The sequence below is a fragment of the Melanerpes formicivorus genome, unplaced genomic scaffold (assembly GCF_026170545.1).
Source record: "Melanerpes formicivorus ecotype bairdi unplaced genomic scaffold, bMelFor1.0.p_v2 SCAF_49, whole genome shotgun sequence".
Lineage (NCBI taxonomy): Eukaryota > Metazoa > Chordata > Aves > Piciformes > Picidae > Melanerpes > Melanerpes formicivorus.
Genome location: NW_027142401.1, coordinates 4260523 through 4403768, shown reverse-complemented (window position 1 = coordinate 4403768; position 143246 = coordinate 4260523). Strand labels below are relative to the sequence as shown.

The 143246-nt window shown below is 44.2% G+C and overlaps 3 protein-coding genes across 5 annotated transcripts in view; all 3 read left to right on the top strand.

Moving 5' to 3' along the window:
* The window catches only part of LOC137452148 (uncharacterized), a 27823-nt gene extending 21649 nt beyond the window's left edge, over nt 1-6174 (top strand). For both annotated transcript variants that reach the window (XM_068160358.1, XM_068160359.1), the window contains exons 6-8: nt 2519-2625; nt 4271-4361; nt 5950-6174. In XM_068160358.1, coding sequence (XP_068016459.1) covers nt 2519-2625; nt 4271-4361; nt 5950-6066 — 315 coding nt within the window. In that variant the 3' untranslated portion in view covers nt 6067-6174. The remainder of the gene's footprint in view (nt 1-2518; nt 2626-4270; nt 4362-5949) is intronic.
* A 39042-nt stretch (nt 6175-45216) lies between these two features.
* On the top strand, nt 45217-121870 carry BAZ1A (bromodomain adjacent to zinc finger domain 1A). 2 transcript variants are annotated; one of them, XM_068160356.1, is made up of 27 exons: nt 45217-45402; nt 46211-46360; nt 53453-53731; nt 64890-65033; nt 73151-73252; nt 75243-75330; nt 78081-78215; nt 79210-79312; nt 81293-81459; nt 82782-82877; nt 86159-86297; nt 86736-86882; nt 89199-89294; nt 89424-89648; nt 90926-91091; nt 91344-91457; nt 92896-93020; nt 94460-95068; nt 98793-98956; nt 99152-99306; nt 103579-103724; nt 111675-111922; nt 112042-112268; nt 114552-115024; nt 116469-116614; nt 119725-119812; nt 120699-121870. In XM_068160356.1, exons 2-27 carry the CDS (start codon nt 46248-46250, stop codon nt 120887-120889), a joined length of 4686 nt encoding a protein of 1561 aa, XP_068016457.1. In that variant the 5' UTR covers nt 45217-45402; nt 46211-46247; the 3' UTR covers nt 120890-121870. The 2 variants fall into 2 exon arrangements, with proteins under 2 accessions (XP_068016457.1, XP_068016458.1); XM_068160357.1 differs by lacking the exon at nt 89199-89294.
* Nucleotides 121871-140792: 18922 nt separating this feature from the next.
* Nucleotides 140793-143246, top strand: part of CFL2 (cofilin 2) — a 6008-nt gene continuing 3554 nt past the window's right edge. The window contains exons 1-4 of the mRNA XM_068160355.1: nt 140793-140909; nt 142352-142659; nt 142781-142857; nt 142952-143246. The exon at nt 142952-143246 is cut by the window's right edge and continues 3554 nt beyond it. Of these exons, the coding sequence (XP_068016456.1) occupies nt 140907-140909; nt 142352-142659; nt 142781-142857; nt 142952-143064 (501 nt within the window). The 5' untranslated portion in view covers nt 140793-140906 and the 3' untranslated portion in view covers nt 143065-143246. The remainder of the gene's footprint in view (nt 140910-142351; nt 142660-142780; nt 142858-142951) is intronic.

Genomic DNA, 143246 nt, shown 5'->3' with positions numbered 1-143246 from the left:
GTTCTAAAATCAGTTGCTGTGTGTTCTGTTGTGCCATCGTAGTCAGGCAGGTCAGGAAACTGGAACACATGCAAAGGAACCCATCAGAAAAGTAGGGCTTTGGCTGGAGCAATATGTGGGTCTGCCTTAGGATGCAGTCACACGTGCTAATGTGGTCTCACAGTCCCCAGTAGGAATGAGAAGGGAGTGCTTGGGTCACTTTAGTCAGCACAGTCTGTAAGTGCAAACTAATTTTATGTTAAGTTTTAAGTGTTACTCAAGTCAAGGAAGCATCAACACATGTTCAGTTTCCAGGTACTTGAAGTATATTTCTGAACTGAGGCTTAAAATATTAGGACATGAAGCAAATTCAGTGCTAATCATGATTTCTTGAGCTGCAAGAAGTCCACTGGTGGAACAGTCTACCAGTGTTTGAATTAAAGAACTGCTGCTTAGCTCTTCTGTAGAGAGTTCTGGCAGATGTAGCTGAGACGTGGTTTACCCCTAGTTGTCTGTCCTGCATCACTGCAGGAGGCTGTGGCCTGTGTAATGGGGTAGCAGTCAAGTCTGTATCTATAATAACTTTACCACCTAAACTTATGATCTTTCATTTTAATCTAGAGTTAGCAGTGGATTTATGCAATGGACATGTATTGACCACTATGACCTACTGGTTTTGTGGCTGCTGATTGTGGTCTGTCATCTTTCTCTTGAGCCAGAATGCTTGAACTCCTTAATCAGTTCCTGTACTGCTGCAGTTTACAGTGCACTGTTTTAAGATCAATTAGCACCAATTTTAGATGTCCTGAAAAGTTTAACATTCATGAACTAGTGGGAAAATTGTTCACCTGTCCACACACTAAAGGTGGAAGTGGAAATCTGAGCAGTCATTCTGACAACTGAACTGTCTCTCAATGAGGTGGAGCCTTCAAACACTAACCTGTCTGTTCTGGGTAAGGTATAAGATGCTTCCTTTCCGTTTGCCACAGGCAACGGTGAACAGCTTGGCATGGTAAGGTGTTGTAAGGAGATGCAGCTGTTTGCTTTACTGATTTGGAGCACTTGCAGAGAAACCAGGGAATATATCTCTCAAAGATGGAATGCTGTGATGCCCGATGTTTTATGAACAGTAGAGTTTTGTTTCTGTTATTTCTGATACTGACATATTTGGCTAGAATTGCAGTTGCTAAAATGCATTCTGATAGGATGAGCCAGAGTCATAACTGTGGCAACTTACCACATGTGAATGCTTAGAAGTTGCAGGGCTGATAGTATCTGCTTCCTCTGTCAATCAGAACAGCATGCATTGCGTGCTTGTTATGAGGAGGAATACATGATTTACCTTCTGAACAAGCATTGATATATTGTTAAGTGGATAAAATGTTTTTCAGCAGGTGTTTTTAATCCTATATGCCAACATTCAGCTTTCCTGTCAGAATTAAGAATTTCTTTTCTACATCTGCCCAGTAGTGGAAGAATTTGGCAAAATCAGGTTAGTGTATTCCCAGCTGACACAAGAAAGAAAAGTCCAGATTTTCTGTCCATTTTCAACATGCAGAGTTGGACATCACAAAGATGTGTGGGCTGCAAGTGATACTCAGATTGGCTTTCTCTTCATTATCCCTACAAAAGGTGTTCCAATCTGTATTTCTCCTCAGCTTTGGGATGTGATCTGTTTCTCCTTGATTAAGAGGAAATCAAGCACATCTTGTCAGAGTGTTAATGAGCATCTGCATTCTCCTGTCACTGTAGTCTCACCTGTTTGAAAATGATGTGATGTGCTCATATCCTTTTTGGTGGGTGAAGGTAGAGGAAATCAAACTGGCTCCTGTGCTGATTGGAGAGGCAGTTGTTTAGCAAAGTAAAGCACTTTCTGTCCTCTAGTGCCACTGAGTATCCAGCATCCTCAGTACCAATGTAGAATAGGATAGGATAGGATAGCATAGGATAGGATAGAATAGGGTAGAGTAGAGTAGAGCAGAGTAGACCAGGTTGGAAGAGACCTCAAGATCATCGCGTCCAACTGCCGTAGTAAGAGTTCAGCTGTTAAACCTGGGTCCATAGTGCCTTCCAGCTGCAATCTTTTAGGAGCCCACTGAGCCTGAGACCCATTTTAATATCCTGAAAAAACCTTTAGCTAGCTGAGCTCCTTTCCAGAAATCAGTGAGCATTTGTGGTAAAACATAGTTCATTGATAAACAACAGATCCTGTCCTCTTTATGGCACACAGTGTTCTAAACCAAAAGCATCACAGTATCACTAAGGTTGGAAGAGACCTCAAAGATCAAATGCACCTTATTTCACTTAATGTATTAAATAAAGTATTTTAATTAGAGCAGATAAATCTGACTTTGCCTTTTTTCCCCCAAAGCTTATCCTAGTTGTTTACTTCAGTTTTATCTACTGTGAAGCCAGTGAAAATAGCCATCTTTGTGACTGGTTGGAAATGGTGGTGGCAGGTGCTGTATTAGCTTGACAGGCTTCATGAGGGTTGTATTTGTCTCTTAATTCATGGCCTTGTGAAATTCTTCTCCTTCAGGTGGTTCATGCAGACATTCGTACTCAGGCTTCGCTTCTTCAGGAGGCTGACGTTGTTGTAATGAATAATGTTTTTGAATATTTTCTTGACAGACAGGAACAGGCCAGGTAAGCTATGTGTCCAAACAAGTTATCTTACTTCCTTGGCAAGGTGTCTGTAACTTTGTGAGTTCAGGAGAACCTTAAGGTTGTGCTTTTTGAAGTCGCACACATAAATTACATAAGGAAATGTGTTTAAAGTGCTTACACTTAATTGTTACCCTTAACTGCTGAGGTGTTAATGGCAGTCATTTGTTGTTCAACCCACTAAACATGATGCTTTGTTTACCCAAACCTTGGCCTGAATCCTTGCAGTGATCTGTTAAAACAGCAGCTTGCTGTTAAAGGATCTGAAATTTCGGTATCAGTTTCAAGCTTAATCTTCATAAAGAAGAGAGGTCACTGACTCGTGATGTCAGAGCTTTAATATCAATGCACTGCAAAATGTGGTTGTTGATGATGTTTCAAATACCAGGATATCAGGTAGTGATAGGACTAGGGGGAAGGGAATGAAGCTGGAGGTGGGGAGATTCAGGCTGGAGGTGAGGAGGAAGTTCTTCACCATGAGAGTGGTGAAGCCCTGGAATGGGTTGTCCAGGGAGGTGGTTGAGGCCCTGTCCCTGGAGGTGTTTAAGAGCAGGCTGGATGAGGCTCTGGCCAGCCTGCTCTAGTGTGGGGTGTCCCTGCCCATGGCAGGGGGGTTGGAACTAGATGATCCTTGTGGTCCCTTCCAACCCTGACTGATACTATGATACTATGAAATATGTCTTTGTAAGGATGCGGTAACAAGCAAAGATGCAAGTGGAGTTCTTCTCTTTCAGGTACAAGACACAGACAGAATAGCTTTTTCTAATCCATCTGTATCTGTTTAAAACATAAATAACTTCACTGTCCAAAGTTACTGTGCCTTTAGAATGGGCAGTCAAAAAGAAAGGGTGCCTGTGTGGCAGCCAGCAGTCTGGCATTCACTAGCAGTTTCAGCTAAGGCTTGCCCTACTGCCCTTGATACCCAGGCAGTGGTGTCAACTGGAGAGGTACAGAGGGGTGGCTGAAGGATAGTGGATGTTTCAAATTGCCAGAAGATTTGCTTCCAGGCACGAGTGAGAATTCATTTTATGTTAAGAATTCAGGGGTATTGGTTTAGTGCATTAGTACCATGAAGACAAATGACATTTGAGGAGTGCTGGAAATTAAATCCTTCTTGGTCTGAATTGCTGTGCTCTAAGAAATTATCTGACTTGCAACATAAAAAAAGAAAAAAGGAATGCTGGGGGGCTACACAACTCCAGTTGCTCATGTCTTAAGAGAAGTGATTTTACATGACTGTGAAGTATGTACATACAGAGCAGTTTGTTGAGCTTAATGTGTGCTCAGGGAATGGATTTTCTTCAGAACCGAAAGCTGAAAGGGACTCAATGTTTAATCCTAGTCCAAAGTGAAGGTGTTGATGGCACAAAATGACGTGCCTGTATGTATCAGAGTTGAGAACTTACAAAATCCAACATTGTGAGACCATGCATTCCCTCTGTTTTTAATACAAAGCTTGATTCTGTTCATACGAAGACAAATGCTTAGCTCTTATAACAAGCATCTATAGCAAGTCTCTTAAATCTACCTCTGGCCAATAAACTCTCTAAGTCTTAGATTAATTTAATACCAAATGTGGATTATTTTTTTTTAACCCTAAAACTGATGACTTTTGAATGTGTTTCAGAGCTTGGGACTTTATTGCTGGTAATGTAAGGAAAAGAGGGGCCTTATTAGTGACAGTTCCGAGCCTGAAAGAATCACTCTCAAAGCTTCAGGTAAGTTCCCTCCACCAGTTTTAGCCAGCACATTTGGTTAACTTTCTATGAAAGTGGCAGTTCTGTAGCTGATGTTAGCTGATTCTCAGTATTGCTGTGAGGAAGCATGTGTAATTTTATGCATAGATGAGAAGATGCTGGGTTGACCACCACCACATCTTTGTGCACTTTGGTTGTCCTCAACTGTAAAATGGGAATCTCAGCCTGTATATTGTCATAGGATCGCTAAAGCTGGAAAAGACCTTTAAGGTCATTGAGTCCAACCATAACCCATGACCACTACACCATGAATTTTAACAAATGTTAATAGGCTGCATGAATCATTTTAGTGTTGTGTGTATTATTAACAATACCTTAGCTGTGAGGTTAAAAAAACCCACGACCAACCAAGCAAAAAAACCCCACAAAATGCAAAGCCGTATTGTGATGTGGGTAAGTTTTGTGATAATCACAGTGACTTCCACCAGACATCTTCCAGGTATAGGGGTAGACCCTCAGGAGCACCAGATGGATTCACAAACTTCTAGATGCAAAACCTTGAAATATTACCACTATTTAGCTCCACATTTGCACATTGCCTTGAAATGTGATCAATGTTCTGTTAAGACAGTGGAAGAAAGAAAGGGGTGTATTAAGGAAGGACCATCCCTGTGGGTTCTCTGTCTTCTGACCTGCTGTCAGAATAGAAAATGACTCAGAATATTCCAGTATGAGCTGTTAGAAGTAGAGATTAGGGAGAGATGTGGTCTCTCAACCAGCCAAGTGCTTGCTATCAGACATCTTGGATCAGTGACAGCTTTAATTTGCAGTTGGAAACAAGTATGTCAGCAGTGCGACTTTCAGATGTATTGAGCAAGCGCCCTGTGCTGCTTCTGTTCCCTGAGTTAGTAAACCACTTCCAGTGGACCAACCTTCTGCTCTCTGTCCATTCTGCCACAGGTCGGTGATAGTTTCCAGTTGTGTGTATGGTGCCTAAACAAATGATGTGGGCTAGGTTTAGTTAGGAAACAAAACACTGATCATACATGACAAGGTTCTTTGTAAAGTGGCTTGCTCACCACAGGAGCCTGCTTTAGAGAAACTGAATCACTTGTTGCCTGTATGCTGATGGTGAAGCAGATCCTCAGCCATTAGAGCAGCATTGGTGTCATTTCACCTTTTCCTGGAGCAGGCAGTAGTTGCACAGCATCTGAGAAGCCCTTTGTAACCTTAATATAATACTCCCTGGGCATAAAACAAGAAATTACCTGTGGTTCTTCCATGGCACAGTTAGCTGATCCCTCAACGCTTGTGTCGGAATATTGCCCTCTGATCAGGATGCTTGAGGCTTATGCAAATACACACAGAGAAGCAGTTGTAACATGCTAGCAAAATATCTAGATTGTTGACTGAGATAAATTTTAAAAGTGATCATTTTCTCTCCTGTTTAAGTCAAACAGCATTCCCAGAGCTGAACTTACCCTTGCTACACAACTCAGAATGACTGAACTCTCTTACTGTGTCTTACCTTAGCGTTGTACTGATGTTGAAACTCCTGCTGTGTTTCTCAGTGCTGTGTTCACTTACAGACCTGTTTGCATTGTTTCAGACTGATATACAGCTCAGCCAGTGGGTTGAAGAGATGGAGCTAAACTATGATGTGTGTATGGAGAAGGATGTTGACAGGGAAGCACTGGAACAAATACATTTATACAAGATTCTCTAGTACCTGGACAAATTTTACTACTGTCTTTGTAATATGATATATTTTTGGAGCTAAAAATGAATTTGTATTGGTTTATGTGAATAAACGAGGACAACATTGTTATAGTGATTCATCTGAGTCGTGTCTGTGGTTTGTAATGGAAGCCTAAGCAGGCTTTCTTATAGAGGCTTTCTGTCTCAACAGAGTATATTGACTTTCAACCAGGAGATACCCCTATGGTTTAATTTTTGCAGCAATGTTAGAAAGAGTGGTTATTTAGAATTTAGAATTTATTGAGAATAAACCAGGTTGGAAGAGACCTTCAAGATCATCGTGTCTAACCCATCAACCAATCCAACCCACCTGAACAACTAACCCATGGCACCAAGCACCCCATCAAGTCTCCTCCTGAAAACCTCCTATGACAGCGATTCCACCACCTCCCCAGGCAGCCCATTCCAATGGGCAATCACTCTCTCTGTATGGAACTTCTTCCTAACATCCAACCTAAACCTCCCCTGATGCAGCCTGAGACTGTGTCCTCTTGTTCTGGTACTGGGTGCCTGGGAGAAGAGACCAACATCCGCCTGTCTACAACCTCCCTTCAGGTAGTTGTGGAGAGTGATAAGGTCACCCCTGAGTCTCCTCCTCTCCAGGCTAAGCAATCAAAGCTCCCTCAGTCTCTCCTCATAGGGCTTGTGTTCCAAACCCCTCACCAGCTTTGTTGCCCTTCTCTGGACACGCTCCAGCAAGTCAACATCCTTCCTAAACTGAGGGGCCCAGAACTGGACACAGGACTCAAGGTGTGCCCTAACCAGTGCAGTGTACAGGGGCAGAATGACCTCCCTGCTCCTGCTGGCCACACTGTTCCTGATGCAGGCCAGGATGCCATTGGCCCTCCTGCCTGCCTGGGCACACTGCAGGCTCATGTTCAGGCTCATGTTACATACTGGTGCTAAAGAATTTTTGCTCACTGGCATTGTGGACTCCTAATGTCTGCTAGAAAAAACTAAGAACAGTGAATCGTTATTAATGTGAACGGTGAGAATGCATTTAGCATAATGGTACTTAAAAGATCCAGCAGATTAGAGTTTGCTCTTTTGTCCATTTATTGCTGTCAGAAAGAATGTTTATTGTTAACAGTATTCTCTTTAGTGTGACTCTTGGGGAATTCATAGCTTTTCTTTCCAGGGTCTGCTCGATAACCAGGGCGTCTTAATCACAGAATGTTAGAGGTTAGAAGGGACCTCCAGAGATCATCAAGTCCAACCCCACCCTGCTAAAAACAGGATCACCCAGGGTAGTCTGCACAGAAATGCATCCAGGTGGGTTTTGAAAGTCTCCAGGGAAGGAGACTCCACAACCTCTGTGGGCAGCCTGCTCCAGTGCTTCCTCACCCTCACTGTAAAGAAGTTTCTCCTCATGTTGAGGTGAAATCTTCTATGTTCAAGCTTGACTCCATTCTGCATCGGTTATGAGAATCGAGTCCTTCCATTTGATTAGTTGCCCTGAACGTGGGCAAAGAAAAGAAACCAAGGAGCCACTGAGGATTAATACAGCACGTCCAGGATGACAGAACTGTGTTCCATATCCTGCACTTCTGCTGGGGATGGTAGGAAGTGTAATAAGGGGTTAAGAAGCTGAAAATTCTGAACAGGTGTCAGGGCTTAGCGGAGGCTTGGTGGTGGCGTAAAACATTGGAAATTCGTAACAGAGCCTCCTCGGAGAGGAGAGATCCACATACGCCCACCACATTTATATTTAGATTTTACGTTCTAAGGATGTGAAGCTTTTAGTCATCTGAAGAATGCATCAGGTTTTGGCAAACACAAATGATCCAAGTGCAAAAAAAATACTAACTGGGGGAATTTTAGATGAAGCGGCATTGTGAACCTAGAAGCAGCCTTAGTGCCTGAAAGTTTGCTGCCTGACTTTTGTCTGGGGGCAAAGCCCTTAAATTTTATTTCAGTCTTCAAGTTATTTCTAGATTGGTACTGCAGCCCATAGGCAAAATGGAGCAGTGGCCAATAGGCACTTACTGACATAGTAAGTAGTACTGTAGAAAGTATAGGGAGGTTTTAGAATCATAGAACTGTTAGGGCTGGAAGGGACCTCAAGGATCAGCTAGTTCCAACCCCCCTGCCATGGCAGGGACACCTCACACTAGAGCAGGTTGCCCAGAGCCACAACTAGCCTGGCCTTAAAAACCTCCAGGGATGAGGTTTCTACCACCTCCGTGGGCAACCTGTTCCAGTGTCTCACCACCCTCATGGTGAAAAACTTCCTAACATCCAATCTGAATCTACCCACCTCCAGCTTCATTCCATTCCCCCTAGTCCTATCACTACCTGACATCCTAAAAAGTCCCTCCCCAGCTTTTTTGTAGGCCCCCTTCAGATACTGGAAGGCCACAATTAGGTCTCCTCAGAGCCTTCTCTTCTCCAGCCCCAGCTACCTCAGTCTGTCCTCATAGGAGAGGTGCTCCAGCCCTCTGATCATCCTCCTAACTTTTCATGGTCTGGAGTGGAGGAGGATGTTTTAACTTCAGGGACACTGAACCACTGCATTGAATCTACTCTTCATGCATTTAAAAACTAACAAAGTTCACAGGGTGTCAGGGGTTGGAAGGGACCTCTGGGAAGCTTTTCTTAGCCTTTTATTAAAGTGCAGCGACAGAGCTGTTGGTTACTTACTTGTCAATGAGACACATGCCCCTAGAAAGGGAACCTAGGAGAGGCTAAGCAATGAGGTGGGTGTAATGTCAAGCTAATAGGTCTAACAAGGGAGAGAACAAAACCTGAGAAAATAAATGCCTGTGCAATTCAGAATGAGGAAATGAGCACTGTCGTAATCAGTACAGTACTGTGGAAGCTGAATTTGGAGCCTATAAATAGGCTGCTATAAAAGGAAAACTGACTGGGTCTTTAAAAGCTACTCCCTAACCCTACTATGATGTGAGAAGAAAACAGCATGTAGGAATGTTGCTTGCTTCTTCCAGAAGTCCTGCAAGATCTCCTGAATCAACTGTCCCAACTTTTGGCTCGCAATACTGGGTATCATCTGTGGCCTGCACCTTGTTTTGGTAATACAGGAACTCCAGCTTTCATTGCAGTTCTCTTCATGCTGAGTCTTCAAATACTTTTTTGGGGTGTTGATCTCAGATAAAAATTCAATAGACTGGAGCAGATCACCAGCATATTTAATGACATCTGTATCCTCTGACTGAAAATAGCATGCACACATCTGGAGCTCATATGCAACAGAGGGTTTAGCAGGGAAGCTCCCCCTGTCTTGTTTAGACACTGGGAGAAACTCAAGAGGTGAGTGAGTTCAAGCTGTCTTCCTCTCCTGCCCTTGATTAAACAGGCCCTTCATTTAAACCCACACCCTGACATGTTCAGAGAAGAGGTAGTGGTAATTCAGCTTGGTTTTTGTTACACTGATACTCAGAAACACTCCTCTGTCCCTTTAGACATCTCTTCCTAACATGGGCTTACAGAGCCAGAGCTCCTAAGGGCCATTCTTAAGGACATTACAAGCTGCTTAGCTTATCTACTGCAAAGCTGGAAACCACCAATGTGTGAAAGAAGGTATGGATGGAAATTTTCACTTTTCTAGCTTTAACTTTTGTTATCTGACCCCTTTGGGACCTGATACAGATTCCCATGTACAAAGGTAGCAAAAGAAGGCGTGAGGAGGTTTGCAAAACACTGAGCACAGGTGGATCGGTCCTTGCTCTTTGTGCCCAAAAGGCTTTGGATGTCAGCTGAGACCATCCTGAAAGTGCATTACTGCCTCAAGTTCTGCTTGTGTGGCTTGAGGAAGCTGTCAAGGCTGTATTCAGCATGCCAAGTCCTTGTTCTCAGTTCTGCTGCTGCTGTACTGCACAGTATTTGGCAGGTGATTGGACTTTTCTCTGCCTCAGTGTCTAGAGTGAAAATGGGAATTACAAATCCCCAAGATCAGAGCAAGGTTGTGAATTTAATACAAGTTGATTTGAGATTGTCCTATAAGAAGTGTTAAACACCCAAGCTGTTCTTCGTAAACTGACCTAATTTAAAAGACCTAAAAGGCAAATAAAATATCAGTATGTCTCTGAGAGAAAAGTTTCTGGCCCTCTTCTTCACCAGCAGCATGGAAAAAGGAAGCTTAGCTTAACCACACTGCAGTGTTGAAAATGCATAAATAATTATTTCCCACTGGCCTCAGTTTTTACACTGGTTTTGCTTGTTAGGTGGCTACTGGTTGGGAGGATTGGAGAAGGGAGGAACAAACCCAAAAGTGGTTTGCATGCAAGGCAGCTCCATGACAGCTACCACCCATGGCACGGTGGCTATTGCAAGCTGCCAGCCCCTGAACCGCTTGCTGCCTCCACCGGCTCTTGGGCTGCACAGCCAGCCTGCTTCATTGTCTCATGAAAAACAGCTCCTTGCCTGACCTGATGGAGGTCCTAACCCCAGGCTACTAGACTGAAGCCCTGTGTGTACAAGTCATAAATCAAGGTAATTTCACATTTGTGGGCCCGAATTGGAACAAAATCATCTGAGGGAGCTGCGCATCTGCAGTGCTTGTTGTAATCAGCGGGAGACTTTGGCACACATGGCAAGCAGCTCCACTCTTCCCTAGCAGCAGAACTTTCCCTGTAGTACTCTGTAGCTTCTGTAGAGCCAGCTACCTGAAATTTAAATCCATCAAGAAGTACTGCAAACCACAGAAGACTTTTTGGATCCACTGTAATAGGGCAAAAACTGTCAGGCAGTGAGAACGAGAGGTTAACTTTGCAGGGAGAAAACCTTGCAAATCTTTTTGCTCAAGATTGTGGTGTTTAAAAAAAAAAAGTCATCAAATGCCTTGTGTGGGCAGCCTGACTCTCAAAGGTGAGTCATTGCCACGTGTGCTTTTTCCCAGTGAGTGATACTGGAAGGGTCTAATGACCCATGCTTAGGAAAATCTGAGAGTGGGACAAGCTTGAAAAAAACCCCAAATCCATCTGCTTCATTCTTCACCATCTATGTTCCCCCCTACACTTGGGTTTTTTACCTATCAATTCAGTCATCTCTCTCCCCACTCCCAGCAGCAGGACCAGCCTGTGCTGCAGCAGGAGTACTGCAGAAGCTCCTGTAAACACGGCTGCAGCTTGCACATTCTCTCTGTTACTGGAAGACAAATGTAGCCAATAACTTCTGCTGAGAAACTTCTGAGAGTCAGTGCTGACTGGAGTCATGATGGAAGTGTTTGTAAAGGGCTGCTTTGCACTCTCCAGGAATTTCTGGTAGAGCCTCAAAGGAAATGTGCAGAACCAGCTCCATCTCATCTCTGAGATGTCATGACAGACCTAGGCTCTCGCTCCCCCACCTCAGGAAAGCAGGGGCTCAGCATGCACAGTGCCACTGCATTTCCAGCATTTTAATGAATGGCTTCTCAAGCTTTGCCCTTGCATTGTCACAAGCCCTTTGCAGTAGAGGGGCATATATTTGTACAAGTTAGTGGAGAAGGAGGCAACAGGAGGACACTTCAACGTGTCCAGAGAAGGGCAATGAGGCTGGGGAGAGGCCTCGAACACAAGCCCTATGAGGAAAGGCTGAGGGAGCTGGGATTGTTTAGCCTGGAGAAGAGGAGGCTCAGGGGTGACCTCATTGCCCTCTACAACTACCTGAAAGGTGGTTGTAGCCAGGAAGGGGTTGGTCTCTTCTCTCTAGCAACCAGCTAGAACAAGGGGACACAGTCTCAAGCTGTGCCAGGGGAAGTTTAGGCTGGAGGTGAGGAGGAAGTTCTTCACGGAGAGAGTCATTCATCCTTGGAACGGGCTGCCCAGGGAAGTGGTGGAGTCACTGTCCCTGGAGGTGTTCAAGAGGGGACTGGATGTGGCACTTGGTGCCATGGTCTAGTCATGAGGTCTGTGGTGACAGGTTGGACTCGATGATCTTTGAGGTCTCTTCCAACCTTGGTGATACGGTGATACTGTGATACTGTAACAGTGCTTGGCCAACAAGTGCACGTTAAATTCTCTTCCTGGAAGTGTCTGTACTTCTACTCGGTATTTGAGGGCAGATTAACATGGCACAGGGGCTGAGGCAGGAACAGGGATTTAATACCATGCTTCAAGATTCTGTTTTTTCTTTAATTTCTGGAACTCAGTGCAGCTTGCCTCATTTTAAAATTGAGGTGTTTGTGTGGCCCTAGGGATGAGTCTTTTCCAACATGAACAAGGTAGCTGTATGCTTGAAAGCTTGGAGGTGATCAGCTCCAGAGTCCCTTGTAGCTTGTAACGTAGGAGTCACACATGCTGGAGTGTTGCTTCACTGTTCTAGGAATTCCAACACCTAGCTCTTAGAAACCCAAACCCAGGAATTCCCTGTTAGTTGCAAATCTTTTCTACCAAGTATTTTGCATCACCTTTTTTCTGCTGCATGACCTGCATGACATCCCAGCCTCTCCTGCCACTGTGGTATCACCTGCCCCAAGTCCCACCCAAAGGCCCACAGGGCAAGTAGAGGAGAGGGGAGGCTCCGCCTCTCTCCTCCCACCTCCCTGCTAAACCATGGTTCCCCAGGTTTGCCAGAGCTTGGAAGGCAGCCAGCAAAAACTGCCAGCCTGTGCTGGACACAGCAGAGATGGGGAAATTCAGCAGGAGATTTCCTGCCAAAATTTGAGGCAGAATTTTTCACCAGAGTTCCAGCCAAGATCAGACCCCAACTGACTGTGGCATTTTGTCTGCATTTATATTTATCCACCTGCAAAAGGAGACTCTGTTTATCCTCAAGAGTCCACCAGGTACATGGACAAAGCTAGAAGAAAGGGAATATTATTTCCTATCTTCCAGATGGGGCACTGAATTTTTGTGTCGTCGTTGTTACGGTGTAAATGAGGTAACTGCATGCACACGGTCTGCTGCAGGATTGGGGAGTGCACCTTCTGTGCTCAATATACTGAGGGACTTAGGAGCACAAAAATAGCTGTCAAAATAAATAGTCTCTGTTTAAAAAAATTGCATGAAGTAGATAAGTAGTGCACAATTTACTGTGGAAGGAGGAGGGGAGCAGAACACCACTGACAGCTTCCTGGCAAAACAATTGAAAGACTAAAATACAGGCACCCAGTCGACACAGAGGTAAACACTACAAGGGCATTGGTTTAATTGGATGGAGCTGTCTGCTTCCAACCATTTGAACAAAGAAGCAAACAAAGAAAAAATTAATGATTTTGGTAGGAAGTTAAATGGAAAGCTAACAAAAACATGAGGCTTAGTATCTTAAGTGAAGCATGATGTTGCAAAAGCGTTTGCCAACTATCAGAATGCTGAGGAGCAGCATTCTGTACTAGAATCACAGAATCACAGAAACATTCAGGTTGGATAAGACCTCAGGATCACCAAGCCCAACCCAGAACCCTACTGATGATCCTCGAGGTCCTTTCCAACCTAAGTGATACTGTGATACTGTGATACTGTGATACTCTCCAAGGTTCACCCCTAAACCATATCCCCAAGCATCACATCCAAACCACCTTTAAACACATCCAGGGTTGGTGACTCAACCACCGCCCTGGGCAGCCTATTCCAATGCCTGACCACTCTTTCTGGGAAAGACTTCTTCCTAATGTCCAGTCTAAACCTTCATTGTGGCAGTTTGAGCCAGCAGTGTGGCCAAGAAGGCCAATGGCATCCTGGCCTGTATCAGGAATAGTGTGGTCAGCAGGACCAGGGAAGTCATTCTGCCCTGTACTCAGCACTGGTTAGGCAACACCTTGAGTATTGTGTCCAGTTCTGGGCCCCTCAATTTAAGAAGGACATTGAGATACTTGAACATGTCCAGAGAAGGGCAATGAGGCTGAGGGAGCTGGAGTTGTTTAACCTGGAGAACAGGAGGCTCAGGGGAGAACTTATTGCTGTCTACAACTACCTGAAGGAGTTTGTAGCCAGGAGGGAGTTGGTCTCTTCTCTCAAGCAACCAGCACCAGAACAAGAGAACACAGTCTCAAGCTGCACCAGGGGAAGTTTAGGCTTGAGGTGAGACGAAAGTTCTTCACAGAGAGAGTTGTTAGCTGTTGGACTGGGCTGCCCAGGGAGGTGGTGGAGTCACCATCCCTGGAGGTGGTCAAGAAGGGATTGGACGTGGCACTTAGTGCCACGGTTTAGTAATCATGAGGTCTGTGGTGACCAGAGCAGATCAAAGTGGCAGAATCAGCTCTCTCAATCTGCTGGCCATGCTTTCCCTCCTGGATAGGTTAGACTTGGATGATGACTGGTAGGTCATTGTCAGAGCTTTGTTCCTGCTAGGCCAATAACCTAGAGCATCATCAGCCAAAGAATCCAAAACAGAGCCAGGCAATGAGTGGATCACAGCAATCACTGGAGGATTCTATAATCAAAACGACCACATGTGTAAGTACAACGTGGTGTCGCAATGCTGCGAGCCTGTAATTTTAATGCACTCACTGGAATTAGTAAGGACAGGGCCTCCAATGCCTAGTTAAAAATCTGTGTTTCGCAGACTGACTGGATTTTAGTGTCATCAAGGTGTCAGCCAAAACTTCTGAAGCTGCCCTGACATTTGCTGAGGAAGAGAAGACTCTAAAATGTGTACAGCTTTTGGCCCTCTTTCAGGACTCTCTCAGGAAGGGGCTGGTGGTGGAGTGCAGTCCATGCTCTTGGGCTTATTTATTTATTTATTTATTTATTTATTTATTTCTATGACTCATATTTTGGACCTTATTCCTTTTTGTCTTTCAATGCCAAACAGAAATCGCTATTTAGGTCAGACTGCTGTTTGGTACTAATAGAAGCAGACATCAGTTTCGTCTGTGAATTTCGCAGCTATGTGTTTCTTCAGAGCGAAGTTCCCTCTTTAGGCTACTGCTGACATTTAGCAGTGGCAGCATTACACCAGCTTTTAGTGCTGCCTCTCTGTGAGGGGTGGCTGAGGGAGCTGGGGTTGTTTACCCTGGAGAAGAGAAGGCTCAGGGGAGACCTTATTGCTGTCTACGACTACCTGAAGGGAGGTTGCAGCCAGTTGGGGGTTGGTCTCCTCTCCCAGGCAACCAGCACCAGAACAAGAGGACACAGTCTCAAGCTGCACCAGGGGAGGTTTAGGCTGGATGTTAGGAAGAAAATCTTCACAGAAAGAGAGATTTTCCATTGGAATGGGCTGCCCAGTGAGTCACCATCACTGGAAGTATCACAGTATCACAGTATAACTTAGGTTGGAAAGGACTTCGAGGATCATCGAGTCCAACCTATCAACACAGACCTCATGACTAGACCATGGCACCAAGTGCCACATCCAATCTCCTCTTGAACACCTCCAGGGATGGGAGGCATGTTTAAGAAGAGACTGGGTGAGGCACTTAATGCCATGGTTTAGTTGATTGGATGGTGTTGCATGATAGGTTGGACTTGATGATCTTGAAGGTCTTTTCCAACCTGGTGAATTCTGTACTTCTGTCACTTGTGCACATACTATGTTGGGATGTAGCTGGAGAGCTACCTCTCAGATGCAGCTAGTTTTCTGGTTCAGGCAGGCTCAGAGTACAGCATCTTCTCTTCCCAGGTCCTGCTTTCAGGTCGTGTCCTGCTGCTGCCACACTGTCCTGGCTTTTGCTTTCTCAGCTCTTCTTACCCACCTCTGCCTCTTGGCCCAACCCTGGCTGCTGCCAGCTCAGCTGTATCCCACCTCTCTGCAGGGCTGTTTCATAACCACAACTCCCTGGGTTTCTCCTTGAGTGCCAGCTTTGAAGAGGAACCTCAGCTCACACCTAGGAGGAGTTTTTTAGCCTGTGTTTGGCTCTCTGTCTCATTTCAGATACTGGTGTGCTTTTGCAGTGAGGCATGCTGTGCTGCTGCCCTGCAACCAGTGCTGTGGGCAAATGCATGGGAATAGGAGACCTGCTAGCTCTGGTGCCAGAAGAGTCTCTTTGTTTAACTCAGGGCACCAAGACATCTGAAGATGGATCTGAAGATAGATCTGGGGTGCATGAAGAAAAGTGTGTCCAGCAGGTCTAGGGAGGTTCTTCTCCCCCTCTACTCTGCCCCAGTGAGACCACCCCTGGAATATTGAATCCAGTTTTGGGCTCCCCGGTTCAAGAGAGACAGGGACCTGCTGGGGAGAATCCAACAGAGAGCCATGAGGATGATTAGGGAACTTGAGCATCTCCCCTATGAAGAGAGACTGAAATCCCTGGGGCTGGTTGTCTTGAAAATAAAAGCCTGAGAGGGCATCTCATCAATGTGTGTAAATATTTGAGGGGTGAATGTAAAGTGGTGTGCACTAGTAACACGAGAAACAACAGGTCCAGGCTTGAACACAGACGGTTTCACCTCAACATGAGGAGAAACTTCTTCACAGTGAGGGTGACAGAGCCCTGGAGCAGGCTGCCCAGAGAGGTTGTGGAGTCTCCTTCTCTGGAGACTTTTAAAACCCACCTGGACCCATTGCAGTGTGGACTACCTTGGGTGATCCTGCTTTGGCAGGGGGGTTGGACTGGATGATCTCTGGAGGTCTCTTCCAACCTCTAATGTGCTGTGATACTGTGATCTTTAAACCTACTTATGCGCAGATACTCAGATCCTGTACTACAGCCAAAGGAGTGGGCTGAGGGAGAAAGTACAAATATGGCTTTAAGCTACCTTTGAAGTTCTTCCATAGCTGTGTTATTTTGCTTGCTCTGATTAAAAAGAAATAAATAAATAACCCCCAAATTAATAACTAATGCTATAACTTGCAGAATAGCCAGGTAAGAACTTGTTATTACTTATCCCAGGCTCTCTGCTACCAGCTAAGGTCTAGAAGGCTGAAAGCACCTCTTAAGGCTACTATTTTCCTCTTTCCCATCCTCCTCAGGATTCCCTGCAGGTAAGAGGAACCTCAAAATTACTTCTTTGGCTGTTTAGTTCTGAGAGGGCTTTGCTTACAGGAACAGCATGACTGAGCAGGGTATGAGAATTAGATTCAATTTTCCTTACACAGGTAACAAGAGGGTTTCTGTGAAATTTCCCAGACCCTTTCCAGTTGATCCTCTTTTGCAGCACAACATTCCTTTCTCTCTGAGCTGCTGTGCCTGCCCTTCTTGGGTTTGTGTTTAGTTTTGTTTGGTGGTGGGGTTTTTGTTTGTTTGTTTGTTTTTCTGGTCACCTGCTTTGCCCAGACTGTGTATTCAGAAGAGCTGATGCCACCTCGAAACTCTCTGGCAACTGAATGATATTCTTAGGTGCTTTATTGTTTTTCCCTGGTATCACTCATTGGTTTGAGTTGATATTCATGCCCTGAATTAACAGGAATTAGCTGCAGCAACCACATTTCATCATAACTCTACCTATGATTTAGCTCCCACAAATAACAGGGACAAGGTTTTGTTTAGTAGCCAGGAAAAGGTATTTTACTGAGACTTAGAAGCAGACTATTCAACCTGGACTACTCAGTATTTGCCTTTCTGTAATATGGAATTTACAGGTTTTTAATGTCTCTTTACAGTGTTGTGGTATTCAGACTTGAGATGATTCCTTTGTTCTTCCTGCAAGTGGCTGCAAGAGCATGAAGGGAGTGGAGCAGACACACACCTATTCAGAAACTGATTCCCACCTCCCCATACAGGCCTTAATGGTGGCAAAGAACCCTGGCAAAAAGAAGAACAGGCAAACATCCTGTATGTGTGGATGGCATCCATGCTCACAGCCTAGATTAACTGGTGGAGCCATCTATGCTCCAAACCAACTATTTCCAGCCCATGGAAATGGGCTCACTGTATGGCTATGATCACAGCATGGAAGAAACAAGGTGCAAACTTCTCAGTGTATCCAGAGAAGGCTGGAGGTAGTCTGGTGGGGAAAGTAGCAATATACTGCTTGTGCCCTAGAAAGAAGAGGAAAAATCTACAACCCTAGGATGCTCTGAGCCTAGGGATGAGCCCTATTCAGTGCTGCACTGTAGCTGAACCCTTTCCATCACTCACAGCCTTGAAAAGCTGCAGTCACTGCAGCTAAGTCAGAGCTACTTACAGCTTCCCACTCTGCTTCTTGCATGACCCAGCCAGTTTTCTCTCCCATCCCACCTCTCCCCCAGTCATGTTCCCTGCTTTACTCTACCTACAGTGTTTTCAGAAATGCACATTGGTTGTCTCATTACTCCACACTTCAGTAAGGGGAGTTGGAGTACAGAGGTCAACAGACTGAGATCACTTTCTGCTCAAACTGGTTCACCTGGGTGCTGGTTCCCAGCCAGCCTCCCTGTGAGATAGGAGAGGGACAAGGAGAGAAGGAAAAGCGGGAGAAATTGGGAGCAGCAAGACTCGTTCTGAAAGAATCAGGGAAAACTGCTTCAAGCAAGAAGGTTGATGTGGGCTGTGGTTTCTGCATCTGTCCTGGGGAGCTGGTGGACAGCCTTCCCTTCCTTCTCTGAGTGCTCTGTTTTCCCAGGGCAGTTTTAAAGCACTAGGTGTCCAACACAGAGGAAGAGGTGGATTAGGGGGAAGAAGGGCCAAGGAGTAGCCAGGAGGAGGTCTCTGCCAGGGAAGGACTGGCAGTATTCACCAGTAGTAGTGTGGGATAGCAGCTGGCACTTTTCCTTCTGTGGAGAACAGCCCTTTGTAAAATTCTGTCCTTCCACTGCTGTTCTCACTGGTCTTCACCTGCAACCTGTGTTTTCCACAAAAATTTACTCTTTCCAGGCTGGCTAGCAAGAAGGATTCTTCCTTACCTCCCCTGGCTCTTGAAAGAGCTCTCCCTGTGAAGCCTAGACTCAGCTTAACGCTTTTAACCACGCCTAAAGCCAGTGTTTTCTCAGAAGCCATATTTATGACCACATATAAATTGGATACAGATTGCTTAATTTGCATAGGTGCCAGACACAGAGATGCACAAAACTTGGCAGGTATGCCCAGACACCATGGGAGTGGGTGTTGCAAGAGTGAGGAAACAGGGCCCATGTTCGTGTTCCTGTGGGGATTGCTGCTGGCAGGGCAAAAGGGGTTTACTGCAGAACTTCCAGATCAAAGCTGTGAAAGAGCTTTTAAACACATTCTGCTCTCTGCCTGTGCTGCACCAACACTCTCTTGTGCTTTGCTTTAAGCAAAAACTTTCACTGTGGTTAAATTATTATGCATGTGAAAAAGGATCAGGCAGCTACAGAAGCTTTTGGCAAATCAGCTGTGAGACATTGTGGTTGGACTCTGTCAGGTTTAGCAGTGACAGCTACGTGTTGTCTACCTCTCAACTCCTCCACCTCACTGTCAGTAGTCATTGCCTTTGCAGGCAAAGCAAGGGCTTGCTGCCTCAGCCTACAGGTCCAGGCCAAAACTTGCTGGTGAAACTGCCCTCTAATCGACAAGCAACTGAGCATGAGCAAGCAGTGTGTCCAGGTGGCCGAGAAAGCCAATGGCATCCTGGCTTGTATCAGAAATGCTGTGTCCAGCAGGAGTAGGAGATTGTCTCCTTGTATTCAGCTCTACCTCGAGTATTGTGTCCAGTTTTGGGCACCTCAATACAGGAGAGATGTGGGGGTGCTGGAGCCAGAGGAGGGCAAGGAAGCTGTGAAGGGCTTGGAGAATAAATTTGATGAAGAGCAACTGAGGGAACTGGGGATGGTTAGTTTGGAAAAGAGGAGGCTGAGGGGAGACCTCATTGCTCTCTACAACTACCTGAAAGGATGCTGTGGAGAGGCTGGTGCTGGTCTCTCCTCACAGGTAATTAGTGATAGAACAAGAGGGAATGGCCTCAAGCTGCAACTGGGTAGGTTTAGACTGGACATGAGGAAAAAATTTTTCCCAGCAAGAGTGGTCAGGCATTGGAATGTGCTGCCCAGGGAGGTGGTTGAGTCACCACTCCTGGATGTGTTTAAAGGTGGTTTGGATGTGGTGCTTGGGGATATGGTTTAGGGGTGAATGTTGTAGAGTAGGGTTCTGGGTTGGACTTGGTGATCCTGAGGATCTTTTCCAACCTGAATGTTTCTGTGATTCTGTGATTTGTCAGCATCTGCTTGTTCTCCCTGCTGCTAGGGCAGACAGCACTAGAAGAGGGTTACAGCAGACATGGAGGAGGTAAAGCATTAAAGATTGCTGCTGTTTAATCCAACAGAGCCCATCTGTCAGAGCCCTTGAAATCCATTCAGTCCCAAGATGGAGGTTTCTGTTACACATCAGGCAGCCTTAGTTTGATGCCATTTAATAGGGTTTGCTTATAACAAGCTGAAAATTTGGCACCCTCTGCCAAATCTAGCTAGGCAGTTTGATCCACTAACACAACCAGCTTGCTACTCCTCCCCACCCAGAGCAAGCCAGGATGAGTACCATACCTTACCCCTTCCCATTCATAGCCTAGTGTTTTGGCTTAAGCCACTAACAGAAATGTGCTACAACACCAAGCTGTAAATGATAATGTTGCTCACAAATGCCCAAATCCTGCTACTTGGCAAAAAGAACAGTGACTTTTCAAGACTATGATGTCTTAAAGCCTTTTCAATAAAGGTGACATTCAGAAGGGGAGATCCATCAGAGCTCTGCAGACTCTTTGCTCTGAATGAGAGGATCCACATAGAACTGAGGAAGTCTTACAGTGTTCCTGTCGTCTTCATACCTTCAGCTGGCTCATCCTGAGATTTTTAACTGGAGACATGGAAGAAATTTGCTAAAAAGCTGATGGAAATTTTGCCTAGAGGCAAAAGACCAAGCACAAGTAATTACTGTGAAGGCACCTGTCAAGGAGTGAGGTTACTTAGATCCTCTCCATTTTCACCAGTTCTCTTTGTTAAGCAGGAGGCGCATCGGAAATTCTGCTCTCTCAGGATGACGGCAGGTTGGGGATGTGGTTATCTGCCTTCACTTACTACACCCTCAACACTCCCTCTCAGAGGCTGAGTGGGATGGCTAGAAAATAGGGAGGATGTGGTTTCTGAATTCTGAATCATGGCAGTTTTCCTCCAATATTCTTATCAGCAGTAATTAAAACATTCCACCCTGGTAATTAGACTGTATCTGGTCTGAGGCTCTGTGGGCCTTGACATTAGCATCTTAAATTTCAGGACTAACCAGAGTAATCAAATTAAGTTTTTCTTTAATTAACAGTTCTACTAAACTGATACTCAATTGGAGGCCAAGGTGAGCAACAGCGTTTTAGAAATCATTGTTACCTCCACTCCTATTTTGATTCCTTCCCCAGGGAGCCATAAGTCCCACAGCAATTCTTTGTGTAAAACCCTGTAGCAATCACACACAGGCTGCACGCTAGAAACAGATAACGTGAGAGAAGATTACTCCAGCAATTTGGTCCTTGCTGTTTCAACCTGCCTTAGAATGGAGGATGGATTAGATGACCTTCAGAGATCCTTCCCAGACCTATTTTTTCCAGCCTTCATAATATCTATCAGAACAGGATGGCCAAAAAGAGGTAGGTGCCTCTTGCTTCTAAGATCTGTTTCCAGCTGGTGAACAACTTCACTACACATGCATTAGAAACCCACAAACAAACAGAAATAACCACCCCCACCCCCCCCCCAACCATTTATAGGCTCCCAGAACCTTAAATATGTACCTCAGAATACATGAGCTCTATTTCAGACAGTAGAGATATGATCAATATTTCTTTTCAAATCAGGCTACAGCACTTGGAATGGAACTTGTGAAAGTGTTGTCAGTTTTTACCCTAGTCCTGGCTGGGGTTTTCAGCTGGTACTTGGGTCCTTTCCCTCATGTGCCTTGGGTAGCAGAGAGTGAATAAAGCAGCAAGTGAATAGCACCAGTTTCTGCAGGACTCTCAGAGGTGCCTTTTGGAGATCTCTCAGCAGACCGCAGTTCTGTCTGGTGACAGGGTTGTCTTGGTCCTTGATCAAGACCAAACAGGAATGCACTCCACCCCACAGATACTGCCTTTGACAAACTGTGCTTAGAGCCTGAAGTTATGCTGATCCAAGCATTAACTCCAGTTGTATGCACAGGATCAGGTACTGGTGTCATACCTGATCCTCTGTGTAGCTTGAGATTAAACCCAAATTCATTCATACAGTCAAGGTTTGCTTGGTTTAATAACGACCTCATCCAGTATTTCCTCAAGTTAAGGATTACCTGGCATATCTGAACTGATAGTTACTGTAGCATTAACCTTTTTCCTGGCTACTGCTTAGCTTGTCCCTCAAATTCATCTTCAGCCTTTGGACCACCCTTACCCTCCAAGCTGAGCAACAGTAAAGCACAACTATCTCAAACAGCGTCACAGCACATCTTAAGCTGCCTACACCTCCTGGAGAAATCTGACAGATGCCTTACTTAGAAATCCTTTGGTTTATGTAGTGTCATTCTTTGTTTGGATGATATGCTTTTCTAAAAACAACTTAGGACTTAATCTTCTGTGTCCTCCTGACTTCAGTCATAATCCCTGTCCATCCTAGCTAAGCAAAATGAGCTAGGGCATCACCTTCACAGCACATAACAAGTTTGAATATTATCTTTTAATTGTGGGTTGGTTTTTTTTCCCCCCCCTTCCTTCTGTAAAGATCTAAAGCCTAAGCAGATAAAATAATGAAAAGAACCCACTGTCACTTCACTGATCTGCCAGGCTCAAAGTTTTCCCAGCCTTTAAAAATTGTTCCTAGTGTGAATTGATTTAGCGGTATTGATTCTAGGAACACTGCCTGCAAGCAGTTATGTTTTGTGCCATGTATTAAATAGTTCAAAGTATCTGAGTGCATGGATTGATTAAAAAAAAAGAGAGGTTTTTTTTTTTTCCCCCCCAAATAAAATCCACATAACCATAGAAATTCAATCAGCCAAGAGATGGTGCTGGTTAAATGTTTTCACTTCTATGCCCTCACTAGAAAAGATTATAACGACCCTGCCATTGTCTTTTCCAGTGCAGAACAGCACGTAGGTTTAAAACTTGCTGGGGAATTTCCCCCTGAATTTCCATGTGGAGCTGAAAAGCTGAGTAACAAAGCCAGTGAAAGATGCATTACAACAACACACAGAATGGAAAAAAAACCCAGCACCTAGCAGCTTATCTCTAAAGTTACATATTCAATACAGGGAAGTGGGTTTAAATGCAGTGTCCTAATGCTGCCACCTGCCCTAGCTGAAACGGTGCCTTGTCTGATGTTGGTTGTAAGGATGTTGTGATTTGAGCTATTAAAAAAAATATAATCCCAAAATAAGCAAGCCCACTTTTTTTCCTCGGAAAGTTGCTCATTGCTCCTTGCTTCAAAAGGATCCAAGAAGTGGTGAACATATGTGTGATGCAAAACGAAGACAGGAGGATGATTAACCGGCTACCCGACCTTGCCCAGGGAGAGACAGCAGAGAGCTGGTGTGGGGAAGAAGGGCTGCACAGCTCCATGGAGCTCTCTGTAGTCAGGGCACAAACTACATTTATGCATCTCTCCAGAGCAATTTCTGAACCAAATATTCTCCAATCTTTTATGAGTTGCCTGCTAATGCTTCAGGGTTCAAGACATGCCATTGGGGGGATTAATGGAACTGTAGATCGGTTCAGAAAGACAAGCTACAGGTATAATCACAGAATCACCAAGGTTGGAAGAGACCTCAAAGATCATCAAGTCCAACCTGTCACCACAGACCTCATGACTAGACCATGGCACCAAGTGCCACGTCCAATCCCCCCTTGAACACCTCCAGGGACGGTGACTCCACCACCTCCCTGGGCAGCACATTCCAATGGCGAATGACTCTCTCAGTGAAGAACTTTCTCCTCACTAAGCTATGGTGATAGAAGCACTGTAAGCCTGGTATAACTGCATCTGCTCTAACAGGGTGTGAAGTAATTTCAATGATATTTGTAAGTTAAGAAACACTTTAAATCCCCCCTGGGAACAAAGGTAACAGATGAGTGAGCTATATTGCCAGAGCTGGTTGGAATACTTTAGTGTTATCGTTCTAGCATTGGTATTTTAGAGAACTTTATAACTTTGCAAGCTTTTTCATTTTAAAATAATTTGACAAATCTCTCAATTTATTTTAGTTTGTCTTCAGCTCCCTTGCCAAAGTGTGGCTGCTCAACATTAATTAAAGCTGAACCTTCTGAAATGCTTTTATGCAAAATGATTTCTTAGAAATCTTAGCTTTAGTCCACTTGATATTGCTGGTGAGGACTCATCTACCTCAGCAGGGTGAAGAGAACACTTTAAACCACTTAATTTGAGATCTCTGTTAGCAGTTTTCACCACCATGAAACAGTCTTGAGAATGAAGGGATGACAGAAAACTCCCTCAAATCACATTTTAAAAAGCATTTTCCAAAAGTGACTATGTTAGTAGACTTTATTGTCACCAGAAAGCCTCTGTGAATCTCGCAAAGCATCTGCAATGAATAATCTTCCCCTCCCACATTCTCATTTGCTGCCAGAAATAGCTTATAAATGCTCAGTTCAAAACTCTGCCAAATTTTGCTTTTAGGCCCAGGGTTGTGAATAGAGAATAATTCGAAAGGTTTTGGTAGAATCATTGCAGGTTTACATGGATGCAAGCAAAAGCCAGGTTCTGCCTGGGTCTTTCCTTGCCGGCTGCTCCTCGGCGTGCTGGTCAGCCCCGGAACTGCTGCCTCTGGCGTCAGTGGAAGGCAAGTGCTTGAGCCCAGCCTGCCCATCGATTGACAAATTATTATAAACAGATCTGAGCACATATTTCCTTCCAAAACAAACGGGTCAGCAGGCTCCAGGCTCCGTTCTCCTGGTGCATTTTACAGGAAATAATGTCGAGTGAGCTATTATGAAACTACCCCCTCCTCACACACACATAATTGCTTCCAGCTTGCTGATTATTACCCTTTCCTTAACTGATAGATTGAGAAGAGAAATAAAAATATCTCCATACAATGGGCCAAATCCTCATCTGGTATACATAGACACAGCCCCATCAAAGTCAATAAAACCATGCTGATTTACACCAGTCGAGGAGCTGATGCACTGTAATTTTTTTACTTGCTTTTAAAACCAAAACCTTATGTGATTGTGTAACCAACATTGCAACAGAAACCAGCGTTTTCTTTTCTGAAGTCAATCATGTGCCCTCCCTTTGACTTTCAAACATTTTCACTTCGGTAGTCCTGTAGCTATTTTTTCCTCACCTTCTGGTAGAGTGCTCCTACCCCTCCCTTTTTATTGGGCCAGCATCATGAGTGAGGTACAAACTGGGCTGAATGATGATGCTCAGCCACCAAATAACTCTGTGGAGTAATGAAGATAAGGAGTGAAATGCTACCATTACCCTTTTGTACAGAAGAGGGGAAAGAGCTAAGCAAAGCAAAAGATAAGAAAATTATTTCCCCCCTGCTACCTTTTCTGATCTCCACAAAGCTTTTCGACTTTCCAGGCAGTTAACATATATTAACACCACCAAGCACTTAGCAGTTCCTACCCAGGAATGACAGTACTGTAAACCACTATTATTAAGTTCAGTTTCTTAGAGCATCCTTAAAATAATAGAATCACAGAAACACAGGATGCCAGGTTGGAAGGGACCCCAAGGATCATCTAGTCCAACCTTTCTAGGTATACAGTGCAGTTGAAATGAGCTGGCCCAGCACCCTGTCAAGCTGAGTCTTGAAACTGACCACTGTAGGGTCAGTTTCTTCCACTGCTTGGAAGATGATTCCAAGGTCCAACTGTTCTCATGGTGACATATTCTTTTCAGGATTCCAATAATCTCCCCAGCAGTAACATGTACCCATTGCCCCTTGTTTTTTTTCCACTACTAAGCCTCACCTTCTTCTGGAAGGACCCCAAGACCTATTCAGTGAGCTTTCTAGCCTGGGGAATATGAAAGTGGAGAATATGAAAGTGGGGAATATCTGCCCATAGCTTGTTTGTTACTTGGAGTTCAGTGTATCACAGTATCACAGTATCACTAAGGTTGGAAGAGACCTCAAAGATCATCAAGTCCAACCTGTCACCACAGACCTCATGACCAGACCGTGGAACCAAGTGTATTTTGTGCACAGATGAAAACTAGATTAGTTTCAGCTTCATTTGCACATAAGATGGTCATGTTAAAGAAAAATCAGCTCTCTTTCCCCAGTGAGTGCTCAGAGATGCCAGTGTCCTCTCCTGGCCTTCTCTCAGGATGTTCTCCCACAGGAACAGTGTGGCCAGCAGGAGCAGGGAGGTCATTCTGCCCCTGTACACTGAACTGGTTAGGCCACACCTTGAGTCCTGTGTCCAGTTCTGGGCCCCTCAGTTTAGGAAGGAGGTTGACTTGCTGGAGCGTGTCCAGAGAAGGGCAACGAAGTTGGTGAGGGGTTTGGAACACAAGCCCTGTGAGGAGAGACTGAGGGAGCTGGGGTTGCTTAGCCTGGAGAAGAGGAGACTCAGGGGTGACCTTATCGCTCTCTACAACTACCTGAAGGGAGGTTGTAGACAGGCAGAGGTTGGTCTCTTCTCCCAGGCAACCAGTACCAGAACAAGAGGACACAGTCTCAGGCTGTGCCAGGGGAGGTTTAGGCTGGAGGTTAGGAGGAAGTTTTACACAGAGAGAGTGATTGCCCATTGGAATGGGCTGCCCAGGGAGGTGGTGGAGTCACCATCACTGGAGGTGTTCAGGAGGCGACTTGACAGGGTGCTTGGTTGCATGGTTTAGTTGATTAGGTGGTGGTTGGATAACAGGTTGGACACTATGATCTTGAAGGTCTCTTCCAACCTGGTCTATTCTATTGTATTCTATTCTATCCTATCCTATCCTATCCTATCCTATCCTATCCTATCCTATCCTATCCTATCCTATCCTGTCCTATCCTATTCTATTCTATTCTCCTCTCACTGGGAGCACCCTGGTGCCTCCTGAGACACCGCCCGGTGCCTCAGAGACTTGTTATTACAAAACTTCCTAAAGCTGATAGAAACTGCATGCTCTGCCTGGACAAACTTAGATTTCTGAAGTCTTTCTTCAGTCTTCACTTAAAGGGCTGTCAAACATATGGTGATTTTATTATTATTATTTTTTTTGAACACTCTTTGTCTCGTTCTGATCAAAAGCACAGAGCGATGTTCCACAGCAAATCTTTTACATCTTTTTTTTTTTACATTGGAGAGGTTCTATGCCTTTTGGCATGGGATATTGTCAAAGAAAGGATCTGCTCTTTCCCAAACCCTCCTCTTTTTTTATTAGTTCTGACTGATCTGTATATTCAGCAATTCCTGATAATTCCAACAACACACTGGAAAATCTGAACAATTTGATTGTTGCTGCTGGCATGGTTTTGTACTGGTTCCAGCAAAGCCTTTCAAGAAGATGTTTGTTTCTTTGTTCTTGCTATTCAGCATGCTTGTAGTCTCATTTAAGTTAATAGTGAGGCTTGCAGGATCGTAGCCTCTAATTTCCTATAGCTTTTCTTGAATGCTGCAACAGATTAAGGTGCAATAAATAACTGCAATAGCAATGCAGTGCCAAATGGGTTTGTGCAAAATCTGGGCAAGATTAAGCCCATTAAAAAATATATATATATTCCATTGCTTTGAAAATCATTCTATGATGTCTGGAATTCAGACTGGATCAGAATTCAATCACACACTGCTCTCTGCTTGAATGTATATAATTTAATTCATGGACCAGTCTGAAATGTATTCAGAATTGACAGGAAAGCCTTTGTAGTAAGACTTGCAAATTTCCTCATCATATTTGTTAGCTACTACTGCACTACTTATTTTGGGTTGGAAGAAAAATAATAGTTACCTCTGTTAAACTGTGAACCCTTTGGTTTTGAGCTCTTGCTTTTACTGTAACCTTCATTTTGGATTGAAGCCTTTATTTTTGTAATGAGGGTTTGTCACTTAGCTGAACGAATGACTGAGCTGTTGATGCAGAGAAATCCAAATCAGATCCTTGATTACCTGTCTGTTTCCATGGCAAGATATGACTTGAAAACAAGATGTAGTCCTTGGAGAAAACTAGTTCTCCACACACCCTGTAAGCAGGTGTTTATAGGCAGGCACTTTCCAGACCTGGGCAAAGGAAATGAAAATAAAACACTCACAAAGTGGCAAACACTTTCTGTTCAGTCAGGGTTGAAAGAGCAGCCCTGTCTGTGAAAAAAAAGTGATGGTAGACCTTGCCAAACACTTCTGTCACATGTGGAGTAGGACAGCTCTGAATAACAAGGGCAAGAAATGTCAAGTCCGAGTGGGTATGAATAAAAGTTACTCCAAAAGTCAGGTCCTGCCTTCTCTTCTACTGCTGGGGACAAACGAGACACTTCAAAATGAAACCACACTGAAAGACAAGGAATCAGAAAGGGAAACCCTTTAGTTAGCTAGAAGGTGCATGCACTCCTTCACAGGGCTGCAGTTCAGGCTTGCTAACTCTTCACCCGAGGTTTCAGGGGCTGTGAGAGACTGGCATTCGAGCTGCCAGCTGAATTACCCAGAGCAGTCAAGAGGCTGCTCTCTACAAAACTCACCCTGTTTCCTACATGATGGCAAAAGCGACAGTCACATGCCAACAGACACACTTGTGAGGCTTGAGCTTTTCCTGGAAACATCACAAACTGGTCTTGGAGGAAGTTGTGTCAGCAAGATGGATGATTTGAATGCTGTATCCACAGACCATTTGCCAGTGGGTCAGAGACTGAAGACCCTACCAGTGCAGTTCCTGCCCTGATAGATACAAACTTCTCCAAGCAGAGTGTATCCAGTGAAATACTTCAACCTCAGAGCTTGTTTCAGCAGAAAAAGCAAACCTAAGCAGCTCCAACCCAAGATTCCTTCCTCCAAGTGTAAATCAGGCATGGAATAGGTGTAGAAGATTCAGGTAACGTCTCAGACATGCCTTCCTTTTTATCTACAAGAAAACTTTTATTTTATTCCAAACTATGGCAACAAAGATTGTGAAGAAGCACAGCACTGCCTTGCCTTAAGCATGCTAAAGCTTTGTGGCATCTTTAGACTGGATTCTTGGCTTTGGAGACTAGAGAAACCTGAAATTGTACTGGGTATGAAGTCAGAAGAGCTTGTTACCCAACTTGCTTTCTTCCACAAAGCATTGAAATATTCAGAACACAGGCGAATAACGCTTGGAATACAGCTCCCTTTGTTTGTGTCAAGCTGCATTTGTTTGTCTGAAGCCAAACTGGGTGGATAACTTTGCATTCTTTATCTCAGTGGTGAATTGTGTGGTTCTCACATTTGACTAAGATAAAAATCACAAACAAGTGAAAACATGTGCAGGCTGGGGGAAAAAAAAAAATCAATAGGTTTCAAAGGAACAGTTGAGAAGTTATCCCTGTGCTGAAAACTGGGTTTAGGGATCCTTCTAGGTCTAACAGCATTACAGCTAAAGTAGCATAAGGAATTAGAGCTGCCTTCATAGTTGGAGGTTAATCACTGCCATCACCTAGAAATAAGGCATTCAAAAGGCCAGTAATGGGAAACTGCAACATTAGGGATTTGCTGAGCTTCTCAACCTTTGCATAATAATCAGATTTTAACAACTGTAGTTCTTTATAACCACCCCTGCTGAGGTATGCTCTTTCAATTTACCCTCACACATCCGAGTATTTTAGTCGAATTATTCAGAATACTCTTTTGTTAAGGTGTTCCTATTTTTCAGTCCAGGACTCAGCGTCATTATCACTGAATTCCTGCTAAATTAATCACATTCAGATTTATACTGTGCCTAACATCAGAAAGCCATTAATAACTAGCTTATACTAACCAAAGTCTGTTCTGTTGGTGATGACACATCTTAAAAACAGTTTCCTCTGAATGAAATCTGCATTTCTGTGCTGAATTATTACTTGCTAGGAGTGACTATTTCGGTAACCCTTACCCTTTGCTGAAACAAAACCCCTTATTGCCCTTGAGAAACACCTAAGTAAGCCAGGCCAGATATGATAGAATTCAATAATTAAAGGCAATAACTGAAAACTGTAGGCTAGCAGCACTATAAAGATTTCCTCTGCCAACAGAATCTGTCTTTTCCTCTTTCAGCCCCTGCTTCACGTAGGGCATTTAGGAATGGTGAAGGACTCAAACACCCAACTGTTCAAAACAATCCCCTGAATCCCCAGTCTCTGTGTCTGGCACACAATTCACTAGGACAGAACTAAGTATCTCCTGCTCATATTTCTTTCTATATGCTGAAGTCTCCTGAGTGCTAGCTTTGCCTCCAAGCCAGCCCTATGTATGTACTATAAACATCTGTGTATTTATTGCACAGAATTCCCCAAATTCTCATCACCTCAGCAGATGATTGACTATTTTAAAAAGCTACACATGCAATGGTCTCATCCTCTCTGCAGGTATTAGTTAGGTCAACAGCATTCTTTAGAGAAATGCTGTGTTGACAAGAAAAGGGACAGGTTGTTGAGTTATGAAGCTGTGGAATGATTGTGGTGGGCAGAATTCAGTAGCTATGAATAGAACTGTAAATAGAGATGGGTGTTAGCTCAGACCTTCAGCAAAGCCAGAGTGATTTGTCTACTTAATTCTACATTAAAGCACTGGGGAGGGGGGGGAAAAAAAGGGTATGGGTGGGGGGGAACCCCACTCAGAAACCAGCAGAACTGTATCTTCCCACAGAACCATACTAATAGTGCTTAAGATGGAGTTTGGACTACTTAGACTAGAAGCAACTGAGAACATTCAAGAAGCTCCCAGTGCAGCTTCTCTGCTTTTTACAAGACAGGGAAGAAGTCCAGGCTAAAGCAGCTATGTAGCTTACAGAAGAAAGATCCTCACACAGGATGTTAAATGGCAGAGGAAAGAGAAGAAATAAGAGAAAAATGATCTCCTTTGTAATCTATTCAACAATGACTGTAAATATTTCTATCCACATGCCCCTGAAGTTTCTTCCAGCTCTATGTTCTTGGAAATTTTTGAACAGCTGTAAAATCACTTGTCACTTGCCAATTACAGTATAACTCTGTATAATCAATAACCACAGCAATTCTGGAGAAAAAGCAAGCTGCCAGCTGAGCATACACATGCAAAGAGGTGTTTATGACTGGATGATTAGAAAGAGCAGTTAGAAAGGAACAAGACTGGAAGCAAAGGTAAGGCCAGAGAGAGTAAATGGAACTGAGGCACAGGTTGCCCAGGAACTGGAATGGGTTGCCCAGGGAGGCGGTCGAAGTCCCATCCCCTAGATGTTTTTAAGGCCAGGCTGGATGTGGCTCTGGGCAACCTGATCTAGTGGAGGGTGTCCCTGCCCATGGCAGGAAGTTTGGAACTAGATGATCCTTGGGGTCCCTTCCAACCCTGACAATTCTGTGAGGCATACAGAACAGGAATGTGTTGTTTGAAAGGGCATAAAAACTCTTGCAGTAATGCTAGGAGCCTCACACTTGCAGTGTGAGAAGCCCCCATCATTTCCAAGGGAGTGGCGCTTTCTAGCCTGAAGAAGCCTGAATGAAACACTAAATCTGGTCAAATTTGGCAGTTTTTGTTAGAATGTGACCTGGTCCTCTTCTAGGAAGATTTAGAGTGTTAGGAACTGATCCTTTCACTTACAGGTCAATAAATCCTAACTGTCCTTTTAGTGCACTGCCAACTCTTAACTCCACTGCTGGCATCCTTCTCAGGCTGTGGGAGCATCTGAGTTACCAGTGGTCCTCTAAGTCCCTCTTTCTCCTCTAACCCAAGTCATGATGTGCTGGAGCTATCTTGCTGTGTGCTAGGGCAGTAAGCCACAACTATATACCATGGGGGAAGAGAATACACTCCTGGGGAGAGGCTGTACAGTAGAGGTGGGAAGAGATAGCCTCCTCTGAAAGGAAGAAAGAGGCCAGCGCTTGGAAATGCAGGAACCTCACTCCATAGGCCTCTTCCCCAAGCCATTCAAAGGTTTGTCCTGTTGCAATAAGTCCATTTTCTACACCATAGTAACACCATTCAGCATGTACCATTGATACCTGTGCTGGAGCTTTAAACATAATCCCTTGAGGTCCCTCGTGTATTCTACTACCAAACTGATGGTAAGCACCCCCCACCTCCCCCCTTTTTAAGAGCTGTATTCAAAGCCAAAATCAAAATACAGCATGGCATTAACAAAATCCAAATGGAATTCATACAGTAAGATAGACATGGTCTTTATTTGTTCTACAGTGTAATGTGGTCCTAACTTGAAATGCATCATGATGTGCATTTCTTGTTATGAATAAGCAATATGGCAGAGTACCCAATGGCATCTGCCATTACATTTTAAAGCATTCTCAAATACTATAAATAGATCAAGGAACTGTGACTCCTTTCTCCCTGAAAAACTTGCTATAACAGCAGACCAAGCTAACTTCTGATGTACACCACTGCTGTAAAACTGGATATGACAGTCCAGGGCCGAGATGTGTTTCTGTTTGATAAGGATGCACTTAAAGTAACATCAGCAATTCATTTCTAAAGTATTCTGGAACTACAAATTCTAGGAAACTGTAACATGTTCAAAGATACAAAAAGAGCCCAATAAGCTAAAAAGGGCAATTATTGAAAGCAGTGTTGTAAATCTAATATATCTGAAAGTGGGTGGTGAAAAGCAAGGTGAAATTCAGGTTGTACAGATAACATTTATTACCGTTTCCCTTGCGGAGTGACAGAATAGGGAGGCAGCTGAAGCATTTGGTGCATAATCTTTTTCTTATCTTTTCATGAGACAAAGTTCACACAAAGTGATAAGGAGATGGAGCAAATTAGGAGAAGGTGAGTGCTGAAATGGTGAACAAAAATTACTTTCAAACGGGCATCTGCGTTGCCTTTTAATGTCGTGGCTGTCATGTGCTCATCGCTTGTTGCTGTTGCTGCCTGATCTGTTAAAATATGGTACTGATGAAAATACTTCTTTCAAACCGGGTTTGGGGCAGCTGCAGAAACAGAGGGCAGGATGTGATAATCACTTATGCCAGTGAAGTGGCTTGAAACAGGCTGAAATCAGCATCTTTCTCAGCTGTCCCTGTTCTGTTCGTGTCTCAGTCAAACCTGGAAAGAGACTAGCCTGTTGTTTGGAGAGCCTTACCCATCATCTCATTTTGCTAAGCAAACCCTGCCAGGTTATGGTGTCTCTAGATAAGGTTTTTTTATATGCTAACTACCTCACTTTAAATTACTATGAATCTATATCTGTGCTGTTTAGACTGCTTACTCTACTGGCAACCAAACTGGTTTAGTTTGAGGGTGTGAAGTCTTCTTTTCTTTACAACTGGCATCACCTATCTCTTAGATGCACATTGAGTGTTCCTCCCACTAAACATCTGATTGTCATAAAAGGGGAAAAGAACACTTTCTTTCTGGCTTTAGAAGTTATTATTGGAATCTCTGACTTAGTGCATCTTCAAGGAAGACAAAAGGGTAGTACCAGCTGTAGCCCCTCCTCTAAAGTCTGTAAATAAACAGACCGCAAGCAATTTCTCGTTCCCAAAACCTGTGCTTGGCCCTCAGGCCCATTCAATGCCCTGAAGGGCTCCTTCTCGCTCTTCCCTTTCTTGTTCCTTCTCACACAGAGTAACACCCAGTCAGCCCCAGGACTTGTAGCTAGCTGTAAAAGGGCAAAGGTTTTACATGACTCTAGGCAACAGGAAGACAAAACCAAAATTTCTGTCCCCTTCCTCCAGGCAACTGCTAGACAGAGGGTTGATTGTTTTTTGTCCTGTTTAGGTTTGGGGTTGGTTGGGTTGGGTTATTTTTTTGCTCCTGGAGGCAGTGCCTACATTCTTAATGCATTTACATCAACCTGGAATCACACACACTGCCTGGACTACTTCTCACTCAGGCCTTCAGACTGAACCCCTTGCTCTGGATTACTGCTCCTTCAGTGTTTCTAGAGTACAAAGACTCATGTCTGGGAGCACCCATCAGTTTGCCTGAAAGAAAAGAACAACAGAGCAGTCAGCTGTATGAATGAAGTATATGACTGTCAACAGATTAAAGACTTTTGATGTTGATTATTACGAGTTTTCAACATTGGGAAGTGTTGACACTTCTTTATTAGTCCTCAAATTCTGATCGCTTCCTCACCAGACAGAAGCTTGAGAGTGTGTTCATATGGAAAACCCAACAGGATCTCTCTGAAGATCAACAAATTTCTTTTGTTTTAAAAAAGAGGGGGCAATGGTGCAGAAAGTAAGGTACAGTGAACATTTTGTTTAACTGTCTTGGGGTTTGTTTTGTTGTTTAAAGGATTAATGAGCTGCTCCCAGCCCAGTGGGAGTGTTCCTGAGGCAGGGAAGCACTGCAGAATGGGTACATGCTGCCCATCCCATTTATTCCTTTGCATATATTATATTCTATCTGAAAGGGGGCCTACAAGAAGGCTGGGGAGGGACATCTCAGGTAGTGATAGGACTAGGGGGAATGGAATGAAGCTGGAGGCAGGGAGATTAAGGCTGGACATGAGGAGGAAGTTCTTCACCAGGAGAGTGGTGAAGCCCTGCAATGGGTTGTCCAGGGAGGTGGTTGAGGCCCCATCCCTGGAGGTGTTTAAGCCCAGGCTGGATGAGGCTCTGGCCAGCCTGATCTAGTGTGGGATGTCCCTGCCCATGGAAGGGGGGTTGGAACTAGATGATCCTTGTGGTCCCTTCCAACCCTGACTGATACTTTGATACTAAGATTCTAGGAGTCAGAGTTCAGAAGTAGGGAAGTATAATCCGTCTCAGTGGGTCTCTGCCCTGCAGAACTGTTCCTGGAGAAGTGAAAATAGCTATGGCTGGGGCAGTTAAGCTGGCTCTAGATCTGTTTTGAACTACTGGAATAAAGCCAAGGACCTGGTTCAACTGATAGATTTTTGTTTTCAAGTTGCACAAGCACAAGCAACTGGCAAGACTTGATTATTTTATTTTTTTTTAAGTACAATGGTTAAGTTCAGATAGGATTATTCAAGTAGCAGCTACAGTAGGCCCCATGTAAGCATTTTTCACTTTACCTTAATTGCCCTCCGAGATGCTGCCTCCTTGCTTCTAGGCCTTTGGGTTCTGATCTTAGGGCTGCTTCAAGGGTATTGTCATACTGCACAATACTGACACCTTAAAGATCCTGCCCACAATGCAGTTTTGTGTGTGTGTGCATTCACCTACTCCTTCAGAGAAGCTACAGACCATATTCATGCATGTAATTTTTATTAGGAAAAATTAATCAGGTTTCATAATGAACTAAAGAGTAATTCTAGCACGTTTGAACTTACAAGGGGAACATTCCCTCCTTCTGGATACTTTTTCATCTTACTTTTCATTCTACCTTTTAAATTCTTTAGAAGTTCAAGCACCCTGCTGAGCTTTTCTTCTCACAGATGTTTTGCAAAGGGTTTGGAACATATCTCTCTCTATGTATATATGTATATATATATAGAGAGAGAGAGAGAGAAATGGGAAAATACTTGCATACAGCTATCAACTGTCAAAGGAATTAATCAATTACATTCAAGTGCAAAGACAGCAGTGTGTAAATCAGCAGATAGGGTTGGATTTTGAGGTTTACTGCTACCACTGAAGGAAAGCACACTATGTTGCATATGTCATATACTTCAAGGCAAATCTCCCTTTGGTGGGACAAGCATATATTGACACCAGTCATCTCATGCAGAATCAAGCAGAGTTCCTACACAGGCAAACTGTAAACAAAAGGAACTTCATTTTTAAAATGAACTTGCTACATAGCTTATGTAGAAAGCTTGTGCTGGCTCATCTGGATCACTTTGTATGCCTAACACGCATACTTTAAAACTGTGTTAATGTGCAAATATAAGGTTTACACCTCATTTCTCAGTAGGTCCACCTGATAGTTCACAGCACAGAAGCTAAACATGCCAAAATCACTCTAGTTAAACTAGTTCATGGTCTGGTCTGTATGCAAATCTCACAATACATCTAAGAGTAAAATTAAGGATTAGACTATGTTAAAAAAAATAGACTCAGGAAAGTTCCCTTCTGCATCTGCTAACACTGTGAAACCCTGAGAATTTACAGGGACTTTTATCCTTCCCAAAACCCTTATGAATTGAATGTTCTCAGGATCACAGGATGTTAGGGGGTGGAAGGGAGCTCTGAAGATCATCAAGTCCAGAGCAGGACCGTAGAATCTAGCACAGGTCACACAGGAACACATCCAGATGGGTCTTGAAAGTCTCCAGAGAAGGAGACTCCACAACCTCTCTGGGGAGCCTGTTCCAGTGCACTGTGACCTTCACAGTGAAGAAGTTCCTCCTCATGTTGCGGTGGAACCTCCTGTGCTGTAGTTTACATCCATTACCCCTTGTCCTATCACAGGGTGCAACTGAGCAGAGCCTGTCCCCTCCCTCTTGACACCCAGCCCTCAGATATTTATAAACACTTATTAAACAGTTCACAAAATACAGGGGCAGACTTCACTTCACAAAAAGGATGGTCACATGCACATGGCCTATACACTGTGGAAATCTCTAAGGCTAGTTAGATAAATTCTGGTTTAACTGAAGAAATGAAGTCTATGTTCTTCCCCACAGTGTTTTGTTGTTTACCCCCCACTGGAACTGATTACATTTTACATCTCTCAGCAGAACAACCTCTTAATTTCTGAGGGGTTTTGTGTGCAACATACACCAGCGCTGAGCACTGGACATCACAGAACCACAGAATGTTAGTGGCTGGAAGGGACCTCAAAAGATCATTCAGTCCAACCTCCCTAGCAGGGAATGATCACCTAGAGCAGGTCACACCGGAACACATCCAGGTAGGTTTTGAATATCTCCAGAGATGGAGACTCTACTACCCCCCTGGGCAGCCTGTTCCAGTGTTCTGTCACCCTCACAGTGAAAAATGTTTTCCTCATGTTTCCATGGAATTCCCTATGCCTCAACTTCCACCCATTGCCCCTTGTTCTGTCATTGGGCAGCAGAAAGAAGAGCCTGGCTCCATCCTCTTGGCAATTGCCCTTTACATATATATTTATAAACATGAATGAGGTAATTCCTCAGTTTCCTCTTCTCCAAGCTAAAGAGATGCAGCTCTCTCAGTCTCTCCTCATAAGCCAGACATGATCTGGCTGGTGTATGAGGAACAGTGCAGCTTACAGTCAACTTCAGTCAACTAAAGGGGTGGCCAAACCCACACGCTTCAAAGATTTCATGTTGCTTGAAGCCAAAAGGGACTTCCTACCCAGTTTCAGCAAAGGCCTGAAAGGTGGAGAGACCCAGGATCATCCTCAGGTAGGGATGACCTACTTCATGATGGGCAGCCAGTGCACGACTGCGACGCCAAGGCTGGAGGCACCCCTGGCAGTTCCTAATCTGCCATTTGGAGAAGCATGCATGATGCACAGAGGAGGCCAAGGTGATGGACTGTGGAACCTTATGTCCTCCTCACTGAGCAGATTTTCAGCCTCTCACAAACACCATGGAAGAGGGGTTGGACTCAGTGTGAGGGTTTTGCCTGACCTGCCTCCTCTTGCTGATGCTTGCCTCCTTGTCTTGCTCAGGCTAAACTTTAACCGGCTGCCTTATCTACAGGCAAGCACATGGACACTATGTCTGCCACCAGGCTGCCCCTACAGAGTGGCTTGTGAGGGACTTCACCCTGTGGCTGCCAATGCCAATGCAGAGACCCCACAGCACCAACAACCACGACACCTTCTGCCCAGGACCCCTGCCTGCACCCACCAGTCTGCCTGCCTTTCATGTGCACCTGGGCCCTGGCTCTAACCCCAGCTGCTGGCAAAGCCACTGCCTGTGGTGCAAAAAGTATCAGGCAGTGGCAGCATGCCCCACCAGCCTGGCCTCCTCCCTGCTACCCAGGCGTGCAGTGTGCTGATGGCTTGCGGGACTCAAGACCCTGTGGAGATACATGTCCCTGTCCCACACCAGCACTGAATCACTTGTGGTTTAGGCAGGCATGAAACAGTGAGGAGGGGCATGAAACCAGCCAGATGGTCGCCTCTTCCTCAGGAAAGCTGGGAGCTGTGTGTGGAAGCTCCCACAATCACATAGGCACTGCGATGATGCCCAGGTTACTAAAAACCAGCTGGCGTAGGAGTGGCTCTAGCCTCTTCCACACTCATCAGAAATGCATAGTTCCTGAAGTGTTTTTCTTCCAGATCCCACAGTCAGAGCCAAACTCTGTCCAAATCCCACTGACAGGCCAGCCTGTGAAGCTAGTGCCTGCCAGAATGGCAGCATTGGCCTAGCACTGTAAGATACAAATTGACTTCTCTGGCAGCATTGACTCATTCATACAGTCAGACTGAGCTTTGCCAGCCGGAAGAGCACTGCTTCTAGGAAGTCAGTTGGAAAGTCACAACTCTTTGAAACCAGGTTTTATGTGAACCTTAAGAAGAACTCATGTGCTGGCTTCAGAGATGGGCTGTAGTCACAGACTGTTGTGAAACTCACCAAGAATCCAGGCATCGGCGCAGACCCAAGCTGCATTTCCTGCCATACCTTTCCCTTTCCTCTTCCCAATTTTTATGACAAATTGTCCTGCCAGAAGATTCCTTCAGACTGTGTGAGTGAAGCATTATTTGTGGGAAGGATGGGGGGAGTGTTTAATTTCAACTTATGTCAGCCACTAAACACTTTTATCCAAGCATGTGCGCACGCAATATGCACAAGTATTAGATAATGCTGAGGTTGTAACTCCTTTTGCTGCTAAACTCTCAGTTGCACAAACAGGCAAGAAATGAAGAATTGAGGTCATGCATATGCCTTGCATGGTTAAAAAACCTATCTGTGAAGCAGGAAATTCTCTCACTGAACAAGTTTTGTCACAGAGGCACAACACACCCACTCACAGACATAAGAAAACAAAAATCAAGGTAGTTCAGAGCAGTGGTAGCAAGGCATGGCCATTTTTACACCTGATCTGACCTTTTAAACATTTCTCCTTGGTACTGACTTTAGTGAATATATTTACTGAGGTAAGGCATGAAAGAATCATCTTGCACACTTTCTCCTTTTTGTTAGCTGCGTTTCTGTCATGGAACCTCAGATGAGTCAGTGATACCAAGTCTAACTGACAGCTTTTTTTAAAGGAGAGGTCTAACCTGTTGCATCTATTAGGGACTAGGCAGAGCTAGTAGGTGACCTTTTGTTTTGCCCTGAAGAAGGTTTGCAGTTAAAAGCAACTTTGATTTCTGGGAGACACTAGGATAGTCGTTGTGGTGGTTACTGCCTCTGTAAAGCTGGATTTACATACAACTCTTTGTGATACTCTATAATTATGATGAAGGTGCACACTTTAAAAAGTATTTTAGCCTGAGAGATTCCTACCAATTCAACATTACACAGGGGTACATGTAGAGATGCACAGAGATAAATTTCATCACTAGCAAGTTTTCCTATAGAACTATAAACTATGAGGTTGTACTGAATGAAGTCTCAGGTACTATAACCTCCATGTGTGAATGTGGTCCTAGGATTGTAATGTCTTCCTTTTTGTTTAGGAACTTTTTTGATGAGTGGAAATACAATGGAAACAATTTTCAGTCCTTGATTCACAAGTTACTGAATCGTTAACAATTTCATTCTATCAATTGTTGTGCTAAGTTGGTACCAGTAACAAAAAGGTTTCCATTTTCTTCCTTGCTATAAATGCTCAGCAACTGTATGGTGGCAATTCTACTAACTTTCCAACTGTCCTAAGTCTTCCAAAGCTAGCAAGGCCAAAGCACACATTGGATTTACTTTTAAGAAATATACAAATTCCAACAGTATCTCACTTCCTTTTGGCTGTGAGGCCCCAACATGACATTGTGGGACACTGGTGTTGACCTAATACATGTCTGTCCCTGGGTCTGCGGGAGGAGGGAGAATGACCGTGTAGGCTGTGCCTCAGAAGCTCTCCTTTGAGGGTCTCACTTGAATACAACATTCCCCCAAGGAATATATTCTGTGTTCATGAAATAGTTTGATCAGCTCTACTCCAGCTTTAGGACTCAGCACCCCAGGCTTGGATCATACTGCCTGTTAATACAAACAGTTATGGAAAAGCAGCATCTTGCTTGTTTATTTTGCAACCAGGGCAAGCTACCACTTTATTCCAGCACTCAGTGACCTGGGATAAAGTGATGGCCAGAGTTTAAGCACATGCAGGAGCATTGTGGTGGTTCTACCTGCACACCCCATGACTTGCCTGTGTATTGTTAGGTAGTGAGATATAAAGATGAGGATCCAGCAGCTACTAGCTTCTTCAAGGCTGCTTTTATTTGACATTGGGCATGATGATCTTGAAGGTCTCTTCCAACCTGGTCTGGTCTATTCTATTCTATTCAACTAATCTACCATTAGAATAGAGACTAGATAGTTAATCTCTTTGCCTCATCCTTCCTAAAGCCCCCTACAAGAGATCAATAGCAGGACAGAAGAAAATAAGGGGGGAGGCAAAGGAACTCTCATATTAAATGGATAAGTAAGTCAGAATACTAGTCATAGTCATGAGTCATCATCACACTTCTCTATGATAATCCAACATGGACTGTATTTGAGCAGAATTATCTGTTCCAGGTTGGCTCATGACTCTAATCCTTGACTAAGTAAGAGAGATCAGCTACTGCACCAACCTCTCTTCATGTGCTCCTCAACAGAAACTGCATTTCATGGGATCTCTTTCAATCTCTTCATCTTTGAAGTTATTGATTCTTGCTTTTACTCACCAACTGGACAGAGAGTTATTCCATATAAGCAATTCAAATACAATGAATGCAGACTTAGCAAATGGTAGCTTAGTAATAGGCAGTTTAATAGTTCTCAGCCTTCAATTTGACTGTGTAAAGAGTATCTTACCAATTCAGATCCAGGTTTCAAGCAGGCTGACGCAGGATATTCAAATCTCCTGAAAAAAACAATAGCAAATTCACCCATCATTCATCCAGAACCATTCATCAGTCATCACTCATTCTAAATATTGATTAGCAATGAGAAATTCAGCATATTTTAGTGTAATAAAATTACAGTAGTGTCAGTTCTCTGTATCCAGTGCAGTGCAACTGTAAGAAAGAAAGAAACTGCAGTGCCAATCCTCTCAGATTTTAAACGGGTTTCAGGGACACTATTAGGAAATGAGTAGTGGTTTCACAACATCATTTTATCATTTTGTAATCAGGTTAGAGGCCAATCATACACAGCCATTGCTGCAAAGGAGATGAAGTCAGAGATCCTCCCCACTAGTATAAGGTTATCAGCTTAAACATCTTTAATAGCCTCATCTGAAGGGAAAAAATGGGATTAGATTAAAATAAACTTTAAAGGAGCATATATCTCTTAATTTCTGGAGCTGCATGGGAATTACACATTCAATACTGTTAAAAGCAGTGAGAATTGCGTGCCTAAACCCTGCTAAACTGTAAAAAAATATGAAGAAGAGAACTCTGATGATATAAGAAACATCTCAGCGCTCCCCAAGGGCTTGGTTGAGGGATGGGTGCTGCTGTATTGAGTGACATTTAACCTTAACAATAGGCAAAGCATATTCTGGCCATGATTTCCTGCCCTCTATGACCCAAAGACTGTGCCTGCATTTGCCACAGTGGAATGCCTGGGTTAAGGCTATTAAGAAACTACCAAAAAGGTGACTATACCAAAAGTTAACTGATCACAGGGGTTGATTCTTTACCTTTATTTGTGGCTCACGAAGGCAACAAGTATTGACTGTGTCAGGCAGCTGCAGAATAAGGAACTCCTATCCTTGTGATTAGAGAACTGCTTTTAAAGCATGTTGAAATACAGCTGAGCTAGAATGAAAGAATAATGAAAGGTGTTATGAAAAATCTTCTTTTGTTTCTTTTTTTTGGGGGGGGGGGGGGACTGAAGTATGTTATTTATAAGTGAGTATGTTATTGAAAACTGAGCCTCGTGCTGTTTACAGCCAGCAAAAGACAATAGACCGAAAGTTACAGTTACCCACAGCTGGAGTGGATTGATAAAACCAGCACATTGTCTTTGCTCACGTAGTTTAAAGTATGAATAAAGATATTACGGTCAAAAGAGTAAACTGGCTGTGCAAGGTGGTGGTGAAAGGGCAAAAGGTGAAAAGAGAAAACAAGCTATGTTGGTAAGTCATAAAGTGCATAATTGGACAAATAAGGTGTTTTTGCTGGGTGCTGTAAGCTTTAAAGAAGCATTGAAATGAGGGATTTTCAACACAGTGTTTGGAAAGCAAAGGGCTGCTTCTATGCCCCCCAAACCTGCTCAAGTGCATTAAAATGAGTCCCTGCTCACGTAGATCTTACACTTCTTTTTCACATGCTCCAGTCATCTGAGGAGAAGGTAGAGACTATTGGTATCATGTCAGTTGGCTGAACAGCTCACGAGCAGTCTATCATCTACGCAAGTAAGTGCATTCTTCACATTTATCTTTTCAACCATATGTTTGTCAGAAAAATTAAGAGAATGCAGCATGCCATTTCAAAGTCCAAGGAAGTCATTTAGGCATAAATCTAACAGTTTTTCTTTTCTCTGACTTCAGCCAAACCCTGAAAGAACAGAGTGGACTTTGGGGGGGAAATAAATAAACAACAACAAATTATCAACCAAGCAAAGCAGCTAAATGCACTCTACACAAAAAATCCCAACTGTAAGGTAATACAGGTAAAACTGAGGCAAATTGCTGCTATTGCTTGCTTTTAAGTATATCATTTGGCTAAACATTTGTTATTCCAATATAAAGTTAGGTGTGAATTTAAAGTGGCAATGCATGCCCTAGTAAAAGCATTCCCTACTTGTTCCAGAATAATAGTAGTCACATGTGGAATTACTTGGTAATGGATATAGCTGAATAGATATTTTGGATTATGTTAAGAGATCTGTTGGGATATCTTTGTGGAAAGCATTTCTTGGTGGTTTACAGACAGGGAGCAATAGGATAGAACAAGGAAAGAAAGCTGTGTGGTAAAGCAGTGGGAAAGTGAAAAGAAATAAAAAGATTTGCAAATTGTGGGAAGCTTTGAAGGAGGAGCTGGGGGGGGGGGGGGGGGAGGGGGTTGCCCTGAGCCTGGGCTGACACTGTCTCTGGGAAATGGTTCTACCCTTGTAAAGCAGAAAGACCAAATGTTTTATGATTTTATGTTCCCAATGCAACTATTTTCAAAGTTCTGTGAGTGAGAACAGCAACCCCTCTGGCTAGGGAACTCTATTTAGTATGGGTGTTAGTGTGTGTCATCTCTTTTAAAAATAAAGCAGCCTCCTTTTTTTTGCTGCATCGTGGCAAAATCCACATCCACAACCCCACTGAAAGTAATCCCATTCTTATTTCGTGGATCAAGACTGTACTTTCAGTGGTATGTTAAAAAAATTATTATATATATATATATAGCAAAAATTAATGAGAATATTCCCATGGAAGGAAAGCAACATTTTTCTGATTTCTCAAAATTCATTTGCATTGAATTCTCCACTTGGTAGCTGGTGTCATAAAAAAATTGTCCTAGTTCCTGCTGAACTTACTGGGAGCAGAATCAGAGCCTGGATTTATGCATTTCAAAGAACAGAGCTGGATTCAGAGGTGAAAACTAAATGAACTGCTCCCCTCCCTCCTAAGAACATGAAAACGTAGTGCAGCCCTATTACTCACTGAGGATCTGTTCACTGGAAAATCACCGAGGGAATAATGAAGGGGGAAGAGCAAAAGGAGGAGGAAGAGGTGAGAAGAAAAGAGAAAGAGGGCAAGAGAGAGCAAAAAGGAAAAGGGAATTTGCTTTTGATGTCACAGTTCTATCAGCTCATGCATTTTTCATGGGTACCAAGTAGTGCTAAAATAACGCTGTGCTGACAATCTGAGCACGGAAAATATCAGCCAGGTTCCCAAACGTCACCATACTGGCTTAAAAATAATGAGATTTACAGAAATGCACAACTCAAGGCTTTTCTTTCTCTGCTAATTTGTAAGCCTTTTGGAGTCACATATTTAAGATTTTCTCTCAATTTCTTTTAAGGAGACCTGAGATTCTAATTTAATCCCACCTGCTGAAGATCTAGACCTTAAAACAAAATCTCACTGTAATCATAACTGGCAACACCAAACGTGATAACCATGACATACTGCACACTTTTGATGCAAAAGGAACTAAAAATTACCAGATGTCAGATACAAGTGCATTAACTCAAGTTGCATTTGTTCCCTTTGCTGGAAAGTAATTAAAAAATGAAAGTGAAGCCAGCTGGCAAATGAAAATAAACTGGTCAGACTCAGGAGGTAACCGGCTTCCTATTTTGTAAACGTAGCTAGAAGAAGCAAGCATTAACGTTTCTCGGTGTTTTTGATTAAAACCTGATCGCCTTTTAAACGCAGTACTTCGTGGACTGGATGCAAACATTCTTGTAGGTTTTAGTCACATAAGAAAACAACCTGTGTACAGGTGCAGGAAACAGCAGGGACCTTATTTGCAGGAACAGCATTTTAAACGGTAAACTATTTACATATCAGCCTTCAGATATTATTCACTTCAGTACTTCCGTGGAGTTCCTACAAATATTCTGATATTCTGTGTATTTTTCATGTAAGTGCTGGACTTTGTGACGAGAAATTATAATGGGAATTAACTTTCTGTGTTTTTTAGGTTTTCAAGCTGGCTAGCAAGTCTTAGGAACACGGTTAAATTAACACCCCAGTTTTAATTACCAATGGCACTTAAACTGCATTAGTGTCAAAAACAAATAGAAGCGGTGGAAATTTAATACACTAGTAAAAACATCTAATGACACTTTCGGTGTTCTGTGGAAAAAAAAAAAAAGAGAGGCAACGTTCAGGAACCTAAGAACAATTCTTATGTTATCTGCTAATCTAATTTTCAGCAAAATATATCCGTATGCGCGTTAATAGCAGGGTACTCCTTGGCTTTTGGGGCTGTAACTGAGAGAGAAACGTCTCCAGAATGGCACTGTCAGACGCCGCAATCGCTGTGGGTCAACCGAAGGGAACAGCCGTGCAGGAGGCGCGCCTGCTGGCAGGGCAGGTACCGAGGACAGTGGATCGCTCCGGGATTCAGCGCCTGGCCGCGTCCCAGCTGCTCGGCGGCTCCTCGGTGCCGGTCTCGAAAACACTGGTAATGCGCGGTGGCAGGAGGCGCGGGCGGACAGCGCCGCACGCCGCGGGTTCGGCCGCCCCGCCGTGCCGTTGCCACCCGCAGCCCGGCCGGCAGCCCCGCGCGGAAAGAGCCACCTTCCCCCCACGATCAGCCGGCCTGGGCCCACCCCTCGCACCAGAGATCTCCGGCTGATAATTCAAACATGGAGGATGCGCCCTCTCAGCCATTAATTAATAATGTAGCTCGCTGTCTTCCTGTGTGACACACGCTGGAAGGCACTGAACGGCCAATAAAGATGTAGGGGAGAGCAGGGGAAGGCTCCTCCCCGCAGCTCTTCCTGATTGAGGGCTTGAAGAAGTAGATCAAAAACTTCCCAGGAGCCGGGGGGGCAGAGGAAAAGGGAGAAACGCGGCGAGGGGGACCGCGCTTCGCACCGGCCGAGCAGCAAGGGCAGCCTGCGGTCGCGCCAGGTGGGCAGGAGCCCCTCGGAGCCTCCTGCTGCGGAGGGCCGGAGGGCGGGCAGCCCCCCATGCCACAGCCGCGCTGTCCCGCAGCGGAGGAGCCCGGCGGTGGCTGGGTCGGGGCAGGGCGAGACGCGGGGCGGGAAAGGCGAGGACCCCCGCTAGGCAGCGTCCCAGCAGGAAGGGGAGGAGGGCGATAAGTGGTCTGTGTTGCCCCTCGAGGGTGTTTGCTTTGCGGGGAGGAGGAGGAGGAGAGGGGGAGGCGGCGGCGGTGGAGGAGTGGAAGTTGGTGTCCGGCCCTGCGTGTGTGGGTCAGAGGCGGAGGAAGGGGGTGACCTGGGGGCAAGGGAGTCGGAGCAGACAAAGCGCGGCGGCAGCGGCGGGGGTATCCCCAAGCCGAGCACGTTGCGCGGCTGGGGCGGGGGGCGCCGCCTCCGCCCGCTGCTCGGCGTCATGGCCCCATTGTGAGGTAGAGGGAGGCGGAGGCGGGAGGAAGGATCCGCCGCTCGCTCCGCGCGCAGTCCCAGGCAGGCAGTGGCGTGTCGGCACACAAAAGGCCGCCGTGCCGCCGCCGGCGCTTTCTCCCGCTCCTTCTCCGGCTCCCCCGGGGGGAGGGACACGCCAGGCCTCTCCCTCCTCCCCGGGCCGGGGGGCGCCGCTGCCCGCACTCACTCTCTTCCTCCGTGTTTGGTGTGGGGTTTTTTTTTGTTTGTTTGTTTTGAGGGGGGTTGTGTATTGTTGCGTTGTTTGGTTGTTTTGTGGGTTTGGGGTTTTTTTCCCTTGGTTTTGTTTTGTTATTTTTCCTTCCTCCTCGAAGCGGGTCCCGGGGCAGGAAGAGTACGCGGAGCGGGGCGATGCCGCTGCTGCACCGAAAGCCCTTCGTGAGGCAGAAGCCCCCAGCTGACCTTCGGCCGGACGAGCGCGTTTTCTACTGCAAGGTCACTAACGAGATCTTCAGGGACTACGAGTAAGAGACAACCCCCGTGTCTATGTTCGTGTCCCTGTCCGTTCTGCCCACCCCCTAGCCCTCCGGCGCCGGTGGATAGGGAGCGGTTTAACCCCCCAACGGCTGACACCTGGACGGGCGGGGAGGGGATTCCCCGGCAGCGCCACGGGGAGCCCTGCCGAGGCGGGGGGGGTTGAGGGGGTAGCGTGGTTGGCGTCGAGCCTGTGCCCTTCCGAGAGGGGTGAGGGGAGAGGGCGGATCTCTTGCCTGGGGCAGGGATTCCCCCTGCCCCTTCTCGGCGGGGCTATCCCGCAGCCCCCTCCCCTCGCGGGGAAGGAGGAGAGCCAGGTCCTTCCTCGCCGCCCCTATCGCCCTGTGCTTCTGAGCTGTCGCCCTTGCCCCTGTCATGCTGTCCCCCTGCCCCCGCCGGGGAAGTGAAAGTTGTGCGTGTGGGAGGCGGCGGGCGGTAACGAGTGCCTGCCGGGCCCAGGCATTCCCCCTCCCCTCTGCGCTCGCCGACAGCCGCATGTCTACGGCGGCGCTAGGCCGCCCCGCGGAGAGGACCGCGCCGGGCCTGGGTTCAGCCGGCGCCGCGGGGCTGCCCGCCCGGCTACCCGCTGCCGGCCGCCCTGTTCTAGCGGCAGTGTTGGGGGCGCAGCCCGCGGAGCCCGCGAGGTTCGGCTCCCCGGCCGGTTCCCGCCGCCGTTAACCCCTTGTTGCCGGCCTTCCGCGGGTCGGGGTGTCGGGGCTGCTGCGCCGCCCAGGGCCGCGCTCGCCCCGCCTCCGCGGGGAGCCGCCGGTTGACCTGGTTGGAAATGGCTGGCGGGCCCGACGGCCCGGTCGGGGCTTGTGGGGAGAGCGCGGCCCTGGCGCGGGGGTCGCTGCACCTGTCCGGCGGGGCGCGGGTCCCGCAGGCGGACTGGTCGTTCCCCGGGCGGGCGGCACCGCCAGACTTTAAACGCAGCCTGAAACCGAGCGGGTACGCCAGTCCCCCGCTCTTTCTGAGGACGTTTTCCTGCCTCTGTGCGTCCTTTCTTCCCCCCACCCCCCCCTTCCCTTCTCCGTATATAAAAAGACCAATGGCAATTGTGAAATTGTCGTTAACCGTTGAGGGCGTATTGCACGGGTAGTCCCGAACTTGCTGCCGCTTACTTTATCGCTTGTAAGAACAATAGACACAAAGTATTTAGCGAGACGTTTTTCAAAAGCTGATAAGTGTGTGTCTGATCCAGCACCGTTCCCGCCTACAAAAAAAACCCCACAACCCACCAACCTTCACCCACCACCCCCTCTCCGGTTTTTTTTTCACCCTTTTCTCAAAGAAGTGCAGACTAATGAGATTAAATCTGAAATACTTTTCATCTGCAGCATATGAAATTAGCGCACGCCTAAATCTTTTTCGTGCTTAGACTTTGTTTTTCCTTACTCAAATACACTTCACCTAATAACATTTTGAAGAAGTTGGATTAGGTAATTTTGAAGGGTAGTGCCTTACTCTTTTCCCTGACTATGTACTCAGCTGGGGACGGTGAGAGTGACCGTCGGGGACGTTGATTATTTTGTTGCAAGGAGCATTTTTGTTGTAGGGCGTATGAGAGCCTAACAAGCAAGAGCTGACACCTTCCTTTTTCTCTTGGAATTAAGTTCCCCCTCCCCCAGCTACCAATATTTTAAAAGTTGCTTTTCAGGTTACAATTATTATTATCACGTAATTACATGACTCTCATGTATTTGTTGACACCGCACTGAAATACGTTTCAGGTATGTGTCTAGCTTTGCTAATATTTCACCGTGGAAAGTATCCTTCTAAAACATCTTTCAGAGGGTTTGGTGAATGTTTTGAGTACTCTGACAGGCTTATTTACACTGAAAGGATGTTGTCCCTAGCCAAAAGTATGAAAGACCAAATTCCATATTTAACCAAAGTTCACGATTTAAGGGCTAAATTTAGAGTTGTGTTCACACAGACGATCTCTAGAAATGTCAGTGGGTGGTTAGCTCAGAGGTCAGCACTTAGAATATGATGGTTGGGATAGCTCTGCAGGCAACTGCTATTGCTTGATTTTTGTGCATGTGGGGTGGGGATTTGGGTATGGTGTGTTGGTTTGTGGTTTTGTTGTTGGTGTTTGTTGTTTAAATTATTTTCTGGCTGTTTGGGTTTTTTTTTCCTCTTTTTTTGTGACTTTGGGTAAAACTGGTGCTTTGGATTGAAAACTTTCCCCTTATTTTATATATCAAACTGTTTCTGGCGGACAAGTAAGTTTATATTAATATTGGTTATTTGTGACATGATCTACCAGAGGGCATTTTTCAGCAAGTTTTAAAGGTGCTTATCCTTGCCTTTGCTGTTTGCAAAGTGATGCTTCATATAGCTAATACCTTCTGAAAACAACACTTCCCATTCCTTTGCCTAAGCAAGGGCAAATGGATTAATAGGGAGAAGGATGTTTTACTTTAAAACTGTATTAGTTTGGGTTCTTTTTGAAAGCAAACCTTTGCCTAAGTCAGGCTTCACTGAATCTTGCAGTAGCAACTTCAATTTTTTTGAGGGGAGAGAATTTAGAGAGTCTGACTAGATCAAGTTGGCTGTATAGCTACATATGGTAACCTGAATTCACCCTCTTGCTCAACTATATGAATGCTTTTAATACTACAAACTGTTAAGACATGTTTTCTTGTTTGGTGGTGTTTTTTTTATAGAGCACAAAGTTAGTGTTGAAAAGCTTCTTTCATGCCCATGGCAGCCTTAGTAGGGATGAGTACAAACCATACATTAGTGTTACTCGTCTCTATATAAGAAGAATCGTTATGCTAATGTGAGTAGAATTTGGCAAGATTAGTATTTTGTAAAGTGACTTTCCTGTTAAGAATGTATTTCCTTCTTAATCTGAAACACCATTGCATAATTTTGTAACCCTTTAGAAGGAGGTGCAGTGTTGTGGCAGTGTTCAGTTGCATTTATCAGGAGTAACAGGAGCTGGGGGAGCTGATGTTCTTCGGGCTTGGTTGTACTCCTGGTTAGAGGAGCAGGCCAACAAAAAGGTCTCTGGAGCCATAGTAGTAGCTGGAAAATCAAGTATGAGGGTGCATGGGATGCGTGAGAAGCACATTAAACAAGTGGGATGTTATCACCAGTCTTTGACACTGTGGAAGTTAATACCTGATATAGATGTGCTGCAGTGAAAGCTACTAGTAAAATATGAGAAGTCTTGCTTGTGGAGAGCCTGAAAAAGAAACTTGTGAGTGGCGTAGATACAGTGGTGGCAACGTTCCACATTCTCAAGCACAGGATGAGCAGCTTTGCATCTTCAAAACCTACTCACACTTCCTTATATATTTGACTGTGGAATTCTTTGTTGCAGTCACAAAGATCTGCTCAAAAGGCTTTTTGATTTAGGTGGGGTTTTTCCTGTTTTGTTGAAGAGAAACTCATAACTCAAAATACATTCCTCAGTGCATCATTAACTTGTAAATATTAAGGGATAAGTGTCTCTTGCTTGCTTTTGTTTGTTTCTTTCTTTTGTGCCTTGTTTTGTAATGTGTATCATTAACCACTTCTGGAGACAAGGCAGAATACAGGAATGCTTTTGTGATCTAGAATGGCAGCGTTGGTCTTCCACGATTCCCCCCCTAAAACCAGACTAAATAGATTATATATTAGAACTCATAGGGGCTTCAGAATTGAAACTAGCAATTATTACAAGTTAGCCATTCCATAGATTATTTTTTCCCCTCCTTTTTCATCAGTTTTCACTTAGTGAGACTGTCACTTTTTACATTCTCTGATAAATAATTATTCTGTTTAAAAAAAAGACATACACACCCTGCCTTTTCTTAAGCAAATGCTAAGAATATGAATGAGAGTAAATGGGTTGAAACAAGCATTGTTCTTGAAACACACTTAAAATACAGTGGACCTTGGACTTAATGGAAATGCTTTGTTAATTTAAGTAAAAGACATCTGTCATTTCTAGGTTGGATTTTTATATCCATTGCAAATAGTCAGCACAGAGATTGCAAGCTATTTCTGGCTTTGTTAATGAGATTCCTCCTATCAAATACCTACTAACTAGCACTGTTAAACTACTTCTCAATGGTTTGCTAATAGTTTTGTCATTTGCCTTACCTTGCATGGAAAACTAATGATATAATGTAAATGAAGAAACAAACAAAAACCAACATCCAGCTGAGAAGTCAACTTAAGGACAACATTTTCAGTCCCTGCTCCTTCAGTAGTTGAGCTGATGTGGACATCTTCACTGGGGCACTCTAGTCCTGTGTGACTTCTCACAGGCAGATGGTACTGTGCAAGTGAGCTTTGTGGATGTGTGTTGTGTGAACTTTCTTTTCCATGTGGTCAAGTTACAGAGATTTTGAACAAGTAGGCAAACCCCAAAGACCAGAATACCCTAGATAAAGATGTGACAAAGTAGCTGATGGACTTGCTGCTGTGAATTTAAGTTGAATGTAGAATATGCTCAAGTGTGTTATAACATTTTTAAGTAGAAAGGATGGATATCACTGCTGGTGCTGACATTTTCTTGCTTTGGTAGCTGTTGTCTGCTCTTTTAAAGTCTTTTTGTGATAACTGATGTGCACCAGAGAGAGAGAGAGCATTACAAATAAGATCTGCTGCTATAGTATTGGGATTTTGTTTTCTCCTGTCTCTTAAGCCAAATTAGTGAGATCGTTTAAACGTTGCAATAAAACTGTGAACAGACTAAGCCACAGATGGCTTTGGTATCTGTAGGTTAATCACTGGCAAAAGACAAATAATGCTTTCAAAATAATGTAATTTTTTTTTTCACACAAACTTTTCTGGGTAATTTCACTGGGGGAAAAGCCACACAAAGCAAGAGGAAATGAGGGAGAATGAAACTAGATACAAAAACTACTCCTTTATGCAAATGGAAACAAGTATGTTTCAGTTAAAGTAATCTTAGAATTTTGCACTTGTAATAATCATGGATTAAAAAATGTCTAGAGAGAGGTTTGTTGATTGGTTTTTTGTTTTTTTTTTAGTTGGTGGTGTTTTGTTTTTTCCCTATAAGTTCAATGCTGTTGCTTTAAATAGCACAACTGCCCGATGTCCCCTCACAAAGAATAACAGCAGCTCTTAAAGGGACGCTGTCACCTACAACCTCACAACCTCTGTGACTTCCTCCCTCTCTGCTCTGTCTCTCTCTCCTCCCTCCCCCTTTCTTCAGTAAATTCTACAAATGATATTCTAGTGCATTTTTCATAAGTTTTCCCAGCTACAGATAATTATCAAGAACCCCTCTGGTGAAACACAAGAATATGTGTAGAGACACACAACTGCATGAAGCATTGAGTACTGAAAATGGTGAATCTAAAGCAGAATTACTGAAGTGTGGGGCAGAAAGAGACCTGAAGAGATCGTTTGATATATTCCATAACAAACCCAAACCCTCAAATTTTTGTCTAACCTGTTCTTTAAAATGTTTAAGTAACTGTTGTGTACCTTAAAGATACTGATTGGCCATGGTTGACAGCAAAAAAAGACTATTCTGTCCTGTGCACAATGGATGACTGGCAGCCATCCGCTCTTCACATACTGAAGAATAATTTATCTCATTCTTTCTCCTTTGTTATTTTTTTTAGTCTGAGTAAGCAAACCCAAGTTTTTCCCTGTTACTTACAAGTGTTAGACTCCTGTGCTGTCAAATATATTCACTAGATGCAGATGATACAGAAATCTGAACTTTTGTAGCTATTAAATATTACCCATATAATGTATCTCTTCCTTTTCTGTTCCCCTTTTCATGGCTGATGTTCCTAAAGCATCTTTCTCTCACTCCTGTGCTTGTACAGAAAGGATTATCTGAGCCAGGACCCTCCATTGTCCTCAATCTGGAATTTCCATTTTCATTTACAAAATGTTATGGTTCATCTGTCCATCTGCAGTGAACATCATCTGCATTTGAACTGATGCACGTTCGACAACTTCAGTTTGCAGGGAGGCCGCAAGAAACAAATCAAAAGTGTAAACTCTGCAGTTCTCTAAGCCCCTTAGTAGAAATTATGTGAACAGTTCTCTCTTTTTAAAAAAGGGAACACTGCACAGTGTAATTTTCCTTTTTTTTGAAAGGAATGAAACTTCAGTGTAGGTGTCTTGTATAGCATGCAGCATTTGGGAAGTGCTGTGTGTCTGCCTTGAAATAGCTGTGGGGAACTAATACAAGGCAAACAAAAGTCAATTTGTCGTGTCCCGCATTGCACAGTTGCCAATACTAGTCTGTCAAGATTTTTAAAGGAAGGCAAATAAAAATCACTGAACTGGCCTATATTGACAGATTGCTCTGCTGTCTGATCACTGATCCACAGTTTATTTTAACATGGTTTTGTGAATAGCTGCATCATTTACTTCATTTAGGAAGTGTTTTAACAAACCACTGTTTCTGATACCTGTCAAAAAATGGTCAGGTATTGACTAATGAAAGCTTTCTTGATTGCAATGTAATAGCTGGTAAACAAGTAATACAACAATGTAACTTCAGCATTAATTGCAGTGCAGGGAGGGAAGAGAATTAGTATTTGCTAATGGAACAAGGAGGGAGAGGAATCTGTAGGAAAAAAATAATGTAATGCTTTGTCTAAGACCAATGCAAATAGTGAAGGAATAAAGTATTTAGAGAAGTACTTGACACTAATTTTTTTACCTCCTCCTTCTTTTAATTTGTGAGCTAGGGCACTCAAAATCTGAAACTTACTCAAGTTGCAACATGTTTCTGTGACTGTAAGGTTATTTTACATTTTTACAGTTTTAGACCCTCATCTTATGGAATTGTGGGGGATGCAATGAGAATATGACACCTATTAAACCCAGTGGTGATTATTCTTATGCCTAAGGCTTCTTAAATGTGACTATTTGCAGCGCTTCTAGGTCTTGATGCTGTTACTGTAGTCTGTAGTGAAAGGAGACTTTGGCTTTACAATAGCAATTTACCATGATTTGGTTGTAGCCTTGATTGTCTACAACCTGTACAGGAGTAGAGCTGCCTGTAAAAGAAATTTGTTGCTGTGTTGAGTGAGCAAATTAAAACTGTTCATCAGCTGTTTCCCTTCTCTCCCCCCGACCCTCTGTCTTTACAGTGATTTTTTTGAACGCACTATTCTGTGCAACAGCCTTGTATGGAGCTGTGCTGTCACGGGTAAACCAGGACTCACATATCAGGAAGCACTGGAATCAGAGAAGAAAGCCAGACACAATCTTCAAAGTTTTCCAGAGGCACTCATCATTCCAGTTCTCTACTTGGCCACCCTTACTCACCGCTCCCGACTTCATGAGATCTGTGATGAAATCTTTGCCTATGTCAAGGATCGGTATTTTGTTGGTGAAACAGTGGAAGTAGTTAGAAACAATGGTGCAAGGTAAGTGCATTTTAAAATAAACACATACTTCTAAGTGTGTTTGATATGGGTGGCATTTGTGTGTGTTTCTTTTAAACCAAAAATCAGGATAATAAACTCCATCGAATGCCTGAAGTGAGGTGTGATGCTTAACTTAGTGATACTGTTACTGTTCCTCCCTGCTTTAATTGAGAGTAGGATTGTATTGCTGGGCTTGGTATCTCTTTCCTTAGCTTAGAAGCAGCTGTGGAAGCAGGACAGCTCTCCCAGGTCTTGACACTGCAGTGTTTTGGTCCCCGTGGTGGTTTTGCAAAACAATGTCAGTCCCCTGCTGTGAGAAAGGTGTTTTGGTTTTGCTTGTGTAGTTGGTTTTTTGTTTATTTGTTTTGGTTTGTTTGTTTGCTTGGGTTTTTTGGTGTGTGGAGTTGGTTTTTGTCCCCCCCCCCCTTTTTTTTAATGAGAAACTAGAGGAAGCTGTGAATTAAAAATCATATGAAAATTGTGATGAAGTCATCCAGAGTCTTAATTCATCACGTGGTATTTTGTGCACTCAGAATGGTGAGCTGTTGAAAGCTTGAAGCATGGATTTTTGCTTTTTAGGTAGCGGTGAAAATTGTGACTACATTCTCTGAGAAGCTGAGAGTTAATAAAATGTTTGTGCATCTGGGATTTAGCATGCTGGGGGGTTTGCCCACTTGAGTTAGCATTATGTTTGCTCTTACACTGATGTATGTACTGCAGGCCTTTTTTATCGTTATCATAGACTGATTAAAAACACAGAAGAATTTTGAGCTTCAGATGCTTACTTTCTCATACCATTGGTAGACACACACTGTAGTATAAGTAAGTTGTTTTACAACACACAGCTAGCTTGAGTCTTTGTTTAAAGCAGCTTCTGGGACAGGACTAGGAAAGGTCCATGTTTTGTCTGAATGAGTGTGCACTTCCACCTTACTGAGGTTTAAAGAGACTTAAAACATGCTTAGCTTCAAAATGCTGTCAGAGTGTGAGCTAAAGCTTTTGTGGGTTCAACTGATGCTGGGTGGTTGTTGTTGTATGTTTCTGGGGTTGTTTTGTTTTGCTTTTTTTCCAGGAGAAAAGTGCCAGTTTACACTGCAGAGTACAGAGCACAACCTGTTAGCTTCTGTGGGTAGCCTGAGGTCTCACCGTGTAATCTGGTGTATTTTGGGTAGTAGGAGTGGGCTGATTCAAACTGGTCATTGGAGAACATACTTAGGAGGCTTTTTAGTGACTGATCCAGACCTTCTTTAAGGCAAATTTTGTACAAAACCAGGAAGAAAAATCTATTGATGTGCTGCAGGAGATAAGCTGGAAGAAAATTTGGTATGGGTATGTATAGAAGGTGCTTAATGGAAAAGCCTTCCAGCCCTTCCTTGCTCTGTCATTTTCAATCAGTGAAGTCTTTGCAAAGCCAAGACAAGAACTACTTTGGAACAGTTGGCTGCTTTCTGTATGGAAAACCTATATTCAAAGATTGTTCCTATCTATCTTATCTTTATGCTTTTTTACTGACTAGTTCCAGGTTGCCACTAGTAGTGCAGTCATTTTGCTTAGACAATAAGGTTTTGGTGTTTTTGTTTGTGTGGGTTTTCTTGTTTTGTCTTGGGGGTTTTTTTTGTGTATAACTGGAAACCTGAGTATTATGAACTGTCAGTGTAGTTCAGCTGTGGGTTTTAATTTGCTCAGTGAAATGCTTTTGTTTTCAGTCTTTGACAATGCCACCAGTTTACAAACAAGTGTCACAAAGAATGCTTTAGAAGCACAAACCTTTTTTCCTCAAGAACAGCCCTCCTCTCTTTCTCTTAACTCTGCACTAAAATATTTGTGTATTAAGCTTTTCAAAGGACAGATTTGTGGGTTTTGCTTAATTTGTCTTTTAAAATTCAAAATCCTTTTCACTTTTCTTGTTAGACTTTCACAGATAATTTAACTTTGCCTGAACCAAAAGATTTCTACTTTATGATGTAAGCTGACATGATCCTGTCTCATGAAGATAGCACTTCTTTTTTTTTTGGTCAGCCTGTAGTTCAGCCTTCTTGGTTATTCAAAATTGTCTTCTGCTTTCACAGATGAAAATATTAACAAGAGATAAGCTGCATTTCTTGAAGCTTTTGGGCTGGGTTAGATATCCTTCAAAATAGTGGAGATTCAGATAAAATAGATTTCTCTCAAATTAACCCACTAGAGACTGTGTGCTTTACATCTATGCAAGTATAAATTTGTCTGGTAAAATGCAGCATGAAAAATTCACCTTAGCTGATTGTATGCCACTGATGTTCTAGACAAATACATAGCAGAGAGCTAGTTTAGACCTTTAGCAGTAAATTTGGGTTACAGTGCAAATAACATGGTAATGCAGGGGGATTTTTATGCTTAGAGATGCATAATTAAAGAATACAAAGTGGGAGGAGGTGAGCCATAGTTATTCTTCTGCTCAATTAACAGCTGACTTTGACCTATATTTTGAAGAACTACACTGGGGATTAAGTATACCAACTGATGTTACTTGTAAATAAGACAGCTGTTCAGCTGAGTGGTTTGCATGTGTTTGTCCTGGACAGCTACCTTTTTGTGCTCCTTTCTAGCAAAAAATGGTCACTCTCTGTCTGTGATGTAATACCATCCTATGAGACCCACAGAATTTGTCACATCACAAAAGCCCAGGTGTGTTGTGGTGTTAGAACTCTTCCTCTGCGTCTTCCACTACCGGGGAGACCTAATAGCAGCCTCTTCAGTACCTGAAGGGGGCCTCCACAAAGGCTGGAGAGGCACTGTTTACAAAGGCCTGTAGCAATAGGACCAGGGCCTGTGGTTTGAAATTTTACTAAATTTAGATTGGATGTTAGGAACAAGTTCTTTACCGTGGGGGTGGTGGAACACTGGAACAGGTTGCTCAGGAAGGTAGTTGAGGCCCCATCCCTGGAGATAATTGAGGTCAGGCTCAAGAAGATTCTGAGCAACCTGATCTAATGGAGGAGGATATCCCTGCTCACTGCAGGGGAGGGTTGGACTGGATGACCTTTGAGGCCCCTTCCAAATCCTCCCATTGTATGATTTTATGATTGTCATTTTTGTATGAAGTTTGTTACACATGAAATGTCAGCAGGATTGTTTATCTGAGCTCTGTGTGTCATTTAATGTGAAGCCTTCAGTGTGTGTATAACCAGGGGTTGCTCTTGGAATTAAAATACTGATATTTTATAGCTCCTAACTTTGCACATGTAGTACTGTTGTGTGATAGATTTATTTGATGCAGTTTTCTAGATTTTCAAGGAAGCAGACAGGAGGGAACCCCAGCATTAGAAAGATTATCATTTTGGCTTAATGGAAGTGTTCATCTTGAGTATATGAAGCAAGCAATGGACAGGTGATCTAGAAAGTGTAAGTGGACAAGCACATTGTGGTTGGCCGAAGAAAGTTGTGGTTTGTTTTGGGTTTTATTGAGACTGGTGGTTCTTCTATCAAACCCATGTCTTCTGGTTATTCTGCATTAAGTCCCTGCCAGGCTTTTCTGGTTTCCAGCCTTTTGTTCTGCTTAGTTTCGAATTTGGCTGCTTCTGCCGTGTTGCTGAGGCCTCATAGGAGGAACCCAAAGTTTGGGACATACTCTGTCTTCCTGTTGTTTTGGTACATCTGGTGTCTTAGCAGCCCTTACCAAGCAGAAAGCAATTGCAGAGAGGCCCTCAGTCCTCTGATGTGACTCATTCAGGCAATCTCTGAAAATGATGCATGCAATTTGGTAATTTTGTAGAAGCAACAAGGAGATAATTCTGCTTGCTCCTGAACTCTTTCAGACAATGCACTGATTTAAAATGGCCAGTTTTTGTTGTTGTTGGGCTTCTTTTTGTGTATGTCCAGCTTTTCTAGCTGAAATGGGGCTGACTTTTCCTCTAAAGTGGCAGCTGTGCTGTGCTTTAGAACACAAAGTGCTTGGATTCCCAGATGAAGAACTGTAGGAGCTGTGTAACTGTGTTCCTGCTACAGCCTTCATGAAAGAATTATTTGAAACATCAGTCAGAAATATCATCTAATTTGGAGGGAGAACTTCAGTCTCAAATTCAGTTTGTCTGACTTGTCAATGAATTGACAGCAGCTGACACTGTACTGGTACTGAGAATGTCAAATTGCTGTTTATGGAAATTAATTTATTGGAAAAAGCATGGAAATTACTCAATATTTCATTGGGAAGGGTGACATGGGAGCAATATTTCATGTTAACCTAGGTCAGTTAAGATGTAAAATAAGCACCTAATGTTTTGGCTCCCACTGTATTGAAACAGAGGAAAAATTGACCACACCACTGGAATTGCTTCCTATATTTTCTCTTCATAACTGGGAGATTGATACCCACATGATACTAATTGGCCTTTTGTTTTCCCACAAGGCATCTCATGCATTAATCTCTCCATTTGTTACTTTGTACTGACTTGTGTTATTGGTACTTAAAACTAGTGAAATTGACACTCAATATCTTGGCATTTGAAGTCAGTTACCCGAATATTGCAACTGCATGGTATGGAAGGCTTACCTGGAATACAACCTCAGTGAATGCCTCTGACCAACCAAATAAAATGTGCAGTTGTCTGATCTCACTCAGCTGTGGAACCTGATCCTTTTTTCTCTTGAGGTCAGGAGTGTGTTTTCTGTGTTACTGCTTTTACTTGCATTTAACAGAGGAGAAACTATACTTAAAACATCTGTACAAAAACTGGTTGGGATTTATCAGTGTTCTGAGGCTGGCCACTATCACCAGAAGCAGTGTCTGTCTTGCAGTAAGCATTGTGTTAATCTGTAAGCTTGCAGTCTGACTTGAGCAATAGAGAGAGCTGAGCTTTGGGTTGGACAACTCTACTAGCTCTTCAGTTCCCCCTCCCCCACCCTTAAAAATAGCTTAAGTGACATTGCCTTCCCCTTCCCACAGAGGGTGGGGAGCAGCCAGTTGTTGTCCAACAGTTAGTATGGAACTTAATAGAAAACAAAGTCAGCCACCTGCAGACTAAAATAGATTGCTTAAAGTTAGTGTATAAGAAGGAAGAAACCATGCAGAATGTGTGAGATACAAAAAAACCAGGTCTTTGTCATATAATTTGACCACTAGATGACACCACTGCAAAACAATACTCCCCTAATGCCTGTGAGTAGGCAACACCAGAATGCCTTCAGGGAATGCAGTGTTTTTAACATGAAGTGGGAGATGAAGTTCTTTGTTAGGAAGGTTGCTGCCTCTGTACATTAGGTATAGGTTAATCATCCTTTCTTTGCTCTGAACATACGGATGTTGACTGTTGCCACGCTGTAGGAAGCAGAGATAATCATGGGGCAACCTTCTCTGTAAGTGAAACTTCTTTTTTTAACTGGTGTCCCACTGCTTTAGGACTGTTCATAGTGGATTAATCGCTGCACTAGGCCAATTAAAAGATTTACATACTTTTTTCATCTCAGTCTTAACTGGGGCACAGGAAGTGTATTGCTGGTCATGACTATGCCTAGCTCATAGGGAGTTAGGATGGTAGAAGGTGACTACTACTAATAATGTCATTATTGCTAATCATTTGGCAATTGATCTTCCAACTTCTTCATTCAATCTGGCAATAAGGTATTACTTGCTCATACACTTGTATCTATATATCCATGCTGTCTTCTGAGGACTATGTTAAGCTAATTTAAGATCCCTAGGTAGTAAAAGGCTAAGTGTCTTCCATGCTTAGACTTTGGAGTACAAGTTATAATGAATTTAAACTATTTTCTAGTCCACCAACAAATTTTCCTCCTCAAAGCTGACTGGTAGCAGAGGCACTGAAATTAGTCTACAGAATCAGAATGTTACAGTGAGTTTTTTGTAGTGGTAAGGCTCAAGTGTAAGTTTGTGCATATGAAGAAAGATTCCTACATTGTTTCAAAAGGTGAATTTGAATCCCAGTAGCAAATTTACTGTGATGCTTATGAAATATCATAGGTGATGGTAGTGGAGAGCAGCTTACCTATTCACAGAGCAAGTACAATGTGCATTCTTCCGGCATTGCTATTTAAGGATCAAATCCTGGCCTGATGAAATCACATTTAAGCAATTCACTTTCCACTGCCCTGAAATTGTGAGGGATATAAACATATTTATTGACTAATATATAGACAGTTGTATTTGATTACTGGAAGCTAGGAGATGATGATATTTAGGAGAGAACCTGCGACTTCTTTCTTACGGATTATTGAACAGCTGTCACAAATATTTGGGTGCTGCTGGTCTCATTTCTGTGCGCGCTCTCTGCTTTTATAAGTATAAACTTAAAGGTATGGGGTTTAAGTTGGTTGGTTTTATGGTTTATTTATTTGTTTATTATGATGAATAGAAAGCTGGGCAGTCATAACAATTTATATACTGCAGTCCTAATTCCACGGAGACAGCTAGTGCAGCTACTGTGCATATGGGATTTGCTTGTCCTAAGCAGAAACACACTTCTTGCTCGTTTCTTTGAGCTATGCAATCTTACCTGCAACTTGACAGACAATGAAGATGCTAAAGCTTGGGAACAGCAGCACTTAACTGTGCTTCAGGAAGCCATTATGTGCATAAAACTTGTCTCCTTGTTGTGTGCATTTGTTTAGTGCGTGCATAAACCTGTACCAGTTAAAGTAAAGGATGTCACTTACTCATTCAGATCTTGTCTTGCTTTTATCTCTAATTATTTTCAAGTGCATGAAAACTGTTAGGACAAGGATATGAATTACTACACTTATCTGACATTTATTTCTTAAACTTGCTCAAAGCTGACAAAGCAATGAGGTTATAGCTTTCTGCTGCTTGCTACTATAGCTTCCTGTATTACTGACTTTTTAGGGTTTTCTACAGTCAGCTAACTTGGCATACTAAACAGTCTGGGCATTTGAAAAACACAGCTCATGTTTCCATGTCTGTTTAAAAAAGTGATTTTTCCTTCTGCTCCTGGCTTGCTGATCATTTGGGGGGGTTTTAGATTAAAAGTTGGCCTCAAAGTATGGCATTATTCCACCACCACTCCATTTGAAGCAGCCTTATACACTCAAGGGATGTTTTTTTTTGTCTGGTTATTGTAAAGCATACAGAGGTGTGTTTATAACTCACCTGGGCCTTCAAGGGATCTTGTTTCTTGACCTGAAATGAGGACACAACTGAATGACAGGCTATTACTTATATCACAGTAGTTAGCATCAGCCAGACCAAAAGCTGTGTATGGAATGCTCAGCTGATGGACAGTGAGAAGTGGTCCCCACTCACAGCTTCCTGCTCCAGCAGGTGTAAAGGCCTGTGCATCAGTTGGGAAGAACTTCTCTGAGTTAAGTGCATTTGCTGATAATTGTGGAGTTAAGGTTTCTGCTGAACATCCTGTGATAGCTGGGGTTTGGCCTGTTACGTGGCGGAGTGCAGCTTATCCTTCCCTACTTTAAATGATGTTCTGCTTCAGCAGAGTTAGATGGAGCCACTTGCTTGTCCTCCAGCTTGTAACAGCTTGTATATGTGCCATTGAGTTGCTGAGCTGAATGAAGGAGAAATATGGCAAGCAAGTTACACATACCCTTTGCTCTGGGTTTTCTTGAATCACTCTTCTCTTTCACTCCTGGTGAGTTTGAAGCATGTACCATGTCTTGCCCTTCTTATGTGTTTTCCCTGGGACAGAATGTCCCTATTGACCCACAGTTCATTTTTCTAGATAGCATCTTTGAGTTAGGAAGGATAAATTACTGAAATGACTAAGCTACTCAAGAAATTATAGTGTCTTAGGGCCTTTAAATGAGGCAGGTCTTCCTGCTTTTCTCTTTGCTTTTGGCTGTGGCCTCTTGCACATGCTATGGTTCTCATCAGATCAGTGAGCTGCTTCAAATAGCTGATGGGACAAACCCCCAGGTCTTCATGTTGGTTAGTTTTAGGGGGTGTTCATTTTTCTGTTGTTGTATGTTTTGTGGTGCTTTTATTTTGTGGGTTTTTTGCTTGTTTGTTTGATTTTGTTAGGTAAGTGTATTACCTTTTACTTGTAATCAGTACTGAGTGCCAAAGGTACAATAAGCAAGCACGGCACCAAGAGTGTGGCTGGAAGGAGGAATGGCAAAGGAAGATTTCCCCTCTCCCCCTGCTTTTGTCAGTGCTGAACTGTTAAGTCATTTCTGAATCTCAGAGCAACAGCCTGAGGCTGCAGATAGAGTTTGCTTTTGTACATCTGTAACCTTCCACTTACTTACTGTTCTTCTGGGAATGACAAGGTTCAGTCCAACTTGAAAGTTTTCTGCTGTTGTGTTAAGCTGCTCCTCAAAGCACAGTCCAGAATCTTTCAACTAGAGAAAGATTGATGGAGTTGGGTTTCAAGAGGAAATAGTCCTGTGCCACAGTTTGCAGTCAGTGTCTCTTGCCCTTAGATTTCATAATAATAAAGTTAATTTAGGGAATGAAGAAGAGCACTAGAAGTGCCTCTCTTAACCCAGGGCATTGGTGGCTACTGGCCTTCACTTGACTATAGCAAGACCAAAAGGAAAAAAAGACTTCATTTGTAGTTTCTTTCTTTCATGCCAGAAGGAATAGTTGCATCACTTTCTTTAGTACCTTGCCTATCAGTAACCAATGTCATTGGATTATGCATTTGCTGAGCCAGGTAATGTGTGTTTCACTTAATTCCTTCCCCAAATATTTCTGGTAGTTATTTGACTGAAGGCATAGAGGATGGAGAATCACTTTCTGTAATACTTATTCCATTAGTCATTGTGTCCCTTTAGTAATTTAAACAAACAAAAAAGGAGGGGGGAGGGGGAACGGGGGTGAGGAGAGGAGAAGCAGCTCTATTGGGGATTTTGCTACTTACTGAATCAAGTGGTTAGGATTTCCATTTACCGGAGGAGATGTGATACCCTGTAAATTACAGGGCTGTCCGATGACAAAACAGGTAGATTAAGTGCTGGTGAGGTACTCGGTGACTAAATACTCAAGTCTTTTTGTCTGGATGGATTGATTGGTGTGTGGTGTGTTAGCCAATGCCATGAAAAGACAAAGAGACTGTATCGTTAAGTTCCTTTTTAGCTTTCGTGTGGCTGTTGTGCTGATTGCCAGTTTGGTGTGTGTGTGCTCCCTCTCGTGGACTTGGCGGAGTCAACAAACTAGAAAGTGTCAATAGTCTGAAACGTGGGTTTTGGTTAAGAGAAATTGATTTTGAAGTGGTTTGTTTTTTTTTATATTGAATTGAACTCTAGGAAATGGATTTTATATGCGAAATAAAAATAATTCTACTGAGTGGTCTCCTTTAGGAAGAGATCTATGGGTGTAAAAACACAGTACAACATGATCCATTGTGCCATGGAATCAGCTTTGTATTATTCAGTATGAAGGGGCTGCTGTGATGCTCTGAATATTGGAAAACCAGGATCCTGTAATGACAGACCTCCCTCTCTTGGATTCTGGAGTTGGGCCAAACCTTAATAAGCCTTGTTTGGACTCCATCTCACTTTGTGAACAGCCAACAGGCTCTGCCTGTATTACGTTCTTGGGGTGCTTTTGGTTCTTTACAGAGAGTCTATTTAGCTTTACACAGTTAATTAGCTTGGGCTCCACTCACCAGGAATACATGTCTTCCAGACCAGCCAGCATTGGAAATGGGACTGGCTGCATTGGAATGGCAGCGTGCCTGTGGTTAGTGAGGCCAGCAGACTCAGGCTGCCTCTGCATGCAGGCAGCTCTGGTGTCCCTGTGGGCAATTAAGCATCGGTCATGCTGTGTTCAGGAACATGTAAGGACAATAATAGTTTCTGTTTGTTTAGTCAGGATTTGTTTGTTTAAAATTATTTGTTCAATAACATAACTTTCAAAACCTGCCTGGATGTGTTCCCATGTGACCTGCTCCAGGTGATCCTGCTTTGGCCGGGGGGGGTTGGACTTGATCTCTGGAGGTCTCTTCCAACCCCTAACATTCTGTGATAACCATTGAAGCATCCCAGAGCTCTCTCCCAGTTGAGGGACAGCTACACATCCTGGCTAAATTCACAAATGAATGTGACCTAAGATATTATCACGTGTTCAACTTTCATCCCTTGACCCAACCTTTCTCCCTCCCCACCACCCAAGTGTGTGCTGATTATGGACAGTACTGTCTGATTGCAGAAAGAGGTGTCTAATAAACACTTTACCAGTATTTCCTCTTCCCCAGTATTGAGTTCTGATTTTTGTCTGTCACAGATTTGTTAGGGTTGGTTTGTTCTTTTAACTTAGATGTGATGCCACACCAATTCAAACCCTCTGCTGTACTTCTTCTCCCATTTTATTTATTTTGAGTCACAGTGTTTAGTGCCCAGAGAAAAGAACTACTATGTGTTCTTCCTCCCCACACCCTCTGAGCTTTTAGTGGTAGTATGTAACAGCATCCTTTGAGTGCTAGTTAGTTTTCCTGGAACAGGCAAGTTTTTAGGAGATTGAAGTAAAAAATATCAACCACAGGACTGCAGAAAGAGAAGTTAGTGGTTAGGCCCCAGCTCTAATAGCTACCCAGTGTGAAGTGTCAATTAATTCTCTTTTTTAATATGCAGTTAATTCTGCCTTTTATGACTAGCATTCAGGTTGGCAAAGGGATAGACTTGTTTTGTCAATTGTGTGTGTGTGCCAGATGGAACCTTAATATGTGTCAGCAGATAAATGGGCCATTATTAAGATTAGATGCATAATGATCATTTCAGCCTTGTTTATTTAGGTCATGGGCAGCAGTAGGAGATGATCTCTTATAAGTAAAAAACCTTTTGGGATGTGAAAATCTTTTGCTTTTCTTTAGGCTGCTATCAAAATAAGTGTAAAAGGTTTGGTGTGTAGTGTGTAACATGTAGTTAACTATTATTTAAATGAGAAGAGGGGCAGGGGGAAGGAAATTACAACCACAAGTAATTCTACCAGTGACTTCATGTATTGTCAGAGTAGTGCAGCTGATAGCTGTGTAAGCAGGTGAATTTGTTAATTGGATGGAACTCATGACATGAATATTTTACCCAGTATTTCAGTGCAAGGCTCTTAGGTATTTGTCTAGTGGACAATACAGTGTTCAGCCCTATGTTCTTGAAGTAAAATCTAATACAACTTCAGACACGCAGCATCCCAGAACATTAGGCTTCTTGCACTAGTGAAAGGCTGTCAGCAGTAAATGTCTGTGTTTTATTTCAGGTTGCAGTGCAAGATTTTGGAAGTCATAGCTCCAGCCCATCACAATGGAATGGCAAATGGGCACACCAGCAGCACTGACAGAGACACAATTGTCATCAGCGACAGTGACGACTCAGAAACGCACAGTAGCTCAGCACAAAATGGGTAAATGCTACTTGTACAGTGCAAAGCATTTGGACTGGGCTGGAAATGAGGCTAAAGCAGGGCCTGACTGAAACAAATTACTTTATACATTGTGAGCATTCAGCCAGCAGAAAGTGACAAGCTGAATGTTCACAGGTGCCAGTTGCGCTATGTGCAATCCACCAGAGAACTGTGCAGCAGAAGATATAAAGTGCCTGCAAAATAATCATTGCTAATCTGTTTGGAATGATGGTGTTTCTGTTGAGAGATGATGGAAGAGCCAGGTATGGCTATCACTAGTCCTCTCTGTGCTGCAGAACATGCACTACTATTGCTTGAAAAACAGTCACCATCTGTGGTTCTACAACCTGGCACTACTTAGTGTAATGTATTGCTTCACTTCCATCACAGGGCTCAGAGTTGAGATTGCCTTAGAGGACATCTCTTGCTGGAACTCCCTGAAAAGTCTTTTCAGGGACTTGGTGTGTTTGTGTCCAAAACATAAGAATGTAGAAAGCTTTCTTCATTGTGCATGTGTCCATATGTGATTTTAGGTGCAGGGTAACAGTGTGTGTCTTGTCTTAAGGCACTACTTCTAGGCTGGAGTAGCTTAATGACATGAGTAAGACAGCTTTTTGGCTATAATTGTGGTGTTTCATTTGGAGTATCCCATAACTGATCAGCAATTGAGCTTACATGTGCAGCTTGTCCTAGCAGTATAATGAGAAGAAAGATTTCTGTGCTTCACAATGACAATATTGATGGGAGAAGATGGTTTGCAGTGGGTTCTGATCTTATATCTAGCAATATACAGGCATTACAGGAACTGTCACTGACTTTGGGATGTCATGTGGATGCAGAGGTCATTCTCATTGATTGCTGCATGAAGACTTCCATGCCCTGAGATGCCTTGAGTAACTAGGGTGGAATTTCTCACTTGACTAAGAAAATAACATGGGATAAATAATTTTTTGTTTTTTAATTCTCCAGTGTCCCTTGAAGGCAGCTTCCAAGTTGCTCATGAAGAGGTCCTGGTTCTTTGAGAAGAATAAATGCATTTTCTGTGTTCCACAGGGCATATGGCATTTGAAAGGAGGTTATTCTTGGAATTAGGCAGGCGTGCACAGAGCTGACTGTGGAATTGATCCCTTTATATTGCTGTCACTTTCATGTATGCAGAGCTGGGAGTAAGATGGAGTCTTATACTCCCAGTCAGTCTGGTTACTTATTTTGACAGTGCAGACAAGGGAGGGAAGATTTCTTTCTCTTGGAGAAATCTTGTGCAAATACACAAATTTGTGAAGCAGGGTTCTATGCCAGATCTAACTAGCATCTATGCTACCAGCTTAAAGTGCAGCTTTAAAATGCTTACTAGAAGTTTTAAGGGGGTGTTTTTGTAACAAATGCAAGACTGTAATAACACTTCATTTAGGTTCTGGATGTATTCTGGGAATATGACAACTTAAAGTGTTATTTACTGTCCTTGTAAAGCCTATCTGAAAGGCATTGTTGTCAGCTTTTGTATGTTGGCATCCGAGGTTCTTTATACCCTTACTCATAACAATAAAACAATCCCACTAGAGTGAATGACATCATTTTGCAGCCTCAAGGGACTGCATTTTGCTGTTTATGGAGAAACTTGACTGTGGAAAGGGTAGATGTTACTCGCTTTGGGACCAGTGTCAAGTTGATATGTGCAGAACCCACAGTTCTGCCTCTGTCCGCATGCAGATCTCCAGATTTTGAGACCCAGCCATCGTACAAAGCTGCAGTGCTGTTAGACAATGGTATAGCAGATGCTCAGTGTGTTTGTGAGAGAGGGGGAGGGGAGCACAGCACAGATTGATGGGCCATCTGCAAATATTTTTCCTGAAGACTCTGTAGGGCTGAAGAATCTTAACTGAAAGTAGACGTCACTAGAGATCCCGACCGTTCTCTGCCCCTGCCCTCTCTGTGTGGGGCAGAAATAGCCACATGCACTGTAAAAATGTTCCTGCTGGCTTTTCTTCTTGTTTTCTGCTTTAAGAGCTGAGTCTGGGTGGGAAGACAGAGGCCAGGGTGCTCTCATTCCTTCACCCCTTCAGAAAACTAGGCTGCCTTGAAGAGCCTGGCTTATAAAGTAAAAAGTAGCAATCTTCTGAGATTTTAAACTGTTTTTACTATGCCCTGGCACCCTCTGGTACTGCAGCATAGTGGTCATCATAGAATAGTAGTGTTCATAGTTCAAATTAATATGTTTAAGGGTAAGGTTGAACTCATTGAACTGCATTTGCTTGAGCATTTGAGAGCGGAGTTGGACATTGAGGGATTTGGACTGCCAAATACATAGTACCATAGTATCATTCAGGGTTGGAAGGGACCACAAGGATCATCTAGTTCCAACCCCCCTGCCATGGGCAGGGACACCCCACACTAGATCAGGCTGGCCAGAGCCTCATCCAGCCTGGGCTTAAACACCTCCATATACAGTGCTAGCTGCAATTCATGACATTCCTTCTACCAGATCTGTGAGTAATGTGGACCACTGACCACATCAGAAATGCTAGAAGAAAAATTGCTTCTTGGCTTACTGGCTGGCTTGTGGCACTAAATTTGTGTGCTTATTCAATTTCAAACAAAGTATTGTCTTTATTTGGGGAGAGATTTAATTATTTCTGCAAACTTTGGGATGCAAGCAGAACTAACAAAGTTTTTGGAGATGAGGCCAGTAGAACTTTTCCATCCACATTTCATTTCCATCTTCAGCCTAGTTTTCTGCCTCTATTAGGAGAAGTTACAAACAGGGTATGTCAACAAGTGAGGTCATAGCTTCCTGTCATTAAGGCTATACAGTGTCTTCAGTAGAACAAATCCTTCCTCATCTTCCTTATCTGTCTTCTTTCCTTTCTTCCTCTCCCATTGCTTCATCCCCTGAATCTAACAATAATGATGGTGGGGCTTAGTCCACTTTATATAGTGAAAAGAAAGACAAAAGTACTGCCTCAAGGGCAGCTTAAAACCTTCCTCAGAACGTGCAAAGTCAGGGTTTTGTTGCCAAGTGCTGTTGTCCTCTCCCTAAAGCAGTGTAAGCAACTTGCTGCTAACAGTCTTCAGCTTGATGGGTTTCCCTGTTGAAGTTTATAGTCAGATCCCAGAACATTCCTGGTTCCAAATGGGCAGTTGTAATTGCTTGGTGTAAAGTAGCTTGGCAACAGCAGCCTTCACAGGTGATGGAGACCAGGTTTTCTATCCGGATCAATACACTGACAGATTACCTCTGTGTAAGGCTTGCACTGGAGCATGAGGAGACCATAAATGATTGTGGTATTTAGCTAACATTCTTCCAAGGGAGCTTTTTCCATTCCAAACTTAGTCAAAGAGAAGAAGAAAAGCCACTGTCTGGTTTTCTGGGGAAAGGAGGACAGCATTCATTTGTGATGCATTCCTGATCCTCTATCCTTCAGTGGTTTTCTTTGTAATTTTCTTAGTTGTGTTAATACTGCAAGATTTAGGGAGCTCCAGCATGATTCAGACCAGATAATATTGATAGCCATGTGCTGGACATGTCCATGGTAACTCAAGCACAAGGTCTGAGAACTTTTTGGGTAAAGCTACCTTAAGACCATACTGTCTGAATATAATACAGTAGGATTGTAAGCACAAATCTATAGCCAAGTCATGTGGTCACCATGCCAAAGTAATTGAAGGGCTGATGAGATGATTGTCTGTCAGTGGCTCAGAATAACCTCATTCAAAAAACTGCCAGACTGCCAGGTGTGGGGCACGTTTACTTGAGTGCAGCAGAGAAGAGGGGGTGACCCAGGCCCAGTTTTCACCTACTAAATTGCAAGGCATTCTGTCAGAGCTCTCCTGGGAATACTTAACTCATAGAGGATCTCTGCTGTGCAATGGATCTAACCTTTGCTAACTTGTTGGTTGTGTATAATGCTTCATAAAGTAAAATACATGTAAAATTATTTTCATGTCAAAGTGAGAGAATCTAGGTAATCTCTGTCATTGTTAAAGCTTCCTCTGTGTGCTGGATGACCTTTTTCATCCTCTTCTGCACAAAGCAACGTTTTTACTTCGTGGAGGAGATCTCAGAAATACATTAACTTCTTAGGTGGGAAACTAGAAGCATTGTCAAGTCAAACTTAACACAACTGTTATATATGACCCACTGAAAATGAGGATTTACTCACACTCAAAGGTTAATGATACAAGAGTTAACTATTTGATTATTCTTTGGCCTCTGCTTTTGATTACAGAGTGTATCAGAATCTAATCCAGAGGTACAAATAAGCTAATATACTTTTGGGATAACACTGGCACCCTGATGCCTTTTATTTTCTCTCTAATGATTGCTTGTTTAGGTCCTTCTCTAGCTTGTTAGACTGAAGGGCTGGAAACAAGGGTGTGCATGATGAAAGAAGTTTGATACTACTCAGAAATTCTTAGCAACAGCCTTTATGACTTTAACATTCCCATCTTGAAGCTGAAGATGATCATAGTATCACAGTATCAGTCAGGGTTGGAAGGGACCACAAGGATCATCTAGTTCCAACCTCCCTGCCATGGGCAGGGACACCCCACACTAGATCAGGCTGGCCAGAGCCTCATCCAGCCTGGGCTTAAACACCTCCAGGGACGGGGCCCCGACCGCCTTCCTGGACAACCCATTGCAGGGCTTCACCACTCTCCTGGTTACAGTCTGACCAAAATATGAAGCTTTTTTTTAACAGACTGTATTGTTTGGCAGAGATGTTCAAATCTTGCCAGTTGGTCTACTGTATTCCCTTGTTTATACAGTTTATCTCAGTTTATATATCAGTTTATACAGTTTACAGTTTTGCTAATAGACTACCTGGAGGGGGGAGGGGGTGGGTGTTAAAATTATATTTCTTTAGTAAGAGTTGGTCTGTGTGACTCATCTTAGACTCTTAAATTGAATAGCATCATGCAAGGCATCCAGAATGTGTCATAGTGCTTAATGGGTCCTCCTGGTTCACTCTCTTGCTGGAGCCCTTCCCCGTGGCGGGTGGTGGGAAGGGACCAGAGTGGGTGCATGGAGATGCCTTGGTGGCAGCAGGGGGCTTGCCAAACCATAGTGAGGCTCTAGCTGTGCTCGAGTGCCTGCTGTGGCCTCTCTCTGTCTCACCTGGAGGTTTCATCTTCATCAGTGGCCCCAGATTTCTTCAGAACACAGCTTCAGTGAGGATGGCTGAGGAGGCTTTGGGCCAGGAAGGAGCTCAGGAGGGTTTTGGTCAAGGAGGAGGTGAGAGGAGGGTTTGGGTCAAGCTGAAGTTCAGGACAGTTGTGGCTTCATTTTGGGCTGCTCCCCCCAAAGCTGCTGCCTGGGGTGGGCAGGGCAGGTGACTTGCTGCACCTTGCCTCTGCTGCCAGTTGGCAGATGACCCATCCTTGGTCTTCCAGGTGTTCAGAAAAGGCTTGGATGTGGTACTTGGAGCCATGGTTTAGTTGTCAGGAGGTGTTGAGTGACAGGTTGGACTTGATGATCTCTGAGGTCTTTTCCAACCTTATTGATTCTATTCTATTCTATGAACTGCAGGTCCAGTAGATGTGTTGCTGCTGTTTAAAGTTCAAGTCTAAATCTTTCACAGAAACATAGAATGGTCTGGGTTGGAAGGGACCTCCAAAGGTCATCTAGTCCAACCCCCTCTGCAGTCAGCAGGGGCATCCTCAACTAGATCAGGCTGCCCAGAGCAGCCTGTCCCTTCATTTGTTTTTAACTATGGTGATCATATAGTCATTGTAAATACTTTTTCTCCAGAGATTTGCAAATTGTTCTCATCTAAAATGCCACTAACTGTCAATAGGATAAGTACTGTTTCTTTTATACTTAATTTGTATGAATGAATCTATCCATTAGCCATCCAACTACTGCATTTCTTTGGACTTCTATTCCACAGAGTTATTGGAGAAGAAAGGAGAATACTAACAAATTTTCCCTTCAACAACCTTGCAAAGTACAATTCACTACATCTCAAGTGTGTTCTTTGTAAGGCTAAAGAACAGCAAGTGGCATATTGATTTCTTTTGCTTTGTCACAGACTGCACCTTCAAGCCCTACCAAAAGGACTGACAGTGTTGCTGAAATGCATAGCTATAGTTCAGCCTCATGACTTCTTTACCTTCCCATACTGTTGAAAGAAGATGACAAATAAATTCTTCCTGATAAAGCAACATTACTTTTGATTACAAATTATCACCCTAGGAGAATTTAGTTCTGTTATTTAGGACAGAATAGAATAGAACACAACCACATTGGAAGAGACCCTTGAGATCATTGAGTCCAACCTGTCATCCAACACTATCTAATCAACTAAACCATGGCACCAAGCACCCCATCAGTTCTCTTCCTAAACACCTCCAGTGATGGTGACTCCACCACCTCCCTGGGCAGCCCATTCCAATGGCCAATCACTCTTTCTATGATGAACTTCCTAACATCCAGTCTAAACCTCCCCTGATGCAGCTTGAGACTGTGTCCTCTTGTTCTGGTGCTGATTACCTGGGAGAAGAGACCAACCCCCATCTGGCTGCAACCTCCCTTCAGGTGGTTGCAGACAGCAACAAGGTCTCTCCTGAGCCTCTTCTTCTGCAGGCTAAGCAACCCCAGCTCCCTCAGCCTCTCCTCACAGGGCTGTGCTCCAAACCTCTCCCCAGCTTTGTTGCCCTTCTCTGGACACCTCCCAGCAACTCAACATCTTTCCTAAAGGGAGGGCCCCAGAAAGCAAAGTGCAATATTATTTAAAGAATATCTCACTACTTGAACTCTGTTCATGAAGTCTGTCAAAAAACAATATACTACAGTACCTGAATTATATTCTCTGTGGCAAAAGCTCTCCGTTTTTAAAGGAGTGAATTTTGTTTTGGTGGCACACCAGACCTGGGTGGTTAGAATCATAGAATGGTTTTGGTTGGAAGTGACCTCCAAATGTCAGCTAGTCCAACTTCCCTGCAGTGAGTGAGGATGTCTTCCATTAGATTAGGTTTCCTAGAGCCCTGTTGAGCCTGACCTTGAATATCTCCAAGGATGGGGCCACAACTGCCTCCCTGGGCAACCTATTTCAGTGTTCCACCACCCTCACAGTAAAGAACTTCCTCCTAATGTGCAACCTAAATCTGCCCTTCACTAGTTTAAAACTATTGCCCCTCATCCTATCACTACAGGGCTTTGGTAAGCCATCCCTCTTCAGCCTTCTTGTAGACCCCTTTCAGGTACTGGAAGGCCACTATTAGGTCTCACCCAGAGTATTGTTATCTCCAGGGTGAACAACCCCAGCTCCCTCTTAACATGTCTTTGCAAGAGCTTTAAGAAAACAGTCACTCTAAAGTTAAAAGTGAAGACCAGGCTGGATGAGGCTCTGGCCAGCCTGATCTAGTGTGGGATGTCCCTGCCCATGGCAGAGGGGTTGGAACAAGATGATCCATGTGGTCCCTTCCAACCCTGACTGATACTACTACTATACTAGATATTTTATGGGGTAGGGGGTGGTGAAATCTAGTTCTCTGTATCTGAAAGCTGTACAATGGAAGTATCCTTGGGAGGAATAAGAATCTATTAGAAAGTGTAGATGCATTGCCTTATTTCTGTTACTTTCAGAATGTTGGAGGTGAGAGTGCTTTTGCTAAACCAGTATTTCAGAACCAGATTCTGTCTGACTTTTACTCATTTTGAGAGCCATGGCTCTCTGGCTTCTCTTTATATGCACTTTATTTAACTCTGTGGTTTGGACTCTCTCACATTTTTCTGCTTTTTCCTGCCCTTCTGTTGCCACCATGAGGGTATTAAGGAGATGCATCCCTGTCCCTGAGAAGGCTAACATCAGTTATCTTTCTGTTCTTTCTTCCCCTCTTGTCTCCCTTCTCCCTGTTAAGAACACAAACATTCCTGTTTCCTTTTCCTGTTCCTTGCAGGAAGTGGCTTTGATGCAGATCTATATCTAGTGGCAGAAAAATTGGCAGAAATGAGCAGGTCCTCTTTGACACCTAGTGGAAATTACAGGCTGTATTAAATATGGCTGGGTATTTTCAAGAGGTCCACTGTGTATGTGCATAACTATATTACACATGTGCAATATAAGGCTGATATTTTGTGACTGGAGTTAACTTTTGCTTATGTTTCTTTTTTTAAGGGAGAAGAAAGCCATAATTGAGCCTTCTTTGTTCAAATACAAAGTCCAACCTATCAAAAAAGAACTGTATGAAACTGTTATTGTTAAAGCATCTCAATTAAGGTAAAAAATACTGCATGAAAGCTGTAGAACTGTGTGAGCTGTGCAAGTTGCTGTAAGATACTTTTGATAGGAAACAGTATTTCAGGACAACATGTTAGAAGAAACATAAGACTGGAACAAAATGTTGCTTCCCAGGCTTTCCAAGCTTTACTACACAAATACCAACTCCTTACAACGCTCTGCTTTCACTAGAATGGAGATGAGACCTGCTGTTGCTTCTGATGTGCCTACTGCTGGGACTAATGGGGCAGGTGGAAAAAAAGTTGGAGAAGCCTGTTGTATAATAGTGATGAAATGCTGGCAGTGCCAGCATTGCTGGTTTGAAATGTTGGAGAAGACATTGGCAGTCAGACAGCTTTACTGATTTAAAACATAAGCTGTGAAGAGTTTGCTCCTTAAGCAACATAATTTTATCTTTGTGTTGGGTTTGGATTTTTTTGGTTGGTTTTTTTTTTTGAGTAGATTGTGTATCAAAACTTTATAAGCTGGGTACTCTTAAGGGAGGGGGGAAAAAACCCAACCAACCAGAAAGCAAAGAAAGAAAAACCCCAAAGCCAGCAATGAGGGTGGGGGGAAGGGGAGAGCATAACAATAAAAAAATCAACTAAACAAAAACCTTCACAAAACCAACCAAACAAATTCTACCACCACCAAAAACACTGCAGTAATTTCAAGTCATTTAGTTCCAGCATGAATCGAGTGGAATTTTTCATGATCTAGTCCTGTGTAGTTGGGTTTCTTCTTCTTATGAAGTGGTGTGGGTTCCCTGGGATGCCAGGAGGTGTTTAGAGCACACACTGCCCTGTAGCAAGGTGTGCCACAGCCTGACTGAGCAGTGCAGGAGTTCATCCCTCTTGCTTGTGGGCTTGAGACTTCTGTGCCTTACCTCCCTGTCTGAGAGATGTGAATACTGCTTTCATGCTGTCCTTGTTTGCTTGTTTCTTTACACCCTCTTCTAAAACAACTTGACTTCAGTTTTATTTGGGCTTTTAAAATCTACTCTGATAGAATAGAATTCACCAGGTTGGAAGAGACCTTCAAGACCATCACATCCAACCTATCACCCAATACCATCTAATCAACTAAACCATGGCATCAGGTGCCTCATCCAGTCTCTTCCTAAACACTTCCAATGATGGTAACTCCACCACCTCACTGGGCAGCCCATTCTAATGGCCAATCACTCTTTCTGTGACAGACTTCTTCCTAACATCCAGCCTAAACCTCCCCTGGCACAGCTTGAGACTGTGTCCTCTTGTTCTGTTGGTGGTTGCCTGGGAGAAGAGACCAACCCCCACCTGTCTACAACCTCCCTTCAGGTAGTTGTAGAGAGCAATAAGGTCTCCTCTGAGCCTCCTCTTCTGCAGGCTAAGCAACCCCAGCTCCTTCAGCCTCTCCTCATAGGGCTTGTGCTCCAAACTCCTCACCAGCTTTGTTTTCCTTCTCTGGACATGTTCCAGCAACTCAACATCTTTCCTAAACTGGGCCCCTCAGTTTAAGAAAGATGTTGAGTTTCATAGTTTCATAGTTTCATTCAGGGTTGGAAGGGACCACAAGGATCATCTAGTTCCAACCCTGAATGAAACTATGAAACTATGAAACTCAACATCTTTCTTAAACTGAGGGGCCCAGTTGCTGGAACATGTCCAGAGGAGGGAATGTTTGAAAGATCTAATTGGGATGAAGAGGCTGTGGAGTTTGTCTGTGTATGTCTGTAAAAGAGGACATATCAGGATCATCAAAACAGAAATTGCAGGTGCTTAGACAACTGTTTCAAGTATTACTTGGGTTTTACTCATAAGGCAATTATTAGCGGGATCAAGGCTGCAGAGTATTGACTTAGTTACAAGGGTAAGGATGCAATTCATAATGAAGGAAATGAGAAGAAGGTTCATTGTGATCTGTTACGTGTGTTCTGGCACGTCCTGTCAACTGGACTTTATCCGTTTGCATCTCCAATTGTTTATGTTACCTTTCCTTTCTAATACAGCAGGAGGAAACATCTCTTTTCTCGTGACAGACTTAAACTCTTTCTGAAACAGCACTGTGAACCACATGATGGAGTCATTAAAACTAAGGTAAATAAGGAATAATTGGTGGGATAGATTATTGACCCTACTCAGTCTTGGTTCTTGATTTGGCTTTTCTCTACTAGCTACTCAGAGCTTCTTTCTTAAACTACAAGCTTATCTTTTTGCAAGCATAACATGTTGAGTTAGTCTATGGCTGTTCCAAAATAAAGGGGTAAATACTGCATATTTTTTTTTCCTGTGAAAACAGAGGTTTGTTAACTTTGTAAACAGAGAGGTATTTCTTCTCTGTGAAGCCAAAACTAATCCTGTGCTTCCTCCTTTGGCTACCAGTTTAGAAGAGTCCCCAGAATAAAAAATGTAAACTTGTACCTAGAAAAATGTTATTTATTAAGACATAATGGAGTTTTGCTTAGTCTAACTTGAGAGTTATTTTCATTCTTCAAGATTTTATTGCTATCTGCTGATATTTCAAAGTCAAATTAAAAGGAACTACTTCTGTTTCAGTACAGTAAGTTAATATTGTTGTGGTGTAATGCTTTCAGTTGCAAAATACTGCATTGTAGACTGAATTCAGTTTCCACTTACTCAGTGAGGCATAAATACCAAAGATTTCAGGTGTCTGGAATGGACTTTTAATGAGGCCTTAGATGCTGAAGATGTTAAGATGCATATTTTTATCATCTGAAGTGGAGAGATGCAATGGTACTTAGTACAAGTGCAGACTGAAATTCAGATCTCTGGTCTGTGCGGGATGACTGAGAATTTCATCATAGTATCAGTCAGGGTTGGAAGGGACCACAAGGATCAGCTAGTTCCAACCCCCCTGCCATGGGCAGGGACACCCCACACTAGATCAGGCTGGCCAGAGCCTCAGCCAGCCTGGGCTTAAACACCTCCAGGGACGGGGCCCCAACCACCTCCCTGGACAACCCATTCCAGGGCTTCACCACTGTCATGGTGAAGAACCTCCTCCTCACGTCCAGCCTGAATCTCCCCACCTCCAGCTTCATTCCATTCCCCCTAGTCTTATCACTACCTGAGATCCTGAGAAGTCCCTCCTCAGCCTTCTTGTAGGCCCCCTTCAGATACTGGAAGGCCACAATTAGGTCACCTCGGGGCCTTCTCTTCTCCAGACTGAACAGCCCCAACTCCTTCAGTCTGTCCTCATAGGAGAGGTGCTCCAGCCCTCTGATCATCCTTGTGGCCCTTCTCTGGACACGTTCCAGCACCTCCATATCCCTCTTGTAATAGGGGCTCCAGAACTGGATGCAGTACTCCAGGTGGGGTCTCCCCAGAGCTGAGTAGAGGGGGAGAATCACCTCCCTTGACCTGCTGGCCACACTTCTCCTGATGCAGCCCAGGATCTGATTGGCTTTGTGGGCTGCAAGTGCACACTGAGAGCTCATGTTGAGCTTTTTGTCCACCAGCACCCCCAAGTCTCTCTCCTCAGGGCTGCTTTCCAGCCAGTCACTGCCCAGCCTGGATTTATGCCTGGGATTGCCTCGACCCAGATGCAGAACCCTGCACTTGTGCTTAAGGAATTGAGCAGTGTTTCCCATACTTACCAAGTAGGTAGCAATTTCCCATGCTTTGCTTCCTCTGCCACAGGAGACCCTAAACTCTCTTTAGAATAGACTAGAATAGACCAGGTTGGAAGAGACCTTCAAGATCATCACATCCAACCTATTATCTGACACACCTAATCAACTAAACCATGCAACCAAGCACCCTCGCGTTGCTTTAACCCTGAAATCCTTCTTATCTCCATCCTGTTTTTAGGAAACAGAATATTTGTTCATTACATTGTGTATTTTGTGTGTTTTTAAGAGGGATCCTCGTACAGGTGTGTAACTCCTCATTCTGCACAGGAAGGTGCTGAGAGATGAGAGCATCAGTTACAGTCTTGCCTTTGAAAGCTGTAGTAAATCATGAAGGCAATTAATTTCTAAATCAGTTTACAACTTTGCAGTCAGTTTCTTTAAAAGAAAAGAAACAGAATTGAAAGAGATAACAAACCCAAGGAAGGGGATAGTTTAGCAATCCTGTTGTCCTTGATGTGGTACAGTGTGCTGGGTCTGGTGATCTTTGCTAATAGCAAAGCTTTCTGGAGCTTCAGAAAAATTGTTGCAATCTGTGTGATTTATCATCTTCTCTTTAGCCTTTTTGTGGGATATCTTCTTGCTCCTTGCTGATTGCTTTGCATTTCAGCAGTTGCACAAACTAGTCCTATTTGGAGTGCCTCCTTTGTATCTTCAGCCATACCACTTGAAAAGGGCAGGCTTCCTGAACTCACCAAGTTGAGAAAGCCAGCTTAGAAAGAAATTTTGACAGTTTAGAATGAGGGAAGTCAAATTTTCTCCCCCTACAGAAGTCTTTAGGTATGATAGAGAACTGTGTGGGTTTTGGTTGGGTTTTATGGGTTCCCTCCCCCCCCCCCCAGTAAACTAATTTTCCAGCTTTCTCTGTAAAACGAAGTCCTTCTCAACACGTCTCAGTAACTTGCTAGGAAGACTCTGTCCAGCTGTGTTTGCTGAAAGGCATCCAAAGAAATAAAATCTTGCGAAATGAGGATAACTCTTCTCAGATATGTGTGCTGCTTAGGTTATTATTCACTTGATGCTTTAACTCTACACTTATACTGCTTCATAGTTTTACTTCTCATCCTAAGCTAACAACTTGTGACTCTAGTTACTTCTGTTGTCTTTTTTGTGGGGGGGAATTAATGATTCCTTAATTGTATTTGTGAAAAGGTATGAATGTCACAATGACTGTCTGTTTGCATCTTTTTCACTAAGGCAACATCAATTGCAAAATACAATCTAGCAGAACAAAATTTCTCTTACTTCTTTCCTGATGACCCACCCACATTTGTCTTCAGTCCTGCGAGCAGGCGACGAGGGAGACCTCCAAAGATGGCATCTCCGAGTCTTGTAAGTAATGGTTTTATTTCCAGGGAACTGTGAGGATGAGTAAGGAACTAGATCATGTGTCTTATGAGCAAAGGCTAAGAGTCTTGGGGCTGTTTAGTCTGGAGAAGACTGAGAAGGGTTTATAAATACCTGAAGGGTGGGTGTCAAGAAGGGGACAGTCTCTTTTCAGTGGTGCTCTGTGATAGGACAAGGGGCAATGGACACAAAACGGGAACACAGGAAGATTCACTCATCATGAGGAAAATCTTTATTGTGAGGGTGACAGAGTACTGGAACAGGCTGCCCAGAGAGGTTATGAAGTCATCTTCTCTATAGAGACTTTCCAAACGCACCTGAATGCATTCCTGTGTGGCCTGCCCTAGGGGAATTGGAGTCAATCTCCAGAGGTCCCTTCCAACCCCTACCATTCTGTGATTTCATGATAACAATTAGCAGAGTCTTTAAGTTTTTCCTTTTTTTCTGAGCTTTCAGAACAGTTGACAGAACACCAGCCTTGAATTCCCTTTCTTTTCTCTTTTCTTTGAGGATGAATTGAGATGTAGTTGCCATTAGATTGTTTCATTGCTAAGTAATAATTGATAGTTTCTTGGTGGGAGCAGAGAAATGATCTATCCTCTCAGTGTATTGGAAAGAAACAAAGTACTTGTTCTTTCTGGGAAGGAGTAATAAATAAATTGCTAAAAAGAACCCTTAATTTGTAGTCTGAGATACAGCTATGTTACCTGCCTTCAGATATAGCTTGTGTCTGTGTCACTTGCCTGTATCTAAACACTGTTTAGTGCACTGAAATATAAAGATAGGTAGAAGAATAAGTTTTGAGTTTTCTCCTTTCCCCCCCCAACCATTAGGATTGCAATTGTGGGGAAACTCTTACAGACTGCTTTTATTCTTGGGTTAATCAACTGTTGAAAAATTGGGAATATCTGTTGCTGGTCATTTCCCTGTGACTGTTCTTTTTACTTTTCTCCACTCCCTCTGTGAATTCTCTTATCAGGAGGATGAGATTATTGCTAAACAGAGTACCCAAAGAAGCAAAAGTAAAGTAGCAAAGGAAAAGCCCAGGTTCCAGAAGCAAAAAGATGATGTGCAGGCTATGGGTAAGTTGAAGTTTACTTCTGTGACTAGTAGAACCTGTTTTTGCAGGTCTGAGAGCAGGCCATAACTAGAGTACTTTGGGGGTTGTACCTTTCAAAGGGAAAATGTGCTAAGAGTGCACCCTCACAGCACTATTTCAAAGTGCCCCTTTGAGTAGTTGGAGCAATTGTTTCCTTGTTTAATTTTTTTTAATGTACTAAACTGGAGAAATACAGAAAGCTTGGGGTCCAACTGTGTCAATTTCTGCCTCAAAGAGCAAAAGTTAACTTTTGCAGCAGTTTGGGTCGTGAAGTCACCATGTGTAAGTTTTACCAGCTGAAGGTATGTCGAAACGTGAATGTGTGACACAAATCAGTCTGTTGTATGAGGAAGATCTGCAAATGGAAAACAACTACCTCCAAATTTAAAGGCATTGCAGTGCTTTCTAAACCTGTAATAATTCCTAAGGAAATCTTGAGTCTTCCTGAAGATGTCTGTATGTAGATATGTAAGGTACTTCTAAATATTCTGCAAGATTGATTACAGTGTGTACGAACTTTTCTAATTCCAAGAGCACAAGTCAACATAGGAGACTTACTTCAGGTTGATTAGCTCTGATTTCAAATGAAGTAAGGAGAGGGCCCATGTGCCTTTCATATGGATTAAACTAGATAAAGTGATGCATCTTCTTGAGGAGACAAAGCTCAGACAAGGTGTTCTTCTGGATTGTAAGCACTGATGTCCTTCCTAAGGAAGGGCTTTCATCTGGTTCCTATCTGTTACCATAAACTGTCTTAGGATGGCAAGGACATCTAGAAATTATTTAGGCCAACATTTGCTTAAATAACTGCAAAGTTGTCTGAGGCCGCTCAGGACCTTATCCTCACAGGAGGCAGGGACTGTAGGGTTTAATGGGCTCCACTAAACTTTGTGTGTCCACTTGGTTGCACAACTAGCATCTCTTTGTTTATGTGCTAGAAATGACAGTACAGCTCTTAAACATCAAAGCTGCTTCCTTTCTTGTGTGGCATTAACTACAGCTTCTATAAGACTCATTCTGGCTTAATTTAATCATGTGAAAAAGTAGCAATATGCCAAATGCCATGGAAAAATAACCTTCTCAGTATGTAGGAGACTTGGGGGGGGGAAATCAGCTTTGCTGCTCGTTTGTTGGGTTAGAGACATTGCTGGTATGTGTGAGACACTGCTGCTATGAGCAGTAGCTATCTGTAAAAGCAATCCTAGCCCATTTTCAAAGCCTTCTAGGAAAAAGTAGTAAAAAACTTACTTGGAAGTAAGGATCTCTTAATTTTCTCTGAATTTCTTGTTTATTCAATTAAAATGTTGGACTTCCTGACCCCCCCCTTTTTATTTGTGAGTTGACAGACATCTGTCCACAGAAAGTGGAAATTTGTATCCTGCTATTCTTCTGCAGGCAACAACAAAAGAATCTCGATCTCCTAAGGCAATGACATTTACTACCAATTACACCAGCTTAAACTGTGCAATAGAAGTAAAACTTGCACAAAACCCACTGAAGTACTAAGTAGGTTTCAAGTGTTTTGGCTTTGCAGTATTAATTAAATGATTTCAAGTTCACTTATGTAAATCTTTTTTACTATCACCTGTATTTCATGGTTATATGGCACACCTAGTTGTAACATGCTTCTGCTGTAATTACATGGATTTGGAGTCAGCTCTCATCTTCATATGTCACTTGATAGAAAACAGTGAAGGATTAATAAACATGTATACCCAAACCCAGTTACATTTGGCTGTTACAGTGATTGACAGCCTTGTGAAACATGGATAATACACAGGCTAAAATTCTGAGTCTTTAAAGAACTTTCAGGTAATTGGATTGCTGCTTGGCACAGAAACAATTCAGTCTCCATAGCAATATCTTTTTCATATGGTAATTATAAATAAGTCAGCTTATTTAGCAGAGTTAAATAAAACATTTATAAAAGAAAAATTAACTGTTGGGATGTTTCTCCTCCTAGCTTTTGAAAAGGCTAAATTGAAACAGGAGAAGGCAAATGCTATGGAAGCAAAGAAAAAAGAGAAAGAAGACAAGGAAAAAAAGAGGGAAGAATTAAAGAAGATTGTGGAGGAAGAAAGGATGAAGAAGAAAGAGGAGAAAGAGAGACTCAAAATAGAAAAGGAAAAAGTAATCCATTTGCAGTTTTTCATATATGAACAGCATAATTTCTTTCTGGTTTGTTTCTCAGTTGCTGACTGCTTCAATCTATTTTCCATTACCTGTTTCATAGTATCATAGTATCATTCAGGGTTGGAAGGGACCACAAGGATCATCTAGTTCCAACGCCCCTGCCATGGGCAGGGACACCCCACACTAGATCAGGCTGGCCAGAGCCTCATCCAGCCTGGGCTTAAACACCTCCAGGGACGGGGCCTCAACCACCTCCCTGGGCAACCCATTCCAGGGCTTCACCACTATCATGGTGAAGAACTTCCTCCTCACATGCAGCCGGAATCTCCCCACCTCCAGCTTCATCCCATTCCCCCTAGTCCTATCACTACCTGAGATCCTGAGAAGTCCTTCACCAGCCTTCCTGTGGGCCCCCTTCAGATACTGGAAGGCCACAATTAGGTCACCTCTGAGCCTTCTCTTCTGCAGACTGAACAGCCCCAACTCCTTCAGTCTGTCCTCATAGGAGAGGTGCTCCAGCCCTCTGATCATCCTTGTGGCCCTTCTCTGGACACGTTCCAGCACCTCCATATCCCTCTTGTAATAGGGGCTCCAGAACTGGACACAGTACTCCAGTTTGCAGTTACAAGAAGTGCATTTTAGAAGAATATGCAGTTACACGATCATGAATTTGTATTTCTGGATAACATTCACTGTACTATAACTGTAGTTCACAAAAAGTTGGTTTTGAGCTTCTGAAGTAGTTTGAGTTGTTTGGGTCTTTTTTGCTAATAATGTGTGACAGTATTTGACTTTGTTCTCAGTGTTGAAGCTGCTGCACTTCATGAGTTTCACAGCATATTAAACAATTGTGAGTTTCCTTGTGGTTTCTCTCTGGTTACAAATTGCTGAGGAACTTTGGCACTTTGAAGATGAAGAAGTTATTCATTCTGCTTATATTTCACCACAGACATACCCACTATCAATTTTGTTTATCTTCTTTCTTTGTGGCACCTTTTCATAAATGGCCCTCGGCCACTTCCATGAAAAACAAACCAAAAGAACAGAAGGAAACCCCAGATACCACCCCCCCAAAAAAAACCCTCCCCCATAACAGCACCCCCAAACCCAACCCCATGTCTAATCCCACTGAGTATCACCACAGTTCACTTCTGGTTTTTGTTAGCATCTCATGCAAAATAAAAATGACTAGATTTTTTTTGGTTCTAGTTAAAGATGTTTTCTTTTTCAGTGTGATTTGAAAGAAGGGGTGCAGGTTCTGAACCTGTAACGGGATGGTCTGACTGCATTTTATGAACCATTATCACTGTGGTTTTCAGGAAAGAGAGAAGCTGCGTGAAGAAAAAAGAAAGTATGTGGAATACCTGAAACAGTGGAGTAAGCCTAGAGAAGATATGGAATGTGATGATCTTAAGGTATGACTGAATTTGGAATAGCTGAGGCTCATTCTTCACAGGGTCCCCAAGCTAGATTCCCTAATGCAGAGACAAATCTATGTCCGATCTGAATACTGGAGTCATGTACATACTTGCAGTCATGTAATATTTCCCAGTGATGATGATGATCTGCATTTTCACCCTCCAGAAGAACTTGACTGGCTGTTCTCAATCTTAACACAGAACAGGTGCATTTTTGAAGCATTAATCTCACCAAGTGCAGGGTATTGAGCATGCCTGACTCTTCTGTTAAATACACAACACAGGAGCACCTAGAATAAACCCAAGTTACTTAAAAGATTTGAGTAACAAAGAACCCACATTTCTGGTTGCAAAAGGTAGAAAGGACATTGGCTTGTAACTCCATGTGGCAATAATTTAACTTCTAGCAGTGTCTTTGCTTAACTAACATCTTTCTGGATGATCCTGGAAACCTATAGAAATTAACAGGAATTTACTTCCTAATGAACTTAAACGTCTAAACAAGGCTGTTCATTAAATTTGTGGCCAGTCACAAGTGGTGTTCCCCAGGGCTCAGTTTTAGGACTAGCTCTGTTTAATATCTTTATCAATGATCTGGATGAGGGGATTGAATGCTTTCCCAGTAGGTTTGCAGATTATACCAAATTGGGCAGGAGTGTTGAAGGTAGGAAGGCTCTGCGGAGTGATCTGGGCAGTCTGGATCAATGGGCTGAGGTCAGTTGCATGAGGTTTAACAAGACCAAGTGCCAGGTCCTGCACTTGGGTCACAATGACCCCATGCAAGCCTAGAGGCTTGTAGAAGAGTGGCTGGAAAGCTGCCCTGAAAAGGCCCTCAGGGTGCTGGTTGACAGCTGACTGATCATGAGCCAGCAGTGTGCCCAGGTGCCTGAGAGAGGACCAACAGTGTCCTGGCCTGTATCAAAAACAGTGTGGCCAGCAAGAGTAGGGTTGCCCCTATACTTGGCACTGCTGAGGCTGCACCTCAAATGATGTGTTTAGTTTTGGGCCCCTCAATACAAGGAAGGCATTAGGTTGCTGGAGCATATCTAGAGAAGGGCAATGAAGCTGATAAAGGGTCTGGTTAACAAGTCTTACAACTCAGTGGAGTGGCTGAGTGAACTGGGGTTATTCAGTCTGGAGAGAAGAAGGCTGAGTAGAGATTTTACTGCTCTCTGCAACTACCTGAAAGGCAGTGGTCTCTCTCCCTGGTATCAAGTAATAGGACCAGGGGAAGTGGCCTCAGGTTGCACCAGGGGAGGCTTAGATTGGATATTAGGGAAAATTTATTGACTGAAGAAATTAATCAAGAAAAGTATTAAATACTAGAATAGAGTGCCTGGTGAGGTGGTGGAGTGACAATCCCTGGAGGTGTTCAAAAAACATGCAGACAAGGCATTTTGTGACATGGTTTAATGGCTGTGGTGGTGTCAGGTCAGTGGTTGGACTTGATGATCTTAGAGGTCTTTTCCAACTGAAGTTTTTCTATGGCTCTGTAGTGTGGCTGTGTATAATAGAAGATTGTCTAGTGTTACACCTGTGCACTTTACTAATTTTGGCAGGGGATAATGAAAGGAGTTAAAATTGCTGAAGACACAGGGATGGCAGTTTGAGATAGGCAGGGAAACATGACAGAAATGCAGAGAAGTGGAATAGAGATGTGTTAAGTGGTGATAGTGGTTGGAAGAATGTGAGAATTGAATGTATTTGCCAGGAAAGCTGTATAGGCCCTTGAAGATGAGACTGAAAACCCTTAGCTGTGTCTAGAAGGGGAGAAGAAACTGAAGAGAGGGAAGAACTGTCAAAAGGAGAGGAGGCTGTACAAAACAGCACTGCTATGCTTCAGCTGGAAAAGAAAAAGTGAGGAGTGGGAAAGCAGTGTTATAACTCCAGTGAATATTGACAAGAATAGGGATTTTGTTGTTGAGAAGCAGCCCATGGGTAGGTCTTTCTTGCTTTCTCATCTAAATTGCTGTCTCGGGAAATGGATGCAGTAGCTTTCTGTGTCCTCATAGCATAGTGTTTGGCATTCTTCTGGTTGATGTTTATGAAATACCACCTTGTGGAGAAGAGCCATCCTTCTGGAAATGGTTTGGCTCTGTGAAGTAATGCTAAATGAAGACAAATCTTGAAGGGTTTCATTAACAGAGTAATCTGAAAGTCAAACTCAGTGCTAGACACTGGTATCCAGAGAAGGGGAACAGAATTGGTGAGGGACTTGGAACACAAGCCCTATGAGGAGAGACTGAGGGAGCTGGGGCTGCTTAGCCTGGAGAAGAGGAGACTCAGGGGTGACCTTGTTGCTCTCTACAACTACCTGAAGGGAGGTTGTAGACGGGCAGAGGTTGGTCTCTTCTCCCAGGCAACCAGCACCAGAACAAGAGGACACAGTCTCAGGCTGTGCCAGGGGAGGTTTAGGCTGGAGGTTAGGAGGAAGTTTTACACAGAGAAAGTGATTGCCCGTTGGAACAGGCTGCCCAGGGAGGTGGTGGAGTCGCCCATCACTGGAGGTGTTCAGGAGGAGACTTGATGGGGTGCTTGGCTGCATGGTTTAGTTGATTAGGTGGTGTTGGATGATAGGTTGGACATGATGATCTCGAAGGTCTCTTCCAACCTGGTTTATTCTATTCTATTCTGTCTGTGGTTTGAAGATGGTGCCTGGAAAGTGGTCCTGTTACGTGGTTACATCAGCTCCCTTCAGCTGTCCCAACATGTCTTCAGCTATCTTAACTGCCTTGCCAACACAAAAAACCCATAAATACCAGGACACTCAATCACTAGACAAAATCTTGTGTATGCTCGTATTAGATGGGTGTGTTTTAATGTGAATGTGTTGGGGTTTTGTTTGCTTCTCTTTGTGAGCAATAATGAGGAACCTTTGAAAAGTGTACATATTTTTGCTTCTCTGGACAGTTCCAGCAAACTTAAATTCAAAACTCCTGTGAAATAATAACAGGTTTATAGGAAGAATCTTGACAGCTCATGTGCCTAACTTGTAGAGGATGTGACTTCCTGTAAACAAAGATGTGAAACAGTTTAAATTGATGAGCATGAGTAAACTCTTGTCTCCAAAGATGTATGTCCATGCTCTTTGGGTTTTTAAGTTGGGACTACCAGAGATGTTGGCATGATAATTATGAGTCTTCCCGAACCATTTTCAGTAAAATGTGCAGCAACCCAACAGATAAACTCCTTAGAATGGCAGACTGCTTGACTTTTCATCACTGGTGTCCTCTGCAGGAACCATATAACAATATTAAGTTGTCCCCTTTGGATTACAGGAACTGCCCGTGCCAATGCCAGTGAAGACAAGACTGCCTCCTGAGATCTTTGGTGATGCTTTGATGGTTTTGGAGTTTTTATATGCTTTTGGTGAACTTTTTGATCTTCAAGATGAATTTCCTGAAGGAGTGACTTTAGGCAAGTTGTCATTTATGTGGCAGGGTGCCCTGATTTTTGCAGTGCCCCTTCTCCTACCAAAGAACCAAGCATCGCTTGTGGACCCAAGTACCAGTGCTACAGAATGTTCTCTGAAGCTTTAATGTGTCAATGCTCACAAGTGCCTATCAGTCCATTCTTTCTCTTCACAGTCAACTTCTGCAATGTTTATGAAATCAAAATCTATTTCAATGTAGAGGCTGTTGATCTGCTTATTAAAATGCCTACTTTAGTCTTGCAGTTGTGCTTTAGGAAAATGTTGTGTTCTGGCAGTATCACCTTAGGAATATTTGCAGTAAATTATGGATAAGTAACTTGATTATCATAGCTGAAGGGGAAAAGAAAATGTTTTCATTCTTCAGTACATAATTGCTTTCCAACTTTGTGGCAAAAGTGACACTTCTTAAACTTTATTCACAGAAGTTTTAGAGGAAGCTCTTGTAGGAAATGACACTGAAGGCCCACTATGTGAATTGCTGTTTTTCTTCCTGACTGCCATCTTTCAGGCAATGGCCGAAGAGGAAGAGGAAGTGGCCAAAGATCAAATAGCTGATGCTGAGACCAAAGGTCAGATCCTTAGTTTTACTGCTGAAAAACTGGAATTAACTTTAAAATGCATGTTTTATGGCATTCTTTTGTTTAACCTTGTCTAATTATGCATGGATTTGTATGTAAATGGACTTGGTTTTACTCTTTTATCTGAAATGGAAGCTTTAAACTGGGCGGGGAGGGTGGGGTCCCAGGGGGGAACAGAGAAAAAGCAAGCTCATTGTTACTGTGATTGCATCCAGCAAAGCATAATAAGCTTTTTAACAGCCCTGCTTATGTCTCAGAGGTGAAGGAAACTCATCTTCACCTTCCTCCTCTTCCTTCAGCACTGGTAGGTGTTTCTCCTGAGGATCAGGAAAACGTGGCATTTTCCTAGATATCAAACATTGCCTGTAGCTATTAAAAGAAGTAAAACTCTGGACATAAGTGGATCAAAACCTAAAATTCCTCAGCATAATTCTCAGTCAAGTCTTAGGAGTATGCATCCACAACTCTTAGATACTTTGTGGTTTTTTTGAGTGAAGAATCTCACAGGCACTCTGCTTGCAGTCTTCATTCTGAGGCTGAAGTCTCTCATGTTTTCAGAGGCATTTGGTATATGCTACCCACTGCTCAGGAGGAAGGGCAGGCTTTGTTCCATTTTTCTGTGGTCCTGCATTTAAATGGACTGCCAAATTTGCTGATTAGTTACAGGAGAAGCTTTAAGCATTCCTGCTAGTCTGTAATTCACTAGAGGCAGATAAGAATATGAGGGCACTCCCTGTTAGAGGTCAAGCAAATCCTGTGTTTCCTCCGTAAGACAGATGCAGAAGGGTACAGGAAGGTTCCTTTAATTACTCTGTATCTCATGCTTCAGTTTTCTGTCCAAGCTATAAAATACAGACCATGGTCACTGCCTTCAGCAGCAGCTACTACTCTTGTTAATTGAATAAAGTTGCAGATTTGATACAGTGTTAACCAATGTAAACTCTTATATAGTGTTTAATTGAACAAACTGTATCTTTTGGCTACTGAGAGAGTTGCTTGGGCAATATAAGCAAGGATCCCATTGTCAGGTAATCATAACCAATTATATTAGGTTCTTTATTATTCATAAGACTGACCAGAAAAAAATGTCATGTACCTTTGATACTTTAATTTGACTGCATGGGGCTGGTAATTGCAAAAATCTGCTGGTTTGCTTCTAGGTTAGTAGAGCTGTGGGCAGGGCACTTTATCTTGTACTTGCCTGTGAACTTTCATTTCTTGTCCCTCTTGTTCAGAAATTGGCTTTCCTATAAAAGAATTACGTGTTCTCAGCTTTATAGTTCTGACTAACCACACTAGTAGTAGTCAGCATTTTTGCTTACTTAGATTTGAGAGAGTGTTTCTGCAATAGAGAAACAACATAGCTGTGAGGTTTCAGTGTGTACAGTACTTTCTCACACCCTGTTGCACAAATCCAGTGAGAAGGGAGTTGCAGAGGTTAATTTTGCAGTGCCTGGTGACAGATTTTGAACAGCTGTAGTCATCATACAAGTCTGTTGTGGATTTGTTTTTCAATTGGTCTTAAGTTTGGATTTGTGGCTCTTCATTGACTTGGTGACTTCATAACTGCATAATGATTTGGGCTTGAATAAATTGGAAGTGTTGTGACAGCGCAGGCTGAAAAAAATTCTGGTAAACCTCTGGAGAAATACCTGTAAGTGCTAAGGGAACAAGAATTTTGCTGTTTCTCCCTTTCACTGCCCTGCTTTCCCAGCCAGTTTGCTGATGTGTGATGCTCCTTCTTAAGTGCAGATGCTTGTTTTGGTGAAATACTGTTTCTCTGTGATGCCTTAGTGATTGTATCTGTGCAGAACAGTAAGGCAGTACATTAAAAGTATGCAGTGAGTGGTGATAACCAGTATCAAAATGTGTCATTGGTTTGGATGGTCTTTGCTAGAAACAAAATCATAGGGAAAAACATGATTTGAGGGAACAAAATAGAGTTGTTCTTGCACTGCTACTTGTTTCTCTTTCAAGTGTGTTTATGGATCTATCGTTGCTACCTTTCATGTCGCCGTTGTGCATGTTTTGTGCTCTGGGGGTGCTTTAACAGCTTCTGTCTAGGGAGAACAGCATATAGCATGTGATGCATGTCCTTAGCTTTTAGTTGGGCTTAGCTGCATTTAAAGATGAGTGACTTTGGATGTTGGATTGAGTTTTGAATACATTGATGCTGTTGTAAATACTGGCCCTCCTCTCGCTTTTCTGCAACTTGTAAAGAAACAAACCAAACCTGGCTTGCTTTCCTCCCCTCCACAGTACAAACTTTTTCATTTGCACTAGAATAAAGTGTTTATTTCCTTAAAGATTTAACAGAGGCTTTGGATGAAGATTCAGACCCCACAAAATCTGCACTGTCTGCAGTTGCAACTTTGGCAGCTGCATGGCCCCAGTTACACCAGGGTATGTGTGGGTTTCACTTCTTGTTTTGTTACTCTTCTTATTTTGCTCTATATTTTAAAGCACATATTTAAATATTTGTGTGCAGATAAATGTCTGTTGAAAGTAACTGTTCATTCTTCTCAACTGTAGGCTGCAATTTGAAAAATTTGGATCTTGATAGCTGCACTCTTTCTGAGATTCTCAGACTTCACATTCTAGCGTCAGGCGCTGATGTAACATCAGCCAATGCAAAATACCGCTACCAGAAACGAGGAGGGTTTGATGCTACTGATGATGCTTGCATGGAGCTGAGATTAAGTAATCCTGGCCTCTTGAAGAAACTTTCAAGTACCTCAGTGTATGATTTATTGCCAGGTAATAAAAGACATTAGATGCTGGAAATTATTAGATTGCTCATCAAGTGATCGGTTTTCTATCTGCTTCAGATCGATGATAGTCTAAAGTTAGTGTATCATGAAACCATTTAGGTTGGGAAGGACCTCTGAAGGTCATCTATCACAGTATTGCCAAGGTTGGAAGAGACCTCCAGGATCATCGAGTCCAACCTGTCACCACAGACCCCATGACTAGACCATGGCACCAAGTGCCACGTCCAATCCCCTCTTGAACACCTCCAGGGATGGTGACTCCACCACCTCCCTGGGCAGCACATTCCAATGATTAATGACTCTCTCGGTGAAGAACTTTCTCCTCACCTCGAGCCTAAACTTCCCCTGGTGCAGCTTGAGACTGTGTCCCCTTGTTCTGGTGCTGGTTGCCTGGGAGAAGAGGCCAACCCCTTCCTGGCTACAACTACCCTTTGAGGTAGCTGTAGAGGGCAATGAGGTCACCCCTGAGCCTCCTCTTCTCCAGGCTAAACAATCCCAGCTCCCTCAGCCTCTCCTCATAGGGCTTGTGCTCAAGGCCTCTTCCCAGCCTTGTTGCCCTTCTCTGGACACGTTCAAGTGTCTCAATGTCCTCCTTAAACTGAGGGGCCCAGAACTGGACACAGGACTCAAGGTGTGGCCTAACCAATGCAGAGTACAGGGGCACAATGACTTCCCTGCTCCTGTTGGCCACACTATTCCTAATGCAGGCTAGGATGCCATTGGCCTTCTTGGCCACCTGGGCCCACTGCTGGCTAATAGATATCTAGACCAACATCTGTCCTGTATTCTGCAGGTCCCACCAGATCACAGGTTGCAGAGCCATGTAGTCTCATTACTTTGGAGTAGTGTTTTCCTTAAACCCATTTGGGGGGGGAAAAAAAAAGCTAGTTATACATGCAGAACGGGATTTCTCTGGGAGAAGCATTTGAGAGCTTGTCTCTGCTGTGTATTGCCCTTCTGGTTTGGGTCTTTTTTCCTTCAAGTTATAAACAAAATTGCTATCTACTCTTCATTTATCTCTGTTTTGATGATGATATTGCTCTTTTTTGTTCTTTCTGTGCTAAAAGTTAATAAATAAAAAAACTCAGGCTTGCAACTCTGAGCAAGGCAGGTATTTCAGGAAATGCCTCTTTGCAAGTCCTGCTGGGGCACTACAGATTTGTTTTCTCAAGTAAGAGCTAATCTTCAGTCTGGAGCATGCAAGAATAAGGCATATTTATCAGTTGTATAATGGAATATAAAATTGATCTGAATTTTTCTTAGGAGAAAAGATGAAGATCCTTCATGCCCTCTGTGGAAAGCTCCTGACTCTCGTCTCTACTCGAGATTTCATCGAGGACTCTGTTGATGTGTTACGACAGGCAAAGCAGGAGTTCAGAGAGCTAAAGGCAGAGCAGCACCGCAAAGAACGAGAGGCAGCAGCTGCAAGGTAACACTAGGATATGGAAAGCTCAGTTTTGTGTCAATTCCTCTGATATTGCCCCTTTGATATGAGGACCAATAGCAATCTTTGTGGCTTATGTCAGTTTCTTAAGACCATAGAGAGGAGTTGTGCTCAGCATTTTGCTTTCCCGTGTTACTAACATTTTCAGATGATGCTGCAGTATAAAGGAAGAAAGATGCTGCCAGATCAGGGAGCAGATTAATTTCAACTGGTTTTCTATATTCTTCTCACCATTAGGATACGTAAGAGGAAAGAAGAAAGGTTGAAAGAACAAGAGCTAAAAATGAAAGAGAAGCAAGAAAAGCTGAAAGAAGAGGAGCAAAGAAATCCTGTTGTAGAAGTGTCTGTTGGGTATGATACCTAGAATTACTGTGATACATTTAATACAGCACTTTCCAGCTATGTGGATTCCATTGACTTGATCATATACGAAGGTTTATTTGAATTTAAGTATTTAGTCCTTAATGCTGATTGTAATATTTCTTCCTGGTCTTCTAAAACTGGTTTATAAAAGTGATTTTCTTTTTCAAACCAACTTGTATTATAATTCTCTTGACAGTTTTACCTACTGACAGGAGAAAACTGGGAAATGTAGTTTGTGGGTGTTTTGCATTACATTTTGTCTTGCACTGCTTTCATCACTCTGAATATCTCCATAATAGGTTATTGTAGTTAGGTTTCTAATTTGGGGAGTTGGTCTGATGTGGCCTACATAACAGTGGTCTCTTGTAACAGTTTATGACTCAATTGTAGTAGCACTTCTGAACAAATGCTGTGCTATCCCAGGTGATTTCCATGGAGCCAAAAGATTTTTGTTCTAGGAATGAAACTCTATGGTTTGAGGTGGTAAGATTCATGCACATGCAGCTGTCTGTGATTCCAGGGAAATCAGGGCAGGGGCAAAATGTGTGTACAACACAATAACAATAACAATTAACCTGCTTGAGGAAGGGTGTTCGTTAAATGAATCTGAGTGCAAAAGGTGAGCTTGGGCCACAGACAGATTTGTGCTATGTTTTTGAAACCATAACTAAAAAACCCCAAATCAAGAACAGTAAAACTCAAAACCAGCCACACACACAACAATTAAAAAGCAACAAAGGAAAAAAAGCTAAAAACACAGAGCTCAACCAAACTAAAAACCCCAAACAAGAGCCACACCCCCCCAAAAATACCCCAAGAAATAACAACCCCAAACTGAAAACAAATCAAACAAAAAAAACCCAACAATAAACCCCCTAAAATACCTCAAAATAAATGTTGTCCTCTAATGGTTGCATGTAGTTCTACAGGGTTTTAATTATGGGTGCTGGGGAAAATGAGGGGAAAAAAATGTGATAAGCATTTTATAAAACAGCATGCATTATCAGGAGGAAGCTTTTTTTCCTCCCCCCCTTTGGTCATTAAAATAACCAAACAAAACAGGTCAGTAGAACTGCAGTGCCTCCAAAAAGGATCTGATTATAATAATGCTTTTCCAATGAAAGAGTGAATAAATACCAAATAGCAGGTTTTAATCTTTCATATGGGACTTTCAGTTTGTAGTTCAGCAGGATTCTTTGGGGGTTTTAATATAGTCTATGACTTAAAACTTCATTGTTAAAAAGCACTATAGGCCTCTGACAAGCTTAAATTCCATCCGATGGGGAAAATAGCATTGTCCTGAAGATGCCATATTCTAATGTGACATTGTGGGGTGTGCTGGTTTTTGTTTTGCCTTTTCATTCTATTCAGCTTTTAATGTGTGGTTGATCAGCTGGCCATCTTTTGTTCATTTTATTTGTGTCAGAGAGGAGGAGAGGGAAGACCTTGATACTAGTACAGAGAGCAAAGAAACTGAACGTAAAGAGCAGGACATAGACACAGTGACAGAGGATGAAGAAGAAGTGGGACCAAACAAAAAACGAGGAAGAGGTAATGATATAATGCTGTTCTTCATTTCTGTACCTGTATGTGCACACACATGAACCCAGGAAGCTCTTTGGTTGTATTGTAAGTTTTTCCACATACTATCAATCTTTCCTGTGAACTTTAGAAGGAAAATGGGGGATGGGGAGTAGGGGGGGAACCACCCCACCAAACATGGTCATAATGGGCTGTTGAGCTGGCCTGATGTAGTTCAGATAAATGTTCCTTCACACTGTTTCATCTTGTCTTCCATACTTGCTTTCTGGTTTCTTCTTTTGTCTAAATAAAACCTTAGATTCTTGTTTGACAAACCATTACCATAGCCATCTGAGGAGAGGCCGTGAGGATCATCAGAGGGCTGGAGCACCTCTGCTCTGTAAATAAGCTGAGTTGTGCCCATTCAGCCTGGGGAAGAGAAGGCTCTGGGGAAACCTTCGAGCAAGCAGCCTTCCAGTACCTGAAAGGGGCTACAAGAGTGCTGTGGAGGGACTTGTTACAAGGGCATGGAGTGACAGGATGAGGGATAATGGCTTCAAATTGGATTTAGATAAGACATTGGGAAGAAATTGTTCCCCATAAAGGGTGGTGAGGTGCTGGGACGGTTTGCTCAGAGTTGTTTAGGCTTCAAGCTTTGAAAATTCTTTACAGTGAGGGTCGTGAGACACTGGAACAGTTTGTCCAGGGAAGTCATGGATGCCCTCTCCCTGGAGCTGTTCAAAGCCAGGTTGAGTAGGGCCTTGAACAGCCTGGTCTAGTAGGAGGTGTCCCTGCCCCTGGCAGGGGAGTTGGAACTAGATTCTATTTGAGGTCCTTTCCAACTCAAACCATTCTCTAATTTTGTGGTTATGAGTAGTACACCTACCAAGAGAGTTGTAGGAGTTTCATTTAGGAGGGTATAGTTTGGTTTTGATTCTTTTTATTAGGAAGCTGCAGAGCTAGCAAGTGTTACAAAGGAAGATGTTACATTGAGTGGTTTGGTTTAGTTTGCCTTTGTTAATGAAGCAGCATGCTTTCTATAAAAGGATGCAGCCTTACCTCCAGATTTAATTTCCTCGGCTGTGTGCAAGTAGGAGCTGTGGTGCAGTAAAGAGCACAGCCTGCTATTTGTAACTAAACATTGACACCACCACAGGAAGATCAGTTGTTGAAGAGATTTGGGCTGCTACCTCATCTGTCTTTGTCTTGTGAAGGCTTTATGCTAGCATCTGTGCTGGTGAGAGTCCTGGATGGTTGTGGATTTAGGATTGCAGACTTGTGCTGTTCCTAAGAGTACCTAGGATAGAAATTTTAGACCATTCAGTAAGGCTAATACTGTTTCTTGACTGAGCTGATGGTCCTTGACAGTGTGAGTTTAGTTAATCAGAAAGGGACAGAGCCCAAACCTGCTCTTGACTTGAGTTTTTGGTTACAGAAAGAATTTCAAAGTGTGTTTCTCTAACTTTCAGGAAGGAGAGGGCAAAATGGATATAAAGAATTTACAAGACAAGAAGAGACCACTTGTGAAAAGAGTGAACCTCTTACTGCTGAAGATGAAGAAGCTTTAAAGCAGGAGCAACAAAAGAAAGAGAAGGAACTGTTAGAAAAGATTCAGAACGCAACAGCCTGCACAAATATCACCCCCTTAGGTCGTGACCGTCTGTACCGGCGCTACTGGATTTTCCCCTCTGTTCCTGGATTGTTCATAGAAGAGGACTATTCTGGTCTCACAGAAGACATGCTTTTGCCTCGAACCTCTTCCTTTCAGAGCAGTGTACAGTCTTGCACAAATGAACCTCAGGTATTCAGTAAAACTGGAGAGTCTTTGAAATCCTCTGAATCTACCTCCACTGTTGACCAGGATTCACACACCAGTGTTGTGGCAGAGGTGCCAAGGCCAGTCTATAAACCAAACCGGTGGTGCTTTTACAACTCTCGGGAACAACTGGACCAACTCCTGGAGGCTCTCAATTCCCGAGGACACAGGGAGAGTGCCTTAAAAGAAACTCTGTTACAAGAGAAAAGCAGGATATATGAACAACTAAGCAGTTTTCCTGTGGAAAAATTCCATATTCCAGGTAAATGAAAGGTTCCTGATCTTAATTTACTACCACAGCTGCTACTTCTGTATAATCTTCTAGAGACCTCTAATTCTCATCCAATTGTAAGTCCTAAGAAATAAGAATCATTCTTAAGCATTGTTTCGCTCTGTGGACAAGAGGGTGGGGTTTACCCTTTTATTGTTGTTGGTTTTGTTGTGGGGTGGTTGTTTTGGGTTTTTTCCCCCCTTTCTGTGAAGAACTTGTTCCTAACATCCAGTCTAAACCTCCCCTGCTGCAGCTTGAGACTGTGTCCTCTTGTTCTTAGAAAACGGTCAAGAGCAGTCCATAGAGCAAGAGAATCACAGAATAGTTCTCACTTTGTGGTGTTTTTCTGTTGCTTCATGCTAAAAACAAAAATTTGGGGTGTTATTTCACTGCTTAGTAAAACAAGATTGGCTTTTAAACACACTTCCTGAGGAAGCTATTTGAGCTTGGGAAAAGATTTAACTAGGGAATAAAGATTGATACCTGCTGAAAGCAAATCATAGGACATCAGATGATCAATACTTATTTCCAGTATGATAAAAGGAGAAACAATGTCTGATACTGGAGAAAGAAACCTCACAAAGGAAGGTGATTACTATTACCTTGTTTTCTGTTGAGTAGGACATGTTCTTTCATAATGCAGGAAATTATTCAGGTAGGCTTTAGTGAGCTGTTGTGAGCAAGGGAATGATGGCATATTGCAGGGTCATACTAAAACCTCTAAGGGGAAAAAGGTAGCACAGCTGTTTTGGTTGGGCTAACATAAAAGTGTATTCTGTGATACTATTTTCTATTTTTTCCCCTCTTCTGCTAGATGCTTGTTACAGGAGGAGACATCTGCAGAGCAGTATCGTTTTTATAGATTTCAAAATGCAGGAGTGTGCTTAAAACCCTCCTAGACCAAGGATTAAGGGTGCTTTTTGTTTGTTTTCTGCTTTTCTCCAAGCCAGATATTATGCTGTTTGCTGGCAAAGCATTATCTCCAATAGCTGATAAAATATTGCACACAAGCTTACAGCTGTTGTATTTCTGGCCTGTAGTGATAGGATAAGGGGCAATGGCTTCAAACTAGAGAAGATGTTAGGAACAGGTTCTTTACCACAAGAGTAGTGGAACGCTGGAAGAAGGTACCCAGGGGCCTCATGCTTGGAGATATTTAAGGTCAGGCTTGGTAAGGCTCTGGGCAGCTTGATCTACTTGAGCATGCCCCTGCTTACTGCAGAAGGGATTGAACTAGATGACCTTTAGAGATCCCTTCCAACCCAGACCATTCTATGATTCTGTGTTGGTGGGTAGAGGACGTTACCAAGATGAAACTCCCTAGAGTAATGTTTGAGAAATTGCATTTTGATTTGAAAGATGCCAAATTGCCATGAGGATTTCAGTACTGGGGCAAGGGAGAATTGTTCACAGCAGAGCTGGTTTGTGTTTTGTTGGAGTGTGTGTACCAGGACATGCCCCAAAATCTTCACATACTGCTGAATCCATAACTGATTTACCATTTCTTTTGGTGGAGGATAGCACATGGCAGAGTTTCTGGACAGTAATTAAGTGTTGTTTGGAGGCCTTATGGTTATGTTTGTGTGTTTTGTTGAGAAAAATGTAGATTCCTTGAATGTTGGTGTGTGTTGTTCCTTATTTGACTAGTTGCTGCACCTTTATCTGTGTTTTGTGTGTTGCTTTCTGCCCTGAAGCAACTATGAGGACAGACTGAAGGAGTTGGGGCTGTTCAGTCTGCAGAAGAGAAGGCTCCGAGGGGACCTAATTGTGGCCTTCCAGTATCTGAAGGGGGCTACAGGAAGGCTGGGGAAGGACTTCTCAGGATCTCAGGTAGTGATAGGACTAGGGGGAATGGAATGAAGCTGGAGGTGGGGAGATTCAGGCTAGATGTGAGGAGGAAGTTCTTCACCATGAGAGTGGTGAAACCCTGGAATGGGTTGTCCAGGGAGGTGGTTGAGACCCCGTCCCTGGAGGTGTTTAAGACCAGGCTGGATGAGGCTCTGAGCCTGATCTAGTGTGGGGTGTCCCTGCCCATGGCAGGGGGGTTGGAACTAGCTGATCCTTGTGGTCCCTTCCAACCCTGAATGATACTATGATTTCCACAGTCATAGATTATTTTCTTTTTCCTGTATGAGAAACACAGAATAACATTGGTCCAATTTTAACTTTAAAAAATTTGGCTGAAAGTCAACAAAGCACTTTGAACTTGACTACAAGAGAGAAATTCAAATACCTCCCCTGTGTGATAAGCAGTGGTAAGTGGCCACCTATACCTGTGCTTTGGAGGGAGAGTTGCTGCCATGCTGCCTTTACTTGCAGGACAAGTGAGAACTACTCTGTGATTCTCTTACTCTATAGACTGCTCTTGTCCACTTTCTAAGAACAAGAGGACACAGTCTCAAGCTGCACCAGGGGAGGTTTAGGCTGGATGGTAGGAAGAAGCTCTTCCCAGAAAGAGAGACTGGCCATTGGAATGTGCTGCCCAGGGAGGTGGTGGAGTCACCGTCACTGGAGGTGTTTAGGAAGAGACTGGATGGGGCGCTTAGTGCGATGGTTTAGTTGATTAGGTGGTGTAGGATGATAGATTGGACTCGATGATCTCAAAGGTCTATTCCAAGCTGGTTAATTCTAATCTATTCTATTCTAACTCCCACTCAAAAGAGCATGGAAACAAAACTGATGTGCAGTGTCCAGTTTCCATTAGTTCCTCATCAGTTATTTGCAAGCTCTCTGCTACGTTTCAGCTTCTTTCCAGCCAGAAGGGACATTTCCCACATCCAGACATCAGTCTGCTTAGTATACATTCTGAGAATCTTTGTATAGTTACTTTCAGTACAGGGAGCTGTTACCACAGTTGAGAGTGCTTAGAAATTTAACAGCAGCTTCATGGTAATTTTTGATGTAAATATCTCCAAGCTCTTGCATATACCTCTTCACTCTGTACTCGTGGAGTTGAAGGTAAATCCTGTGGACAGAAATGTCTGCCACCCACGCAGATCTGCAAGCACTAATTCAGGCTCTGGGCATCCTTTCAGCTCTTTCCTGTGGATTTTAAGCTTTTGCATAAATTTTCAGTTCTCTGATGAAAAGGTTTTTACTTGACAGCCCATCATCAGCTCTTCCCTCCTTCTTCATAAATTATCTTGCTGTCTTATTCCTGGTTTTCCCCACCTTTAACTAGAGCCCACAATCAGTGTAGTCCTTGCCTGTATTTGTTTGGTTTGGTTTAGATTTGTGAAATAGTACATATTGTTCTGTTAGTATTTTCAGTTGTCAGCTGCACATGCTGATTTTAAATGGTTTTTATGGTAAACATCTATGCAGCAAAGAAAACTGAGGAGTTCTGTGAAGTAAAGGCCATCATATACCAGAAATGTGACTTCATTATTTTTCTCTTGGGTTTCCATTTTTCCTCCTTGCATTTATAGCAGAGATAACATTTTAAGGCAAAAGAATTGCTTGTAAATTACCAAGACTTTCTCATCCCATCTGTTGGAAGAAGCAGGTCTGTAGGTCTTCCCTTAAAATCATACTCAGCTGTATTGGATGCCTTAGCCGACATGGAGATGTCGGTGTTGGGAACTCTTGCTACAGGAAAGGAGTTTTGAACACATGTTTTTGGTTATTCCACTCTATGCTACTTTTGTTCCCTCCACCAGCAGCTACTTTATGGAGCAAAGTCCTCTTACCATGAAGTTATTTGGTATTTTTGCAGACAAACCTCAAGGCGACGTCAGACCTCCTTCAGGACGGGGAAGGATGCAGAATGCTCACGATGGCTCTCATGTATCTGCGGAGAAGCAGCTTGAACTGAGACTTAGAGACTTTCTTTTGGACATTGAGGACAGGATCTACCAAGGAACACTGGGGGCTATTAAGGTATTTGAGTTGTAGAATGCCTAGTGGTGCCACCGAGTCTGTAAATGCAATGAGGAGTCTGTAAATTCAATGAGGAGTCTTCCATGCTATGGGGTTTACTGAAAGCATAATTAGATGAAGTGTAGACAGTAATTTGCACGAAAAGTTTGTGGCCTTTGACTCTTTAGAAACTTCACATTTGTATGTTTGCTTCAGGTTACAGACAGACAGTCTTGGAGAGCAGCCTTAGAACATGGGCGGTATGAGTTTCTGAATGATGAGAACAAAGAAAATGGTCTAATTAAAACTGTGAATGAAGAAGCTGAAGAAATGGAAACTGATGAGCAAGATAAGTTTATTGTGAAAGACAGGTAAGAGCAATGGCTGAAGTAATGGCTCTTCCCTGTAAAGTTTTTATAGCAGTGCTCTGGTGGCTTTTTAACCTTCAGATTGTTCTTACCCTCACGTTCTTTGTAATGGTGTTTTAAAAACATTTGAGGTGTATCATAGTATCAGTCAGGGTTGGAAGGGACCACAAGGATCATCTAGTTCCAACTGCCCTGCCATGGGCAGGGACACCCCACACTAGATCAGGCTGGACAGAGCCTCATCCAGCCTGCTCTTAAACACCTCCAGGGACGGGGCCTCAACCACCTCCCTGGACAACCCATTCCAGGGCTTCACCACTCTCATGGTGAAGAACCTCCTCCTCACATCCAGCCTCAATCTCCCCACCTCCAGCTTCATCCCGTCCCCCCTAGTCCTATCACTACCTGAGATCCTGAGAAGTCCCTCCCCAGCCTTCCTGTAGGCCCCCTTCAGATCCTGGAAGGCCACAATGAGGTCACCTCGGAGCCTTCTCTTCTCCAGACTGTAGAATGTGAACTTTTTGCATGGGTCTGTTGGTTGTGTTTGACAGCTTTTACAACTCCTCCTACTCAGATATTACACTGCTCATATTGATTGCCAAAATAGGAATAAGTGAAGTCATGTTAAACTAAAATGCAGCAAAAAACAAAATCTGGCAACTTCTGTTTTTCAGAAGGAGGAGAAAAGCAAGCAAGCAACCAGCCAACAAAACCAAAGCCTAAACAAAACCAAACCTAACTAAACAAAAAAACAAGCCCAACACTTTGTGGAAAGAGTAGGAGTGATTAAAAGGGAAAATGGTGAAGTAACAAATTGTTGGTTGGGCTGGGCGGTGTACCTCTACCATGAGTCAGTAAGAACCATCGATGCCACAGGCCATGGTCCGGATTACCCTCTAGCACCACAGCAAAACAGAGATATAATCATAGTATCGTAGTATCAGTCAGGGTTGGAAGGGACCATAAGGATCATCTAGTTCCAACCGCCCTGCCATGGGCAGGGGCACCCCACACTAGAGCAGGCTGGCCAGAGCCTCATCCAGCCTGGTCTTAAACACCTCCAGGGATGGGGTCTCAACCACCTCCCTGGACAACCCATTCCAGGGTTTCACCACTCTCATGGTGAAGAACTTCCTCCTCCTCACATCCAGCCTGAATCTCTCCACCTCCAGCTTCATTCCATTCCCCCTAGTCCTATCACTACCTGAGATCCTGAGAAGTTCTTCCACAGCCTTCCTGTAGGCCCCCTTCAGATACTGGAAGGCCACAATTAGGTCACCTCAGAGCCTTCTCTTCTGCAGACTGAACAGCCCCAACTCCTTCAGTCTGTCCTCACAGGAGAGGTGCTCCAGCCCTCTGCCTCCTTGTGGCCCTCCTCTGGACACGTTCCAGCAAGCCCATATCCCTCTTGTAATAGGGGCTCCAGAACTGGATGCAGTACTCCAGGTGGGGTCTCACCAGAGCTGAGCAGAGGGGGAGAATCACCTCCCTTGACCTGCTGGCCACACTTCTTCTGATGCAGCCCAGGATCTGATTGGCTTTGCAGGCTGCAAGTGCACATTGAGAGCTCATGTTGAGCTTCTTGTCCACCAGCACCCCCAAGTCTCTCTCCTCAGTGCTGCTTTCCAGCCAGTCACTAATGGGGATCCTTCTGTAGAGCAAGCTGCAACATAGTTAAAAAAAAAAACCCTCAAGTCATAGTGTTGCAACTGCAGAAATGTTTTTGTTGGGTTTTGTTTGTTCCTTAAACCCTTTGTGACAGTCATGGAGCTCTACATGGATGTTTGTTGTAAATAGCAAGTGTGAAGATTTCTAGGTATTTATATTCTCAGAAGTGTCCTAATTTTCAGAAGGATCTACCTTAGTTTGCTTGACTCATACAGAACTATATGCCTTGATACAGAAAAAAATGGTGTAGAATGTAAATATTGAAATGGGGGAAGAAAGATTCATTAGAGGTGTTTGTTGTATGAACATACTTAGGTATTCTGGGAGGTGTACTGCAATTAGCCCTTGAGAGCTGTGTTTCAGGATGGAATCTCGAATGCTAGTAGGAATTGAAGTTTTTTTTCCCTTTTTATTTCCGCTGGCTGAATTAGTTTTTTCATATAAGACTGCCCTTCAGATCTGAGTGGTATAGTTGTGTTCAAAACTGATAGGCTCATCCTTCTTTGCATTAATGACATTTGCTGCCTTTAAAAAAACCCCAAAGCATAGAAATGTGCCACTGTTTTAATTGAGCTAAAATTTGTTATCTCAGGCACTTTTTCTGTTGCCAACTCTCAATTCAGCTGCAGAGGCTTCTTGTTTCTTGGTTTTGGTGGTTGGTTGTTGGGTTGGGGTTTTTTTTTTGCCATTTGATACAGACTCTGTCAAAGTATCTGAATAAAGTCTAATAATGTCTTATTAAAACAGAGGCTATGGGATTCTGAAATCATGTGACAGGTTGCTTTTGATGCTGGGCTTTTTTATCCACCTCAGAGCCAGTGACATCTCATTAAGATCTGGGAATTTGACTTGTGAAATGTAAATAACTGTGGAGCTTTCTCCTGTTTGCTTTCAGGCTCTTAAAATGTGTGTGACTGCAAAATATAACAAACAGCTTTTAAGTGTGGAACAAAGAAGAGGGGCAACCAAAAGCATTGCTTATTCATAGGGAAAAGCAGAATCCAGACAGTCTTAATGACTTTTGTTTGGGTTCTTTTGTTGTTTGTTTTGTTTGTTGGTTTGGTTTTTCATTTGTGTGTGTTGGTTGGGTCTGAGTTTTGTTTTGTTTTGTTTTGTTTGTTTTATTTTTATAACCCCCAAGTAGAAATTGCATTTCATTTTCATTAGAGTGAGTTCCTCTCCTACACTACACATAGCATTTGTGGTTCAGGAAGATCAAGTATGCTTTGAAATGATTACTTCGTCTTTGGTCAAAGCAGGTTGTAGAATAGAATAGAATTAACCAGGTTGGAAAAGAACTTTGAGATCATTGAGTGCAACCTGTCATCCAACACCATCTAATCAACTAAACCATGGCACCAAGCACCCCATCCAGTCTCTTCCTAAATACCTCCAGTGATGGTGACTCCACCACCTCCCTGGGCAGCCAATTCCAATAGCCAGTCACTCTTTCTGTGGAGAACTGCTGCTTAACATCCAGTCTAAACCTCCCCTGGCACAGCTTGAGACTGTGTCCTCTTGTTCTGGTACTGGTTGCCTGGGAGAAGAGATCAGCCCCATCTGGCTACAACCTCCCTTCAGGTAGTTGTAGAGAGCAATAAGGTCTTCCCTGAGCCTCCTCTTCTCCAGGCTAAGCAGCCCCAGCTCCCTCAGCCTCTCCTCATAGGGCTTGTGTTCCACACCCCTCCCCAACTTTGTTGCCCTTCTCTGGACACCTTCCAGCATCTCAACATCTTTCCTAAACTGAGGGGCCCAGAACTGGACGCAGTACTCAAGGTGTGGCCTAACCAGTGCTGAGTACAGAGGCAGAATGACCTCCCTGCTCCTGCTGGCCACACTGTTCCTGAGCCAGGTGAGGATGCCATTGGCCTTCTTGGCCACCTGGGCACACTGCAGGCTTATGTTCAGCCTACTACCAACCAGCCCCCCCAGGTCCCTTTCTGCCTGGCTGCTCTCCAGCCACTCTGACCTTAGCCTGTAGCACTGCGTGGGGTTGCTGTGGCCAATGTGTAGAACCCAGCACTTAGATCATTGGAAACCTCAATTTGTTGGGTTTTTCCCCTCTTTACATGAAGAGTTAATATTTTCCAAAACTCCTCCAAGGATGAGGGACAGAAGTTAAATTTGTGATTTAACATTCTAAAATTACTTTCTGGTTTTATGTAAATTATTTTCTTTAAAAAAAAAAAACCAAGATGCTAATTATGGGGATACAGGTAGCTGAAATTCTGCAGATGGAAGTATCCTAAAAGGCTACATTTCACCACTGGAAATGCTTTCCTTGAAGGATTACTGGGACTGTACTCCTCACAAATCTCTCAAACTACCTGATGGATGTTGCATCTAACAACAGAATTGAAATTTGTCATCTGCATTTCTTGACATTTGTGCAAACTGTTGCATAAAGATGATCTCTATAGATTAACAAGGCTGAAAACTCAGGAATTGGGATAACTACTGGCACTTGTGCAGTGTCTGTTCATGTCCACAGGCCATTCATGTAAATGGAGTGGAAGTCAAAACCTGCTGTGGATACAGATCTGTACCAATCTCTACAGTGTTAAACTAGAAGTATATTTAATGTCATTTAATACACTTCTCTTCTAGACTTGTTGGGTTGAAAACTGAAGCTCCAAGTGCTGCATCCAGTACAAGTACTCCTCAGCCAGTTAATAACGTGGTCCACTACTTGGCATCTGCCCTGCTTCAGATAGAACAAGGAATCGAGCGAAGGTTTCTCAAAGCACCTCTTGGTAAGCTTTCAGAATTGAAACTGTGTGTCTCTAGTTTTGGGGTAAGATTTTGTAACAAGCAAAGCTCCCCCCAAAAAAACCCCACCAAACAAAACCAAAACCCCAAAACCCCAAAGCTTCTTCTGTAAAAGAAAGGCATGTTGGGGAAAAGAATAACTAAACAACATATTGGTACCTACTGTAGTCCATTTAAAAATGGTAGCTTGGCAGGGCCAGGGATCATGAAGTTTTTCTTGTTACTCTACATGTCCTGAATTGCCTGTATTAATTCAGTAAAACCATATATTACTCTTAAATACATACCTGGATCATTTCAGTGATCTCATTTATGTGGCTCTACAATTAGAGCGCTGCTTTGGGAGACAGATTTTAGCCTTGGGCAGAAGTGGGTGAGCTTTCTAGGGGAATAATCTATAATCAAGGTAACTGTTGAGACCAGTGTATCATGCAGCTATACAGGGAGTTTCTTGTGTGGTTTTTAGGTTGTAAAAATGTGTGGTCCTGTGAAGGCAATACAGGCCTGGTTTATCTGGATCACCTTCTTCAGCAATAGCTGAATATTTACAGTGAAAGGTAGTAAAGATTTACACTGCAGATTTTCTGATCCTCAAGTTTTGCACTTATGCTGTAAAACTTGGACATAAAGAAATGGCAAGAAATTTGAAACCAAAGCACAATTATAGCTTGACTTCAATATATTCCTTCCTTGAATTCCTCTGATGTGGTCCAGAGGTGAGAGAGGGAATCCAAGGTGCTGAAAGTTGCTTTGTTTTTGAGTGATCCCTCAGGTCTGAATTCTGTAGGACTCTTTTGCAATTCAAAACTGGGAGAAGAATGTAAAGAGGGTTCATTTTTTCCTGAAGGAGCTGTCTGGGCCAGACTTCCCTTCAGGATGCTGCACTGAAGACAAGCAATGCTCTGTGCTCAGCTGGGCTTCTGTGCTTCTCACCTGCAAGAGTGCAACATGCTTTACCAGTATAGCACATACCAGGGACCCTTGGGAGCACAAACTGCTACACATCTTATTAAATTGAGTCTCCCTCTGATAATGACTGCATACAAAATCCTTAAGCTTGGCAGATTGTACTGCAGTAGTTTAAGATGAAAATGTAGGGTTTGGTGTATTAACACTATAGGTTAGTGCCCCATGGCACAGCTGACCTAAAACTGTTCCTGCATCTCATCTGCTGCTGCATGGAGACTGGTGTCTGAGTATAGGTTGCTGCCAAAAATGAGTTTGAGCTAGATTGGTGTCAGTCTGACATGCAGGCAGGGGTTCCCTTCCACAAGCTTTTGTTATCAGTGTAGTGACCTCTTCTAGAGGAGCATGTAGCAGTGATTGAAATGAAAGGGAAGAGCATAAGCTTTTCAAAACATGAAGCTTTGAAAGTTCTGCTTGGCTAAGCTTTTGGTCAACTCAGCTATGTCTGTCCTTTCCAAGCTAGACATGATAACAGCTATTTCCTGACCTGCAGCTAGATTTACAGTGTGGGTATGGGACACAACAGTACCTCTAGTGCTGCTTGTATTTACTCTGCATGTGCAGATAGCAAATACCTCGTGCAGTTTATGCCTCCATTTCCATACTCTGTTTTGGCAACAGCATCTTGCTGACAGCTCTGAAGATTACCATAGTGTCCCCTTAAGGGGAATACCAAGGCTATTAGTGTGTTATGGCCACAGATTGTATCCCAAGTTAAAGGACTAAAAGAAGTAGCATCCCTGAAGTATTGGAGAGAAAGTTTTATAGCAAACCTCCTGTCTCTTTTTTTCAATGTGCCATAAACTTAATTAATAGAATAGAATAGAATAGACCAGAGCAGAGCAGGTTGGAAGAGACCTTCAAGATCATCGCGTCCAACCCTTCAACCAATCCAACCCACCTAAACAACTAACCCATGGCAGTTCATGGTTTTGCCTGACCTGGTGATGATGGTGTGTGGTTTCTTCTTGTCTGTTTGTTTTATGTTTTCTTTTGTTGTTTTTTTTCTCCTCAGTTTGGGAATCCTGTTTTCTTGTAGATGCTTTTTCCTGTGACAAAGTATTTAGGGAAGTCTTATGTAATTGGCATGTCTTAATTCTCTTCTGTTAGTTTACCATGCTGTGCCCTGTGCATTTATTCTGCTCTGAAAAATAGTACCACTGTAAGATTAATGTATAGGAAACCCTACATAGCTGAGGGAACAGAAAGGATCCCAGGCTTGCCCTGCTCTGGTTTACTGCCCTAACCATTAAGCAAGTGTCAGGTTCCTTCTTCCTTGCTTTACCTTTGGTGCCAGGCTCCCCTGTTGTTGGTTGCACAATAGGCTGCTCTTAGAAGGAGATGAGTCTGAATGAGGGCAGAATTTTTTTGTCACTGGAGAGCTCTTGGAGGAGCTGCAGCTTTGAGTGACTCTGAATAGGCTCACACCTATTGGCAGATGATTTTTCTGACTGCTGGGAAGCTAGTTATGTGAAAGGTGCTGTGACTTGGGAAATTCTGGATGTGACCAGAAGGTGCAAATGCAAAGTGTCAAGGCACCCTTATGTTTGAGAGGCATCTGGCAGACTTAGGCACTTCAGGGGTCAAGCAGTAGTTTCAGATGCATCCCTTTCTGGGTATAATTCTTCACTGTTTTGGACATGTATATAAAAGAAAGCCTGTGAAACTTAAATATTCTATATTCAGCTTAAGCACCTCAGTTAGAAACAATGTCTTTGCATGCTGCCATAGCAAGTTGTTTATTAGTTTGCAACTTGCTTAACAGGCAAAGAAAAGCTTAGCTTGCCAAGGTGTTATCAGTGTTCCTAAACCTTTTGACAAAATCTAGGCCCTGCTTGCTGTTCAGGGGGCTACCTTCTGCTCAGGACATCTGTGGTGTCCTCTTTCACTGACCCCTCTAGAAATTGGCCAGCAATACTCTGATGGTGTAAACTAACTTCTAGCTTGTAACCACTAGATTATGGTTTGTGGATTTTGGTTGCCTGTCTGTTCTTACAGAGATCATGGTACACATTTTTTTTCTATTTTGCCTTTTTTAGTGGTTGTTACAAATATTTAATGCAACCATCCCCTAGATACCGTGTCTGTGTATCTTTTTCTGATGTTGCACCTGACAAGCCCAACTCTATAGAGTGTTTTAATGACCAGTGAAGAACAGTCACTGAAAGGCAAACAACTGCTGTTGTGGTAGCAGTACCTTTGCCATTATTTCAGTTGTTACCTTGACTGAAGTTTCTTTTTCTTCTCTGCCCCCCCTTCACTGTGCTCTGTTCTATTAGAGGATGGAGCCATCCTCAATGATTTTTAGTTTCCACTCGGTTCAGAGCTTGCAGTACTAAAGAGCGCAGTGAAATTCACTGCAGTCACTGGCAAGTATATCCCGGTGGCCTCCAGGGTGCAGAGCAGACAAAGGGACCCAGCACAGCAATAAAAGCACCAGCTGCTCCTCTGCTCCGTTTTTGTTCTGAGGCTCTATCAGGCTGCCAAGAGCCTGCTGGTGATTCTGATAAGTTTAGAGTTGAGGTGCATACCAAATATTCAAGTGGAAGAGCAAGAAAAGACTGACACAGGCGACAGTAATGCAGAAGGAGGTCTGGTACCTCAGAAACGGCACCCTCTGCCTCGCAGAGCTGTTAGATGGCTGCTAATCCTCTGTTGCCTGGTGATTAAATGTAACATGACTTGAATTGCATGCATTTCTTAATTATGGATTGTGTTGGGGAAATCCTTTCATTACACATGAGCTTTGAAAAAATCTGGCTTTTCTTCTTTCAGCCTAGGCCAAGATGATGTCTGGGGAGAGTCACCAAAAAAATGGATAAAGCTTGCAGTGCATGGTTTTCCCTGCAAGAACCCCTAAGATGGGAAAAAGCACTCTGAAGTGCTGCTTCCCAGGAAGTGCTGCTTCTCAGAAATATGTTTGAGGGGCAAGAAATTGCAAAGCATTTTTATTGTGGAGTCTGGTGTTTACAGATATTTATATTTCTATATATTTTATATATATATATATAAATATATTTCTGTATAATATATTTCATATATAGAATATATATGATATATATATCTTATATATAATATATATATGATATATAGATATATATAATACTTTTAATTCCATTTCAAAATATGCTGCAGTGCAGAGAGGCAGGTATCATCATTCCTATTCTAGAGATGTGAAAATTGAGGTGGAAAACCACCAAGAGATTTGGTTGGCCTGAAGTTCAGTGAGGCAGCCACACAGAAAGCCCCAGCCCTGCTTTCTGCACTGCTGAGACTTCAGTCAGTGAGCACCCTTCAGATTTCCATACGAAAGGTTGGATCCTAACTCACAGGAGCACCTTTGTGACTGATCGTTGGAACCATTTCCTTCCTTTTAACTTGTGCATTCACTTATGGTGGGACAAAGAAAAAAATACAGCCTCTTTTTTTTCCCCTCTGCTTTTTGCTTGTCCTTACTCTGATGCTTCTCTCCCCCCCACCCTAGATTTTGATTATTTTTTGTTTCCTCTGCCCTCAAAGTTCTTTCCTTTTTCTGTTCATAACTGACCTCTTCGTAATGGCATCAGACATCTACCAGGGGTGAAGTGGGATAGGATTAGTATGCACACATGCTTTGTTCTTCTGCTTTTGTTACTTCCCTGCCTAGTTTCATGAGCAGAGCCAGCAAAGGTGGAAGCAGGCTTCTTTAGGATGGAGGATTTTTAGAATAAGGCAGTCAAAGAAGGTACCTTGCATTGTGGAAGAGATGAGGTTTACTCTGACTTCCTGGGAGAACAATTACATCACTTTAATACTCAAGAACACTGCTGCACAAAAATGCCACTTGGTCATGGAGGACTATGCCCATAAATTCACTATAATAATAAACTGTAGCACAGACCAGAAAACTTTGCTGAGTGAAAAACCTGTGATCAGTAAGCTACTGCCTATAGCCCTTTGTGCTGGAGATGAACAGAAAGGTAAGGGAGAGTAGGCTTAAGAGTCAAAATAAATCCTGGGATGTGCAATTCCTCCATGCACCTTATTCTTTAACCCTTCCCTGCCTGCCTTTTTTCACATGCATGTGTTGGGTACCACTCTTCTACTTAGGCTTTTAGACTGAACAAGTATGGATTATAAAAATGAATTACAAACTGATCTCCCATGCTTCAGAAAGGTACTTGAAATAACTCTATGAATTTAATGTTAGGTATTGCAGAACGTGCTAGAAGGAACCACTGGGGGGATAAAAAGAGGAAGAGAGTGGAAGACAAGACTAGTCAGAGAGATGGTAAATTTTAAATGTTATTTATATTGTGAAGAATTAGAAAGATATTTATTTTCATACATATATCTCTATTTTTTCATACTTCAATATGTAGCCTTACATTGCAGGAATTGGGATATTGAAGACAAAGGTTTACATTTATTTCATGAATTAATTTCTTCTGCATTTTCTGCAACCAGAGATAAAGAACTGTGGTTTGTGTTTTGGTTGGGGTTGGGTTTTTTATCTCTTTGGGACAGAAATCTGCATGCTCACATAATCCTTTTTCCTTCATTTTTTTTTTCCTCTTCTTTTTTTTTTTTCCCCTCCCTCCCCCTTCCTTTTAATGCCTTCAGGGATTTATTCCCCACACACACTTTAAACTTTGCAGCATTGTGCAATTGCATCTCCTTTCTAGAAATACTAAAATGGAAAACCCCTTCCCTGAACTTAATTAGCTATTGATAGATGAGTGCATAGATCTGTCAAACAACTTCATTTGCATTGTAGCAAGGCTTTGGAGGCTTAGCTGACAGAGGGGTATCCCACTGTGCAGTGTAGAGCTGCTCAGACACAAAGGAAGAGGCCGTTTCTCCCTCCAAGTTAACAATGTAAATGCAGAGATGATGGATGGAAGGAAAAATTGTTATTCTTAATATAGAAGCTGGGATCTGAAACAGCAGGTGTTGTTTGGCCTGTTTCTTTCAGCAGCAGGTCGTGGTCAGTAATTTCTGTGATAGCAACTGCAGTATTGCAGTGCAAATATTTGATGTGTTGCATGATGAACTGTAGTGGTGAACCAATCCAGGCTAAAAATAACCACACACAGAAAAAAAGTAGTAATAATGCTCAGGCTGCCATTGTCAGCAAAAGGAATGCCAAACTATATATATATATATATATGCTTAAGATAAAGTGACTTTGCCAGAGTTCTAGTGGAAATCTGCAGCAGAGCTGAAGTTGATCTGCCAGAGTCTAGACCCTGACAAGCAGCTTTCATTTTCTTCTTGCTGACTTTAGAAAGAAATACCTTGAGAGACACACTGCAGTGCTGTGTAAAGTGGCCACTCCTCTTAGTAAGACTGAACTTGAGGCAGGAAACCCAAGGCAATGTTAGGAAATTTTGGATTGGGGTTTGCAGTTCAGGAGTGGCTGTATTTTGTTTAGGAAGCTGTGTTGCTTGTTCATCCCCTGCCTTCCCCCATCACCTCTCCTGTGCAGCTTGCAGCTCATGCAAATGTATGCAAGATTAGGCAAATCCAGGCAGCCAGCTGATGAGAAGGCAGAAAGGCCTTGCCAGGAGAGCAATTAGTCTCAGTTTTGTTCTTTCTTTTATTTTATTTGTTATGAGGTATTTTCTCTTTGTATTCCTGACAAGAAATCATTTAGCAGACAGGTGCATCTTGGGCCATTCCTGTGCCCACTGACTAGGGCAGCAGGCAAGGTGGCATTTTATACTGGAGTGCATAATTAATCAGCAGGAGATCACACAGTAACATCACTGTCCACACAGTGGGCATGCAGAAGGGAGGTGTGTGGACATCTGTATAATCAAAAGTACTGCTATATGGTCTCTCTCTCTCCTTGAACATTCTCCCTCTAAAATGCAAGAGGCAGCTTTCAACACTCATGCAGAAATCCCCTCTCTGGTGAGCAGCAGCGGTGTAGGATGTCATTTATACCTTCTTATTTCTTCAGGTCCTCAAACAGCTGCTGTAATTCCCAACTGCTTGTTCCCGTTCAGTACCACCCCTCCCACTATTCTGCATGTGTATTTGTGTGGCTGTTCTGGTGACCTGGATGGCAAACCAAACCTGTTTGACAATACTATATAATTTCTCACCCTGACCCCTCTATTTCCACCTTAATTAGTTTCCCAGGTCTTACTTGGTTTGTCACTGAATGGGTACCACAGGTTCATGCCTGATGCATTACTTATGAAATGTCAAGGAAACAGTTCTCTTTCAACAAGATCAGTCACCCAGTCTGATAAACTACACAGACCTGCTGGTTCTGGTCGAGTGTAGGGCAGGAATCCCGGCACTGAGGTGTGGGGAGAGACTATAGTGGCGGCAAGTTCAGATGAGAAGAACCCTTTAAGCCATTTTTTGGCCAGTGAAGTCTCTGTTTAATGCCAGGTACTTTCTGTAAACATAAACATGTTAGGGTTTCAAAATGTACACATAAGGGAAAGTAAGTCAGGAACGTGTGCTTTGGGGTTGGGTGTTGGTTGGGGTGGTTTTTATTACTTGGGGGTGGTGTTTGAAGGTTCTGTTGGTTGGTGTTCGATTTTGGTTGGTTCATTCGTTTTTGTTCAGGTTCTGGTTTGGCTTTTTATTTGTTTGTGGGGGTTTTTTTATTATTTGTTTTTAATTTGGATTAATCTTCATTTATAACTAGAATCAAAGTGTTAGGTTTTTCCAGGTGGACATCTGAGTAAAACATTCAAGTCTTATTTATGCCCTGTGTATGAGCAAGTTCTAAGCTGAATTGGTATCGAAGAGTAAAATCTTCCAGCTTCAGCAGCCTGGAAATGGAGGAGGAAATACTCAAGTATTGGAGAGATAAGACAAAGGTTATAATGTTAACCCAGTTTACCACTGCTGTCTGTTTGAGAATCAGAGGCTTACCTCACAGTGTGGAATCACCTGGGTAACTGGAAAAAGTTTAATCCTACTGGTTTGGTTTTCTTTCTTTTCTAATCCCCTTTCTTAAATGGAAGATGCCAGTGACGGTGGACGGTCCTATAAAACAGTTTTGGATCGCTGGAGAGAGTCACTCCTTTCTTCTACCAGCTTGTCCCAAGTCTTCCTGCATCTGTCCACGCTGGATCGAAGTGTCATCTGGTCCAAGTCCATCCTCAACGCGCGCTGTAAAGTGTGTCGGAAGAAGGGCGACGCAGAGAGCATGGTGCTGTGTGATGGCTGCGACCGAGGCTATCATACTTACTGCATTAGGCCCAAGCTGAAGGTATCAGAGGGAAAAAGGAGCTCTTCCTTTTCACACACGACTTGAGCAGCTCTTACAACTTCATTGCATATTACTAATACTTTTATTTATTCCCTCCCCCCCCCCCATCCTGTTTCCAGGTCATTCCTGAAGGAGACTGGTTTTGTCCAGAGTGCCGACCAAAACAGCGCTCTAGACGCCTCTCCTCCAGACAGAGACCTTCTGTGGAAAGTGATGAAGAAACTGCTGAAGGACTAAGACAAGGGGAAGAGGAGGCAAATTATGATGAAATGGGACAAAGTGAGGAAGAGCATTATGATGAAGAGCAAGATGAGGAGGATGAATCTCAAGAGGAAGAAGAGATGAGGTAAATAAATGTCCTGTAGAGTTGTTTTCTACTGAAATACCACCTTGGTTGTTAGGTGGAGTAATTGTTCAAATAAGCACATAGCTTAGAATCATTTCAATTGGAAAAGACCTTTAAGATCATTGAGTCCAGGCATTATCTAGCTCTACCAAGTCTGGTACTAAAACATTTAGCAGTACATCTATGCAGAGGCATTTCAACCACCTCCCTAGGGAGCCTAGTCCAGTGTTGGATAACCCTTTCAGTGCAGAAATTTCTTCTAGTATCTAATCTAAACCTTCCCTCATGCAGCCTGAGGCCACTTCCTCTCATCCTCCCTCTTGTTACTAGGGAGAAGAGACTGACACCCCCCTCCTTACAACCTGCTTTCAGGTAGTTGTAGAGTGATGAGTTTTCCCCTTGGCCTCCTTTTCTTCAGACTGAACAACCCCTGTCCTCTCAGGCACTGCTCATAAGATGTTCCCCAGATCATTGATCAGCTTTATTGCCTTTTTCTGTATCTGCTTCAACACCTCAATGTCTTTCTTGAAGTGCAGGGTCCAAAACTGACCTCAAGTACTCAAGGTGTGCTTCACCAGTGCTGAATACAGAAGGACAGTTTCCCTAGTCCTGCTGGTCACATATTCCTGATCCTGGCCAAGATGCTGTTGTCCTTCTTGGCTACTTAGGCACACTGCTGGACATACTCAGTCAGCTGTTAATCAACATCCCTAGGTCTTTCTCTGCTGGGCAGCTTTCCAGCTGCTCTTCCCCAAGCCTGTAGTATTGCCTGGGATTGTTGTGACTGAAATGCAGGAGCCAGCCCTTGGCCTTGTTGAATCTCATACAACTGGCCTCAGCCCATGAATTCAACCTGTCCAGGTCCCTCTGTAAAGCCTTCCTAACCTCAAGCAGATCAATGCTCCCTCCCAACTTAATGTCATCTGCAAACTTGCAGAGGGTGCATTGATACTAATAAAAGTTCAGTCCACTGGACTTAGGCTCACCTTTCTGGATGAAAAACGTTGCTCAGAGTTACAGTTCTGTACAACTCCTGATTGAACATAAAGTGGAGAGAGTTTCAAACAGTGAAGACTTTCTGGAGAAACCCTGGGGATTAGATGTATATAATAAGTATTAGAACTGTAGGGAAGATAAGGTTATCTGTCAGAGCCTGTGTGACACTGGGAGGACTTGAAGGCTTCTGCAGAAGCCTTCTGAACAAACAAAACCGAAACCCAAACCAAATCCAAACAAAAAGGTACACCAAGAACTCCCCCACCAAAACCATACAACCAACAAAAAACCCAAGCTACTACTAACCTAGTGTTACAGTTTCAGTGCAGTTATGGACTTGATAAAGGTGCCAGGAAAGTTGAAAGCAACTTTCCTGTCCTCAGAGTACTTTTCTTCTTGTTTGGTACAGTCTTTGGAATTGAGTGAAGCAAGGGTTATTAATTAACCAGGTTGGAAAAGACCTTTGAGTGAAGCAAGATTATCTGCATCTCTGATAATGTGGATTCAAAGCTAGAGAGAATTTAGATCTCCTTGAAGTAAATTTTTCACTAGGATCTTCCTTTACTCTTGTAACAGAAGGAGAGTCTTGCCTGACTAGAGCACAACTTTTCTGCTTGGCTTAGAACTGCAGTTTGTGGCTGGTAATGTTCCAAAATCCTAGCAGTTACTAGGGGAAATCCTGGTAGTTGCTGTGAGAAATGTGATTGACTTAAAGAAGCTGATAGTTGGTCCTCCTGTTAATGTTTGCATTTAGGTTTAGATTTGCAACCAACACCAGAACAAGAGGACACAGTCTCAGGCTGCACCAGGGGAGGTTTAGGCTGGAGGTTAGGAGGAAGTTCTTCACAGAAGGAGTGATTGGCCATTGGAATGTGCTGCCCAGGGAGGTGGTGGAGTCACCATCACTGGAGGTGTTTAGGAAGAGACTGGGTGGGTGCTTGGTGCCATGGTTTGGTTGATTAGTGTTGGATGATAGGTTGGACTCAATCTCAAAGGTCTTTTCCAACCTGGTTAATTCTATTCTATTGCACAAGCTGCAAGGGTGATCAGAATTCTGAATATTTGTTTAAAGTATGTGTTGCATGTCATATTTAATTAAGAGACTTAAGAGCAGTGTTTAAGCTAATAGTAATTGGATGACTACATCAGCTTGAAGCTGCTTTCCAGTCCAACCTTGAGCGGCTGGGGTTTTTAAAATGCTGGATAAAAAAACTGAGAGGGGTGGGGGGAAAAAAAAGAAGAATGGGATCTGGGGATCAAATAAACATAAATGTTCACTCTTTGTAGCCCATCAAAGCAGGGAAGGCACCAGGTCAAGTTCCCACTGAAAATGAGAGCAGCCAAACTCAACAATCCCTTCTCAAGTCTGAACAGCCAGCGGCAGGCAAGATACGCATCTCGGAGTCAGCAAAACACACCTAGGCAAACTGAATCTTCCTCTAAAGTTACCAGAAGGGGCTTAAGAAAGGTCAAATCAGCCCCTCCATCAGAGACAAAGCCTTCTCTAAGACTTACTAGCCGGACCACTCGTCAGAGCCAAAGTTCATTGCAAGCGGGCGTATTCGTGGAGTTACTCAGCCCTCGGAGAAAACGCAGAGGAAGGAAGAGTGCTGACAGTGCACTGGAAAGCAGCCCTGCCAGCGCCCTTGGATTTCGAATTGTTGAGACTGCAGACTCAAATGAACGGCTTAGGAAGTATCCAAAGCTTTCCCTTCCTGTTACTGAACCCAAGAGAAGAGGCAGGAAACGACAATCCACAGGTAAGAGAAATGTGTTTGTCCAGGACAAACAAAAACAGTGTTCTGTTCCTTGCTAAAACATCTGTGTGGTACAGCAAAGAAACCAGAAGTGGCAGGTGAAGCCATTTTCACCACTTCCAACAAGACACTTCCCTTGTTTTACAGTGACAGAAGTAAACATTAACAAAGAAACTTCCACAGAATCATAGGATGGTCTGGGTTGGAAGGGACCTCCAAAGGTCATCTAGCCCAACCCTGCCATGCAGTATGCAGGGGCATCCTCAACTAGATCAGGTTGCCCAGAGCCCTGTTGGGCCTCACTATGAATATCTCCAGGAATGGGGCCCCAACCACCTCCCTGTTGCAGTGTGCCACTACCCTCATGGTGCAGAACTTCTTCCTGCTGTCCAATCTAAATCTGCTCTTCGTAGTTTGAAGCCATTGCCCCTCATCCAGTCACTGCAGGCTTTTGTAAACAGACTCTCTCCATTTCACAGAACCATAGAATCATTTCAGTCATCTAAAGAACAAACAGTTAATTTGCCAAGGAGATTTTTCATGTCCACCTTTGAGATTTCACATTTGTATGCAATGTGGAGCAGTGAAATGTGAAAGTGGTGTTTATGCCTTAACCCATGCAAGGGAAAATGTTTACTTAGAGCTTCTACAGTTGTGCTTTATTGAGGAGTCAAACAGCAAAGAACACAGATGCAGGCAAGGGAATGTGCATGTACAGTGAGAAACTGCTACCAGAAGAAAAATGTCTTGTCTGCTATAGGGCTAACAGGGTCCTAGCTTGTTAAGCTAATACCAAGTGTTTGATGGTAGGGATCTACTTGGAAGGGTACAATAACCTTCTGAAAACAAAAGGGCCCCAAGTGTGGAAGTGAAGAGTGTAAAAGGGCTCACACTCTAATGTGGCAGCCTTGTATTCTGCACCATTTCTGTCCTTCACCATTGGGAGTTTCTGGCCTTGTCCTCTAACCACCCTGCTGGCTACTTTTGAAAGGAGATAAAACCACTCTGAATAGAAGTTTTGTGGAAGTAAAAGTCACGACCAGGCAGCTTATTCTCTTTTTCTCTAACAGGGCTTCTCCTTAAGTGCTTAACAAATTGCTTAAAAATTGAAATCAGTGAGGAAAAAAAAAAATCCTTTCCAAAATTGATACAATGAAGAAGAATGGAGGAGAAACTCAACTAAGTCCTAGTAATTAGCATTGTATATGACAAGAGAGACATTTAGTGGCGAGGAACAAGGCTGTAGTGTAGTTAACGCCAGAAACCAAACTACCCAAGTTGTGCCGTGCAGCTACAGTTTTAGTACCCAAGAATAACGATGGTTTTGGTTTTGCAGGTTGGTTTTAGTTTGATTTTACATGCTAGGGTTTTCTTTTTATCTAGTGGAGTGATGGTTGAGGGTTTTTTTTGACTGGTTGTTTGTTGTTTGTTTTTTTTCCCCTCCCAGAATCATCTCCTCAAACCTCGCTGAGCAGGAGAAGTTCAGGACGTCAAGGGGGAGTCCACGAGCTCTCAGCTTTTGAACAACTCGTAGTGGAGCTGGTACGACATGATGACAGCTGGCCTTTCATGAAACTGGTTTCTAAAATCCAGGTAACTGTGATAGGGCTGCAGGGGGGAATGATAATGCCTGAGAATCCTGTTTGCTGCCAGTAGAATTGGGGGATTTTAGAGCACTGTTCAAATGGGGATACAGCGAAGCAGTGGGATTCAGGAGAACTCTGGCATTTCAGCTGGGATATTCAACGCCAGAAATAACTCCCACAGTTGATGTGTTGCTGGGGAGAATTGTCAGTGTGGCATTGGAAAGTGGGGGATGCTTTGATTTGAAGGGGGGGAGAAAAAAAATCACAATACATGAACAAACCAACCCCACAAAACCCCTGAAACAAAACAACAACAAAACACACCCAGCCAAACAAACAAAACCCTCTGAAACAAACAAAACAACAACAAAACACACCCAGCCAAACAAACAAAACCCCCAAAAACCCTGAAACAAACAAAACAACAAAACACACCCAGCCAAACAAACAAAACCCCCCAAACCCCTGAAACAAACAAAACAACAAGAAAACACACCCAGCCAAACAAACAAAACCCCCTGAAACAAACAAAACAACAACAAAACACACCCAGCCAAACAAACAAAACCCAAAGGAAAAAGATGGAACAAACAAGAAGTTCTTCATAGAGAGAGTGATTGCCCAGGGAGGTGGTGGGGTTGCCATCCCTGGAGGTGTTTAGCAAGAGGCTTGATAGGGTGCTTGGTTGCATGGTTTAGTTGATTAGATGGTGTTGGATGATGGGTTGGACATGATGATCTCAAAGGTCTCTTCCAACCTGGTTTGTTCTATTCTAAAAACATCCAGCCAAACAAACAAACAAAACCCAAAGGAAAGAGATGAAACTAACAAAACAACAGCAAAAACACCCAGCCAAACAAACCAAACCCAAAGGAAAGAGATGAAATTAACAAAACAACAACAAAACACACTCAGCCAAACAAACAAAACCCAAAGGGAAAAGAAAAGGCAAACAAAAAAAACCCCAAACCAGAAACAAACATAGATCCAAACAAATCAAAATGTGAAACAAACCCAAAAACCTCAAGCAAAACAACAGCAAACCAAAGAGTGCAGAGGACTGCTGAAGGTAATCTTATCATAGTATCAGTCAGGGTTGGAAGGGACCACAAGGATCAGCTAGTTCCAACCCCCCTGCCATGGGCAGGGACACCCCACACTAGAGCAGGCTGGCCAGAGCCTCATCCAGCCTGCTCTTAAACACCTCCAGGGACGGCACCCCAACCACCTCCCTGGACAACCCATTCCAGGGTTTCACCACTCTCGTGGTGAAGAACCTCCTCCTCACATCCAGCCTCAATCTCCCCGCCTCCAGCTTCATCCCATTCCCCCTAGTCCTATCACTACCTGAGATCCTGAGAAGTCCTTCCCCAGCCTTCCTGTAGGCCCCCTTCAGATACTGGAAGGCCACAGTTAGGTCCCCTCAGAGCCTTCTCTTCTCCAGACTGAACAGCCCCAACTCCTTCAGTCTGTCCTCATAGGAGAGGTGCTCCAGCCCTCTGATCATCCTCATGGCCCTTCTCTGGACACGTTCTAGTACGTCCAATGATCAGGACACAGCAAGCCAGGAATGAAAAATGTGTCACTGTAATTCTGTTTCTCTACTAATCAGTTCTTTAGGTTTGTTTGCAGGTTGCACTTTAGATAGTAAAGTTACAGGCCCTAGGCAAGGGCTTGGTCTGAAAACATACATGGTGGTGGATGTGGGTATCTTGGGTTTTCTTTTTTAGAAGGCAAATTTGGAGGAGATCTTTTTCTTTCATCCCACTGCCCCACTTGGAGCGAGACACAGTTACCCTAAGCATGGTGCATGCCTAGAATTCAATATGTATAACCCAAATGATTAATAGCCTTAAGGGTCTGGCAATCCTTTCACTCCATTTTTATCCCATCAGCACTCTTCTGAGTGGCTTTTTCTCTCTGGTACTTGCATATTGTGTCCTGCTTTGCAACAGATAGGTTCACAGCTTTCTACACATCTAAAAGGAACCTCAGGATTTAACTTCTCAGAGAAGACAGTGAATAGTAAAGGAGTGAAAATGGCTGTGACTCATGATTAAGGAGGCTTTGACATTGTAATATTTAACAGGAAAATGAAAAGGTTTAAAACCTTGGGAATCATTTTTGCACTTGCCAGATGGGAATAGCTGAAGCTCCATGATGCTTGTCTGCTCATGCAGTTTTCTTGCAGTTGTTGACAAGGTATTTAGGGTTAGAGTTTGTTCACTGAATTGCTGGCTACTGTCTGTTGTGGCCTGCTACTGTCACGATATAAAAAAACACACCATGAAAAGCAATACCTGAGAACTAATATTCAGTTCAGGATCTGGAGGTGGTTGCTTGAGACTTGTGTTTGTTTAAAACCAAAATGCTTTCTGCTAATGCAGGATCTGCTGACATTTTTACATAGGTAGATCTTTAAACTAAGGATAGGATAGAGATAGAGATAAAGATAGGATAGGATTAGGATAGGGATAGAGATAGGATTGGGATAGGGATAGAGATAGGATAGGGATAGAGATAGGGATAGGATAGGGATAGGGATAGGAGAGGGATAGGGATAGAGATAGGATAGGGATAGGGATAGGAGAGGGATAGGGATAGGAGAGGGATAGGGATAGGAGAGGGATAGGGATAGGAGAGGGATAGGGATAGAGAAAACCAGGTTGGAAGAGACCTTCAAGATTATTGCTTCCAGCCTATCATCCAACACCACCTAATCAATTAAACCATGCAACCAAGCACCCTATCAAGTCTCATCCTGAACACCTCCAGTGATGGCGACTCCATCACCTCCCAGGGCAGCCCATTCCAATGGCCAATCACTCTCTCTATGAAGAACTTCCTCCTAACATCCAGCCTAAACCTCCCTTGGTGCAGCTTGAGACTGTGTCCTCTTGTTCTGGTGCTGGTTGCCTGGAAGAAGAGACCAACCCCCACCTGGCTACAACCTCCCTTCAGATAGTTGTGGAGAGCAATAAGGTCTCCCCTGAGCCTTCTCTTGTCCAGGCTAAGCAACCCCAGCTCCCTCAGCCTCTCCTCATAGGGCTTGTGCTCCAAACCCCTCACCACCTTCTGTTTGTCTGTGAGTAATTTCTCTGCTTTTATGTTTTAAAGGTACCAGACTACTACGATATCATCAAAAAACCTATTGCCTTAAATATAATCCGTGAGAAAGTGAACAAATGTGAATATAAGTTAGCATGTAAGTATTATCTGTTGCAAGAGGTAATGAACCCTCTTCTCTCTCTTCTTAAAATAGATTTATTATCCTAAACCTGAGCTGTGTCAGAGGATTAGAGAGCTGAAACTATGGTTGGTTGGGGTTTTGTGGGGGCTGCTTTGTGTCTTTGGGGTTTTTTTAAAGAGCATTCACTACCCTAGGTGATCCTGCTTTTGGCAGGGGGGGTTGGACTCGATGATCTTTTTTCCACTAAGATTTGTTGATCATCTTTCTTCTACTTCCAAAAGCCCTGACGTGCAGATAGCTCTGAAATGAGCAGTTGAGAGGCTGCTGGTAATTCCTCAAGCCTTTGATGGCAGCGAGTGGTACTGATGAAATACTGAGAAGGTGCTGTTGTTACTGCCTGATTTGTAGTTCCTTTAGTGATAACTGGAGAAATTTAAGAATGCTTACTTGGTTCACTCATAATGATAGAAGCTTGACACACATGTGAAAACATTCTTGTGTTGCAGCTCAGTGTAGCATCACTGTACTCCAGCAGTGGTGTCCTGCTGCTTTACCTTCCTGCTCTCTGATGGCTGGTGAGGGACTTTTTAGGGTGCCAGGTGGTGATAGGACCAGGAGGGATGGAGCAAAACTAGAAGTGGGTAGATTCAGATTGGATGTTAGGAAGAAGTTTTTCACCATGAGGGTGGTGAGACACTGGAACAGGTTGCCCAGGGAGGTGACAGAAGCCTCATCCATGGAGGCTTTTAAGGCCAGGCTGAATGTGGCCCTGAGCAACTAGTGTGAGGTGTCCCTGCCCATGGCAGAAGGATTGGAACTAGCTGATCCTTGAGGTCCCTTCCAACCCTGTCAATTCTGTGATTCTATAACACACTCAATGGGTTTACTTCTCGTTTCCCAGCGGAGTTCATCGAAGACGTTGAGCTCATGTTTTCGAACTGCTTTGAGTACAACCCTCGGAACACAAGTGAAGCAAAAGCTGGAACTAGACTTCAAGCTTTCTTCCACATTCAGGCTCAAAAGCTTGGACTCCCAATCACATCTGGTAATGTGGACCACGCCGCCCCCGTGGCAAAGAAGTCGCGCATCTAACCTCTGCCTTCCAAAGGATTATTTTTGTTGTTGAGGGAATCTCTGGTGTTCATTAAAATGAGATGTTAAATCACACAGTCGTTTGTCATACCTGTATAAAGCAATAACAACTGTTCAACCACCTTGAAGCGTGGCCTGCACTATATTCTCAAATGTACTATTAAGCACTCAGGAGAACGTAGGAAGGATTTGCCTTTGCTACAGTTTTATTCAGTGTCTAATAATTTTGCTAGATGTACTGGATGCAGTACTGGTTTACAGAGGTTTTGTACATTTTTAATACATTCATGTGTCCAAATATCCTCCAGAAGTACATTATTATTATTATTATTAATTTTTATCATTTCTATTTCCCACCCCCACCCCCCTTTGCCCTGCACCAAATGACCCTTTGTGGCATCCTCTAGGTTTTGTAGGAGCTGTGGTAATGAGGACTTTCTCAACTCAGATGAAATCTTCTGCTGTAGCACAGTTGAAGAAACTGTGTGTGTGTGTGTGTGTGCGTGTGTGTGTGTGAGTTTCAAACTCGTGTGAGCCTCTCTTCTCGACACTACACATGAATGAGTACAACTGCATATCTTCCTTTCCTTTTTAAGTACTGTACCAGTGCTGGCTGGAGGTATTCAGTCTGAATTTATTGAGTAGATATTTATTTAGCAGTCAAAGTCATTTGTGAATTTGTTTTGTATTTATAAAATTTGTACTTTGGGGATTTAAACAAACAAACAAAAGAAGAGTTCCATTTCATTTTTTTTTAATTATCTTTGGGTGTTTTTTTTTTTTCCCCCCCTGGGGTGGGTTTTATTTGGTTTGGGTTTGTTTTGTTTATTTCCCCTCTTTAACTTGATGATCGCTCGATAAAACACCTTGCCACCTCCCTGGCAGCTCGTCTAGCAATGAGTCAATTTTACAGGACTGTACCATAAGTTTCTACCTGCAAGTTTGGAAGTGTACAAATAAAATGAGACATTTTTCAAAGTACTTTGAGCTTCTGGCATTTCCTTTTGAGTTGTACTGCTGCACTAGCTTCCCTGTTAACTTAGGAGGACAAAAGCTGGAAAGAGCACAGCAGAACTTGGTTTCCGTGCGAGTACTGCAACCAGCGGATAGGATAGGATAGGGTAGGATAGGATAGGATAAGAACAGAATAGGATAGGAATAGGATAGGATAGGGATAGGATAGGAATAGGAATAGGATAGGAATAGGAATAGGAAAGAATGGAATAGGAATGGAATAGGAATGGAATAGAATAGAATAAAAATAGAATAGAATAGACCAGACCAAGTTGGAAGAGACCTTCAAGATCATCGTGTCCAACCTATCATCCAACACCACCCAACCAATTGAACCATGCAACCAAGCACCCTGTCAAGTCTCCTCCTGAACACCTCCAGCGATGGTGACTCCACCACCTCCCCGGGCAGCCCATTCCAATGGGCAATCACTCTCTCTGTGTAAACTTCCTCCTGACCTCCAGCCTGAACCTCCCCTGGTGCAGCCTGAGACTGTGTCCTCTTGTTCTGGTGCAGGCTGCCTGGGAGAAGAGACCAACCTCTGCCTGTCTACAACCTCCCTTCAGGTAGTTGTAGAGAGTGATAAGGTCACCCCTGAGTCTCCTCTTCTCCAGGCTGAGCAACCCCAGCTCCATCAGCCTCTCCTCATAGGGCTTGTGTTCTAAGCTCCTCACCAACTTTGTTGCCCTTCTCTGGACTCATTGCAGCAAGTCAACCTCCTTCCCAAACTGAGGAGCCCAGAACTGGACACAGTACTCGAGGTGTGGCCTAACCAGTGCAGTGTACAGGGGCAGAATGACCTCCCTGCTCCTGCAGCCACAGCCAGTGTGATGCCTGCCCTCTGAGTGATGCAATAGTTACCAGCACTTGAGGAGCAGCAGAAGTCTCTTTTCCCAGGCAACCACCAAAAGAACAAAAGGACATAGTCTCAGGCTGCACCAGGGGAGGTTTAGGCTGGATGTTAGGAAGAAGTTCTTTACAGAGAGAGTGATTGCCCATTGGAATGTGCTGCCCAGGGAGGTGGTGGAGTCACCATCACTGCAGGTGTTTAGGAAGAGAATGGATGTGGCACTTGGTGCCATGATTTTGTTGCTTAGATGGTGTTGGGTGGTAGGTTGGACTTGATGATCTCAGAGGTCTTTTCCAACCTGGTTAATTCTATTCTAAGTTGTTCTTTAATTAGGATCTTTATTCTATATACCTGTGTAAAACCTCATAGCTTTGTTTAGCTGACCAGCACAGAATCACAGAATGCCTTAGGTTGGTAGGGACTTCAGAGATCATCTACTCCAACCTCCCCCACCATGGGCAGGGATGCCTCTCAACTAGACTTAGCTGCTCAAGGCCTCATCCAACCTGGCCTTGAACACCCCCAGGGAGGAGGCAGCCTATTCAAGAGTTTCACCACCTTTGTACTGAAGAACTTCTTCCTGAGATCCAGTCTTAACCTACTCCTTGCCCTATTGCTAGACACCCTGATGAAAAGTCCCTCTTCAGCCTTCCTGTAGGATCCCTTCAGGTATTGGAAGGCAGCTCTAAGGGCCCCCCAGAGACTTCTCTAGGCTGAACAGCCCCAGCTCTCTCAGGTAACCCTTGTAACAGAGGTGTTCAGCCCTTGGATCATCTTTGTGGTCCTCCTCTAGGCTCTCTCCAGCAGCTCTGTGTCTTCCTTATGATGGTGACACCAGAACTGAACACAGTATTTGGTGGGGTCTCACCAGAGCAGAGTAAAGGGGCAGAATCCCCTCTCTTGCCCTGCTGGCCACATTCCTCACAATGCAGCCTAGGACACGATTTGCCTTCTGGGCTGCATGAGCATGCTGCTGGCTCATGGTGAGCTCATCAATCAACACCAAGTGTCTTTCTTCAGCTCTCAACCCACTCTGCACCTAGCCTGGATTTGTGCCTGGGATTGGCCCAACCCAGAGGCAGGATCTTACCCTTTGACTTGTTGAACCTCCTGCAGTTGGTGCTGGCCCACTTCTCAAGGCTGTCAAGATCCTTCTCATGGCATCCAAAGCTTTCCTCAGGTGAGTCCACTGCACCACACAGCAGTGCCATCAATCTTGCTGAGTGTCTTTAATATCCTTGCTAGTTTTACTTTCACTGTTTATTAATTTACATGTATTAAACTCAGTTTGACTTAGTAGCTTTAAAGTCCTTTTTAAAACCAGTTTTGCCCAGCTGGAGGGATGCCATGCTCAGAAAACAGCATGGAGCAGAAGCACAGGGGTGGAAGTGAAGAGGGTAGGAAAAGCTGCAACATGAGGCTTGGTGCAACAGCTTTTCTCCCTGAGGAGCTGAGATATTTGTGCTCCATGTCTGCTTTTCCCCTCAGACAAACCATTTCTTACTGTGATCAGCCATCCCACGTGCTCTCAGCACCAGGCTAAGGGATGTGCAGTATCTACAGAGGGCTCCAAGCCAAAGTTTCACAAAGGTGCAAAACTGGATAGGGTCAACGGCTTCATCTTGGGCTCAGAGGCCCTGACTAATCAGGCTGTGCCAGACTCTGTAGGAGAATAGGCTTCAGCTTCTAGTCCAGCCTGTGTCCTCCAAGCAGCATTCTGACAAGATCAAATACTTGAAGTCTTTTCCTTCTTGGTAGTTCAAGTAATCATTTAATACAGACATCCTGGCTTGTATCAGAAGTGCTGTGTCCAGCAGGAGTAGGGAGGTGAATGTCCCCTTGTACTCAGCTCTGGTGAGGCCACATCTCAAGTGTTGTGTCCAGTTTGGGGCACCTCAATACAGGACAGATGTGCTGGAGCCAGTGCAGAGGAGGGCAAAGAAGCTGTGAAGAGCCTGGAGAATAAATTGATGAAGAGCAACTGAGGGAGCTGGGGATGGTTAGTTTGGAAAAGAGGAGGGTGAAGGGAGACCTCATTGCTCTCTGCAACTACCTGAAAGGACATTGTGGAGAGGCTGGTGCTGGTCTCTTCTCACAGGTAATTAGTGACAGAACAAGAGGGAATGGCCTCAAGCTGCAACTGGGTAGGTTTAGACTGGACATTAGGAAGATAGGAAGAAGTTTTTCCCAGCAAGAGTGGTCAGGCATTGGAATGTGCTGCCCAGGGAGGTGGTTGAGTCATCAGCCCTGGATGTGTTTAAAGGTGATTTGGATGCAGTGCTTGGGGCTGTGGTTTAGGGGTGACCTTGTAGAGTAGGGTTCTGGGTTGGACTTGGTGGTCCTGAGGGTCTTTTCCAACCTGAATGTTTCTGTGGTTCTGTGATCTTAGCCTGGGCAGGTATCCAGAGACTGCTATGCCAGCTGTTCTTCCTGCTGTGCAAATTCTGCCCCTTCCATTCATGCCAGGGCTAGGAATTAATGAGCAACCATCCTAGGCAATTCCTGACACTTTTTGTACGTAATGTCTACATAACTGGAGACTTTCAAGACCCATCTGGATGTGTTCCTGTGTGACCTGTGCTAGATTCTCTGGTGCTGCTCTGGCAGGAGGGTTGGACTTGATGGTCTTCCAACCCCTAACATCCTGTGACTGCCATATCCAGTGCCATATCTGCTGGAGGTTTAACATTTGGAAACCTTTAATGATTCTGGAAAGCTTGACTTGCTTTGATCTGACAGACCATTGCAACCCTTCTTTGTGAAGGGTTTGGGCTGGGGCTACCACCCCTGTGCCCAGCATTGTACAACTCTTGTGTGGAGGGTGAAGTTTTCAGTATTGCAGGAGAGAGCACATTAATGGTAGCATTAGCAGTAAAGGAGGATGACCTCAGTGTAATCAGTAAATAGGGGCATTAGAAACCAGGAAGAAGCAGCTGAAAACCAGTCTGGACCTCACCAGTCCAACTTGCTGTGGTCACCATCTGCCAGCTCCCCCATCTGTGGAGGTATCGCAGTCCAAAAGTGGAGATTTTGCCACGGATGTGTGCCAGGAGCAGATCTCTGGGGACACCAGGCCATGCCAGAATCCTGCCCACCAGCATGTAGCTGCTGGACTGGTAAGGTAATACTTTAGGACTGCTGAGCCGACACATGTGGTTTCTGAGTTTTGAATCATTGGTGTAACCACTGAGCTAACCCTTACCATGCAGCAACCTGCTCTCTCCCATGTCCTACTTGTTCATATTCAAATACAGGATATCTTACATCAGTCACTTCTTTGCCTACTGTGGATTGCTGTCATAACTGACTGCAACACTTCCAGCTAACACTTCTGGAGGCTTCCAAGGGCTGTTTCTACCCTGGAAGAGCCTTCTCACTCTACAACAATTGCCCCTGTTCAGATGGCTGCAGGTAGTTTCCTGTACAGCATTTGGTGTGCCTGCTGTAACTGGGAGATCAGCAATGCTGAACTGCCACTTTGAACTCCTTGGTCTAGCTCTGCAGAGATGCTTTTTCTCTTTATCCAGCTTGGTGGAAGGGAGTATGCTTGAGATTTTTCAGCATTCTACCACTGGACTGATACTTTCTTCCTCTTGCCCTTAATCAGCATCCTACTTCTCTTCATTAGGTAGCTCCTTAAACAGGACTCTATGGGAACTTTGCCTGTAAGTGCTTGGTTGTATCCACATCTAGTCTCAGGCCAGTATAACAACCCCTCCTGGAGAATCTCCAGTTACCACTGACCATGTTTGCCATTTTGGGGTACTCAGGTTTGAAGATGTTTGGATTGAGGCAAAGCAAAATGACAAACTACTTGTGCTGCAAAACAATGGAATCATAAAGGCAGATTGAGTAAAGGCATCACCTTGTTTCCCATCTGTTTCCTGACAGGGATGCTGAAGTAGCACCATCCCTAAAGCTTGTGCAAGGTGTTGTGTTTTTAACTGCTGTTAAAATAGTGGTTGTCATTCAGGACTGTTGTACTGCTCTGTAGTTCAACAAGGGAAAGTGTAGAGCCTTGCACCTGGGAAAGAGCAACCCCATGTTCCAGCAGAGGCTGGGGACTGGCCTGCTGGAGAGCGGTGAAGGGAAAAAGGACCTGGGAGTCCTAGTGGATGGGAGGTTGACCATGAGCCAGCAATGTGCTCTGGTGGCCAAGAAGGCCAATGGTATCCTGTGTTGTGTTAGAAGGGCTGTGGTCAGTAGGTCAAGAGAGTTTCTCCTCCTTCTCTATTCTGTCCTGGTGAGGTTACGTCTGGAATATTGTGTCCAGTTCTGGGCCCCTCAGTTCAGGAAGGACCTCAGGGAACTGTTTGAAAGAGTCCAGCACAGAGCCACAAAGATGATGAAGGGAGTGAAACATCTCCCTTATGAGGAGAGACTGAGGGAGCTGGGGCTTTGTAGCTTGGAGAAGAGGAGACTGAGAGGTGAAATAATTCGTGTTTATAAATGTGTAAATGGTGAGTGCTGAGAGGATGGAGCCAGGCTCTGCTCAGTGATGCCCAATGACAGCACAAGGGGAAATGGGTGGAAGTTGAGTCATAGGAAGTTCCATGCAAATATGAAGAAGAATTTTTTCCCTGTGAGGGTGACAGAACACTGGAACAGGCTGCCCAGGGGGGTTGTGGAGTTTCCCTCTCTGGAGATCTTCAAGACCCGCCTGGGTGTGTGCCTGTGTGACCTGGTATAGGTGATCCTGCTCTGGCAGTGGGGTTGGACTGAATGATCCCTTGAGGTCCCTTCCAGTCCTTAACATTCTGTGATTCTGTGATGTCCAGCACCTGGGAAGATGCTGGCAGAATTGCTCAGAGCATGAGTGGTGCTGCGAGCAAAGCCCAGCTTCCTCCTGCTCCCACTAGCCTGAGCTTCAGTGGCAACGCACAGCTGAGCCTGCATTTAAGCTTGCTTTTACTTTTGAAGTAATCAGACATAGCAGATCTGTTGTTGTTGAAACACTCCACCCTCAGGGCCATGCTCCCACAGCTGCATTCTGGCACAGAGAGATACTCCTCCAAACAAATGCATTTTAGTATTTGGAAGGCATTGGAATGCTAAATATCAATACAAACCATACTGAAATACTTCCAGTGGCTGAAGGCCACAGGCTGCACATGTCTAAAACAGAAAGAAAGTGCAGTGAGCCCAACTTCAGGATTGTTTCTCTGCTGTAATACATCCATGTCCTGGGTTCACTTCTCTGCTGTAACATATCCATGTCCTGGGTTCACATCTCTGCTGTAATATATCCATGTCCTGGGTTCATTTCTCTGCTGTAATATATCCATGTCCTGGGTTCATGGTGCTGCTTGTCTGGAAAATTGCTGAAAATGAATCTGGGTTTATAGATGTGAAAGGAGAAGGGGAAGAAAAATGTTTTCTGGGCCTCCACACCCAGGAGTTGCCTTGTGAGAGGTTCTAGATATGGCAGGAGGCTGGAAGGGTGAAAGGGTGAGAGGTGCTTGGCCCTGTGCGAGGTCCAATCAGCCTTTGCCAGGAGAGGGAGAAGGCAGCAAGCTCTGGTGCTCAGCCTGCGCCCTCCCCACTGCTCCCACAGCCTATCCAGCTGTTCAGGTCACTGGCTTTTGATGATAGAAATGTTGGATTGGGCCAAGTTTCCTACAAGGATGTTATGTGACAGCCTGCTCTCCAAAGCACTGGCTGCAGCCCACGGGAGATCAGCTTTCGCTTATTCTTCTCTCCAGCCCTTTGCTGTCCTTGTGTTTGTTTGAAAGAACCTCAGAAGGTAGGGTCTGTGGTGGAGGAACTGAGTGGCATAGAATCATAGAATGGTCCAAAGTCACCTAATATGATATTGCAGTCAAATGGGAAAGAAAATTCCTGGTTTCTGCTGTCAGACAGAAAAAGGCACAACAATTGCTTGAATAGAATGGCAGTTTATCTCGTGAGCTGTTAAGAACACAACAAAGCAATCTATTTCATATGCTGTGAGTCATTCAAATATCTTAGCAGTTTTAATGAACTTTAATGATTCCATGTGAGATGGATACTGTTTCCTTCCTTTCATAGAATCATAGAATGGTCCAGGCTGGAAAGGATCTCCAAAGGTCATCCAGTTCAACCTCCCTGCAGTCAGCAGGGACATCCCCAGCTAGATCAGGTTGCCCAGGGCCTCATCGAGCTTCACCTTGAATATCTCCAGGGAAGGAGCCTCAACCACCTCCCTGGGCAACCTGTTCCAGTGTGCCACCACCCTTATAGTGAAGAACTTCTTCCTGATATCCAATCTAAATCAGCCCTTCTCTAGTCTGAAGCCATTGTCACTTGTCCTGTCACATCACATCCGTGCAGGAAACTTGGCCCAATCCAACATTTCTATCATCAAAAGCCAGTGACCTGAACAGCTGGATAGGCTGTGGGAGCAGTGGGGAGGGTGCAGGCTGAGCACCAGAGCTTGCTGCCTTCTCCCTCTCCTGGGAAAGGCTGAGGGGACCTCACATGGGGCCAAGCACCCCTCACCCTTTCACCCTTGCAAACAGTCTCTCTCCATCCTTCCTGTAGGCCCCCTTCAGGTACTGGAAAGCTGCTATTAGGTTTCCCCAGAGCCTCCTCTTCTCCGTGCTGAACAACCCCAGCTCCCTCAGCCTGTCCTCATAGCAGCACAGAGTCCTCTGGCACTGTGCACAGCCTGGCTCAGCAGTGCCACGTGGAGGAACTGAAAATGGCACGCTTGTGCCATCCTTTCTCTGGTAACAAAGCTGTCTTGTAGAGGATATTTCTGCTCTGTGAGGGTAACACGCAGTCCAGCTTGAGTTTGGTCAACCTGCTATTCTTAGCTTACCAATTTATTCCAGCTTTATATAGCCATTTCCTAGATTAACTGTCCTGTAAGAAGGTGTACCAGAATCTATGTGCCTTCCAGTTTTTCTTCTCTGAACGCCTCATAGCTGAAATTAGTGAGGAGAGAAGAGGGATTTGAAGAGCCAGGCTGTGCTGTGGCTTGGCTGTTGTGAATCACGCTGTTGAAATGGCAGAAATGTGAGCCAGGATGCTGAAAGGTTTGGGGTTTGGATGGCACTGTGGGATCAGGGCTTTGCCAGTGGGATCAGGGCTTCATAGTTGCCTTTGGTGAGCATTCCTGTGCAGATCCCCCCAGCAGTCACATGCTGGGCTCTGCAGTCTTGGCACCACTCGAGAGCGCTGCTGTCACCAGAGGACATTTTCTCACTGACCGGCAGGGCAGGGCCGGCCATCCAGCGGCAGTTATAAATATTCCTGTGCCCCCGCCATCCTAAAGCCCACCCTCAACCACCAGAAACTGATCTCAACTCGTGTATTTAGCATGTTAGGATTAGCTAATGCTTTATTTTTAGATTGCTAACTGGAAAAGAAAAATGTAGCAGTTTTTTTAGGAAGCATACTTGGTGAGTGGGCTTTGCAATACTTGCTGAGCAGGGTCAGGCTGCGCAGCGCCTGTGGCCGTAGTTGTCCATCTTTGCTTATGAGGTGTTTCTTAGCACCAGCCCTTGGGTTCGACCTTCATCAAGCAGAATTTCTTTCCATTCAGATACAGCCAGAGAATCATAGAATTGTTAGGGTTGGAAGAGACCTCAAGGAGCTGGGGTTGCTTAGCCTGGAGAAGAGGAGACTCAGGGGTGACCTTATTGCTCTCTACAACTACCTGAAGGGTGGTTGTAGACAGGTGGAGGTTGGTTTCTTCTCCCAGGCAGCCAGCACCAGAACAAGAGGACACAGTCTCAGGCTGCGCCAGGGAAGGTTTAGGCTGGAGGTTAGGAGGAAGTTTTACACAGAGAGAGTGATTGCCCATTGGAATGGGCTGCTTGGGGAGGTGGTGGAGTCACCATCATTGGAGGTACTCAGGAGGAGACTTGATAGGGGGCTTGGTGCCATGGTTTAGTTGTTTAGGTGGGTTGGATTAGTTGATAGGTTGGACGTGATGATCTTGAAGGTCCCCTCCAACCTATTCCATTCCATTCCATTCCATTCCATTCCATTCCATTCCATTCCATTCCATTCCATTCCATTCCATTCCATTCCATCTAGCTCCAACCCCCTGCAATGGGCAGGAACACCTCGCATTAGATCAGGTTCTTCAGAACCACATCCAGCCTGGCCTTAAAAACCTCCAGGGATGAGGCTTCTACCACCTCCCTGTGCAACCTGTTCCAACACTACAAACCCAGTCCTAGATCTGTCTGGAATGATTTTAATAGTATTAAAACTTCAGGACCAAAAACTCTTGCCCTTTTTGTCCAGCCTTTGCAACTTCCAATCTAAACAGGCCACAGGCATTCATCTCCCTTGCCTAGGCACTTTTGTGACGGCTTCCTCCATCTCCTGCAGAGGATTTGGTCCTTTCCTGGTGAATATGGATGTCTCCTTAAATCACACCTACAGTGTCACAGAAGTGATGAGACACAGCCCATTTCCCAGGGAAGTTCCAACATGATGACACAATCTCAATAGGAGGGGAAGCATGGAGCAATGAATGTTAGTAGCAGAATAAGGCCAAGGCTACAAGGCTTCAGATTAGTGCCCAAAATCTGTGTGCAATCCATGTACAGTGCTGCTCTGCACTTGTCAAGCCACTGCAAAACAAGGATTCCTTGTCTCACCAGGAGTCCTGTCTGTCTCAGGGGGCCCACTTCTTGGGGGACTCTTTTGTAAAGAAGAGTGTGACAAAGTTGAATTATTCTAGTCTTTACATGCCAGCCAGCCCCAGCATCTTGTAGGCCTGCATGCACCTATCCAGAAGGGAAAGACCTTTCTGAAATCATTGCCATCTTCTCCTGGAGGCGCACCAGTTTACATTGTGTCATCTGCTGAGACATCTGACTGCATCTTAACTTTTGGCAGCTGTCCTCCTGTGAACCAGGCTGAAGCTGTTCAAGGAATTACCCCTTGCAGCCATCCGTCTCCTCTGCTGAGAGAAGTCGCTGTTCTGTGGCTGAACAAGTGTTCAGAAGCCTAAACATGATAAAACCACTGTTAGGAAAGTTGCAGGTGTGGACTTCATTTTGCTGTCCTTACCCCTTCTTTGTGCAAGTTTTGTCATATTTATGTACTGAAGTTTACATCCTGCTAGCAAGAAAGGAAGCAACTGTCTGAGCCACAACACAGAACAAGAAAACAGAACAGGGTTTTATCTCCACTCTGATTTTAAAGAGGGGGGAAAAAAATCTACTTCTGTGCTGTGGCAAATCTAGTGAAATCCTGATGTATGAGGCAGAATTTGGCTTCCTGAGCTTGGAGGGAGAAACCTGGAGGCTGCCAGCATAAGAACTATCACTTAATTGGTTAAGACATGGGAGAAAGAGCAAAACATGCTGAATGCTGCTGAAGCATAGGCTTATAGAACGGTTTGGGTTGGAAGGGCTCTCCAAAGGCCATCTAGTCCAGCCCCCCCCTGCAGGGATCTGTGCATAGCAAAAGGACATTGCAGCAATAAGAGACACATGGCCCAAGGAAAGCCTAGGCCAGTGCCTAACACCCACTGTACTAACAGACAACTTTCCCTTTTGCCATCAACTTCAAGAAGTCAGAGAAGGGTGAAATTGCTATTGAAGAAGCACCTCCTGGGGCTATCACATTGATTAACATCCTTGCTAACCTTAGGCATTCCAGTTGTACAGCTCTGCTAGAAATTCCTGACAGAAAGCAGCAAAACTACTCCTCTGTGTTCCCTGTATGTGTACTCTTTGCATAGTGCTGGGGAGGAGTAGGAAGCTCTTGGATTCATCTGCAGCTGTGAGTGGATGCCGTGGGCTGGGGAAAAGGCACTCACAGAAGAGCTGCCAGGCATGACTTGCCATGTGTTACCCTCCTCTGTGCAGCAACTCCTCTGCTGCAGACACAGACAGCAAGAATAATGTATTTCAAACCAAAAGTGGTGTACTTCAGCTGAAAACAAGCTGGCAGTGCCAGGAAACGTTTGGGGGTTTCTTCCTCCTGTTTTCACAGCTGGCATGCTTTTAGTGAGAGGCTTTCACTTTCAGAGGACTCTCATCATTAGCTCATTTTGCAGGAAAAAAGTCACATCTGCAAAAGAAGAACACAGAGCAAAATGGATTATCCTGAAGAGATTTCTCCAGGTAACTGACAGATCTAGCAAATTACCCCATCATGTCTTGGCTGCTGGAAGATATCTCTGGACTTGTATTTATTAATTAAACCTATATCTTCTTTAGTGGATGAGAAGAGAAGAGAAGAGAAGAGAAGAGAAGAGAAGAGAAGAGAAGAGAAGAGAAGAGAAGAGAAGAGAAGAGAAGAGAAGAGAAGAGAAGAGAAGAGAAGAGAAGAGAAGAGAAGAGAAGAGAAGAGAAGAGAAGAGAAGAGAAGAGAAGAGAAGAGAAGAGAAGAGAAGAGAAGAGAAGAGAAGAGAAGAGAAGAGAAGAGAAGAGAAGAGAAGAGAAAAGAGAAGAGAAGAGAAGAGAAGAGAGAAGAGAAGAGAAGAGGACAAGACCAGACCAGGTTGGAAAAGACCTTTGAGATCATCAAGTCCAACCTATCATCCAACACCATCTAATCAACTAAACCATGGCACTAAGTGCCTCATCCAGTCTCTTCCTAAACACCTCCAGTGATGGTGACTCCACCACCTCCCTGGGCAGCCCATCCCAATGGCCAATCACTCTTTCTGTGAAGAACTTCTTCCTAACATCCAGCCTAAACCTCCCCTGACACAGCTTGAGACTGTGTCCTCTTGTTCTGGTGCTGGATGCCTGGGAGAAGAGACCAACCCATACCTGGCTACACCCTCCCTTCAGGGAGTTGCAGAGAGCAATGAGGTCTCCCCTGAGCCTCCTCTTCTCCAGGCTAAGCAACCCCAGCTCCCTCAGCCTCTCCTCACAGAGCTTGTGCTCCAAAACCCTCCCCAACTTTGTTGCCCTTCTTGTTACAGCCCATTCTTCCCTCACACTCTGGCAGCTCTTCCCCAAATCCATTTACTCAGTGTATAGGTCACAGCTATAGACACCTGGTTTTCTAAAGGTCACTTTTGCTCCCTTTTTGCCATGTCATAAGTATTATTCTCTGATGCAAAGCAACTGTTGTGCTCCCAGAAAATGATGCTGCTTTGTACATTTCCCCTCTGTAGACAGGATTTACCATATCGCATCCATGTCTGCTGTGTAGCTGAGATGGGGATCCGAGCATCCCTGCCCTGTGCATGGGCTCACCACAACCTTCCTGGGTGTCCCCAGGCAACCCATCAAACAGACTGAATAATACTCATCAGGCAGGATGCTTCAGCAATTATTTTAATCAAGAGCTTTGAGACCTTGGAATAAAAATGCTACAAGTAGAAGTGGAACAAAAACCAACAAAGCAAGCAAACAAAAACCACAACAAAACCCAAAACCACTCAACCAAACCAACCAACTAGCCAAACAACAACAACACAACCAACCAACCCAACAAAAACATCCAAGCATAGAAAAAACCAGCAAGCCAAACTAAACTCCTTACCATAGAAGCAAAGGTTTTCTGGGGAAAAAAACAAAGACCATGAATAAATTGAGTAATTGATACAATCAGTGGCTGATCTGAGCACATCCTTCTTTATCTGATTGCCCATTGGAATGGGCTGCCTGAGGAGGTGGTGGAGTCACCATCACTGGAGGTGTTCAGGAGGAGACTTGATGGGGTGCTTGGTGCCATGGGTTAGTTGATTAGGCGGTGTTGGATGATAGGTTGGACACGATGATCTTGAAGGTCTCTTCCAACCTGGTTTATTCTATTCTATTATTCTATTCTATATGCTGTAAATTTATCTCAGATAGGAACAACAGACAGCAAGAAAGACATGGGAAGAAATTTCTCAGGGGGAAAAACGCATTTTAGCAGGGCATAAAGGGCTTAATAAAGGCTAGCAGGCTGAACAGAAGTTCCTTTTCTAGGCCTACAAATGTGCAAGCCTTTGTAAATGCCAAACGTGCTAATTACTTTAGTCATTTTTATCTTCTGTGGGGGTTTGTTTGTTTGTTTGTTTTTTATCAGTAAGGCTGAGCAAAGTTTCCTTTTCTTTCAGACTTCAGGGGATTTCTTTTGTTTCCCATTTAGTCATTTTCCTGCTGTTAGTTTCCCTACTTCTCTCACAGGAGGAATTCTTATTTCCTTTTTTTTGGGTTACTTTTAAACACCATCCCTAAAAAGGATGTCACGACATAACCTTTAATTAAACCTTTCTTTTATTGTCCCGTGACCAATGGCAGGCCTGTGGCTGCCCGGCGTGGTGACTCACTGGCACTTAGCACAGTTAGCAATGGGTCTAGGGAAGTCCTTTTACTGCTCTACTCTGCCCTGGTGAGACCACACCTGGAGTATTGTGTTCGGTTTTGGGCTCCCCAGTTCAAGAGAGAAAGAGAACTGCTAGACACAATCCAAGGGAGAGCCATGAGGATGATTAGGAGACCTGAGCATCTCCCCTATGAAGAGAGACTGAGAGCCCTGGGGCTGTTTAGTCTTGAGAAGACTGAGAGGGGATGTCTATAAATATCTGAGGGGTGGGTGTAAAGTGGAAGGGGCCAAGCTCTTTTCGGTGGTATGCACTAATAACACAAGAAACAACGTATTCAAGCTTGAACATAGAAGATTTCACCTCAACATGAGGAGAAACTTCTTTACAGTAAGGGTGACGGAGCACAGGAACAGGCTGCCCAGACAGGCTGTGGAGTCTCCTCTGGAGACTTGCAAAACCCACCTGAAGGCGTTCCTGTGTGGACCACCCTAACTGATCCTGCTTTGGCAGGGGGGTTAGACTGGATGATCTTTGGAGGTCATTTCCAACCTCTAATGCACTGTGGCACTGTGATACTGTGACGGGGACCGACGGGCAGCGGGGCAATTCCTCCCCGTCCCGGGCTGCCGGCAGCTGCTGCTCCCACAGCATCTACGCTGCCCTGTGCTGCTGCTTCCTCCTGCCTCCCTCCTTCCGCATACTCTCTTGGTGTAGGGCCCCGAGGTAGATCACGAATGGCTGAAGAGCCTTCCAAAGGGGAAAAAAAAAGAGGGGGGAGGGAGGGAGGGGAAGGGAGGAGGGGAGGGGCTTTTCTTCAGCCACATTGCCGCACGGTCAGGAAAGCAGCTCCGCTTGGCGGAGAAAAGGGCTGCTGAACCCTGCCCAAGCATCAGAGCACTCGAGCCGGCACTGCAGCTCAAGGAAGCCTTACACCACCTCCTGCAGCCGTACCGCCTTGCTGCGGCCGGGTCGCAGGTGAGGACTCCTAGAGCCCTGGGTAGTGGCTGAGGAAGCCGGCGGGGGAGGCAGGCAGCCCTCCCAGGCCGTGGGCAGCAGCTGGCAGGCAGGCAGGCAGCAGCCTCGGGGCCGCGCTGGGAGCGGGGCGGCAGCCCGGACCGTGACTCAGCTGGAGGAATGTCCTGGCACGGACAGAGCGGGGCGCCCGGGGAGGGTGATGCAATGGGCACGGCTCGCTCCCATCGCCGCGGTGGGCAGGGGCCAGCAGGCATGGCCCAGCTCCTCAGGGAGCAGCAGCCAGCACTGCCCTCGCCCTCAGCCCCGCCCAAGCCATTAAGAAATTGGCTGATAGCTCAGAGCCTCAGAAGGATTTTGGGACCACACCGCTAGAAGAGGCATCTTAAGCCAACAGGATTGACTCTGCCAAGGAAAGCGGGGCCAGAGCACCCTTTATGGAGAAACCCATCTCCTAGTCGTACAGCAGGGCTTGCTGGGGATCCGTGCTTCACACCAGCACAGCATCCTGCCTCCTGCTGCAGCCTTGCAGACTTGCACCAAGATCATGCCAGGCTCCACCACTTAGAATCCAACATATTTACTGTACCACTTTTAAAAAGAGATGTGTCTGTGGTGTAAAGGAAGACAACAACTAACTCAGTGTTCATCTTTCACTGGAGTATTCTCTAATGCTCTACGATGTTACAGGAAGTTAGATTTTATCTGGCACTCTGTGTCCCTGAAAATACAGAGATTTTGGAGGGGAACTGGACGTTTTCTAGAGGTGTGCAAGAGAGCAAAAGGGGAAAGAAAGTGTCCTGAGCATCAGATGTCATCAAATGCAGCTTCCTGTGGATTTCTCCCTCTTGACAGATCAAGTTCTTTAACTGAACAGAGTGAAGACTTTCTGTTAATTCAGTGTACACCTACACAAGTTCCTCTGCTTTCCCTTTGTAGTCCTCTTCCTGAAGGTAATCTGTCTACACCATAAGAGATCTGATACCTCCCAGCAGAAACCAACAAGTTCCTGAGTTGAGCTGATAGACACACAGTCCCATTTTCTTCTGTCTCAAATTATTTTGTGAAATTTAATTACTTAATTAAGGATCTTAATTACTTTTGTGACCTTTATCCTTCTGCCAGATTTAAATAAGCTAACAAGTTAGAATGTCACTGGGACAAGGACTAGCCCAAGTGAGAGAGAGGATGCCCAAGGAGGCCAAGCAGAGGCCTTGCTTCCATAGGAAATGAGGCTGAAATGGTAATGTGGAGTTTGGTGATGTTGACAGAGAGGAGGATGGATGGCAAAGGTCTATGATTTCATAGAGCTTCAATGCATAAGGCAATGTAGTCCATTATAATCACTTCACACTAATGTGCATCCGGGAGTTGAATCCAAACAAACAGCACCTTCTGCTTCAGGGTGAGTCATTGCTTCCATCCACAGAGGGCAAGGGGAGGCTTTGAGGGCTTCCTCAGAGGCACATGCTCTGCATAGGGTATCATCCACAAAGCTCTGAGTGCAGCTCCTCCTGGTCCCTCTGAATCACAGGGCTATTTCAGTGGTGCCTAGTGGGGTGCAGGTCTTGTGGCACAAGGGTAGTGAAACTCAGTGCTTCCTGAGTGCAGTGAGATGCCAAAGCGAGGAACCAGCATTGTCTGAGTGTGCTCCACCAGTAAGATTTGCTTGGTCATTATTACTCTTGGCTGGACACTGGCCATTTCTTTGGCCTTCAAGGTGACCACTGGGCTGTGTCACAAGTTCCTCTGATCACTGCAGTCACTGGGAGTCCGTAGTCTATCTTCCTGAGAATGAGAAAACCCTTTCTGTTTACTTGTGACCTGCTTTTCAACCCTGATAAATGCTCTCTCATTTTGATAAACTCATTTATTTCTCAGAGACTTTTATAGTCATAAACTACTCCTTCTTCAGCTCTTGCTTCTTATGTACCCTGATGACTGCATGTTACCAGTCAGCAATATGCAATGGGTGCCTCAGGTATGCACATTGTGAGGTGAAGAGAATAACAAGCACTTCTGATTCATTATTCAGTTTCCATGGTAGTGAAGACAGGAGGGTGAGTCATGCACAATTTTGCACTTGTCATCCCTGGAGCAGCTACTTGCTCGTACAACTCTGGAGCTGGTAACTCTTTTCTGGAGCATCTACATGGCCATGCAACAGTGGGGATGGTAACTCCTTCTCCACCTTTCATTTTACAAGCCAGGGCTGTACAGTGCAGAGGGCCTGCATGGGTGGCTGAGGGTCCTCTGCAGGGGCACGAGATCAGGGCATTCACATGTGGCAGTTTCACAGTATTGTTAGAAGCCTGCTGAGCCCATTGCAGTGACAGTGGTCACTGGCACTGGAGGATGGACTACACGTGTTCATGGCTACATCTGCTTACAAGGAAAAAGGAACCCCCCCTGCTGCTGTTTGCCACTGTGGCCTCCCAACATCTTTTGTGGCTTGCAAGTATGCAGACCTCCATTTGGGACATTGAGAAGGGCACATATCATGCACAGTGAACTGCTGTGTCACAAAGGCTGTTTTGAGATAGCTGCTTAAGTTCACCCCAGTCCCCAAATCTGTGCAAGAGCCCAGAAATGAGGCTGTCAAAACACTCCCACACTCTTCTGTTGGTTCAAGCCAATCATAAAACTGCATTTTGAGAGTTCCATGGTTCAGGATTTGTGCCTTTATTTCCCAGAACAACCTTCACCTGTCAGAACTAGTTACTTATTTGGTCCAAAAGCAGCACATGTTGTATTTGAAAAGTGAATTAGGTAATGGCTGACTCATTAAATGCAAATATGCAATAAAGGTTCTCCTTCCTGGGCCCCACATTGCTGCCACTGAACAGAGGGTATACGAGTGGCCAACAGCTGGAAAAAAACTGAGTCTAATGGACTTGTCATTTTCACATGAGCAGCAGTGGCAAGTCCTGAATGTGTGGCTGGAGAGAGCTGAAGGGTGATGTAGTTCCAGGTTAGTGATTTCCAGGCTGATGGGCCAAATTTTGGATATCGATGTATGCAATGCAGTCTCCCCACAGAGAGGGTGGGATGTAACTCAAAAAGGACATTGGAAACAGTGGCTCATCTGGTCAGCACAGAGTAATGAGGAAGGGGGAAAAATGCAGTGTGGATGTGTATCTACATGCACATATGTACATACATGCATGCTGACAAACCAGGGAGCTGTTAGAATCATAGAGTTGTTAGGGTTGGAAGGGACCTCAAGGATCATCTAGTTATGGGCAGGGACACTTCACACTAGATCAGGCTGCATCAGGAGAAGTGTGGCTAGAAGGTCGAGGGAGGTGATTCTCCCCCTCTACTCAGCCCTGGTGAGACCCCACCTGGAGTACTGTGTCCAGTTCTGGAGCCCCTATTACAGGAGGGATGTGGAGGTGCTGGAACGTGTCCAGAGAAGGGCCACAAGGATGATCAGAGGGCTGGAGCACCTCTCCTGTGAGGACAGACTGAAGGAGTTGGGGCTGTTCAGTCTGCAGAAGAGAAGGCTCTGAGGTGACCTAATTGTGGCCTTCCAGTATCTGAAGGGGGCCTACAGGAAGGCTGGGGAAGGACTTCTCAGGATCTCAGGTAGTGATAGGACTAGGGGGAATGGAATGAAGCTGGAGGTGGGGAGATTCAGGCTAGATGTGAGGAGGAGGCTCTTCACCATGAGAGTGGTGAGACCCTGGAATGGGTTGTCCAGGGAGGTGGTCGGGGCACGGTCCCTGGGGGTGTTTAAGAGCAGGCTGGATGAGGCTCTGGCCAGCCTGATCTAGTGTGGGGTGTCCCTGCCCATGGCAGGGAGGTTGGAACTAGATGACCCTTGTGGTCCCTTCCAACCCTGAATGACACTATGATACTATGATACCACCTTCCTGGGCAACCTGTTCCAGTGCCTCAACCAGCCTCATGGGGAAGAATTTCTTCCTAACATCCAATCTGAATCTACCCATTTTTATTAGCCATGCAGGTGTTTTGGGGGCAGATGACTGTCCAGCCAGGAGGCAGCCTGGGTACTGTTTGAGATCCTGCACCATTATCATCTCACGGTTTTCAGACACAGCAGTTTGGCTTGTCCACTTGGACGGGCTAGAGATCATATGCTCCGTGTTTGGTGTCCTGTGCTCTGTCCAGCTCAGTAGGGACAAGTGAAACATTCTTGTTTGAACAGCTTTTCCAAAAACACAGAAGCTGCTGTCCCTGCGCCAGGCCTGCGGGGCCCTTCCCTACAGAGGCTGCCGGCAGCCGCGGCTGCAGCACAGCTCCTCTTCAGGGCAGGGACGAGGTGCCAGCAACAAAACACCCCCATTACCGGCTTGTCAGGCTTTGTGCAGACAGCCGGCTCCCGGCCACCGAGTGCGAGCAAGGGGGGCGATGTGAAAATCGTGACTTTAGAACAGTAGAAAGCGGCTCAGCAGAAGAAGCCGCACAGGACAGGCGCTCTGTGGCAGGGCTGGGAACTGCCGCGTCCCGGGCAGCTCGTAGCTGGCTCCACGAGCAGCCCTGTCGCCATCGTGCCTCGAGCTGACGCCGACTGCTGCCCGCTTGTGATCCACGCCAGGCTTGAGGGCCGCATCGCCCCCTCGGCTGCCAGCAACCGGCCAGCGCAGGCCTGCGGACGGCCCAGGCGGCCGCGCAGGCAGGCGGCAGCCGCGACGCACCCGGGCGCTGCCTACTGTACCCGCAGGGCAGCGGCGCCGCCTCCCCGCGCCGTGCGGGCGGCCGGGCCCCGCCAGCTGCAGGCCCTGCCCGGCCCGGCCCTGCCCCGCGGGGGGCGGCGCGGCGCGGCCCGGCGGCACGTGGTGGCGGCTCGGCCCATGTGACCGGCCCTCCCCGGCCGCCGCGGCTCAGCCCCCGCCCGGCCCGAGTCCCCGCCCGCCTCGCCCCCAGCGCAGCGCTCTCCTGCGTGCAGCAGCCCCGCACCGCAGGCAGCCGCAGCCGCCGCCGCCCCGGGACCCGGCGAAATGGTAAGAGCGGCGCGGCCGAGCGAGGAGGGCGGCGGGGGAGGCCTGCGTGGGGAGGGGTAGCGCAGCCCGGCGGGGCGCATGGCTGGGCTGAGCTGAGCAGGCCCGGCTCGGCCCGGCGCGGCCCGGCCCGGCCTCGCGGCTCCGGCGGCCATTTTAGTCTAATTTTAGCCGGGTGCGGGGGGCAGGGGCGGTGGGAGCGGCCGCGGGTTAGGAGCGGGTGGCCGGTCGGGCCGCGGCGGGGCCCCGGGCCGCCGGTTCGGGCCCGGCGGGCGGCGCAGCGCTCCCTGCGGCATCGCCCAGGCATGCGAGTGCCTGTACGTGTAAGGGGCGGGGGTCCGGCCGCTGCCGGCGGCCGGGGAGAGAGGGATTCCCGGCGGCCTTCCAGGGAAGCGGCTGCCGCGAGCCGCCGTAGTCCCGGCCCCGAGGACCGTCCGCGGCCGGCGTGGGAGCGATCGGCTGGAGGCGCCGGCGCTGCCGCAGCCGCGCTGGAGCCTGAGCCAGGGCGGCCGAGAGCGGGTCTGGAGGACGCGGGGCGCCGGACGCGCTTTCCTCGGCAGCGAACGCCGTCTCGGCGAACAAAGCCGCGAAAGGAGGCAGGCGAGCTCTCCCGGGGACAAAGCCGGCAGCTCCCAGCGAGCCGTGCACCTGCCTTCCCCAAGCAGCCTGCTCTGGCAGCGCCCTCCTCGTCAGATGCAATTGTTGGACCGAGAGCAAAGGCGCTGCAGATGAGGGGTTCCCTAAATTATCTTCTTTTTGTTGTGCTCTCGCTCCCGGTGTGTCCTGTCACTGCTTTGTTTTCTTGCCGGTTTAGGCTCAGGTTTTGAACAGTTTATGGGCCCTGGGAGAGCTGTAGACTTTGTAACTGGTATTTTCGTATGAGGGAAGAGCAACCAAATTATGCTTGGGCACCAGTACGAAATAAATTCGGGAGTTTTTGAAGCGCGGTGTAGAAGCTGACACAATGCAGAAAACATTTCTGCTGCTTGGAGAGCCTTACATCACCCAACTAAATGAGAGTCATGACAGTGCTGGATGTGAGCTGCTGCTGTAGCATTTGTTCCACTACCCCCCCCAACTTAATACTACAAACTCCTCTGTTCAGATCCCACCACCCCACCCCCCGCAAATAAGCCAACTGCATGGTAAGGTAATGGAAAACTGCTTGAGTAGTACAGTTGTCTGCCTGCTTGTCTAAAAACTGCTGTCCAGAACAACAGCAGAAGATGCTGAGATCTGCAACAAGAGAGTCCAGAATTTACACCTCCTTTATTACATCTTCTGCCCCAAGCCTGTAAAGGCTGCTCGATTTCTAGTGTGTTCAGGTTGAGCGTAGTATTTATGGGGGCAGGCAGGCAGGCTTTATCTGGCACTGTGGGCTGTCGTCTTTTCTAGGGGGTGTTAATTTTTGCTGTTTAAATTACTCCTTTGATCTCATTTTCCAGGCTTCTGGAGTTACAGTGAATGATGAAGTCATAAAGGTTTTTAATGACATGAAAGTGAGGAAATCTTCGACCCCTGAAGAGATTAAAAAAAGAAAGAAAGCTGTTCTTTTCTGCTTAAGCGATGACAAAAAACAGATAATTGTAGAGGAGTCGAAGCAGATACTGGTTGGTGACATTGGAGACACGGTGGAGGACCCCTACACAGCCTTCGTGAAGTTGCTACCTTTGAATGATTGCAGATACGCTTTGTATGATGCCACGTACGAGACAAAGGAGTCTAAGAAAGAAGACCTGGTATTTATATTCTGGTGTGTAAAACAAAAAACAAAAGCAATGCTTGCTGTTAAAATTGAATGTTCTGGAGTTAACACGAGATGACTGAATAACTGTCCTGTTGTGGTTTGTTTCTGTTCTTCTTTTCCTATCAAGGGCTCCTGAAAGCGCACCTTTAAAAAGCAAGATGATCTACGCAAGCTCTAAAGATGCCATTAAAAAGAAATTCACAGGTACAGGCCCACGCGATGTTTTTGCTCGTTAGTCACGGTGCCCTTTAGATGTCCAGCTTCTCACAAGTGCATTGTTGTGCGTCTGTCTTTCCAGGTATTAAACACGAGTGGCAAGTAAATGGTTTGGATGATATTAAGGACCGTTCAACACTTGGAGAGAAATTGGGAGGCAACGTTGTAGTTTCACTTGAAGGAAAACCCTTATAAAAAGACAGACAAGTGCCATCTGGATCTAAGGAGCTTCCATTTCTGCAGCTCGTTCAATTGGAATAGTATTAGTCTCCCCATCCCCTTCCCTCCACGAAAAAAATAAGTCCCTTTCCCCAATGCCCCTGAAGGAGATGTAATTGTTAAGCAGTCTACCAGCGATTGCCATTAGACTGTTTAAT

Bases quoted from the DNA above. Each gene is read 5' to 3' on its own strand.
- BAZ1A (XM_068160356.1), top strand. From the start codon at position 46,248: ATGCCGCTGCTGCACCGAAAGCCCTTCGTGAGGCAGAAGCCCCCAGCT. The intron at 89,649-90,925 runs GTAATAAAAGAC...AATTTTTCTTAG, and splicing joins AGTGTATGATTTATTGCCAG to GAGAAAAGATGAAGATCCTT. The intron at 95,069-98,792 runs GTAAATGAAAGG...GTATTTTTGCAG, and splicing joins GGAAAAATTCCATATTCCAG to ACAAACCTCAAGGCGACGTC.